Source organism: Halichoerus grypus, chromosome 2, assembly GCF_964656455.1.
Source record: "Halichoerus grypus chromosome 2, mHalGry1.hap1.1, whole genome shotgun sequence".
Lineage (NCBI taxonomy): Eukaryota > Metazoa > Chordata > Mammalia > Carnivora > Phocidae > Halichoerus > Halichoerus grypus.
In genome coordinates, this window is record NC_135713.1 from 169024376 (window position 1) to 169146271 (window position 121896).

General features: G+C 44.1%; 2 protein-coding genes across 8 annotated transcripts; both read right to left on the minus strand.

Moving 5' to 3' along the window:
* Positions 1-40194: 40194 nt before the first annotated feature.
* COPRS (coordinator of PRMT5 and differentiation stimulator) lies at positions 40195-70457 on the minus strand. Of its 6 annotated transcripts, XR_013446100.1 has the most exons (6): positions 70289-70456; positions 67866-67936; positions 65534-65751; positions 64854-65090; positions 46169-46334; positions 40195-40788 (listed from the first exon to the last, which is right to left on the minus strand). XR_013446100.1 is itself a non-coding variant. In XM_036089975.2 (4 exons), exons 1-4 carry the CDS (start codon positions 70385-70387, stop codon positions 64921-64923), a joined length of 558 nt encoding a protein of 185 aa, XP_035945868.1. In that variant the 5' UTR covers positions 70388-70457; the 3' UTR covers positions 64657-64920. The 6 variants fall into 6 exon arrangements, 2 of the variants coding, with proteins under 2 accessions (XP_035945868.1, XP_077924284.1); XR_013446102.1 differs by lacking the exon at positions 46169-46334; XR_013446101.1 differs by lacking the exon at positions 46169-46334 and having other exon boundaries at positions 40195-40857.
* Positions 70458-74320: 3863 nt separating this feature from the next.
* UTP6 (UTP6 small subunit processome component) lies at positions 74321-99549 on the minus strand. 2 transcript variants are annotated; one of them, XM_036089972.2, is made up of 19 exons: positions 99317-99547; positions 97775-97859; positions 95121-95162; positions 94599-94691; positions 93855-93902; positions 93351-93414; positions 90047-90165; positions 88473-88550; positions 87623-87704; positions 87044-87125; positions 85991-86175; positions 85152-85231; positions 84691-84768; positions 82160-82339; positions 80306-80386; positions 79992-80101; positions 78905-78971; positions 75868-75940; positions 74321-74939 (listed from the first exon to the last, which is right to left on the minus strand). In XM_036089972.2, exons 1-19 carry the CDS (start codon positions 99406-99408, stop codon positions 74782-74784), a joined length of 1797 nt encoding a protein of 598 aa, XP_035945865.2. In that variant the 5' UTR covers positions 99409-99547; the 3' UTR covers positions 74321-74781. The 2 variants fall into 2 exon arrangements, with proteins under 2 accessions (XP_035945865.2, XP_035945867.2); XM_036089974.2 differs by lacking the exon at positions 75868-75940 and having other exon boundaries at positions 99317-99549.
* Between the last annotated feature and the right edge of the window lie 22347 nt (positions 99550-121896).

Here is a 121896-nt window from a genome sequence, read left to right on the forward strand (position 1 = left end):
CGTATCCTCGGGAAGCACAGGGACACCCTGACTGTGAGGCGCAATCCTGGGGAGTGCGGACTTGGCTGAAAGCCGGCTGCCTGACCACTTCTGTTTTATTAAACCTGACCCCAGCCCGCCAAGGGCCTGCGCATCCGGGAAAGAGTTGTCTATAAAAGGAAATTAGTTTCTCAGATGTGCGATGTTTGCACAGGAAGTGAAACATGCTGTTTACTCCAGGAGCCCTGCGTCCTGTCCTTAGGAGTTGCCTATGAGCCTTGGAGGGCCACACAGAGACTCAAGGCCCCCAGCCCTCCAGGGCCGGAGGACAGCCCATCTGTGTGAGGGTGAAGGACCGTCAGCAATCACCTAGCAAATGCTCCGCCCCCCCTTCAAGGAGGGGGCTGTTTTACCTCAGATCAGCAAACCCAGCCCCTTGGAGCTCTGCCTTTGACTGCCTTTGAACCCTCAGTCCCAGTTTGTCTTATTCTGGCCACACACCTGGGGGAATGACGAGGGTCTCACCCAAGCCCAGAAGGCTAAGGCTGAGCACAGCCCTTGGAGGAAAGCAGTGGGTGTGGCAGCAAGAATCAGGGACAGGGGGCCAGATAAAATATCTGGGTGTCCTGGACTTTTATTTGCTAAATATGGCAACCCTACTCAAGGGCAACCCAACCAGTCTCTGGACCCCGGTGGCCACTGGACACAGCCGCCTCCTACCGGGGCCAGCATGGAGGCTCCAGGCTTGGTGTTTATGGAGGAAGAAGGCATCTCCCCGACTCCCTCATGCTTCTGTGGGCCCGGGCTACCTGTACGCCCCTCACCTTCTGTGAGCCTCAAAGCCTGCCTCTCTCAAATCAGAGGGTCCAGCTAGGAGCCTGACAGGGCTGGCTTCAAGGGCATGGGTGGTCAGCAGAAAAATGGCCCCCAAACACATCCAGGTCCGAATCCCAGAACCTGTAACTATTACCGGATATGGCAAAAAGGACTTTGCCGGTGGGATTAAGAATTTTGAGACTGTCCCGGATGATCCAGGGTGGGCTCTAAATGCAATCTTCTTGTAGGACAGAGGCAGAAGATGTGGCTACGGAGGTGTGGCGATGGAAACAAGAGGAAGGGGGCGCAAGCCAAGGAGCGCAGGCGGCTCCACAAGCTGGAAGAGGCAGGGAAACTTGATTCTTTCCTGGAGCCTCGGCAGGAAGTACAGTCCTGCCCACAATGGGATTCCAGCCCAGGAGACACAGTTCAGGGTCCTAGCCTCTAGAACTGTGAGAAAGCCAGTTTGTATCCTTTTTGAGCCGCTACCAGTCGCACAGGGCCTGTGCTCAGAGGGGCCCCGCACCACCTCTGCTGGTGCTGTCTTAAAATTCTGATTTCTGAACACATTTTCATTTTGCACTGCCCCCCCAGTAGCTGGGCCTGGGTTCTGGTACACCTGCAGCTCCCACTCGTCCCCCTACTAAATCCCTCATGGCACCTGGCGCATCAGTGTTACTCAAAAATGGGGAAGAAAGGCCTGGCATTTGCATTAAAGCAATCACATTTCTTCCAGGAGGGCGTGTAAATTTCACATACATTTAAACAGTACAAGAAGAGATTTCCAACTTTTTTTTTTTTTTTTTTAACATCAGGAGGGTTACTCCTGGCCAAATGCCCAGGCCTTCAGGGAGGTACACAAAGTCTCCTTTGCCCTCAGGGATGGCTGCCCTGAAGCAGCCGCAGTAGTTCTCCATCCAGTGCACTCTACAGTGGCACCACCTCCAGGAAGCTTCCGAGGATTGATCACACAGACTTGGTGGTCTCTTCTTCAGCCGACCCTCTAGAGATCAAAAACTCCCTCGGCTCTCCAGCCTCCCTCACTGCTGCTGGCCCTGAAATGCAGAGCTCTGCTGGCATATTTGTGGCACAGACCCTGTCTGGAACTCATTGGTCAGCAAGTCCAGCTGGGCTCCTGGTCATAAGGTCATAGCTTATTGAGCTGGTGTTTGAACAGGACTGTGTGAGCTTTGGAGTCAAAGAGCTGGGGGTTTAAATCTTGGCCCCGCCAAGGACCAGGGGCATATTCTTCCGATCATTCAACTACTACCCGAGCACCTGCTGTGCGCCAAGCACGGTCCTAGACACAGGTGACCCAGCAGGCAGCACACTGGGTTGTGGGTTTTCAATTCAGCATCATTGCCGCCCCTTTAGAGTCTCCTCTACAGAGGGAAAGCCAGAATCACATTTCCCAGAATCTCCTCCCCTGAACGTTTCTGGGTTCGAGCCCGTCAATGAGAGGCATTCAAAGGAGATTTGGAAGTCAAAAGAGAAGCCACTTTTTTCTCTGGAATGGTTGCAGGCAGATGGCGGATATCAAGTTTGCAGCAACTTCCGGGTAAATGCCTGCAAATTACTTTCAGGTGAGTGACCTGGCCAGCAGCTTTGTGGAAAGTTCTTTAAGATTCACAGCAGCTGTGAATTGTGCAAGACTGTTGAATCTCAGATCTGTACCTCTGAAACAAATAATGCAATATATGTTAAGAAAGAAAAAAAGAAGAAGAATGTAGCAGGAGGGGAAGAATGAAGGGGGGGAAATCGGAGGGGGAGAAGAACCATGAGACACAATGGACTCTGAAAAACAAACTGAGGGTTCTAGAGGGGAGGGGGTTGGGAGGATGGGTTAGCCTGGTGATGGGTATTGAGGAGGGCACGTTCTGCATGGAGCACTGGGTGTTATGCACAAACAATGAATCATGGAACACTATATCTAAAACTAATGATGTAATGTATGGGGATTAACATAACAATAAAAAAATTTAAATAAAAAAAAAAAAGATTCACAGCAGCTTCTGGGCAGGCTCTTGAGAATTTTTTCCTTGTCGAAACAGACTGAGACAGCTGACAACCAATTCCAGCATTTCTCAAAATTCATAGTAGGGTCCCAGTAAGCTCTTGAGAACCACCCACTTTCCTGTGGCAAGCTGAGACCACCAATGTCCCCACCGATCTTGACTCCCTGCACTCCTCGCGACAATTGTGTAAGCCTCTAATTCCATGGATTAAAACCCTTCACATATGGAATCTATAGAACGGCTGTTTTCCTGATCAAGCCATAGCTGAAACCGACAGCCCACAAATCGAAGTCCCTATCCTCAAAAGAGCTTGTATTTCTAGCGGGCTGAGGCCGATCAGAAACAATCTAGGGAATAAATAAAAGTCACTTTGGTGAGGGTGGTCAAAGGGGCCCTCTCTGAAAGGTGACTTTTGAGCAGAGACCTAAATGATCCAAAGGAGGCAGCCATGGGAAAGGCCAGGAGAACTTTCCAGACAAAGGGAACAACAAGTCAAAAGGCCCCCACAAGACAATGAAGATGGCATATCCAAGAAATAGCAAGAGGCCTTCACTCCTAACCAGACTAGAGAAGCACCACCACCCCACCTCCCCTCCTAGCTACCACTAGCGTCTAGTCTCTGCTTCAAGAACCTACTACTGTCTGCAAGGATCTTTCTCAGCTTTTTGTTTACTGGACTATTGTCCATCTACCCTCATTATGATACAAACCCATGTGGTCATGGCCTTGTCTGGTTTGACACTCTGTCCCCGGTGCCTGGCACAACACCAGACTGCTGGATGTTTAATATTTGGTGAATAAAGTGTGATAAAGGCCATAATGGAGATAGGTTCAATAAACGGCCAGGCGGGAACGTTAACTCCGCAGGGGTTGAGAGGTGGACTCGGAAGGTATTTCTTACTGACAATATTTGTGGGGCCACCCTTGATAAAAGAGAAGTGGGCTCAGGGGCGCCTGGGTGGCTCAGTTGGTTAAGCGACTGCCTTCGGCTCAGGTCATGATCCTGGAGTCCCAGGATCGAGCCCCGCATCGGGCTCCCTGCTCAGCAGGGAGCCTGCTTCGCCCTCTGACCCTCCCCCCTCTCATGCTCTCTCTCTCTATCTCATTCTCTCTCTCAAATAAATAAATAAAATATTAAAAAAAAAAAAAAAAAGAGAAGTGGGCTCAGATGAGCACAAAAGAGGCCTTTGAAGTTGCACGTCTGGCTGTGTTTGTCCAAGCCCCTTGCTTAGCTGGGCTCAGTCTGCCACAGACATACTCCAGGGCAGTAAGTGGGGAAGGAGTTTCAAGGCTAACGACCGCTTGCCCTCAGACAACATAGTTCCCCTATAAGTAGAAACCAGCTAAGCTTCCAAACCAGGGAGGTCTCCAGGTGTGTGGGGAGAAGCAGTTTCGTGGGGAAGGCATCTGTATTTGCATTGACCTGGATCTGCATGGCGGAAAGCTAACACGTAGACATTTTTTTAAAGCCTGAAATGTTTGTCCAGTTATGTTGCCACGGTGACACCCAATATCCAGGATGAGACCAAAAGATGTAGCACCTGAAATCCACTGGCCACAGGCAAGTTGCTAAGGCCTCTTCTTCCCTCCTGGTCCTCCCCTTCCCCTCTCCCTGCTCCTCCAACCTTGGTCTCCCATGATAATTGAGGCACAGAGGAAGGGTTTAGGAACCAAAGTGACCTTTTTAAAACAAATCTGGTCCTGTCAGTCCCCTGCTCTAAACCTGTCAGGGCTCCTCTGCTTTCTACTTAAATAAAATCCAAATTCCAATATGGTGGTCCGCTAGGCCCTACACGAGCTTCCCTGCTGATCCTGACATTTCACTGCCTCTTGGGCCTCTGCCAGGCCTTTCAACAAGCCAAGGGCTTTCCCTCCTCAATACCTTGGGACCTGCCGTTCCCTGGCTGCCTGGCCATCCTAGGTATCTGTCACATCCTGGTATCCGTCACCTCCGAGTGACCTCCCTGACGCCCCTCTATGAAGTTGCTCACCTAAATATTCCCTCCCAGAACTCAGTGGTTTTCCTTTCTAGCCCTACCTTTAGTGTATAACTGTACATTATTTATCTGCCCAACAGAGAGACCCATCTGCCTCACTTAGTTCTAAACTCTTTAATGGCAAAGTCTATTTGTTAACTCTTCCAATCCATTGCCTAGCCCAATGCCTGGCATGCAGTAGGTACTCAATAAACATTTGCATTGAATTATTTAGCTCCACTCTAAGGGAAGGAAGGAGATCAAGCAGCACCATTTCCTAACCCAGGGGTGGAAGGAGGGAATAGTGAAGTAGGGGTACCCAAGGACCTGTAGGGACTCCCAGCTCAGCCCAGCTCAGCCCGTGCTGCTGAGGAGATAAAGGAAGATTCCCAGCATGTGGTCCCAGTCCCCGGAGAGGCTCCCGCTGTCACAGTCTGGGACAGACCTCTCCGTTTTGGTCCCTCCCCAGTTGCCCTCTAGAATTGGGGAGAAGCTGCCTGTAGTTGGGACCCAGAGAAACTCACTTCCAGGTTAAATTACCTGGTGCTTGGGAAGCCTAGTCATTCCTCAGTGCATATTTTCACCTTAATGATAACAGTAACTAACACATCCTCTATGCCAGAAATTGTGCCGAGAGCACTTTACAAGTATCATGTCATGTAACCCTCACAACAGCACTCTGAAATTAAGGTTACTACTATGCCCATTTTTCAAATGAGGATGCTAAGTCTTGGAGAGGGTAGGAAAATTGTCCAAAGTCACACAGCTACTAAATTTGAAGGGCTTGCGCTCTTAACCATTAAGTAAGACTGCTTCCCCATAAATATAACCTATTTCTCCTTCAACCAGCCTTCTGCACCCCCTCAGGCACAGAAGCCTGAGGTCCCCTCAGCAGGCAGGAGGATTAGTTAGGGGCGCAGGATGGGGAGCACAACTGAAGCAGCTGGCGTTTGGCCTTACTGAGAGGAGATCTAAAACTCCACGGGAGAGTGTGGGGATGAATTAGGATGATTAGAAACATATTAAGCAAACTGGAGAACAATTTTTTTTTAAAGGCTGAAAGTATAGGTATTAACAGGAGCTGCCACAACAGACAGAGCTTGAAATCTCAGTGGCTTAACACAGGATGGCTTCTCTCTCTTCCATGTCACAGGCTGGTTGTCGGTTCCCCTCCAAGAGGTGACTCAGGAACCTAGGCTGCTCCTGTCTTGCAACTCCACCACTGGAATCCTTCATGCCAGCCACCTGGAGGTGGAGAGCCACCGTGTGCAGAAGGCTTTGGGCTGCCTCGGTCTGAAAGGGCCATTCTGCTTCCTCTTGCATTTCCACTGGCCAGAACTAGTCACATGGTCTCCACTAAACTGCAAAAGAGGCTGGGAAATGTAATCCCCTGTGTTCCCAGGAAATAGAAAACAGTGGGATGAACACAACATGGTTTCTACCATATTGTATAAAGAAGTAAAATGTAGGGATGCCTGGGTGGCTCAGACAGTTAAACATCTGCCTTCGGTTCAGGTCATGATCCCAGGGTCCTGGGATCAAATCCCACACCGAGCTCCTTGCTCATCAGGGAGCCTGCCTCTCCCCGTGCTTGTGTGCATGTGCTCTCTCTCTGACAAATACATAAATCTTAAAAAAAAAAAAATCAAATGTGATACTTGTAAATAATCCAGTTAAAAAATGGGCAGAAGACGTGAACAGACATTTTTCTAAAGTAGACATACATAAGATGCCCAACAGATAATGAAAAGATGCTCAACGTCACTCATCATCAGAGAAATAAAAATCAGAACCACAAGGAGATACCACCTCACACCTGTCAGAATGGCTAAAATTAACAACACAGGAGACAACAGATGTTGGCTAGGATGCGTAGAAAGGGGAACCCTCCTACACTGTTGATGGGAATGCAAACTCGTGCAGTCACTCTGGAAAACAGTATGGAGGTTCCTCAAAAACTTTAAAATAGATAGGGGCGGAGCAAGATGGTGGAGGAGCAGTAGACCTGGATTTTGTCTGGTCTCAGGAACTCAGCTGGATAGGGATCAAACCATTCTGAACACCTACAAACTCAACAGGAGATCGAAGAAAAGAATAGCAGCAACTCTCTGAACAAAAAAGCGACCACTTCCTGGAAGGTAGGACGTGCGGAGAAGTAAATCCGAGGCGATATTCGGGAGGATAGATGGCGGGGAGGGGCCTCCATCGGCCGCTTCTGGCAAGTGATAGAGCCGCGGAGCACAAAATCGGAACTTTTAGAAGTCTGCTCCGCTGAGGGACGTCACTCCGGTGCTAAGCGGGGGGTGGAACCCTCGTGGGACAGTGTGGTCTCAGGACCCTCGGGGTCACAGAAAGACCGGGGGTGCCTGAGTGCGGCAGAGCTCCCAGGTATCGGAGCGGGGAAGCCGGCTGCAGAGACGGAGCCCAGGCGCGGGCTCTCAGCTCGGGGTTGCTATAAACCGTGATCCGCGGCACAGTCGGGCCACTGCTCCTCCAGCAGGGACCCAACGAGCGGAAGATCCGGGGAGACTCACCTTCTTCCCCCGGGAGGAGAGGTGCGGGAGCGCACCGCAGGGATCTGCGGGGTTTGGAGACTCCACACGGGGTCGGGTGCCAGATAGAAACGCGCGGTCACAGGCCGGGTGAGCATGGAGTGCGGCCAGAGACCGGGGAGACGGGAGTGACTGACGGCTTTTCTCTGGGGGCTCGCTGAGGAGCGGGACCCCGAGTTCTCGGCTCCTCCAGGGCGGAGACTGGGAGGCCGCCATCTTCACTCTCCGCCTCCAAAGCTGTACGGAAAGCTTGCAGGGAACAAAAGCTCCCGAGAGCAAACCCGAGCAGATCACTTAGCCCGGACCGGGCAAGGGCGGGGCAATTCCGCCTCCTGCAAAGACACTTGGGAACCATGGCAACAGGCCCCTCCCCCAGAAGATCAGCGAGAACAGCCAGCCAAGACCAAGTTTACCGATCAATGAGAACGGCAGAACTTCAGCGCTAGGGGAATACTGCACATAGAATCCATGGCTTTTTTACCATGATTCTGTAGTCTTTCAAAGTTAATTTCTTTTTTAACTGTCTTTTTTTTTTTTTTGACTTTTTCTTTTTCCCTTTTTCAACCAACATCTTATCAATCCCTTTTTTAAAAAACATTTTTATTTTTCATTTTTAGAGTCATATTCTATCCCTTCATAGTAGTTACCCTTATTTTTGGCATATATATATATAAGTTGTTCTCTCTTTAAAATTTTGAGATAGTTTCTTCTAACAGATCAAAATATACCCTAAATCTCTAGTGTATGGTTTTGTTCTACTCTCCTGCCTGATCACATTCTCTCCCTTTTTTTTTTTAATCCTCTTCTTTTTTCAAACAACTTCTTATCAATTCCTTTTATAAAATTTTTTATAATTTTCATCTTTACAGTCATATTCCATCCCTTCCTCATATCAACCCTTATTTTTGTACATATATAAGTTTTTCGTTCTTTAAAATTTTGGGAGGCACTTTCTTCTAACAGACCAAAATACACCCAAAATCTAGTGTGTGGCACTGATCTATGCACCAGCCTGATCATATTTGATCATATTCTGTTTTTTTTGTTTTGTTCTATGTTTGTTTTTATCTTTTTCTTTTTCTTTTCTTTTCTTTTTTCTTTCTTTCCCTTTCTTTCCCCCCAGCTTCAGGTCTTTTCTGATTTGTTTAGAGTATATTTTCTGGGGACGTTGTTACCCTGTTAGCATTTTGTTCTCTCATTCACCTATTCTCCTCTGGACAAAATGACAAGACGGAAAAAAATCACCTCAACAAAAAGAACAAGAGGTAGTACCGACTGCCAGGGACCTACTCAATACGGACATTAGTACGATGTCAGACCTAGAGTTCAGAATCATCACTTTAAAGATACTAGCTGGGCTTGAAAAAAGCATGGAAGTTATTAGAGAAACCCTTTCTGGAGAAATAAAAGAACTAAAATCTAACCAAGTCGAAATCAAAAAGATATTAATGAGGTGCAATCAAAAATGGGGGCACTAACTGCTAGGATAAATGAGGCAGAAAAGAGAATCAGTGATATAGAAAACCAAATGACGGAAAATAAAGAAGCTGAGGAAAAGAGAGATAAACAACTACTGGATCATGAGGGCAGAATTCGAGAGATAAGTGATACCATAAGACGAAACAACATTACAATAATTGGGATCCCAGAAGAAGAAAGAGAGAGAGGGGCAGAAGGTATATTGGAGCAAATTATAGCAGAGAACTTCCCTAATTTTGGGAAGGAAACAGGCATCAAAATCCAGGAAGCACAGATAACCCCTCTCAAAATCAATAAAAATAGGTCAACACCCTGACATCTAATAATAAAACTTACGAATCTCAGAGACAAAGAGAAAATCCTGAAAGCAGCTCGGGAAAAGAGATATGTAACCAACAACAGTAGAAACATTAGATTGGCAACAGACCTATCCACAGAGACCTGGCAGGCCAGAAAGGACTGGCAGGATATATTCAGAGCACTAAATGAGAAAAATATGCAGCCAAGAACACTATATCCAGCTAGGCTGTCATTGAAAATAGAAGGAGAGATAAAAAGCTTCCAGGACAAACAAAAACTAAAGGAATTTGCAAACACGAAACCAGCCCTATAAGAAATATTGAAAGGGGTCCTCTAAGCAAAGAGAGTGCCTAAAAGCAACATAGACCAGAAAGGAACACAGACAATATACAGTAACAGTCACCTTACAAGCAATACAATGGCACTAAATTCCTATCTTTCAATAGTTACCCTGAATGTAAATGGGCTAAATGCCCCAATCAAAAGACACAGGCTATCAGATTGGATTAAAAAACAAGACCCATCGATATGCTGTCTGCAAGAGACTCGTTTTAGACCCAAAGACACCCCCAGATTTAAAGTGAGGGGGTGGAAAACCATTTACCATGCTAATGGACACCAAAAGAAAGCTGGGGTGGCAATCCTTATAGCAGACAAATTAGATTTTAAACCAAAGACTGTAATAAGAGATGAGGAAGGACACTATATCCTACTTAGAGGGTCTATCAACAAGAAGATCTAACAATTTTAAATATCTATGCCCCTAACATGGGATCAGCCAATTATATAAGCCAATTAATAACAAAAGCAAAGAAACACATTGACAATAATGCAATAATAGTGGGGGACTTTAACACCCCCCTCACTGAAATGGACTGATCATCTAAGCAAAAGATCAACAAGAAAATAAAGACTTTAAATGACACATTGGACCAAATGGACTTCACAGACATATTCAGAACATTCCATCCCAAAGCAACGGAATACACGTTCTTCTCTAGTGCCCATGGAACATTCTCCAGAATCGATCACATCCTAGGTCACAAATCAGGTCTCAACTGGTACCAAAAGATTGGGATCATTCCCTGCCTATTTTCAGACCACAATGCTTTGAAACTAGAACTCAATCACAAGAGGAAAGTTGGAAAGAACTCAAATACATGGAGGCTAAAGAGCATCCTACTAAAGAATGAATGGGTCAACCAGGAAATTAAAGAAGAATTTAAAAAATTCATGGAAACCAATGAAAATGAAAACACAACAGTTCAAAATCTTTGGGATACAGCAAAGGCAGTCCTAAGAGGAAAGTATATAGCAATACAAGCCTTTCTCAAGAAACAAGAAAGGTCTCAAGTACACAACCTAACCCTACACCTAAAGGAGCTGGAGAAAGAACAGCAAATGAAGCCTAAACCCAGCAGGAGAAGAGAAATAATAAAGATCAGAGCAGAAATCAATGAAATAGAAACCAAAAGAACAGTAGAACAGATCAACGAAACTAGGAGCTGGTTCTTTGAAAGAATTAACAAGATTGATAAACCCCTGGCCAGACTTATCAAAAAGAGAAGAAAAATGATCCAAGTCAACAAAATCATGAATGAAAGAGGAGAGATCACAACCAACACCAAAGAAATACAAACAATTATAAGAACATATTATGAGCAACTCTATGCCAGCAAATTAAATAATTTGGAAGAAAAGGATGCATTCCTAGAGATGCCTCAACTACCAAAACTGAACCAGGAAGAAATAGAAAACCTGAACAGACCTATAACCACTAAGGAAATTGAAGCAGTCATCAAAAATCTCCCAAGAAACAAAAGCCCAGGGCCAGATGGCTTCCCAGGGGAATTCTACCAAACATTTAAAGAGGAATTAATACCTATTCTTCTGAAATTGTTCCAAAAAATAGAAATGGAAGGAAAACTTCCAAACTCGTTTTATGAGGCCACCATTACCTTGATCCCAAAACCAGATAAAGACACCATCAAAAAGGAGAATTACAGACCAATATCCTTGATGAACATGGATGCAAAAATTCTCACCAAAATACTAGCCAATAGGATCCAACAGTACATTAAAAGGATTATTCACCACGACCAAGTGGGATTTATCCCTGGGCTGCAAGGTTGGTTCAACATCTGCAAATCAATCAACGTGGTACAATACATTAACAAAAGAACAAGAATCATATGATCCTCTCAGTAGATGCAGAAAAAGCATTTGACAAAGTACAGCATCTTTTCTTGATCAAAACTCTTCAGAGTATAGGGATAGAGGGTACATACCTCAATATCATAAAAGCCATCTATGAAAAACCTACAGCGAATATCATTCTCAATGGGGAAAAACTGAGAGCTTTCCCCCTAAGGTCAGGAACGCGGCAGGGATGTCCACTATCACCACTGCTATTCAACAGAGTATTAGAAGTCCTAGCCACAGCAATCAGACAACAAAAAGAAATCAAAGGCATCCAAATCAGCAAAGAAGAAGTCAAACTCTCACTCTCTGCAGATGATATGATACTTTATGTGGAAAACCCAAAAGACTCCACCCCAAAACTGCTAGAACTCATACAGGAATTTAGTAAAGTGGCAGGATATAAAATCAATGCACAGAAATCAGCAACAAGACAGAAGAAAGAAATTAAGGAGTCGATCCCATTTACAATTGCACCCAAAACCATAAGATACTTAGGAATAAATCTAACCAAAGAGGCAAAGGATCTGTACTCAGACAACTATAAAATACTCATGAAAGAAATTGAGGAAGACACAAAGAAATGGAAAAACGTTCCATGCTCATGGATTGGAAGAACAAATATTGTGAAGATGTCAATGCTACCCAGAGCAATCTACACATTCAATGCAATCCCTATCAAAATACCATCAAGATTTTTCAAAGAAATGGAACAAATAATCCTAAAATTTGTATGGAACCAGAAAAGACCCTGAATAGCCAGAGAAATGTTGAAAAAGAAAAGAAAAGCTGGTGGCATCACAATTCCGGACTTCAAGCTCTATTACAAAGATGATGATGTCATCATCAAGACAGTATGGTACTGGCACAAAAACAGACACATAGATCAATGGAACAGAATAGAGAGCCCAGAAATGGACCCTCAACTCTATGGTCAACTCATCTTTGACAAAGCAGGAAAGAATGTCCAATGGAATAAAGACAGTCTCTTCAACAAATGGTGTTGGGAAAATTGGACAGCCACATGCAGAAGAATGAAACTGGACCATTTCCTTACACCACACACAAGAATAGACTCCAAATGGTTGAAAGACCTCAATGTGAGAGGGGGGTCCATCAACATCCTAAAGGAGAACACAGGCAGCAACCCCTTCGACCTCAGCCGCAGCAACTTCTTCCTAGAAACATCGCCAAAGGCAAGGGAAGCAAGGGCAAAAATGAACTATTGGGACTTCATCAAGATAAAAAGCTTTTGCAAGGCCAAGGAAACAGTCAACAAAACCAAAAGACAACCGACAGAATGGGAGAAGATATTTGCAAATGACATATCAGATAAAGGGCTAGTACCCAAAATCTATAAAGAACTTATCAAACTCAACACCCAAGGAACAAAGAATCCAATCAAGAAATGGGCAGAAGACATGAAAAGACATTTTTCCAAAGAAGACATCCAAATGGCCAACAGACACATGAAAAAGTGCTCAACATCGCTCGGCATCAGGGAAATCCAAATCAAAACCTCAATGAGATACCACCTCACACCAGTCAGAATGGCTAAAATTAACAAGTCAGGAAATGACAGATGTTGGTGGGGATGCAGAGAAAGGGGAACCCTCCTACACTGTTGGTGGGAATGCAAGCTGGTGCAACCACTCTGGAAAACAGTATGGAGCTTCCTCAAAAAGTTGAAAATAGAGCTACCATACGATCCAGCAATTGCACTACTGGGTATTTACCCCAAAGATACAAATCTAGGGATCCAAAGGGGTACATGCACCCCGATGTTTATAGCAGCAATGTCCACAATAGCCAAACTGTGGAAAGAGCCAAGATGTCCATCGACAGATGAATGGATAAAGAAGAGGTGGTATATATATATATATATACAATGGAATATTATGCAGCCACCAAAGGAATGAGATCTTGCCATTTGCAACGACATGGATGGAACTGGAGGGTGTTATGCTGAGCGAAATAAGTCAATCAGAGAAAGACATGTATCATATGACCTCACTGATATGAGGAATTCTTAATCTCAGGAAACAAACTGAGGGTTGCTGGAGTGGGGGGTGAGGTGGGAGGGATGGGGTGGCTGGGTGATAGACACTGGGGAGGGTATGTGCTATGGTGAGCGCTGTGAATTGTGCAAGACTGTTGAATCACAGATCTGTACCTCTGAAACAAATAATGCAATATATGTTAAGAAAAAAAAAGAAGAAGAAGAAGAAGAAGATAGCAGGAGGGGAAGAATGAAGGGGGGGAAATCGGAGGGGGAGACGAACCATGAGAGACAATGGACTCTTGAAAACAAACTGAGGGTTCTAGAGGGGAGGGGGGTGGGAGGATGGCTTAGCCTGGTGATGGGTATTAAAGGCACGTTCTACATGGAGCACTGGGTGTTATGCACAAACAATGAATCATGGAACACTGCATCAAAAACTAATGATGTAATGTATGGGTTTTTTTTGTTGTTGTTGTTTTTTTATATTTTATTTATTTGACAGAGAGAGACACAGCGAGAGAGGGAACACAAGCAGGGGGAGTGGGAGAGGGAGAAGCAGGCTTTCTGCGGAGCAGGGAGCCCGATGTGGGGCTCGATCCCAGGACCCTGGGATCATGACCTGAGCCGAAGGCAGATGCTTAACGACTGAGCCACCCAGGCGCTGGTTTTTAACATAACAATAAAAAAATTAAAAAAAAAAAACTAAAATAGAGCTACCCCACGACCCAGGTATTTACTAGGTATTTGCCCAAAGGATACAAAAATACTGATTTGAAGGGATACATGCATCCTAATGTTTATAGCAGTATTATCAACAATAGCCAAATTATGGAAAGATGGAAAGAGCCCAGATGCCCATCGACTGATAAGTGGATAAAGAAGACAGAGAGAGATGAGTAATATTTCATATATATATATATATATATATATATATGGAATAAAGAATGAAATCTTGCCATTTATATCGACATGGATGGAGCTAGAGAGTAGTATTCTAAGCAAAATAAGTCAGCAGATATGAGGAATTCTTAATCTCAGGAAACAAACTGAGGGTTGCTGGAGTGGGGGGTGGGGTGGGAGGGATGGGGTGACTGGGTGATAGACACTGGGGAGGGTATGTCCTCTGGTAAGCGCTGTGAATTGTGCAAGACTGTTGAATCTCAGATCTGTACCTCTGAAACAAATAATACAATATGTTAAGAAGAAAAAAAAAAAAAGAAGAAGATAGCAGGAGGGGAAGAATGAAGGGGGGGAAATCGGAGGGGGAGACAGACCATGAGAGACGATGGACTCTGAAAAACAAACTGAGGGTTCTAGAGGGGAGGGGGGTGGGAGGATGGCTTAGCCTGGTGATGGGTATTGAGGAGGGCACGTTCTGCATGGAGCACTGGGTGTTATGCACAAACAATGAATCATGGAACACTACATCTAAAACGAATGATGTAATGTATGGGGATTAACATAACAATAAAAAATTTTAAAAAATAAGTCAGTCAGAGAAAGGCAAATGCCATATGATTTCACTCACATGTGAAATTTAAGAAACAAAACAAAGGAACACAGGGGATAAAAAAGAGGCAAACCAAGAAACAGACTCTTAACTATAGAGAACAAACTGAAGGTTGCTGGGTGGGGGGGTGGTTAAATAGGTGATGGGGATTAAGGAGGGTACTTGTTGTGATGAGCACCAGGTGTTGTATGTAGTGTTGAATCACTAAATTCTACACCTGAAACTAATATTATACTGTTAACTAACTGGAATTTAAATAAAAACCTGAGGGAAAAAAATAAACTGAAAACAATGTAATCATTGTACCTCATGTGATCCTGCCATGGACAATATTTACATAGGCATTTATAGGCAAACACTGGATTTTGGTTCAACCAAAAGTCATAACTATATTAGTAGTTGGAAGAGGCAGAAGTGAATGCATGGGCAGTTTCCAGGGTTAGGGAAAGAGCTAATTTTTTTTAGTAGGAGGTCAGTAGATAATGTAGAAAAAATTTTAATCAAGAAAAAGCATTATGAACAGATTATTTAGAAATATCGTGGAGGGGTGCTTGGGTGGCTCAGTCAGTAAAGTCTCCAACTCTTGATTTCGGCTCAGGTCATGATCTCAGGGTCATGAGATCGAGCCCCTGTCAGGCTCCGTGCTCAGCAGGGTGTCTGCTTGAGATTCTCCCTCCCTCTCCTTCTGCCCCTTTTCTACCCTGTGCTCTCTCTCTCTCTCTAAAATAAATAAGTTTTTTTTTTTAAAATAAGTAAATAAATATGGTGGAAAATGTGAAAGGAAGCCTTAAAGAGTTTACAGTTTGACTCCAGGAGTCGCATCAGAGGTAGGGTATAATACTGTATTATCTTAATTTTTTAAACCGGTATTCATTTTGCCTTGATAAAAATTAAAATTAATCTTTAAAAAGAAAAACAAAGCAAGATGACATCATTGCTTCCCCAGTGACCAAAAGGCAAGGACAAACACCAGATAGGACACATGGTGGGGGCACAAAACAGAAACCTAGAGGCATGAGTCTAGCAAAATGCACATTGTCTCCTGACTCTGGCCACCCCCTGGAGAGGCAGGCCTGGGCAGGGCTCAGCTGACCACCTCAGGTTGTGCTCCAGGGGAGGGACGCCAGAATGGTTAGGCTAGCTAGGTTATGCTGTGGAAACCCCCAAATCTCAGTGGCTTCACACAACCCAAGGTTCTTTCTCACTCCTGTTCCTGTCCTGTGAGAGCTGGGGGAGGGGCAGTGTTCTGCCCAAGTCGGGCCCTCAGGAACCAGGCGGAAGGAAGCTGCTCTTTCCAGGAGCTGCACCATGGGTAACACAGTCCCCTCAGGTGCCTTCTCTGGGAAAGAAGCTGGAGGGTAGTTCACCCGCCCCTGAATACTTCAGCCCAGAAGTTACACACATCCTTTTCTCTCACAGCCCATTGGCCAGAGTCCCACCCAACAGAAATATAGTCCTCTACACACCCAGAGGGGTGGACAACTGGAGTTGGTGCTCACTAATACTGTCTACACAGATCCTAATTTCCTGTCACCAGGGACATTCTAGGAGAGTTGGAGGAGGCAGGGACTCCATGACTGGGTTGGAAGATTCAGGGCTTGGCAATCAGGGTTATGGCCTTCTACCGGGGTCAAGTTGTGGACACACCAATTGGTCCCTCCCCTCCACAATACCCGAGTCTGTGACCTGCCATCTGAATCCACTACAGCATGAAATGGGTTATTTTGAAGCATTAGGGAAATGGAGGAGAAAGGCCACCAGGCTCAAACACCCCATCCATTCCCTGCCTCTAAGTAGCACCTCATCAAACCAACCATAAAGAACACAAACCAATAGGCAAATGAAAATTTGACACAATTTTCAACAACAGCAGAGCTCCCTCTTAAGACCCACCAGGTCCTTTCAAGTCCAACTTCCCTTTCCTTTCTTCCAGAGATGACATGAGGCTTATGTCACCCAATCCCCTTATCATCAAACACCCTCATCTTGCCATTGAGCTGCTCCAGAAGTCATCATTGGCCTGGATGAACAGAATCTCCACTGTCCTGTGTTGGGGGCGGGGGAGGTTTATTCTAGATATCTCTCCATGTTCAGAACATGCAAAGGTTGTTTTTATCAAAGTGGCTCAAGGATTTTAAGACCAGGAAATCTTTTGGGTTTTTGTTTGTTTTGTTTTGTTTTAGTGGGAGAGGGGCAGGGGGGCGAGGGCGAGAAAGAATCCCAAGCAGTCAGAGAAGGCAAATGAGCTGAGCCACAGTGTAGCTCAATCTCATAACCCTGAGATCATGACCTGAATCAAAATCAAGAGTTAGACGCTTAACCGACTGAGCCATCCAGGTGCCCCCAGGAAACCTTTAATACTGGTCTGCTTCCATCAATGTAAAGATTATCCCTAAGGCCATGTAAGTGTCTTAGAGAAGGAAGTAGTAGTAACAATAATGACAATATAACAATAGCCAATATTTATTTTGTGTGCCAGGCCCATAGTGGTTTACTTGTTTTAACTCCTTGGTTCTCCCAACAGCCCAGAGAGGCAGGAATTATCGCTCCCATTTTATTAAGGATGAAAGAGACTTAGTAATTTCCCTAGAAACACACAACTAATAAGCAGAAGAGCCAGGATATGAACCCGTGCAGTCTGGCACGGAGCCAGGGTTTGGAGTTTTACAGAATTTAAGTTCAAATTCTGGCTCTGCCACTTCACATAACATGTGACCTTAAGAAAATCATTTCTTATCTTTGACCCTCAGCTTCTACTAAAATGCAGGTGCTAATATCTACTTTTCTACAGGTTGTTGAAGATTCAATGGAATACCCTCTGTAAATTTCTCAGCACGAGGCTGGACACGAAACAGGAGGGCAAACTCATTTGGGTATGCATTTAGCCAAAGTGGCCCTAAAGTTCTTGATCTCCTTTTGGAGCCCCCCGCCACTCCCCCCCACACACATACACCATAGTTTTCATCCATACCACAGAGATCAGTACAATTGCACATGGTGAGGCAGAGTAGGTGCGGGAATACTTTCGTCCTCCCTCTGCCCTAGGACTACTGGGCATTTGGGTCATTTCCAGTTTCACACTGTTCTAAACACTCAGCCTCACATGTTTTGCCCGGGCTTGTGCCTGGCTCCACCTCTGGCATCTCTCCCTGCTGAGTCAGACCTTTGGAGGTGCCTGAGGGGGACTGGCCGAGAAGCACCTCCTGGCACAGCCCTCACCCTAGCCTGGAAAAGGCAGAGAAGACACAGCTGTCTCCCACTGCCCAGCACGAGCTGGGGCCCCACCTGCCTGTGTCAGGGGAACATCACCCTGAATGAGAAGCTGCCTGATAAAAATGGGTCTGAGCAAAATTCAATGTTATTTTCCCACATCCACTTTTAGTCATTGCTCAGCTTTCACACTCTATCCCACCCCCCCCCCCCAAGAGCCACAGGCCAGAGCAAAAGTGCACCGCCTCCAGATAGATGCCCAAGGGCGCCTCATCACCTCTTGGCTTTTAACTTCATACTTAGGAAGCACCAGAGGGTCCCAGGGCCAAGGATTCAAACTAAACTCTGAACCCCAAATGAGAAAGAACCAAGCTGACTCTCTGAACCCTGAAATGAAAATCCAAAGACAATTTTTCTCCTGAGCCATGAAGCAAATCCAAGTTTTTCGTAGGAAACATCCAGTGAAAAATTTTGACCTAGATCGTAGGCTTTGGAGTAAAACTGAGCTTCAGTTTCCCCATGGGTAGGAGAAGAGTAAAAATTACTTTCTTAGTCCATCCAGGCTGCTAGAACAAAACTACCGCAAACTGTAAGTGGCTTAGACCACAGAAGTTTATTTCTCACAGTACTAGAAGCTGGGAAGTCCAAGATCAAGGTGCTGGCCTTCCATGTCTGGTGAGATCTTCCCAGCTAATAGCTGGCAACTTCCTGCTGTGTCCTCACATGGTGGAAGGAGTGAGAAAGGGGTGAGGGGTAAAGGAGCTCTCTGAGGTCTTTTTAATAAGGACACTAATCCCATTCATGAGGACTCCAGCCTCCCAAGGGCCCCACCTCCTAACACTGGCACTTTGGGGTTAGGATTTCAACACATGAACTGGGCGGCGGGGGCGGGGGGGGACACACAAACATTCAGCCCATAACAGTTACTTCAGCTGTGGTTGCAGAGGTTAAGCTGAGCAACATCCCTAGCAAGTCCCTGGTACGGACACCGCCCAGGAGCCTTCTCCCCACAAAACATTCCCCCTATGTGTGGGAGGAACATGGCTCGGCATTGAAAGACACTTCACTTACTGACTCTTCCTTCTATTGGACCTCGGTTCTCTCATGTGGAAAGTGGAATAATAACTTTCTCAGAAGGTATTCCCAAGAATAAAGCAAGTTAGGTTCTGTATTTCTCTGCCCTCATCAAAGAGCTTGAGTCCCAGAGGGCTGTCCCAGGTGTGCTCACTAACAAGTGGGATCAAGGTCTGGTTGGTGTTTGAGGTTTTTCCCCTCCCCCAGCTGGAGGGTTCCCCCGTGATAACATTGCACATGCAGAAAGCCAGCCCTTCCCCTGCCCTGCTCACCCAGTCCTAGTCAAGGGACTGGCAGAGAGGGCCACACCACTCCCCGCCTCAGTGTCACACTCTGCTACAGGGATACCAACTCTAGTCGGCTCGCGCCCCCAGACGTCTTAAAGAACTTGGAGGGAAATCCACCCTCCCAGTTTTCACTCAAGACAGGACTGAGCCAGGAGACAAATGGAAGGACAGTAGTCAGCACTCAAAATTGCTCCTTGCTCCCTCCCCCTCTAAGAAGCATCATGACCTCATTAAGCTGTCAAGGCTGGTTCCTGATGCTTCCCTGGGATGGACTCTTTCCCCAGAGAACTTTCCACCAGTTCACCAGACACATTTGAATCCATTGGCACAAGATGGGACCAACCAGCACAACTGATTCTCTGCACCAGCACCCGAGAAACTTCCAAACTGAGTGACCTAAAGCACAATTGGAACACCTAAATGTTCTCTAGGCTAAACTTGAACGAGTCTCTAGATGGGGGGGAATGGCTTTGAGGCAGGAAAAGGAATCCTTTGAATGTTTTAAAGCCAATTTTTTATTTTAAAAAAATCATTAAAATTTTAAGACAGTTAGAAATATGAGCATCTACTAGAGAGTTGAGGATATTAAAGAATCAGGTCCATCTTCTTCTAGGTGTGATAATGGTGCTGTGGTGGTGTTTTTTTAAAAAGGTCATTATTGAACAAACTGATGGTTACCAGAGGGAGGGAGATTGGGGAGATGAGCAAAATGGGGGAAGGAGAGTGGGAAACACAGGCTTCCAGTTAGGGAATAAGTCATGGGAACATAAGGCACAGTGTAAGGAATATAGTCAATGATATTGTAACAGTGTTGTCTAGTGACAGATGGCAGCAACACTTGTGGTGAACATGACATAATGTATAGACTTGTTGAATCCCGTATATTGTACGCCTGAAACTAATGTAACATTCCATGTCAACCATACTCAAAAAATTTTAAGAAAATCATACGGAAGGGGCGCCTGGGTGGCTCAGTTGGTTAAGCGACTGCCTTCGGCTCAGGTCATGATCCTGGAGTCCCAGGATCGAGTCCCGCATCGGGCTCCCTGCTTGGCAGGGAGTCTGCTTCTCCCTCTGACCCTTCCCCTCTCATGCTCTCTCTCTCTCTCTCTCTCATTCTCTCTCTCAAATAAATAAATAAAATCTTTAAAAAAAAAAAGAAAAAAAAAGAAAAAAAAAAAGAAAATCATACGGAAGAGAATATACTGTGGGAGGCTTGGGGTCTTGGGTGAGAAACTGGAGACAGTCTGCTGGGGGAGGCAGGTCTGCCCGCGGAGGTGGAGAAAATGTAGAGGCTTGTATCTCAACAGGTAGCCCAGCTCTTAGCAATCTGCTGCGGAGCGGATGTGTAGACAAGTTTAATTGGCGGACTATCTGAATGCGCAAACTCAGAGCTCTTTGAGGGTGGGGAACCTTAGCAACTCATTTATCTCTTCATTAATTTTAGGTGACCTCTCAGGGTTTACAACGCCTTAGCTTGATTTTTCCATATATGCCTAGTCCAAGAATCACCTGGGCTGCTTGTTATACACAAGGTTCTTGAGTCCCTCTTCTAGAGATTCACGTTCAGTGAGTCTGGGGTGGGATCTGGAATCTGTTTCACGTGTTCTAGGAAATTCTTGTGACCCAGGAAGTTTGGACCCTGCTACTAGCGGGAAGGTATTTGTTAAAAATTGGTGCTTGTTAAAAGGGCATCGTCCTGGAGCCCAGCTTTGGGGGCAGGATCAGGTATGTTTCACAAGCCCCCCCACCATACATCTCACTCTCACACAAGTTGGGGGCTGCCTCGCTTTTGCCCAGTGGGTCTCAACCCTGGCTGCTCCTTAGAATCATCTGGGAGCTTTATTTTTTTTTTATTTATTTTTTATTTTTTTTAAAAGATTTTATTTATTTATTCATGAGAGACAGAGAGAGAGAGAGAGGCAGAGGGAGAAGCAGGCTCCCCGCGGAGCAGGGAGCCCGATGTGGGACTCGATCCCAGGACCCTGGGATCATGACCTGAGCCGAAGGCAGACGCTTAACCATCTGAGCCACCCAGACGCCCCATCTGGGAGCTTTAAAATGGTCTGGGGGTGGGACCTGATTATTCGTTTTTCTTAAAGGCATCCCGGATGGTTCTGGTATGTGCTTTGGTTTGAGAATTGCTGCGAAGACCTCTGCTAGTGGCCCTTCTGACACCTCACAGGTATGTCCCTTCTGGTCGCATGGGTGTTTCTCACATCTGGCTGTGCATTGGAATCGCCCAGCGGGGTGACGGGGCCAAGGGGGTGGGGACGCTTTTAAACGCCCAGTGACCAGGCGCCCACCAAGAGCAATTCAATCAGAACCCCTGAGCGGGCATGGGGGTGGAGAGGCTGGGCCTGATTACTTCGGAAGAGCTTCATAGGTGTGTCTAGCAGGTGGCCAGAGGTGAGGCCCTGGATGGTGGCTGTGTGCAGGCCGGTGAGTGAGGAGCTCGGGGGCAGTCACAAACCTCCAGTGACACGCGGGAAGATGGCCTTTCTCCCGGCCTCTGCTCTGAGAGTCAGGATTTAGCGCGTACCTGCCAGATTCAATAAACCTGTACCTTCCACGTTTGCAAACGGCTGCAGGAGCCCTCCTTGTCAGAGGCTCTCTCCAGGCCACCGTTCCATTATTTATTCAGCGTTTTCATAACTGATCCATCAGCCCAACTGTGAAAGTGCCAAGGAGAAAACTGTTTAACGATCGAAACTCTTTGGCTTTGTTACCATAATTTCTGGGGGGACAACAACAACCTCGCGTCTTGCTGCTCTTCCTCTTGGGTGCGGCGACCTTCCCCTTGGTTTAGAGGGGCCTTTTCCCAGGACTTTTGCTTCCTGCACGCTAATCTGCCTGGGATGTTTCTACCGTAGGCAGAATGTCCAAGTTAGGAATTCGCTCATCCATGCATTTGTTCATTCGATGAGTCTCTGTTGGGCACCTTCCCTGAGCTGGGCCCTGGGAGGTGAGGTTTGCCCTGGGTTTTGAAGAGTAAATAGGAGCCATGCTGCAAAGGGGACATAACCCTTAGGGCAGCCATCAACCTTGCCAGCTGATAGAATCATCAGGGAAGAAGGGGGGGAAATCGGAGGGGGAGAAGAACCATGAGAGACAATGGACTCTGAAAAGCAAACTGAGGGTTCTAGAGGGGAGGGGGGTTGGGAGGATGGGTTAGCCTGGTGATGGGTATTGAGGAGGGCACGTTCTGCATGGAGCACTGGGTGTTATGCACAAACAATGAATCATGGAACACTATATCTAAAACTAATGATGTAATGTATGGGGATTAACATAACAATAAAAAAATTAAAAAAAAAAAAAAAGAATCATCAGGGAAGCCCAGGCTACAGGCTGAATTCCAGACCATCAAATAAGAACCTAGGGTGAGACCCAGGCATCTGTATTTTTTTAAAAGATTGTATTTATTTATTTGACAGATTGAAAGCGAAAAGCAGGGGGAAGAGCAGAGCGAGCGAGTGAGAGAGAAGCAGGCTCTCTGCTGAGCAGGGAGCCCGATGCGGAACTTGATCCCAGGACCCTGGGATCATGACCTGAGCCGAAGGCAGACGCTTAACCGACTGAGCCACCCAGGTGCCCCCGGGCATCTGTATTTTTTAAAGCCCCCCAGATGATTCCAGAGTGCAGCCAAGCTTCAAAAGCATGTATTCGGGGAATGGAGGGGGAAGCCAACTTAAAATTACCAAAAAAAAAAAAAGTTCACATAGCCTGAAGGCAACCTTCCAGAGGCTGTCCGTCTATAAAGCCCTCTCCAGCCCTTCCCAAGCGTTCCAGAGAAGTACAAGAACGGGGGCCTCGGAGGGAGACCGATTCCGTGCTGACTGCTGTAAGGTAGCCGTGTGACTGTTTTTCATTTATTCAGGCAGTTGATTCTTGGATAAGTATTTATTGAGTGCCTACTATGTGCTAGGTGTTGGGAGTCCTGCAGTGGATAAAGGGGACACTGTCCTTTGCTAAGGATGTCTGGTGTCTTGACTCTCATGGTGTGGTTGTTTCAGGTGGAGGTAAATCCAGTCTCCATTTGGCCATCTTGCCTGGAAGTAAAAGTCTGGTTTCATTTTTTATCCAAGAATTATTTTAAAAAAGAGTTAAAATATTTCTGTATGAGATTTTGTTTTGTTACTTTCAATTTTATTTTATTTTTTTTTTTTAAAGATTTTATTTATTTATTTGAGAGAGAGAGAATGAGAGACAGAGAGCATGAGAGGGAGGAGGGTCAGAGGGAGAAGCAGACTCCCCGCTGAGCAGGGAGCCCGATGCGGGACTCGATCCCGGGACTCCAGGATCATGACCTGAGCTGAAGGCAGTCGCTTAACCAACTGAGCCACCCAGGCGCCCTGTTACTTTCAATTTTAATGACTATTATTTTTGTGACTAGAAAATGTTTTCTGTTTCTACTTGTTCAGATTTAAAAAGGTATAATTTGAGGCTCAATATCTGGTCCATTTTTGTGATTTGAATTTAAAGAAGACATGCTTTATTTTTAGAGCATGGGGTTGGAGGTATATTAGATGTACAATTGACCCTTGAATAAGACTCCCCCTGCTTGTGTTCCCTCTCTCACTGTCTCTCTCTCTGTCAAATAAATAAATAAAATATTAAAAAAAGATTTTATTTATTTGACAGAGCGAGAGAGCACAAGCAGAGGAAGCAGTAGAGGGCGAGGGAGAAGCAGACTCCCCGCCAAGCAAGGAGCCCGATGCGGGGCTCAATCCCAGGACCCTGAGATCATGACCTGAGCTGCAGGCAGACGCTTAACCGACTGAGCCACCCAGGCTCCCCAATGTTAGCAATTACTGTCTGCACCACTAGTCTGAGCTCTCCAGGAGGACTGGGTCTGTGGCTGGTTTATCTTTGTAAGCCCAGAAGCTTATACCTGGTAAGCATTCAACAGAGGCTATAGTTTATTGGGGCAGAAAGATTCATATACAGATAGAGAGAGCAACAAGTGCTCTAATCAAGGTAAATATTTACAATGAAAATGCAGGTATATCAGGCCCAGACACTGTGCTTGGCCCTAGAGGAGACAGAAGGATAAAACACAATCCTGTCCCAAGAGCCCCCCAGTCTAAGAAGGACAGGCGGATTGCAACAAACATGATCTAAGTTTACCTATATTACCTGCTACAGAGGTAAGCAGAGACAAGGTGTCCCCGGAAGAAACCCATCATTTCTGGTTATCATCAGGGAGTGCTTCAAGGAGAAATAGTATTTGAGCTTAGGCTGAAAAGGAGGACTTGTATATTTGAATGAGCAGACATAGGACAGCAAGGCATCCCAGGAGGGCGGAACAGTGGGAACAAAGATATGGAGGCAGGAACAAGAAGGCATGTTTAGGAGGGTCTCAAGGTAATAGCACGACCCACAGCCAGAGAGCAGAGTGTCAGGTGTTGGAAAGCCATGGACAGGAGTCTGGAAGGACCCCAGGCCTCCCTCATCCTCATGGCTCCCCAGGGTGGCCACCAGAAGAGTCTGGTTTCCCTTCGTCTGTTATTTCTACATTTTCTAGATTTATACTTCTTAATTAATTCAATTTCCTCAATTCACACATTCCCAGCACTTGCAACATTTCCCCTGGGCCTCAGAAATGTATCACATGAAAGCTGAGTTATCTGTGTTCAACAGCAGCTTGGCAGAGCTTCCTAGGCAAGGTCAGGAGGTGGCTGAATACAGGCTAGTCGGGGAGGCTGGACCCTGCATTGGCGGGTTCATGGGATGAGCTCAAAATAGATCACAGCTTCCCTTGAGGAAGGGGGCTTCTTTTCCTGGCCCTCCCTCCTGGTCCCAAGGGTTGTATCCTGAACAATGGCTTGAGGAGCACCGGGAGACCTGGGTGGTCCTGGGTGACCTCTAGGAGAGGTGGACAGGGAGGGCCATGAGCGCGTTGGGTGGCTCTGGGCCCAGGAGAGCCTGGGGAGAAGGAACCAGAAGTCTGTTCTTGGACTCCTTGAGCCAAGGGAGAAAGGGTCAAGAGCAGTAACCAGCCATGGAGCCGGGGTCAGGGGTCTGAGAGGAGCTAATGATCACAGCAGCATGAAAGGACAAAAGTGTAAAGGGTAGAGGTTGGGGTCGTCATTGAGGATGAGATACAAGCTGGCCATCCACCAACGCATTCCCGCAACAGGGGCTAGAGACTTAGCTCCCCCTTAAGGGCGGGGCCGAGCCTAATCCTTCCTCCACGCCCTCCATCTGTTGTGACTGCCTGTGAGCAACGGGGGGAGCTGGCTAGTGGCTGAGGCAGGGCTCATGCCCTCTTCAGATCAGCACTGCCCACTACAGACACAACGCAAGCTTCCTGCGTGATTTAATTTTCTCGTAGCCCCATTAAAAAGTAAAAAGAAGCAGGTGACATTAATTTTATAGCTCTATTTACCCCAATCTATCCAAAATACATTCCAATATGTAATCTATATAAAAGTTATTAGTAAAATTTTTGCTTTTTTTTCAACCAAGTCTTTATGTATTTGCATACAGCACATCTCAATTCAGAGAAGCCACATTTCCAGTGCTCGATAGCCACATGGGGCCATAGACTGGACAGGGAAGCTTCAGGGTATCTGATTTGGTGGCCTGTCTTGCAGATGGGAAAGAGATGAATGTCTTTGCCTCCTCTGTGGCCAGAGCAGAAGCAGCTGGAATGGTGTCCCCTTCTGTCCTCAGTGCCCCTCCATGTGCCTGAAGTTACACGCTTGACAAAGATGCCCTTGCAGACGGAGAATGGGGCAAATGTGTTGTGTTCCCCTCCAGGCTGCCCAGACCAGTCCTTGAGACCCATCAGCGGGGGAAATGAGGTAGGTCCTCAGACTTGCAAGGGATTAAAAAAGGAAAGGCTTCTTGCAAAGACTGCCGAAGGGGATGTATTAGTCAGCTCCAGCTGCCATAACAAAGCACCACAGGCTGGGTGACTCCAACAACAGAAATTTGTTTTCTCACTATTCTGGAGGCTGGAACCCCAAGACAAGGGGACGGCAGGATGGCTTCCTTCTGTGGCCTCTCTCCTTGGCTTGTAGATGGCTGTCCCCTCCCTGTGTCTTCACATAGTCTTCCCTCTGTGCATGTCCATGTCCTGATCTCCTCTTCTGATAAGGGCACCAGATGGGACTAGGCACCACCCTCCTTACCTCATTTTGTCGTAGTCATTTCTTTAAAGACCCTACCTATCTCCAAATACAGTCACCTTCTGAGGTATTGGGAGTTGGGGCTTCGATACATCAATCTGGGGGGACACAGTTCAACCCATAACAGAGGGGAAACAGGACACTCTGAGAGTCAATGCTGACCCCAAATTCCCAAGATCCTTGAGACCTCGATGGGAAAGGCAGACACTGGCTGTGGGAGGGAGCCCACACTTTCAAAGCTCCAAACAGGTCTATCTGGAGAAGACAGCCTTTTGTTTTAGGACAAATCCCCTCCATGCATCTCCTGGTTGTCAGGATGTAAAGCAAATGCTCCATACATATGGAGACAGTCCAGACAGCCGTGGTCCCCAGGAGCCAGATGAGTCTGTGGGATGCAGGGAAAGCAGAGGAGGGCCCTGCAGACTGCATGTCCTTATGCAAGTGACAACCAGGACAGAACAGTTGAACACAGAAGCACCCCCCACACAGAGCTGAGAAAAGTCAACAGGAGAAGACAAGCAAGATGAGGCTTAAGTGACAATCTATGGATAGTAAATGATAAACTATGTCAGTAGCTACTGGTTGAGGCTTGGACCTGTTTGCTCACTTCCACCAGGCTGTGAGTTCCCAAAGGCCTAACCTCTTGCACGTCCTTATTTCTCCAGAATGATCCTGGCACAGAGAAGGGCCTCATGCAATGCAGGACATGGGAAGCCAAGTCCATTCCTTCCGAGAGGAAAGCTGAGACACCTGGGTGTCAGGTCATCACAGGTCCAATAGGAATCCTGGGGAATCTTGGATGATGGTTTCTCTTGGACTTCCTAACAGAAAGAGATGGCCTGCCCCCCATCGTCAACGATGCTGTCAATAAAATCTGCCTCCCAGAGAAACAATGTTGAGAAGTCAGCAGAAAAATTTAGCAGAAAAGAAAGGAGAATGGTTAGTAGTAAGCTTGGGTCCAGGCAAACATTCTGTGATGAAGAAGAAAAATAATCAAGAGCAAACCCCTGGACGGGGCCAAACCACCGGGGCCTCCCTTTCCTGGCAGTGACCAGTTGCTGAAATGATTTCTCCCAGGGACCCTAACAATAAGGAGGAGCTAGTGCAACCCAGACCCCTCCCTGCCTGGACTGAAGTCAAGGAGAGACAAGGAAGGAGCAGGGGGCCAACCAGCTCACCAGAAGGGAGCCCAAGAGCAAAGCTGCTTTGTCAACAGCATCCAAAAGCAAAACAATCCGGGCAACCTTGGTCTCACCACTCTCTGCAGTCCTTCTTTTTTTTTTTTTTTTAGATTTTATTTATTTATTTGACAGAGACACAGCAAGAGAGGGAACACAAGCAGGGGGAGTGGGAGAGGGAGAAGTAGGCTTCCCACTGAGCAGAGAGCCCGATGTGGGGCTCGATCCCAGGACCCTGAGATCATGACCTGAGCCGAAGGCAGACACTTAACGCTTGAGCCACCCAGGCGCCCCTCTGTAGTCCTTCTGATGAAAAGGACTCGGTTCCACTGCCAAACTGGAAAGAAAAGAAGAGAAGAGATTAAAGAAAAGGAGAAGAGAAGAGAAGAAAGAGGGAGGGAGGGAGGGGGAGAGAAAGAGAGAGGAAGAAGGAAGGAAAGAAGAAAGGAAGGAAGAGGAAGAGAGGGAAGGAAGGAAGGAAGGAAGAGAAAGAGAAAAAGGAAGGAAGAAATTTATTCAAAAATTCAGAAGTAGACTTGAGATGAAGCATCCAGAAGTACCACCCCAAATCAAGGCCTGATAAGGAAACTATCACCAGTAGGACCCTATTGCAATCACTGCTACAGCCAGTACCGTTTTCACTCCTGCATCAGGAACCTGAAGACCTTGCTACTTCTGGGAACCACCACGGCCGCCACCACCCAAAGCTGGACACCTGTGCGGCCATGCACGCCAGTAAACATGGCGGCTTCACCCACAGTCTGGTTCTTCTGGTGGCTCCCCTCTGAATCAAGGTCAAGGTCTGTGCTGTGCGTCTGACCGATGGAGACTGGTCACCGGCCTTTGTCCCAGTCCCAAGGCAGGTGGGAACCTGAGTTCTGACTTCCTCATCGGCAAGACAGAAGAGGCGTTTCTCCAGACACAGAAGGACAATTCAAAAAGATGCTGCGCATTGCACGATGAAGAAGGTTCTGTGGACGGGCGGCGGTGCTGGCTACGTGGCAATGTGAACGTACCTACTGCCTCTGAGCCACAGTTAGTTACAAATGGTGAAGATGGGGGGCGCCTGGGTGGCTCAGTTGGTTAAGCAACTGCCTTCGGCTCAGGTCATGATCCTGGAGTCCCGGGATCGAGCCCCGCATCGGGCTCCCTGCTCGGCAGGGACTCTGCTTCTCCCTCTGACCCTCCTCCCTCTCATGCTCTCTGTCTCTCATTCTCTATCAAATAAATAAATAAAATCTTTAAAAAAAAAAATGGTGAAGATGGTAAATTTTATGTTACGGGTATTTTACTGCAATTTTTAAAAATTTCATGTTGAGCCCCCAAAAAAGATGAGAATTAAAAAAAGAATTAATAAAGACGCCAGGCAGCTAGGAATATGAAAAAGGGCCACCGCTGATCTCCCAAATTGGTGAATAAGTAAATAATGAATTAGGCAGGGACGCTGGGCTCCCAGAGACACGGTAGTTGTAACCAGTCACTGTTGAACATTTCTCAGTTTCCCGGGCATTTTTAGCGTACTTTGTACTTCCTGCTGTCGTAGCTCGTGCTACACAGGATGACTGGGGCTTACCTCGGCATAGCTAATTTGTAGAAGTATATACAGTGTGCCTGGTGCTTCCACACATTATCTCAATCACCCCTCACAATGGCCTGGGAGGAGGTTGTTGGAAAGGGAGTAATTCATTATACTGGACAGGGAGGGTATCAGGATAAGTCAACAGAGACGGAAAGTGAAGTCAGAGAATTCAGGGTAAGGTAAAGATCCAGAAGAAGCTGTGGACAAACAGAGGGAAGAAGATGAGAGAAATGTCTGTATGTTTCTGCTTTTGTGACCACGACTGGGAGAAGCCTAGAAGAGTCTGGAACACAGGGGAAATTTAACCAAATAGGGTCAGGTGAGTCAACACTAAAACAGCATATGCCCTACATCCAGCATCCCTGGCAACAAGCCCCACCCCACCCCACCATATGTAATGATGTTACCATGAGGAGAATCTCATGCACATAAAGTAAATAAATGTTCCTGAGGAAGCCACATAGGGTCCAGCTGGCTCCACCTCAGGGAAAGTTCTGGGGGAAGAGCAGAGAGTATTAGTCAAGGTTGTGGGCAGTATCTTCTGATGAATAAAGGGTTAATTTGAACATGAACACTCAAGGGAACAGGTGGGTTCAGCTCATACCTGTTGCGCCTGCTACTGAGGCTGATCAAAGTCTGTGTGATTAGTCAAGTGTAATCCAAATGGTCTCATGTGCTCTCCTCCCTGGCATCTCTGCCTGCAGGAAGCCCCGAACGGGAAAATGATAGAAGTTCTCCCCCAGTTTGGGAGTGGTCAGGCGCCACAGCCACTCCCCCAACCCCTACGTCTGCCCGTAAGAGGTTTAGGGAGTAAAACAGAGAATTCTTAGGGTCATAATTGAAATTGAAGGTTGGAGGGAGTAAATACCATGCCCCAGGTTGCCTGGCTAGCAAGACGTGGCCGGGGCATTTGAACCTAGCCTATTTTCAAATCCCAGCCCCTTAATCACCAAGAGCAGATACAGAACCCTGTTCAGACAGTAACTTGCTGTGTGACCTTAGCAAGTAAGTTCAGTTCACTGAGTCTATTTTCCCATCAGCAAAAAGGTAACAAAAAGATCTACCTAACAGGGTTGATGAGAGGACTGGAAATGGTATGTGCCAAGTTCACTCAGCACCAGCCTCCCAACCAAGGAGGATCAATGAACAAAAGTACTAGTCCCATTTTCAGATAGAAAGTAACATCATAGGAGTTAAGGAACATGGCCAAGCTTATACGTTCATTTGCTATCAAAACAGATCTTGGGGGGCGCCTAGGTGGCTCAGTTGGTTAAGCGACTGCCTTCGGCTCAGGTCATGATCCTGGAGTCCCTGGATCGAGTCCCGCATCGGGCTCCTTGCTCGGCAGGGAGTCTGCTTCTCCCTCTGACCCTCCCCCCTCTCATGTGCTCGCTCTCTCTCATTCTCTCTCTCTCAAATAAATAAAAATCTTTAAAAAAAAAAAAAAAAACAGATCTTGGGGGCTCCTGGGTGGTACTTGGAGGCACTTGGGTGGTACAGTCCGACTCTTGGTTTTGGCTCAGGTCGTGATCTCAGGGTCGTGAGATCAAGCCCTGAGTCGGGTTTTGTGCTCAGTGCAGAGTCTGCTTGCAACTCTCTCTCCCTCTCCCCCTGCCCCTCCCCACTGCTCTCTCTCTCTCTCTCTCTCTCTCTCTCTCAAAAATATATAAATAAATCTTTAAAAAAACAAAACCAAAAAAACAGATCTTGATCCTGGGATTTTTTACTCCAAACTCCATGCGTCTGGCTCACTTGAGTGTTGGATGGGAGTGTGGGGAGACTAAATCTCAGGGCCCACCATAAGAAATTCGATTTTATTTCACTGAGGACAAGACTGTGCATCTACTCCATTAAAGGACTATGGTGGGCACTGCAGAATAGGACACAGTGAGGATGGCCCAGCTCTGTCCTCAAGGGTGGCGATGTGGCCAGTGAAACACACCTGGCGCAAAGTTTGTAACAAGAGCACCTTTCCTTTCCCCTTCCATTAGGGAAAAGGGTTTAGCTAAGCCAGGGATTCTTAGCCTGGGCTGCCCATTGTTATCACCTGGGTAGCTTTGGAAAAGCTGCTCCCTGGTCCCACCCCTGGGGGTGCAACAGCCTAGACATTAGTGAACGGGCAGCCAGGCTGGGAACCCCCGAGCTAGGCAAAGAAGAAGTTCTAGGGCCAACTGGGGTGCAGGAGGAGGTGGGAGCATGAGTGGGGAAGTGGGGAATTTTGCATTGCGGAAGTGAATGACCAAGGAGGAGATTGCCCAGGACTGTGGTCTTTATGGTCCTAGATGCAAGACCTGGGCACTCATGACAGGATCGGGATGGAGCCCCTGCCTCTCCACGGGCAGCTGCAGATGCCACAGGTAAGACCTCAGACATGCAGTCAGGAGGGAAACGCTTCCATCAGCTTGAGACACTGCCTTCATGGCGAGAGCCACTCACTAGGCTGCTTGGAAGGGAAGATCTGACTACGAGCTGAGAACTGGCCTTCCTGACCGTGGGAGGCGAGATGCATGGCCGCCTGGAAACGATTTGTTGCATTTCCAAACACGATGTCAGATAAATAAAATGCGTTATTATTTTATTAGCAGCCCTTAAAAGCTCCTGCAGTGCTGTGAGTTACAGTAGATACAGCTAGATTCATATATTTATTTTATGTGTTTAGCACTCAATTCACTCTAGCTTGCCTTGCGAGACACCCCGCCGTAACACATTTTTACTGTTATGTCCCTCCACATTAATCAGACTTCGTTGATTACGTACAACCACTACTTCTAGAGAGCAGGCATCTCGTTTCTAATAATTCACCTCTGTTTTCAGTGTGATCTGTGCAGCGCTGTTATTGTGGGGTTTGGTTTCCTTACTGCATTCTGAGCTGTCTCCTGTCTTGCACTAGTTTTTCTTCTACGGCTTCTCAGAGTTCTTATATGCTATCCTACCATTTTGTACTTTTTAAAATGTTAAGACAGAAGGTTATTTCTTTCAGGAAAAAAATCAGAAAACACAGTTCTTTTTAAGATTTTATTTATTTATTTGAGATAGAGAGCAAGCGCACACGGGAGGGGGAGGAGCAGAGGGAGAGGGAGAAGCAGGCTTCCCACCGAGCAGGGAGCCTGATGCAGGGCTCGATCCCAGGACCCTGGGATCATGACCTGAGCCGAAGGCAGACGACTAACGACTGAGCCACCCAGGCGCCCCTATAATAAGTATTTTAAAATCAATTCCATAATGACACCTTTTGATCCAAAATGCTATTCCCCAATTTGGTAAACCAACGATAGCTTCAAAGTCAGAGAACATGACCCCAGCCTGACCCCTGGCCCCGTGACTACTACTATGCACACTGGGCAGGCTCCAACCCCCTCTCTGCTCCAGCTCCCTGATCCAGAAAGGAAGACACGTGTTCTACTTCTCAGCATTGCTTTATTAGATGAGGTAGCCAATCGATTTTGATGCCTCCCCAAAACTGCTGGAAGTTTCTAAAAATCCACTTTCAAAGGACAAAGATTGGCTATAGCTGAGGAAATTCCAAGTAATGTCCTAGAAAAGTCCCAAAAATGAGTTCTGAAAACCTCCTTGACAGCAAGTCCACTTCTCGGTGTATACCCAAGAGAAGTGCAAGCAGAGACTCAAACAGTTATCTGCACGTCCATGCTCAGAGCAGCACTATTCACGGTAGCCAGAAGTGGACACAGCCCACATGCCCCTCGACCGATGCATGGATAAACAAAATGTGGTACATGCCTAGATGGAATATTACTCAGCATTAAAAAGGAAGGCAATTCCAACACACTACACCATGGGAGAACCTTGAGGACATTAAGCCAAGTGAAATAAACCAGACACAAAAGGACACATATTGTATGATTCCACTTACATGAAGTACATTGAGCAGTCAAATCCATAGAGACAGAACATTGAACAGAGGTCACCAAGGGCGGGGGAAGGAAGGAAAGGGGACTTAGTGTTTAATGGGTACAGAGCTTCCGTTTGGGACGATAAAGTTCTGAAGGTGGGTGGGGAGGATAATTGCACAATAATGTGAACATACTTAGTGCCACTGAAATGTACATTTAAAAATGTTAAAATGGTAAATTTTATGTTTTGTATATTTCACCACAATAAAAAAATTTAAATGATGGTTAAAAGCCTCCTTGACACAATAGTATTACTACTTTGCAGGAAGCAAAGCTGAGCTACTGGCAGGTTATTTTTCAAATAGAGAAGAAACAGTTTGTGCAATTCATTGCATTTTTTAATCACTTTTAATTATAAAAATAAGAAAACCACATTACAAATTTTGAAAATTAAAAAAATTCTCAGGGCGCCTGGGTGGCTCAGCCAGTTAAGCGTCTGGCTTCCACTCAGGTCATGATCCCAGGATCCTGGGATGGAGCCCCACATCGGGTTCCCTGCTCAGCGAGGAGTCTGCTTTTCCCTCTCCCTCTGCCTACCACCCCCCCTGCTTGTGCTCAATCTCTCTCTCTCTCAAATTAAAAAAAAAATTTTTTTAAGAAAATTTTAAAAACCTCATACTTCCATTTCTTATTTTTTACAGCACTTTTTAAAAACTTAATTGTAACCATAGTATTTGGATACCAGGGGCTCTGAAGACATGTCCCAAAAATGACTTGCAGAAACCTCCTTGGCAATACACAGGCTCAAGATGGACACTATGATTTCTCTTGGGACACCCAGCCTTGCTTCCTCCAGGGTGGGAAACTTCCATACTTCCGGTGTCTGGGAAAGGTAGGGCCACGGAATGGTTGGTAGAGAGGAAGGAGAGCAGGAAGAAAGAAGACTCATGGCTGTCACTTTCTCCTTTACACCAGTACCAGGTCATTGGAGCATACATGGGCACACAGGTGCACGCACACAGGTCCTCCCCTGCTGAGGTCTAGCACTTATGGCTCTGTTTCAGGCCAAAGTCTGAAAAAAAAAAAAAAAAGAAAGAAAGAAAAGAAAAAGAAGAACTGGTTGTTGAGGCAGCCCCAAGCCATGAACGTGAGAACAAACTGGCTGATGGTTGAGACCCACTGCAGGGAACCCAGAACCAAGTACTCTGGGGGAAATGAAGTGGAACTATGGCCTCCTATTCAGCTGGACTCCTACTAGGACAGCAGAGTTCAAGTCTGGGGCTGGACACACCCGGAGCTGAGCCTTCCTGCAACCTTAAGCAAGTGACTTCCTTCCCCTGAGCTTCAATTTTCTTAGCTATAAAATGGGAATGATATTCCCTACCTCATGATGGTGTTTTGAGGACTGGGAAAGAATCCACGTAAGGTGGCTGGCTCACTAAATGGAAGCCATATCAGACCCAACCCCTCTGGTCCCCCAGAAGCAACGCCACTGATCCGACCAACGAGCAAAAACTGCAAACCTTTCCACTGGTGGACTTGGTTGTGCACTCTTGCAAATAACTCAGCAAATTATCTCTCACCGTTATGAAGAAACACTTGAAAGACTGAGTAAAAAGGTTTACATAAGTATTTTCCCAAGCCAGATTATCTGTCATTCCTTAAGAAATAAACTGACCTAATGCAAAGAACAGATTCTGGAAATAGCTTCAGATGGCCTCTTCACACAAAAATTTGTTGAAGTCTCCTATGTCATTCTGATTACAAATTCATGTTTAGTCTCCAACCATACCAAAGACGGCAGGTGCATTCTCTGAGTTAGGAGAACACTAGTTACTGTAACATATGAACTTCGGAGTGCCAGCGGCTAAACAGGATAGAAAGTCATTTCTCACTACAGTTCATTGCAGTGTTCTAGTGGACAGGCAGGGACCCAAGCTTCTTCCCCCTGTGGGTCCACCGTCCCCTGGGCTCTTTTCACAGCCGATGGAAAGATCACAGAAAAGCAGAGAAGCTCTACTGCTTCTTACAAGCTGACCCTCGAGCAGCACACATCACTTCCACTCACATGTCGTTGATGAGAACTAGTCACACTGCCACAGTGGCAACAAGACTATTTGCAAACAAATATATTTGAGGGGCCCCTGGCTGGCTCAGTCAGTGGAGTGTGTGACTCTTGATCTCAGGGTTATGGGTTCGGGCCCCACGTTGGGTGTAGAGATTATTAAAAATAAAATCTTTAAAATGTTTTTTAGGGGGTGCCTGGGTGGCTCAGTCGTTAAGCGTCTGCCTTCAGCTCAGGTCATGATCCCAGGGTCCTGGGATCGAGCCCCACATCGGGCTCCCTGCTCAGCGGGGAGTCTGCTTCTCCCTCTCCCTCTGCCCCTCCACCTGCTTGTGCTCTCTGTCAAATGAATAAAATTTTAAAAACAAATAAATAAAAATTTTTTTAATTTAAAATATAGATATATTTGACAAAGTTTGACAAAGTTCTTGTGTCTAGAATATATAGTGTACATATAATGAGAATATATTATATGCAGAATATTATACAGAATTTATATACAGAATATATAAAGAACCCTTATAACTCAATAATAAGAAGACAGACAATTCAGTTGGAAGACTGGCAAAAGATTTGAAGAGATACCTCACCAGAGAAAATATATAGATGGCAAATAAACACATGAAAAGATACTAAACATCATTGGTCATTAGGGAAGTTCAAACTACAACCACAATTAGATACCACTACACACCCCTAGAATGGCTAAAATTAAAGTGTCCCAAGTGTTGACAGGCATGTGAAGCAACTGAGACTCACACACAATGGGGGTGAGAATGTAAAATGGTAACCTCCTTAGAAAACAGTTTGGAAATCTTTTATATAAGATGTTTATGGGTTTTTTTAAGATTTTATTTATTTATTTGAGAGAGAGAGAGCACGAGCAGGGGTGGGTAAGGGAGAGAGACAGAGGGAGAGGGAGAAGCAGACTCCGGCTGAGCAGGGAACCTGACCCAGGGCTGGATCCCAGAACCCTGAGATCATGACCTGAGCTGAAGGCAGACGCTTAACCGACTGAGCCACCCAGGCATCCTATAGACCACTTTTTCTGGTCACAATACAATTAAATTTGAAGTCAGTTACAAATAGAAAACTAGGAGAAAAAAAATGTGTTTGGAAATAAATCACATTTTTTAAAGTCATAGCTTAAATAATAAATCAGTGGATATTTTAAAATATTTATTATATTTTTAAATAACAATGGTACTATATGTTAAAACATACAGAGTTTAGGGGCGCCTGGGTGGCTCAGTTGTTAGGTGTCTGCCTTTGGTTCAGGTCATGATCCCAGTGTCCTGGGATCGAGCCCCACATCGGGCTCCCTGCTCAGCGGGAAGCCTGCTTCTCCCTCTCCCACGCCCCCTGCTTGTGTTCCCTCTCTCACTGTGTCTCTCTGTCAAATAAATAAATAAAATTAAAAAAAAAAAAAAACATATAGAGTTTAGCTAAATCATTACTGTGCTAGTGGGAAATGTATACTTTTATATGCTTTTATTACATATTAAGGAAAAAAAACACACTAGAAAAACTAATAGTAGAACAAACCCAAAGAAAGTTGTAAAGAAGAAAATAATAAAAATAAGAGCACAGAATAATGAAATAGGAAATAAACGCACATAAACAAAACCAATATATGATTCTTTGAACACATTAATAACACTAACAAAGCAATATTGACCAAGAAAAAAATAACCGAAGGCACAATATAGATTGAAAAAATAGAGAATATTATAAACCATTTTATGTTAATAAATTTGAAAACTTAGAAAACATGGATAAATTCCTATAAAAATAAGCTGGCTCAGGAAGAAATTAAAAACTGAATAGTCCTATAACCATTAAAGAAATTGAATCAGCAGTTAAAAATTTTGCCACAAGGAAAACACCAGTTCACTAGTAACTTCTACCAATCATTCAAGGAACAAATTACTCCAATATCACATAAATCCTTTCAAATTACAGTAAAGGAAGAAACACTCCCCAATTCATGTTATGAGGCTAGCATAAAATTAATACCAAAACTGACAAGGACAGAGCATAAAAGAAAACCTATGAGACAATTTCACTGATGAACATAGATGCAAAATGCTTTTTTAAAGATTAGCATGACCCACAACTATATGGTCAACTAATCTTCAACAAAGCAAGATAGAATATCCAATGGAAAAAAGAGTCTCTTCAATAGATGATGTTGGGAAAACTGGACAGCAACATGCAAAAGAATGAAACTGGACCACTTTCTTACACCATACAGAGAAATAAATTCAAAATGGATGAAAGACCTAAATGTGAGACAGGAAATCATCAAAATCCTAGAAGAGAACGCATCGTCCATAGCAACTTCTTACTAGATACGTCTCCTGAGGCAAGGGAAGCAAAGGCAAAAATAAACTATTGGGACTATATCAAGATAAAAAGCCTCTGCACAGCAAAGGTAACAATCAACAAAACTAAAATGTAACCTTCAGAATGGGAAAAGATATTTGCAGATGACATCTCTGATACAGCGTTAGTATCCAAAATATATAAAGAACTTATAAAACAACACCCAGGGGTGCCTGGGTGGCTCAGTCGGTTAAGCATCCAACTCTTGATTTTGGCTCAGGTCATGATCTCGGGGTCATGAGATCGAGCTCCACATCAGGCTCCACACTGAGTGGGGAGTCTGCTTGAGATTCTCTCTCTCCCTCTCCCTCTGCCCCTCCCCTTGTTCATGCACTCTCTAAATAAATAAATAGATAGATAGATAGATAGATAGATAGATAGATAGATAGATAGATGATAGATAGATAGATAAATCCTTTAAAAAAAAAAACCCTCAACACCCAAAAAACAAATAATCCAGTTAAAAAATGGACAGAAGACATGAATAGACATTTTTCCAAAGGAGACATACAGATGGCCAACAGACACATGAAAAGATGCTCAACATCACTCATCATCAGGGAAACACAAATCAAAACTACAATGAGATATTACCTCACACCTGTCAGAATGGCTAAATTAACAACACAGGAAACGACAGATGTTGGAAAGAATGCAGAGAAAGGGGAACCCTCTTACAATGTTTGTGAAATGCAAACTGGTGCAGCCACTCTGGAAAACAGTATGGAGTTTTCCCAAAAAGTTAAAAATAGTACTACCCTACAACCCAGCAATTGCACTACTAGGTATTTACCCAAAGGACACAAAAATACAGATTCAAAGGGGGTACATGCACCCCAATGTTTATAGCAGCATTATCAACAATAGCCAAATTATGAAAAGAGCCCAAATGTCCATCAATTGATGAATGGATAAAGATGTGGTGTGTGTGTGTGTGTGTGTGTGTGTGTGTGTGTGTGTGTGTGTGTATCCAATGGAATATTACTCAGCCAAAAAAAAGAATGAAGGGTCGCCTGGGTGGCTCAGTCATTAAACGTCTGCCTTCAGCTCAGGTCATGATCCCAGGGTCCTGGGATCGAGCCCCGTGTCTAGCTCCCTGCTTGGCAGGGAGTCTGCTTCTCCCTCTGACCCCCCCCCCCCAAGCTCTCTCTCTCTCAAATAAATAAATAAAATCTTAAAAAAAAAAAAAAAAAGAATGAAATCTTGCCATTTGTGAGGACGTGGATGGAGCTAGAGAGTATTATGCTAAGCAAAATAAGTCAGTCAGAAAAAAGATAAATACCATATGATTTCACTCATACATGGAATTTAAGAAACAAAACAGATGAACATGGGGGCAAGGGGAAAGAGAGGCAAACCATAAAACAGACTCTTAACTATAGAGAACAAACTGAGGGTTGCTGCAGGGGAGGTGACTGGGGGAGAGGCTAAATGGGTGATGGGGATTAAGGAGGGAACTTGTGATGAGCACTAAGTGTTGAATGTAAATGATGAATCACTAAATCCTACACCTGAAACTAATATTACACTGTATGTTAACTAACTGGAATTTAAATAAGAACTTGAAAGAAAAAGTAAATAAATAATAAAAATAAAAATTAGTAAACAAATTCCAGCAATGCATAAAACAATGGTGACCAAGTTGTGCTTGTTGCAGGAATACAAAATTGTTTTAATGTTAGAAAACCAATTCCTATAATTAACAGATTAAAGGAGAAAAATCACATGATCATCTCAGAAAAGTAAAACATTTTTGACAAATTTAAATATCCATTCATGACAAAATAAATGTAAAAATAAATCCTTACAAAGCTAGAGGCAGAATTTCCTTAGCCTCCTACCATGTATCTACAGAAAACTGACAGCAAAAATCCCATTAAGAGTGAAACATTGAATGTTTTCCCTTTGAGACCAAAAAAAAAAAAAAAAGTAACTGCTTATATTTTCATTCAACATTGTATTGGAGGAAGAGAAGAGAAATGAAGGTATAAGATTTAAAAAAAGAAATAAAACATTCATTATTTGTCTATATTAACTGCTATATGGAAAACACAAAAATCTATAGAGAAATTACTAGCTTTAGTAAGAGAGTTCAGCAAGGTTGCTGAATTAAAAAATCAATATACAAAAGTCAATGAATTTCTACAATCAGCCACAAATAAAAAAAGTAATTTTTGAAAAGATAATCATGCCAAAAATATAAACTGAAATGAATAAATCTAACAAAAACTATGTAAGTGTTTTATGGAGAAAATTATAAACTCTTTTAAAACGCATTAAAGAAAATCTAAAAAATGGGGATTTCATGGATATCTTTTTTTTAAGATCTATTTATTTATTTGAGAGAGAGAGCACATGCACAGGGTAGGGAGGGGCAGAGGGTGAGAGAGAGAGAGAACTTCAAGCAGACTCCCTGCTGAGAGCACAGCCTGACACAGGGCTCAATCCCAGGACCCTGAGATCACGACCTGAGCCGAAAACCAAGAGTTGGAGGCTTAAATGACTGCACCACCCAGGCGCCCCATGGATATCTTTTAATTTTAATATAGTTTTCCTCTAAAATGTTCAAAATTAACTCTTTTAAAACATACATAAAAACAATTTTAATTTTTAATGTTTTTATTATATTCATTCAAACATTGCTGGCCCATATACAGAGCACCCAGACAGAAACAATTACGGTTAAATTCGGTCACAGTTATACCACTTTCAGTACTAGGAATGACATAGCTGTCCACATATCTTTACACATATTTACACATGTTTTTTAACCTTGTCATTATGAGGGTACATTTGTCAAGGTAGGAGGATGGAACACATTGAACATTTTGTTCATTTGATTCATAACTTCTAAATATTCGGACGGATTACCGTCTGCAGGCCCCCTACTGAGTTCTCGTCGTGGGCCCCTTGGACATTAGGGGCAGGCCTGATCAGAGGCGCTGCAGGGGTCCTGGCTGTGGGCAGGAAACCCATCGCTGGCTCCCGCAGATTCTCGTGGAGGGCACCAGCCCAAGTAAGTCGGGGTGTCCTACTTGGAAAGGTCAGTCAAACCCCATGAAGCTGGTTCCTGAGAAGAAGCTGGGGGGCCTTGAAGACAAACCCACTCAAGCTGCCAGGAGAGGCTCCTTAGCATTTGAGGCTTCTTGCTCTGTTGAGTCAGGGCTGGATGGTGGGCATGTTTGCCAAGAGGTTCTAGAGAGGAGGCCAGGGATCAAGGGAAAGAGAAGCAATTGTTCCTTTCTGTCTGTGCAGGAGCGAAGTCTGAAATTCATTCAACAAACATTTCCAGAGTGCTCATCAGCATCAGCATAAAAACCAATAAGGTTTATTAAAGCATCGCTGTCCTGGGTCTCTGTGAGGTAACTTTTATATATAACCATACATAATGCACATTATACACAATAGCCGTATGAATTAGGTGCTATTATTTCCCCAGTTTTACAGATGAGGAAACTGATGCTTGATTTTAAGTGACTTGTCCAGGGTCATTCAGTTTGTACATGACAGAGCCAGAATTTGAGTCCGGGCTGCGTGCCAGCACCTAAATTACAGAAATGAGTCGGGCATAGTCCTTACCTACAAGGACGTCATGGTCTAGTGGGAAAATCAAATATGCAGGTAGATATGTTTTGATAAACCAACCTGAATAGAGCTAGATAAACAAGAAAGACATCTAGATGAAACAAAGTAAATGAGCTGGGAACGACAGGAAATGTTGGATCGACAGTCAGGGGCCAATCAGATTCCAGAAAAAGTTCATACAGAAACAGAGTGGGTGAGCGGTAACCAAGTTAGGTTAATATTAGATGGTGCAAGACTTCTAATGCCTACGGAAAGAGTTTGGACTTTATCATCCAGTTAATGTTAAGGTAGAGGAGGGACATGAAAAACATAGCATTAAGATTCATTTGGGTCCTCTGTGTTGGGTGGGAGGAGTGGGCCCAATGAAGGGCAGAATGACCCCTGGACCAGCGAGGAAGCCCCTGGTATGCAAATAATCCAACCTTAAGGCAGGGTGTTGGCCATCAGGGAGAAAGCAATGGAGACAAGGAGCTTGATAAAAGGAAGGATAGACAGGGCTTGCCATTGGATGGCTACCCAAGGGAAACTAGTTCAGATAAAGATGAGGAATAATAATAGGGTACCACCAGGAATGCAACGTAGCCTTCAAAAATGCTGGTCATGAACACTACATAGCAATACGGGAAAATGCTTATGATATTATGATAAGTGAAAAGAACAGATTTTTTTTTAAAGATTTATTTATTTTAGAGAGAGAGAGAGAGAGAGCGCGCAGGCAGGGGGACGGGCACAGGGAGAGGGCGAAAGAATCCTCAAGCAGACTCCCTACTGAGCGCAGAGCCTGATGTGGGGCTTGATCCCAGGACCCTGAAATCATGACCTGAGCTGAAATCAATTGTCAGCCGCTTAACCAACAGAGCCACCTAGGTGCCCCAAGAACAGAATTTTTTAAATCACATGTACCCGTGATTACAAATATCTTTTCAAAGCACAAGAAAGAATAAACCAAACAAATCAGTCATCCTGCTCCAAAAACTTATTTCTAATTGGTTAGTATCTTGGACTGAGTTGTGGCCCCCCCAAAATTCATATGTCAAAGCCCTAACCCCCAGTGTAACTGTATTTGGAGATAGGACCTTTACGGAGGTCAAGTTAACAAGGGTGGGGCCCTGATCTGATAGGACCCGCGTCCTTATGAGAAGAGGAAAAGGCACCAGAGTTCTCTTTCTCTCTCCACGCGTGCCCAAAGAAAAGGCCAAGTGAGCGCACAGCAAGAAGGCACCATCTTCAAGATGAGGACAGAGGCCTCACCAGGAGCCAACGCGGCTGGCACCTTGATCTTGGACTTCTGCCACTGGATTTCTGTTGTTTAAGCAGCCCAGTCTGTGCTATTTTGTTATGGCAGCCCGAGCAGACTAATACAGGCTACCAGTCAGTCACCAAGTCCTGCTGATTCTTTCTTTGCAATTCTCCTTACGATCGCGGCTTCCTTCCTTGTCATTCCCACTGCAAACGTGGCTCAAGGCCGTCTTGTACCCAGATGAATGCAACCAATTCTTTCATCTCTCTGGCTTTGTACTTCCTGACTTGCTTCTCAGACTCCCAGCCACCAGTTCGTACCTTGCCCCATCCCGACTGTCATCTCACACAGCTGAGATGTTTGAATCTGACAACCGATATCTTCCTCGAGTACCAGCCCTCAGCTCCCTCTTCTAGAACTCTCTGCTCACCTCTCAGATATAAGTTCTCTGGCCTCTCCAGGTGAACTGTAGTTTTTCCACGGTAGATGCGGAAAGAAATCCAGTTCAGACAGGTACTCAAATGGCTGGCGTGAAGACGGGCTCTTCCCGCCCCTCCTCCCTCAATTCTTCGTGTCTTTCCTGAGCTCCATACTCCCAGGCTTCTACTGCAGATGGCATTTTCTGCATGGAGGGAGAGAGGACCACCAGCAGCCTTAAGCCTAAAGCATCCCAGATTACCAAACTTCATGGGAAAATAAAGTTTCTTTCTCCTAGCATCCATACATGTCAAAATCCCAGAGGGACTGTGACTGGTCCTTCTTGGGTCCAGGGCAAGAGGAAGGGGGATTCTAACAGGCCAAGGCTAGGCCACAGTACAGTAATTTGCAAGAGTGAGAGAAGCCCTATTATCAAAAGAGGAAAAAGATGTTGAGCAGATGAAAGCAAATGTCTATTCTTCCAGGCGACACCGGCTCTGATGCGGCCCAGCACACAGGACACCTGGCCCGGGGTCACCCTCACTGACTATGCCACACCCAGTGAGAGTGGGAATCAAACAGCACCTCCCTGGGCAGAGCCGGGCATCCTGTGCTGCCCCCACACCTCCTGGGCCATAGGCAATCTATTCCAATTGGTAAGCCAGTCCAGAAGCATTTGAGCACTTCTTGGAACAATGGCAATGTTTTTCTTCCACAGTGATTCATACGAGCCTGGCTGTGGGGTTTTACAAAGAGAGGAAAATAGACACTGACATCTCTGATGCAGAACTCTGAGTTCTTCCAGAACAAAGCTGGGCCCCGGTTTGACAAGGAAGGATTTAGTTCGTGATACAAAGGGAGAAAAAGTCTCCTGGCTTTAAAGTTAGGCTAACGCTGGGTTAGAGCACACAATATGTCTTCAGAAGCTGTGTCCGGAGAGATCCTTTAAATATGGTAAGCCGATGCTGGTGATGGGAAAGTGAGTTGGCACATGTGTCCATTGTTAGGGGGGTTGCAAACTAGCATAAGCCTTTCCAGGAGCAATGTCTTTAAATGCCAATACCCTTTGACCCACAAATTTCATTTCCAGGAATTCATTCTAAGAAAACAATACAGAATGCTAAAGGAACTTAATGCAAAAAAGCTGTTCACTATCGTATCATTTATAACAGCGAAAATTTAGGAACAACATGAAGGAATGGTTAGATGCATTACAGTGAATCCTCTCCACAGGATATTTTTCAGCAATTAAAAATGGTATCTAGTCAGTTCAGAAAACAAAAGATAAGCAGCTCTGAAAGGTTATTCAGGCTTTCTTATAAGAAAAAAATGTGTATTAAAGTAAAATTGAAATACTGTTTTTGACTTTCAGTTTGTCAAAGATCAAAGGCATTGTTAACATTGTGCTGGCGATGGTATGGGGAAACGTACTTTTATATGGTATTGGGTAGAGTTTTAATCGGTACAACTCCTATGAAAGGTAACCTGATGGTATCTATCAAAAATTAAACTGTACATTTTATTTTATTTTTTTAAGATTTTATTTTTCAGTAATCTCTATGCCCAATGTGGGGCTCAAACTCACAAGCCTGAGATGAAGAGTCGAATGCTCTACCAACTGAGCCAGCCAGGAGCCCCTAAAGTATACATTTTAAAACAAATCTGCTGACTTGGCAAAATTTCACTGCCAGGAATTTATCCTACAGATATTACACATGTGCATGAAGAGTAAGTCTGTTGCTTGAAACACTGTCTATAAGAACAAGAGGAAGGACTAATCCTCAATAGGAGACTGGATAATACATTATGGTATATCCATGCAATATATATACTAGTAGCTGTTAAAAAGAAAGACCATGTCAAAACCATATGTGCTTTTGTGGGATGATTGCCAAGATACATTCAGTGAAAAAAATCAAGAAAGCAAGGTGCAAAACAATGTCTGGTATTCTACTATTTGTGTAGGGGGGAAAGCTCGGGTTTTTTTGCATATGCATAGATTTTCTCAGAATACACAAGCAAGCAATGACAATGATTCCTCTCGGAGGGTGACTGAGGTCAAGGGTGGCAAAGAGACTTTTCATTGTACACCCAGCACTATGAAAATTTTTAAACATCATGAGTATGTATTTCCTTTTATAAAAAAAGACAAGGGGCACCTGGGGGGTGCAGTCAGTTAAGGTTCCGACTCTTGGTTTTGGCTCAGATCATGATCGTGCAGTGGTGAGATCCAGCCCCACATGGGGCTCCGTGCTCTGCACGAAGTCTGCTGGAGATTGGTTTCCTCTTCCTCTCCCTCTGCTACTCCCTCTGCTCATGCTCTCTCTCTCTCTAATAAATAAATAGAATCTTTAAAAAAATAAAAATAATTGGGGCGCCTGGGTGGCTCAGTCGTTAAGCGTCTGCCTTCGGCTCAGGTCATGATCCCAGGGTCCTGGGATCGAGCCCCGCATCGGGCTCCCTGCTCAGCGGGAAGCCTGCTTCTCCCTCTCCCACTCCCCCTGCTTGTGTTCCTTCTCTCGCTGTGTCTCTCTCTGTCAAATAAATAAATAAAATCTTTAAAAAAATAAAAATAATTAAAAATAAAGACAAAAATAAAATACATGAGCTATAAAAAGGATGTCTATATATGTTTATAGTTACATAGATAAATAGCTATATTATACTGTTAAGTGAGAAAGGTAAGTTAAAAATTGTCCATATAGTATATTCAGTTATGTAAAAGGAAAAAAATTGGAGAAAAAAGACTGGAAGAAAATGAGGAAATGTATCAAAATGTTAACCTTGGGACTAAGAATGATTTATCTTTCAACTTTTTCTGTAGTTTCCAAAGTGTCTTTAATAATCTCATTTTACTTGGGACACCTGGGTGCCTCAGTGGGTTGAGCATCCGGCTCTTGATTTTGGCTCATGTCTTGATCTCAGGGTCATGAGATCAAGCCCCCGAGTCAGGCTCTACACTCTGTGTGGAGTCTGCTTGAGACTCCCTCTCCCTTTCCCTCTACCCCTCCTGCTCATGCTCTTGCTCTCTCTCTCTCTCTCAAATAAATACATCTTTTTTTTAAAAATCACATTTTGGGGCACCTGGGTGGCTCAGTCATTAAGCGTCTGCCTTCAGCTCAGGTCATGATCCCAGGGTCCTAGGATCAAGCCCCGCATCCAGCTCCCTGCTCTGTGGGAAGCCTGCTTCTCCCTCTCCCACTCCCCCTGCTTGTGTTCCCTCTCTCGCTGTGTCTCTGTCAAGTAAATAAATAAAATCTTTAAAAAAATAAAATAAAATAAAAATCACATTTTATTCTTACAAGAGAAAAAATAAACTTAAAAAAAAATTACGTTAAGGGGCGCCTGGGTGGCTCAGTCGTTAAGCATCTGCCTTCGGCTCAGGTCATCATCCCAGGGTCCTGGGATTGAGCCCTGCATCCAGCTCCCTGCTCAGCGGGAAGCCTGCTTCTCCCTCTCCCACTCCTCCTGCTTGTGTTCCATCTCTCTGTGTTTCTCTCTGTCAAATAAATAAATAAAATCTTCTTAAAAAATTATGTGAAATTAAAATATAGTATCCATCCATCTTTGCAGTCTAAATGCAGAGGGTAAAATCAGAGAGACAAGAAGTTAATATGCCACTCAAGCTCTTTTTGACTCCATGATTCTGCATTAATGAAGTTTGTTGTGACTTCTTAAGTCCTCTTTACTTTCTCCAGCTTGGCAACTGCTGCCAATAAAGACAAGACATAGTTCATAAATCAGCCAAAAGAAAACTGTATTTATAATACCCAATACCAATGACTATGCACTTGGATGAGCTCTATCAGACATTACTGCATTGCAAATTGATACCATCTTTTTGGAAAGCAATTTGGCTATATGAATCTGAAGCCATAAAAGGTGACCCAGTGATTTGACTTCTGGAATCCTTAGGAAAAAACCTGAAATACTGGAGAAGTTTATGTTAAAAGATCTTACTTAAGAGTGGTATGCAACCATTAAAAAATTACAATTATGAATAACATATAGCAACATGGGAAAATGTTTGTGACACAGTATTTGCACGTCAAGGGAAAAAGAATACAGACATGCATATAAGTGACAATTATAACCACTTCATTAAACCCACATGAAAAAGCCCTGGAAAGAAGGACACCACATGGTCACAATACTTGTGTACAGGTGGTAGGATCTTGGGGGAATTCTAGGGGTTTTTCTCCTTTTCTCTTTTCCAAAATGTTTATATTCTTTTTTTTAATAATATATTTATAAATACTTAAAAATTCGACATCTGGGGTGTTCCACAGGAAATGATTACTCTCTGTGTCACTGAGTCTCTATGTCCCATTAGTGAAAACAAAAGCCTTCCATCTCATGTAATGATAGTCACTGATGTTTATTAAGCAACCCCTTCTGCCAAGGGGTGGTGACATATTTTAGTTCAATTAATCCAATGAAGTAGAAGTTTGGATCACCATTTTGCAGATGGGGAAAACTGAGGCTCAGACAGGCTAAATGATACAACGAAGAGGTGACAATATCAGGACCAAACCCAGGTCCTTCTAGCTTCAAACCCAGTTCTTCCCACCATGTCACAATAACTACCCGAAACAGTTCTTAGGGTCCAGAGTGCCAGGGAGAATGTTAATGCTTTACATACTCTTTCTCATTTAATGACCCTGTAGACATAGATGGTGTTCTCAGTTTATAAATGAAGGGAAACAGCAACTAAGGGAGGTTAAGTCACCAGCACACGATACCACAGTTGGTAAAAGATAGAACCAGGATTCTAACCCAAGTTGGCCTATGTTGGTACCCATGATGCACCTGTTGAGCCTTCCCCACGACAAGGAAATTGCAGACACTCCAAGCCTGCAACACTGGGCACCATCCCCAGCACGGCCACTGCCAAAAAAGAAGAATCTGGCAGTGAGGTGAATGCAGTAGGAGGTGGGCTCCGGGGCTGTCCGGGCGGGGCAGGGCCCGCTCTGTGCACACGCACACACCTTAGGCCCGAGGCTGGATGAGCTGGCGCTGTGCACAGAGACGTCCATGTGGCCTGCCCTGGGGCCAGCACAGATGTCACGTCCTCCTCCCAGTGCTAATAGTGCTCGCTCTAACCTGCCAAAAAGGCCTCAAGAAAAGCCCTTAGAGCTCTCTTTCAGGATTCCTGGTTCTTGGGTGTGTGGAGAGACAACACTGTTGGAAAATTCCAGTGCCACCTGGCTTGGCAAGAGAAAGTCAGGTCTTACCTCCCTGACCCCCCAGGAGCCATAGGGTCCTGCTGGGACCCGGAATCCAGGGGCTCTGTGCCTGGACCCAGAGGCTGAACAAACAAAACATGAAAGGACGAACTCTCAGGGGACACAGGAAGTCCAGGTCAGCCTTGGGATGACCAAACCAGAGTGAGGCCTGAGTATGGTCAAAGGGCATCTGAGTTGTGGGCATAGCAGAGTGGACAGACCAGCACCAAAGAGAGCTCTGAGGATATAGACTATGGGGAACCCTCACACGCTGCTGGTAGGAGTGACAATGGACCCAAGCCTTTGAAAGACAGTTTGGTGTTATCTGGTATGTGTTCTATGACACAGTAACTCTGCTCATCATAATATACTTAGAGAAACTCTCCTACCACATGGGCCCCAGAATGTTCATAGCAGCACTGCTCATAAAAACAAAAACTGCAAATGGCCCAGACACCCATGGACATGAGAATGTATTAAAAATATATATACTCTGTTTATATACTAAAATAGTACATAGCCATGAATATGCATAAGCCACAACTTCATGAGTGAATGCCATAAACACAATGTTAAACATCACACTGTAAACACATTGGGGTTTTAAGATTCATTTATCTATTGAGAAAGAGAGAGAGAGAGAGCGTGTGCACACACACCAGTGGGGGAGGGGCAGAGGGGGAAAGAAAGAGAGAATCCCAAGCAGACCCCCTGCAGGGGGTGGAGCCGGATGAGGGGCTCCATCCCATGCCCCCCGAGACCATGACCCAAGTCAAAATCAAGAGTCAGTCGCCCAACCAACTGAGCCACCCAGGTGCCCCATACATAGTAAAAAAAAAAAACAAAAAACCATTGTAAAATAAAGCAAATCATAATGTAACATATCCAGGGGCACCTGGGTGGCTCAGTAGGTTAAGCATCTGCCTTCGGCTCAGGTCATGGGATCGAGTCCCGCATGGGGTTCCCTGCTCAGCAGGGAGCCTGCTTCTCCCTCTGTCTGCCGCCCCTGCTTGTGCTCTCTCTCTCTGTGTCAAATAAATAAATAAAATCTTTAAATATATATATGTATACATATATATATATATATAAAGAACATACCCAGTGTGATTTCTTTTAATACAAGTCCAAAAAACTCTCCAGACTCAACAACATATTAGGGACACAGGTTTATGTGGCAAAATCAGACAAGTGAGAGAGTGACAAACACAAAATCCGGGATGGTGATCACCTGCAAGGGGTACTGAGTAGCAAGGGTGGAATGTGGAGCATACAGGGCATGTAGAAAGTATTGGAAATCCTGTCTTTGCTAAGTTAGGTGCTGGGCACCTGGGTATTTTTTTATTATTTTTCTTTAAACTGACCCCATGCATTATATACACTCACGTGTGTATATAAAGTATTTCGAATTTAAAAAGAAAACCTCCAGAAAAATCTCATTGGCGAGCTGCTGCTGGTTAAGAAGAGGTGCCCCCCCTGCACCTGGCAGCCTGCCCAGCTCTGACCCTCCCTGTCCCCCTGATTATGAATGCCCCAAGAAGGGGGAGGGGCGCAGGCGCTGGTTGGCCTAGGCAAAGGGAGTGTGGAGGGGCAAGTGCAGCTCTGAAGTCAAAAGGATGAGTTCAATGCCATCTTTACTATTGAATGACTGCATGATTCTAACAAGTAAGTAAAATTCCCTGAGATTAAGTGTCCCTTGTAAAATGAGCATAAGCTAAGACCCGAGGCTTTTATCCCTGAATCTTTAGCACAATAGGATCTTGTGTGGCATAGAATAACAAACATACTTCGAACAACCAGACTCATGAGAAAAACATCCGACCAATTTCAATAGTGGGCCATCCTGCAAAATACCTGACCAGTTCTCCGCAAAAACCGTCAAGGTCAACAAAAACAGGAAGTCACAAAAAAGGACAAATGCTGTACGGTGCTGCTTGTATGAGGTACCCAGAATAGTCAAACTCCTAGAGAAAACAGTACAGGGGGCGCCAGTTGGAAGAGCCTGTGACTCTCGAGCTCGGGGTCGTGAGTTCAAGCTCCATGTCGGGTGTAAAGATTAGTGAAAAAATAAATAAATAAACTTTTCTTAAAAAGAAGGAAAGGAAGTAGTATGGAGGTTACCAAGGGCTGGGAGGAGGGGGAAATGGGGAGTTGTTGTTCAATGGGTACAGAGTTTGATCAGTGGTGATGATAAAGTTCTGAGTTGGACAGTGTGATGACTGTTCCACAGTGCGAATATACTTAAACTGTAGGCTGAAAAGGGGCTAAATTGTGTGTTTTGTGTGTTTCACCGCAATTAAAAAAAAAAAGCAGCAGCCTAAGAAGACCTGACAATTAAATGTAAATGTGGTTTCCCAGATGGGATCCCGGAACAGAAAAAGACATTAGGCAAAACCTAGGAAAATCTGGGGCGCCTGGGTGGCTCAGTCGTTAAGCGTCTGCCTTCGGCTCGGGTCATGGTCCGAGGGTCCTGGGATCAAGCCCCGCATCGGGCTCCCTGCTCAGCGGGAGGCCTGCTTCTCCCTCTCCCACTCCCCCTGCTTGTGTTCCCTCTCTCGCTGTGTTTCTCTCTGTCAAATAAATAAATAAAATCTTTAAAAAAACAAAAAGCCTAGGAAAATCTAAATAAACTATAGACTTTAGTTAATCACAATGCGTCAACATCGCTTCATTCATTGTAACAAAGGTATCACATTAACGTAAGATGTTAGTAAAGAGAGAAACCAGGCGTGGGGTTATATGGGAACTCTCTCAACTGTCTTCTCAGTTTTTCTGAAAATCTAAAAATAAAGTCTATTAATTGAAGTTATATATAAATAAGCGTATTTATGTAAATCCATATAATATAAAACTAGAAAATATAAAATTTTATAGATATACACATATATATAAGACAAAGGATAAGAGGGACTCAGGGATTGAGGGAAAAGTTTCCTGGCATTGAATGTAAGGTGTCAGAGGGGAAGGAAGGGGGGGATGTGGGTCAGGTCCTAAGGTTCTGTTTTCAGGATCCTCCTCTCAGTGGGGGGCCTAGTTACCAGCCCAGTGGCAGATCCTCACCCACAGACTTACTGAGTCTTGTCCCCCAATCCCCCGTTCTGCCCACCTACCCAGAAACAATGGCCCTGACTATAAATTGGTCTCCCCCTGCTCTCCCAAATCCTCCTCCCCCAATCTGTGAGGAATTGACTATTGTTCTTTTTTTTTTTTAAGATTTTATTTATTTATTTGAGAGAGAGAGAGAGACAGCGAGAGAGGGAACACAAGCAGGGGGAGGGGGAGTGGAAAAGGGAGAAGCAGGCTTCCCGCCAAGCAGGGAGCCCAATGTGGGGCTCAATCCCAGGACTCTGAGATCATGACCTGAGCCGCAGGCAGTCGCTTAACCAACTGACCCACCCCTTGACTATTGTTCTTGATTTCAAATTTCTTACCACCGACGCTGCACTTGTCATCTCTTCTTCAAAACCAGACCCAGGGCCCTGCAGACCACTGAGAGCACACAGAGAGGCCACCTGAAGTGGGAGCTTCTGCTCCCCACCCCCCGTCATGCGCTCCCTCAAAACAGAGACAGTCTCTCAGGACCACAGAGTCACAGAATCTAGGAGGCCACCCACCCCTCAGCCTTTATGTTTCTGAGGAAGGAGCTGAGGCCCGGAGGGTCCATGTGAGTCCATGTGACTTGTCTAAAATCACAGCCAGTTGAGGGCTGGGATCGGGACCAAGGATTCCTGAACCCGGTCTTTTCTACTATAATGTGCTGCCTTCCTGAATCTGACATTTAATGCACTTCTGGTTCTGGCAACAGAGTAGACTAGACACTCTGAACTACTTCCTGCTGAAACACTAAAAGTGCTGGATGGAATGTTTCACTCCTTTAAAGGCACCAAGTGAGCTGGCAGAAAGGGTCAGAGGCCAAAAAAAGAAGGGAAAGCAGGAACCCGGACAGGATGTGGAAACTGGCTTTCTCCCTGCGGAAACATGCCAAAGCCAAGCAACCTTGAGCTTGGCTTTTCAAGGCCCAGGGAGAGTACATGAAAGGGGAGAGAGAGCCTCGCCCAGTCAAGGTGGAGAATCTGACCGAAAGCCTCCTGTCAAGCTGGGCCACATCTCCAGCACAGGAGTGGACTAGCAAGCGGCTCATGAAATAAAACTCCCCACAGAGCAGTGAGGGAAACTGCCCATGTTAAATAAACATTGGAAGTGGGTGGAAAGTAAAAAAAAAAACTTTTACCCGGAGAATTCTTGAACCACAAGCCAGCTCTCATATTTAAATTCATATAGTGGGCAAAAGTCCTCGAGTCAAGTGAGCAAAGCTTTAAGGGGGCAGGAGAGATGGTCGTAGGAATATCTAGGGGCAGAGCAATCCAGGCTCAAAGGGCCTAAGGCAGGGCCATGCCCAGCTTGTTCCAGGAACGCGAGCAGGCCTCAGGGACTGGCGTGGAGAGAGCCAAGGAAAAGGAGATGAAGTCACAGAAGTCACAGGAGACCAGGCTGGCCAAGGCCTGGTGGGCCACTATAAAACTATAAAACCATAAAACTGTGGACTCTTCTCTGCAACGTTGAGCCCCCGGAAGGAGTTGGAGCAGAGGAGTAAGGTGATCTAACTTACATATTAAAAGGATCGCCCTGTGCTGATGGCCACACAACACTGTGAATGTATTTAATGCCACTGCACCGTGTGCGTTTAAAGTGGTAAATTTTATGTTCTGTGTAGTTTACCACAATTTCTAAAAAAAAAAAATGACCACCCTGGCTGCTATGCTCAGAATATGTGGAATGGAAGCCTGGAGACCCAAACAGAAAGTCATCTAGATGAAAAATGGTGGGGGCTCCAACAAGGCCAATAGCAGGATGGGAGATGAGGTCATAGTTCGAATGTGTCTGGAAGCCAAATCAGTTCCTGACGCTGGACGTAAGGTATCAAAAATAGGAACGATCACAATAACTCCAAGCTTTCTGGAAGGACAACACTGCTGTCGGCTGAATAGGGAGCAGGGTTATAGGACACACTAAGAAGTTATGTTTGAGACTTGCTGGGTTTGAGATGTCTACTAAACATTCAAGTGGAAATGTCAAGTGTTGGTGAAAATGTCAGAGCAACTGGAACTTTCAAACACTCCTTGGGGGGTGCCTGGGTGGCTCAGTCGGTTAAGCATCTATTTTCAGCTCAGGTCATGATCCCAGGAGCCTGGGATCAAGCCCCAAGTCGGGCTCCCTGCTCAGCAGGGAGTCTGCTTCTCCCTTTCTCTCTGCCCCTCCCCCTGCTTGTACGCTCTCTCTCTCTCTCTCTCTCTCAAATAAGTACATAAACTGGACAAAATCCATCAACAGTAGATTCAATAAATGGGGATATCTTCACATAATGATATATTACCCGGCTATGCAAATAAGAAAGCTACTGCTTTGCAATAATGTGGATGAATCTCAGGTCACAGAACATAATCTTGGCAGAGTATAAAGTCAGACAGAAAGAGAATAAAAAGCATGTGGCCAATTTATTCAACAACAGATGAAATGTGTTTACACAAAAACTCGCACACGAGGGGCGCCTGGGTGGCTCAGCCAGTTGAGTGACTGCCTTCGGCTCAGATCATGATCCCAGGGTCCTGGGATCGAGTCCTGCATCAGGCTCCTTGCTAAGTGGGGAATCTGCTTCTCCCTCTCCCTCTGCCTCTCTCCCCCTGCTCATGCTCTCTCTCTCATGCTCTCTCTCTCAAATAAATAAAATCTTAAAAAAAAAAAAAACTTGCACATGAACACTCACGGCAGCGCTACTCACGATCACCAAAAGGTAGAAACGACCCAAGTGGCCATCAACTGATGAGTGGATGAAGAAATGTGGTATAGTGATATAAGAGACTATTATTTAGCCATAATAAAGGATTAAATTCTGGTACCTGCTACTACATGGATAAACCTTGACAACATCATGCTAAGTAAAATAAGCCGGATACAAAAGGCCATATACGGTATGATTCCATCTATATGAAACGTCCAGAATAGGCAGGTCCATAGAGTCAGAAAGCAGATTCGTGGTTGCCAGGGGCTGAGGAAAATGGAGAATGGGGGATGGGGAGTGACTGCTGATGGCTGTGGGGTTTCCTTCTAAAGTGATGAAGATGTTCTGGACCTTGGTAATGGGGATGGTTGCACCACATTGTGAGCATACTGAATGCCACTGAATTGTATGCTTTAAAATGGTTAAAATGGAGGGGGGTTGGTGGGCACCTGCCTGGCTCAGTCAGAAGAACATGCAACTCTTGATCTCAGGGTCATGAGTTCAAGCCCCATGTTGGGCATAGAGATTACTTTTTTTTTTTTTAAAGATTCTATTTATTTATTTGACACAGAGAGAGAGAGAGTGAGAACAGGAATACAAGCAGGGGGAGTGGGAGAGGGAGAAGCAGGCTTCCCGCCAAGCAGGGAGCCTGATGTGGGGCTCGATCCCAGGATGCTGGGATCATGACCTGAGCCGAAGGCAGATGCTTCATGACTGAGCCACCCAGGCGTCCCTAGAGATTACTTTTTAAAAATGGTTAAAATGGTAAACTTTATATGTACTTTACTACAATAAACTAAAAAAGATAAAACTAATCTATGGTGTGATAATCAGGACAGTGGTTTCCTTGGAGGGTAGAGAGGGCTGAGTGACTGGGAAGAGGACAGGGCACCTGGGGGTGCTGGTAATATTCCTTTTCTTTAACCTGTATGGTAGTTACATGAGTGTATCCATCTTACAAAGATTCCTTGAGCAAAAGAGACAAGTACAGACAATTCTCCCAAGGAGTTTTGCTGCCAAGTGGGGCTGACAAAGTGGGCAGGAGCTCGAGGGGAAGTGGGACGGAGGGAGGGTTGTTTTCAGATGGGAGAGACAATCAGGGTTCTTGTGCGCGCAAGAATAATCTCGGAAGGAAGGGGGAAACAGACAATGAGGGAAAGGTGGGCGAGAATCGCTGACGTGGCCTGAGCGAGGCAGAGGGGAGTGGGGGTCTGCAGTCAGGCCGCCTGCGGGAATAAGCAGGAAGCTGATCACGTGTGTCAGAGGTGGGGAGCTGTAAAGCAGCAGTTATTGCCCCCAGTTTACCAGTGAGCAATCCGAGACACGGGGAGAAAAGCAGATTGCTCACACGCACAGCGCTGCAGCTAGGAGTGGAAGCCAGGCCCGCCTGACTGCAGGGGACGGCACCAGGCTGCCCGAGAGCCTCAAGTTCACCTCCCTACCATGAAAAGGAGCACTTCCTATGGCCTGCCCCAAAACAGCTTCTCAAACTGTTAGGAGTGGCGCCCTCGGCTGCTGAGGATTCTGGGATGTAATGAACAGGTCTGTCCTACCTTGTCAATGAGCCTTGTCGTCTGAAGGATGGGGATTACGCCTCCTCCCCAGCCTCCATCTTTCCAGCCTGAAGAATTCTAACCGAGGAGTGTGCCCCCATGGGAAAAGCCCTTCATCGCTCCATTGTCTGGCCCCTTTCCAGTTCTAGTACGTCTTTCTTGGAATGCAGAGGCCCTAACAACAGAAACCACAGTGGCTTCCATTTTGAAGGGCCTTTTGCAGGGACAAGGGCCCCATTTATATATTCAAACCAGCGGTCCGTGGGGCTGCCGCTTGCCCAAGGTCACACAGTCAACAATAGAGACCGGCAGAAAATTCCAATCGCTGTGATCTCTCCCTCACACCCAACTGCCTACACGTGGGACTCCAGAGGGGCACATTCAGCAGCAAGTGACAGGGGACAAGGTCCATCAGATTGGCTTAGAGCGGTAAGGAACTTTAATTGAATAACATAACCAGAAGTCCTGAAGTAGGCGGGCTGCTGGGCTGCTCGATAGGGGGCTCAATGATGTCATCATGGTCCCAATTTCATTCTGTCTTGCCATCCACAGAGCTGTATTGGGTTGAATGGCAGCCCCCCAAAAAAGATAGGCCTCTCTCCTAACCCCTGGAACCTGTGACTGTGACCTTATTTGGAAAAAGGGTCTTTGTAGATGCAGTGAAGCTAAGGCCCTTACAATGAGATCATCCTGGAGTAGTGGGTGGGCCCTAAATCCAATGACAAATATCCTTAACAGAAACAGAAGAGGAGAGAGACCCACAGAGGAAGACCACATGGAGATGAGACCATGACCGCAGTGAGCAGCCACAAGCGAAGGAAGGCAGGCAACCACCAAAAGCTGAAAGAGTCAAAGAACATCATCTCCCCTAGAGCCCCTCAGAGAGCACAGCCCTGATGATAACTTGATTTTGAACTTCTGGACTCCAGAACTGTGAGAAAATAAATTTCTTTTGTCACATTAAGCCACCAAGTTCATGGTAATTTGTTAGGCAACCCAAGAGACAAACACAGAGGATGGGAGATTTGATTACGCATGTTAACTTAGGCCTAAACCCCATGCCCCGCCCCCACGTCCAGGGGCGGGGTTAGCTTTCCCCAAGGTCCACAGGCTGCACAAGAAAGGGGTGGTCTTACGGTGGAGCGGGATGGACGCAGGAGAGGCAACCAGAATGTCCACCCCAGTACCATCTCCTGAGCATCTGAGGGATGATCTGTGAGAGAGAGAAAAGCACAGGAAAGATGGAGGGTACCCTAAGGCGTGACTGTCCCATGTTCAAGGTGCAGGGCTGCACAGCACAGAGGCATCCTCCAAACCCTGAGAACAAAGGTGAACATCTGGAACACAGAGCACCTTCTTCTACAAACACTGGATGGGAAAGGGCTCATGAACTGCCAAGATCATTCACACAGAAGAACCCACCGCATCCACCCAGTTGCCCAAGCCAGGACCCCAGGGTCCTCCCAGACTCCTTCCCGTCCCTCGCCCTACCCTCACTCTGTCCCCACTCCTGCCAGCTCTACCTTCCAACCTGTCAGTGTCCCTCCGGCTCCACAGCCACCACTCTACTTGAGGTCACCATCCTCTTACTAGCTTACAACCCCCAGACACCTCCCTGCCTTCCATCTTGGCCCCTACCGCCATGTTCTCCACCAGGAACCAGAGGGAACTTCGGAAAATGAAGGTCTGCCAGTGTCTCATTCCTGCTGAAAACCTCTTAAGCGCCCCGGCCTAGGTTTCAGGGCCCCTGGCTCACCTCACGTCACCTTCACCACGTCCCTCCCAAACACGTCCAGTTCCCCAAACACGCGAGTCCTCTCCCAGCTGGGGCCTGTGCACACACAGCACCTCTGCCTGGACGATCCCCGTCACGGCTTGCCTGGCCAAGTCCTCAAGGATTCAGCACCAGGGCCCTCTCCTCCGAGGGGTCACCTGGAGCGCCCCGCCCTTCTTCTGGGTTCCTACAGCACGCTGGGCATGCGCAGTCCTCCCAGACTCCCGTAATGGTGTATTCGTGTGCCGCCACCCTCCCCCTAGGCTCTGAGCCCCCCGAGAGCAGGAATCGGGTCCCCCACCCCTCCGGCCTCAGCACACAGCATATAGCAGGTGTTCAGAAATAAACTGATGAATAAAGATCAAACCTGCGTTGCATTCCCTTGTTTTTTCTGAAACGAAATTTGTTCTAGACGTTTGCTAAATCTCAGTGTTTCCCACCTTAGGAGAGCAAGCACAGAAGCCCAGATAAGGGATCAGATCCTATCTTTGTGAACTTTGGCCAATTTTTCCACCTCCCTGAACCTCAACTTCTCCTTCTGTAAAATGAGATTTATAAGCCTGACTTCATAAGGAAAACCACCTAATGTATCATCTGGTAAAATGCAAGATGCATTTTACTTTCCTTCACATATATGCACACTTCGGCTGAAGTCAGCAAGCATATACTAAGCACTCACATACTAAGCATGAGCCAGCCCCTGGGGTAGGTGCAATGGTGACCCTTACCCTAGATTTCACAATAACCTTTTCTGAGAAATGTCACGTCTAAAATCAGGAGTAAATCCTGCCCGTGAATTCACAGGTAAGTTTGCCAACCCACGGGAAGCCCACTAACAGGAAGGTAACCCTGAGCCACTCCTCACCAGGGCCCCTCACCCAGTGGGTCACGCGGAAGACAGCGCGTCAGTGGGTCTTTACTGCCACCTGCTGGAGAAATGGAATAGGGCCACAGGCAGCAGCCTGGAGAAATTCCCGCGTCCGCCCAGAGTTGCCAAACACATGGCTCTAACTTAAATCTGCCACATTTGTTGAACAGCGAAGGAGAAGCGGTCAGAGGAAATTGCTTCTTAAGTCAGAATTATCTCACCAGAATTTTTTTTTTTTTTTTTAAAGGAAAACCAACTGCACCTTGCAATGGTCAGAAATGGAAGTGTGCCTCCTGGGGAAATTTCTCTGACTCAAAGGGGAGCACCAGAAAATCCTGTAAGGTGGAGAGAAATAGCTTCTTCAGAAACCATGCCTATGTTTTACTCCACAGGCCACCATCAAGTACAAATCCTGGTGGATTTTCTGCAAACCCTGGTGCCCGGGAACCCAAGGGAACTGTCCATCTGTCCATGAACACCTGCAAGATCTAGCTCAGTCCCGGAACCAGCTCAGTAGAAACTGTCAGAAGCAGGGAGGCCATTCTTTCCAAAGACCTTCACTTTGCAGCCAGATTCACTAAGTCAACAAAGTGGGAGCCAACCCCGCCACTCGCCTTCCTGTTACACCCTCCCACTTCTTCTCCCTGGCCTGCCACGCTCACACACACGTGTACGCACACACAGACACAGTCCTCCAGATCCAGCATTCTTAGTTATTTGGGTGGAGAGTCTGTGTAGGGAGAATTGGGAGGCAGAATCCAGATAGGCTATGGCCAGGGTTTAGGGTGTTTTTCTCTTTCTCCATATTCTAACCATCTTATGAAAAGTTGGATCCAAGAATGCAAACTCTGGAAAACCAAGGGCAGTGTAGCACCAAGGTACTTACTTAGCCGATGAGTGTGTTTCCGTCTTTCCTCAGAGCAGGCAAGCTTTGCAGAGTCCTGCCAGTTATTTTGATACATAGAGTGGTCGTCTGCAGCTTCTACAGTCAACTTACCCAGCCAATCAGGCAGTTAAGAGCAAAGCTCGGGGGGCACCTGGCTGGCTCAGTCAGTGGAGCGTGCAACTCTTGATCTCGGGGTTGTGAGTTCAAGCCCCATGATGGGTGTAGAGATTACTTAAAAATAAAATCTTTTAAAAAAGAAAAAAGAGCAAAGCTTGGGGAAGCTCCACCCACCATACCCTCTTGGGGTCTCGTGATGACCAAATTGTCCCCACCTTAAACCAAACTAATTTAGGGGTAGAATGAAAGGGTATATTCCCCCCCAGAATTTCCCAAAGGGAAGAAAGTCATAACAGAAATATACTGGAGTCATCAAAAAAACACAAAATTACTTATACAAATTGTGAATGGCATGGTTCTGTTTGTTATGCTACAGTACAAGAACTGAAAGGTTTTCATCCAGATAGAAAAATAAAAACAAAGAGGGGCGCCTGGGTGGCTCAGTCAGTTAAGCATCTGCCCTCAGCTCAGGTCATGATTCCAGAGTCCTGGAATTGAGCCCCGTGTCTCCCCATGTCGGGATTCCCCCTCAGCAGGGAGTCTGCTTCTCCCTCTGCCCACTCCCACTCATGCTCACCCACACTCACTCTCTCTCTAATAAATAAAATCTTTAATAGAAAAAAAAAAAGAAAAAGAAAGAATTATCAGCACTCTGGTATTAAGCAACCCATGATGATACTTTAAATACACCATCTCTGCCTAGCTGATGACCTGTCCCCCAGCCCGAGCAGTTACTTTTTCTCATCTGTTAAGCTTAATTTTGCCTCTCTTGCATTTGGGGGTTCAAGAAGCAAAACTACCATTCTGACCATCTTACTTTCCGACCCTGAGCTTCCTTCCAAGGCCTCTGGGGTTCTCCTTACTTCCTCATGCAGTGCCAAGGCAAATGAGGGCTGTGGGCATCAGGTCATCCCATGTCCATCTTCAACGGTTCTCCCTGTCCTGTGGCCCCTCTGGGTCCACTGGTTTCTCTGCATGCTCAAGGCCTGGGCATCTTTTGCAAGATCGTCCTGACTGCCTACAAGCACCAACATCAGGGCGCCTGGGTGGTTCAGTCAGTAAAGCATCTGCCTTCAGCTCAAGTCATGATCCCAGAGTACTGGGATCGATCCCTACATCAGGCTCCCTGCTCAGCGGGGAGCCTTCTCCCTCTGCCTCTGCCACTCCCCCTGCTTATGCTCTCTCTGTCAAATAAATAAATAAAATCTTAATAAAAAAAAAATGAAGCACCAACATCTATCACTGAGAACCTAACTCCCAGGGACACACCATGAAGCAGGACTCCTGTCCCATCTGCTCTTAGCATCCCCAGATTTCTATGTCTTCTCCCATCTTTCTTCTCACAATCCAGGGGATTTGGGGGAGGGGGGCAGAGGATCATTCTTTCCCTCCAAATTTCTTCAAGACACATAGTCTTTTGGTCCAAAATCCCCCTGCCTCTTTACAAGTGGGAAAAAAAAAAAAAGAAGGAAGGAAGGAAGGAAAGAGAAAGAAACATATAAAAACAAAATAAGTTGCTTTCTATAAAAGAAAAGATAGAAAAAATGTCTTGGTTGTCTTCGACCCCATCACATGCCTCCAGTAAGGCAATGACCAGCATGCCTGCACGGAGAGAGGGCGTGAGAGAAACAAAGGCATATCACAAATGTCATCCGGTCACTTGAGAAACACCTATTTACTCTCCTTTCCCTCACTCAAAACTTTTGCTGTGGTCAGTTGTGATTCTTTTCTTGGCAAGTGATACTGCTTGCAAGAAATGTCAGAATAAAAGCTTCTCTTTTGTTCCTCCTAACAGTCCCTGAGCACCTACGTTTCTCCAGCGGCTCCTGCCCACTCCTGTAGACTCCTCCCAGGCTAGCTCACATCTCCTCCTGAGAGAAGCTGGCTGGAAGGCACCATTGCCTGACCCCCACCACACCCCCCAGTCAAGAAAAACAAGAGTGCCAAAGGCAGCAGCTCAAGTGGCCGCATGCATCCCCCAAAATGTTTAAGCCTGAAATGCCCATGCTCCCACCCCACACCTGCCCCAAGTCCGTACATTATATAAATACTTTCTCATTCCCACATCCCAAAAAGCCCTTTTTAGCCTTCATCTTACTTGGTGTCTCTCTATAAAAGATGACTGTCCCCCCTCCTTAAAACTCTCTTCTTCTTAGATTTGGCTTGTGTGGCACCTATATTCCCCCGGTTTTCCTCCTCCTTCCCTGCCACAGCCTGGCTCTGGGATCCGATCCTTTCATCTATCCTTTCGTTGCTAATGTGCCGCAAGGTCCTGTCCTTGGCCCTCTCCTTACTACAAGCCCTCACAGAACAAACTCGACTTCTGTCAATGCAACAACACCTACCAAAACCTCAAAAATCCCCACCACATTCCCACCCCTCCCTCCCTCCCTCCTCCTCTCCCTTTCTGATTCCAGACATATATACGCAATTGTCTGTTGACTAGCTAGAAAACAAAACGCCAGAAGGGAGGGAGGGTAAGATTGCTAATTTCCTATATTTGAAAGACAGGACCACAGAGCAGACCAGGGCCAAATGGGTAGATTCCAACTTAATACAAGGGAGAATTTTCTTTTTTTTTTCTTTTTTTAAAGATTTTATTTATTTATTTGACAGAGAGAGACACAGCGAGAGAAGGAACACAAGCAGAGAGAGTGGGAGAGGGAGAAGCAGGCTTCCCGCAGAGCAGGAGCCCGATGCCGGGCTCAATCCCAGGACCCTGGGATCACGACCCGAGCCGAAGGCAGAAGCTTAACGACTGAGCCACCCAGGCGCCCCAAGGGAGAATTTTCTAACAAAGAGCACTAGCCAGCAGTGGACGGGCCCCTTCTGAGGTAGTGAGCTCCCCATGACTAGAAGTGGGCAGAGAGGATTCCTACACATAGTACAAAGCCAAACTAAGCAACATCCAAGTTCACATCTCCCCATGAGATTGATACTTCTCAGCCTGGCATTCAGAGATCTGAATAGATAGAAGTTTTGTTGGTGTTTTGTTTTGTTTTCATTTTTTTGAATACCTAAAAATTACAATTCTTCGTTATAGGACACTGGTTAGAAATCATTGCAATATTTCCTTTTATTCAATTATTTTTAAAATAACCACAATTTTGTCTATCCAATAATTTATCCTACAAAGTCATCTGTCATACACACTCTAGTTTTGAGAGAACAAAATTTACTTGGTCGTTGATTGAAGGCTTTTGGACACACAGTTGGAAAACTCACTGCTTCTGGACATTTCTCTCTGTTCTATTCCTCTATGCTATTTTTAAAAATAAATAAATAGAAAAGGAATCCTAACTAAATCCTAATCTAATTTAACACAAAGACTTTTCTAAAAGTTCTTCTTTTTAAAAGTTCAAGGGGCGCCCGGGTGACTCTGCCGGTTAAGCGTCCGACTCTTGGTTTCGGCTCAGGCCATGATCTCAGGGTGAGATTGAGCCCCACGCTGGGCTTCGCACTCAGCATGGAGTCTCCTTGAGATTCTCTCTCTCTGCCTCTGCCCCTCCCTGCCGCTCACGCACACTCTAATAAACAAACAAAATCTTTTTAAAAAAATACGAAAGCAAACTGCCTGCAACTCCACCACAGAATCAGATTGTTTCCATTTGTTCGTGTTAATCCTTATCACTTGCATATGCAATTTTTTCATCTTTACAATATTATCAAAGCAGTTTTATAGTATGTATTTTCACTTACTGTATCATTAGTATTTTTCCATTTCATTACTTTTTTCCCCTTACTTCCCACCTCACCCCCTCAAGATAACCAATGTTCACAGCCTGGAGAGTTACCGTCTACATCCTCACCATGCTTGGATCACCCAATGCGGGGGGGCACCAGAACACTATTTGAATCACAATTGACTAAGCTCCCTCCTTCTCTTGTTCTCCCGACATACCCAACTTTCTACATCCTTCCTCCAGTGGACCCTATTGCCCTCCTACCCACTTTGTTGGAAACAACCAGAAGGAGGAACCGCAAAGATTAACTCCTACAAAACAAGAGTGTCCTAGATTCTCAGCTGCTCCTCGGATCACAGCAGCAGGACCTGGTGAACTTCCTTTGCTCAGCCTCTCACGCACATGGCCTTTCCGTGCCACGTTTTCTTCCCTCCCTCCAACATCCGTACATTCTCCCACCTTACGACTTGGGCCTTTATTCACTTTTATTCAGTTTCAGCTACCTCACCGCCCCAGCTTACGCATGGGCCAACACGGCCTGTCAAGAGTACAGCCTTGCATTCTGCCGTTCTGCCATCCTCCTCAAGCCCCTGACACTCCTTGGCTCAGTTTCTCAAGTTCACCTTTTCACACCAGAAATGCTCATTTTCACACCGGCCTAATCAGCTCCGGCACTGGGAGGAGGAAGAAAGACAGAGCAGTGTGGTGGTATGGTCTATGACTGTCCCTTTAGCAAGGATGGTGGAGGGGGCCATTTTTTCTTCCTAGGGTAGTTTTGGTCATGAGGCCCCTCACAGCGAAAGCCACCGCTTTGCCTCATAAGGTTCTGCCCTGCTCACACACTTTGTGGGGCCTCTGAAAAATCGTTTTAATGGTTAAATGTTAATTTAACAGCTATGGACTTCACTCGGATTTCAGATCTGAAATTGTTCTTGATTCAGCTTCAAGAGGGAGGCAGGGAGGTAAGACGCAATCCCTGAGCCAGCAAGAGACGCAAAGGCGACTTAGTCTGGTGCATCATAGACCTGCCAAGGCGCAGCCCCCAGAACCCACCTCTAGGCTTGTACTCACAAGGGGGTGAGCAGCCAAGGAAAGCCGACCTCAGAGCCACGTGTGGGGTTAGGGCACGGCTCTGCCATCTCCTGGCTCTGGGATCTTGCAGAAGTCAAAACATTTTGAGTCTTTTTTTCCTCATCTCGAAAATGACACAATTTCGGGGCGCCTGGTTGGCTCAATCAGGGGGAGCATGCAACTCTTGATCTTGGGGTTGTGAGTTCAAGCTCCACATTGGGTGTAGAGGTTTTTTTTTTTTTAAGATTTTATTTATTTATTTATTTATTTGACAGACAGAGACAGCGAGAGCAGGAACACAAGCAGGGGGAGTGGGAGAGGGAGAAGCAGGCTTCCCGCTGAGCAGGGAGCCCGATGCGGGGCTCGATCCCAGGACCCCGGGACCACGACCCGAGCCGAAGGCAGACGCCCAACAACTGAGCCACCCAGGCGCCCTGGGTGTAAAGATTATTTACAAATAAAATCTTTAAAAAATAAAATAAGGCAATTTAAAAAAATCGTTGACTTCATATAGTAATTATAAAGAGCAAATAATTAAATGGAAAATAAGTTTCAAAATCCTTTCATACCAGTTGAGGGCTATATAATTGCTGGTTTAATTTATTTGCCATTTCATGTTCCAGCTTGCTTGTTTACTAAGTAAACGGTCAATTTTTCATCGGCAGGAATAGAAATCAGCCACAAAATCACCAACATTTCTTGGATTCTAATCTCTGGCCAAAAAATTATTTTCTTTCATAGAGTAGTTTTAAGGGTCCGAGTACCTCCAATCCTTAAAATGTAAGCCAGGGACTTGAACTGAAGGAGTAAAGCTTTGCTGGTAAGTATCCAATTAAAAGGGGGGGGGGGGGGAGTAAACAAAAGCATATCAAATTTTTTCTACCTTTATTTATAAAGAACACAATTCCTCCTGACACAGACACAAACACTCACATGTCCCAAGGAGGAGCTCACTAAAAACAACAACAACAACAGAACTGGAAGACACTGGGACCTTAGTTAACACCAGTCTGTGTTCCCGACTCCGGGATCACTGGGAATGGGTCCTCAAACGTGACCTCTCACCTCAATGAAAGGAAGAGAGACCTTCATCTGGAGGGCAGGCCCACCCACCAGGCAAGAAGCTGCAGACTCAATCTTCAGCATCATCAAACTGTCCTGTTTCGAAGACCATCTTGGAATAATGGGGTATCAGCGGGGGTGGATGGTGCCAACTGGGGTCATAGATCATGTCTCCTTGCGGGGCACAGCACACCCAAGGTTTGACCTCTTGAGAAATGCAACCCTGGATGTCATCGGCATCTGCAAGCAGTTTAAAAAAAAAAAACAGATTAAAGGTAGGAGGGGAGGGGAGACAGACAGCCAAAAAGTGTCTAGGAGACAGACACTTGCAGTTCAAAAGCACACACACAGAGCCCTCCTTGGACTGCAAACGCGTGTGTTCTGAGGCACCCCCGACTGGTGCTTCTCAGGGGAGGGCCCTTAGCAGTGCAGAGGCCGCAACTGCAGAAGACAGCACTTCTCTCTGCAGCTGCTAGATTCACACAGATATTTTAAGAGTCAACTACAAAATTTGCATTTTTTTCCCAATATGAAAGAGAAGCTGTCACAGACATTTCAGCCCTGTAACAGGTATCAGGCTAAGCTCACGGATTGAGTCCATCTTCCAAACTGTCTGCCTTTGGGGTAATTTGGTAGGAGGGTCCCCGAACCTTGGCCTAGGACCCCAGAAACGCCACACCTACCATACGGATTCCCTTGATCTGCCTTCAACTCCAAGTCCCAGTCCTCGTTAAAAAGATCAGCAGCCTGCTCCTTGGGCGGACAGTCGGACACCCCTTCTGACAGCTCCCAGGTATTCAGGTCCCCATCCGAATCCTCATCATCCATAGCAAAGCCTTCCTCTTCCGAGTGGATGCCCTCACCGTGGGTAGGACTACCATTAGGGATGCTCTGTGCTCCACTGGCTAAGAAATCAACAGAAGGAAGAAGGTCTTAAAACCACCAGCAATGACACAGGGCCTACTCGTGTGCTTGGAAAATGTCTGGCAGACTCCTGAGACAGCAAAACAAGGGTACAGAGTTCCTTAGCCACCTGAGCACTTAAAAAAAAGAAAAAAATGTTCTTCTGTTTACCTTTTTCGAAGAAGGGTTGATTTTTTTTTTTTTTCAGTAAAACGTTTTGCCTTAAACGAGGTCTTGTAATTTACACAGGGAATCAAGCAAATCAAGCACAGTTTATATGTTTAGGTAGTTTACAGGTTAATTGAGGCAAAGGGCATTTGGAAAATGACAAGCTTTCACAATACAAACTTGAATTGAATTTGTACTCTTCTATTTCTCTCTTCATCCTCAAGGAGCACAGGACAAGGGGACGGCGGGAGGAAAGCAGGCAGAAGAGCGGAACCCATCCAGTGACAACAAACAGCCACCACGTCTCCTCTTCCCTGTACCGGGGAGGGCTGGACAGTGTATTTTCAAAAGGTCTCAAAATAATGGAAGAAAGTCTGGGGGAGGATAATGGACCTCCCAGCATACCATGCTATGGGGAAGCCAGGTCAGAGCTGGGAAAAGAATCAGCCTGAACACAGCCGTGCTACTAACACTGTATAATAATGGCAGCTACAAGCAAAAAAGCAGTAGTTCAGGGCATGGGTTCTGGAGCCGGACTACCCCGGTCCAAATACCAGTTGTGCCGATTAGTCATTGTGTGACTGAGCGGAAATGGACTCGGCCACGCCCTCGAGAACTTAAACATAGAACTAGCACGCAGCCCAGCACTTCCCCTCCTAAATGGACATCCCAAAGAATCGAAAACAGGTATTTAAACAAGACTGGTACAATAATGTCCGTGACAGCACTGTTCGCGATCACTAGAAGGTGGAAACAAGTCAAATAAATGCCCATCCACGGGATGAATAAGCAAGCTAGAGGTAGTATATCCAGATGACGGGAGGATTCGGCCATAAAGAGGAACGTACTGATTCACGCTACACGAATGAATCTTGGAATTATTATGCTGAGTGAAAGAAGCCAGACATAAAAGGCCACATGGCATATCATTCCACTGGCACGGGAAATCCATACAGAAGGCTGATCAGTGGTCGCCAGGGACTCGGGGAAGGGGGTGTGGCTACTTATCGGGTACAGGGTTTCCTTGTGGGGTGCTGAAAGTGTTTGGGAACTAAATAGCCATGGTGGTTACACAGCATTGTGACTAAATGCCACTGAACTGTATGCTTTAAAACTGTTAAATGGTACATTCTGTATGTGTTTGACCACATTTTTTTTTTAATTTTTACTCTGTGCCTCAGTTTTCTCATCTGTAAATATGAAAATAGGATTGTTGTGAGAGCTGTTTTAAAAAGGGGGGAACAGGAAAAGAAACACTTGGAACTGTACCTGGCCCTTACTCAGCAAGTGTCAGCTGTTATGACCGGACCTACATGTCCGTGTGGGCACAGTGCTTCTTCTGGACCAGGGCTATCCAACCGGAGTTTCTGTGATGATGGTAATATTCTCTCATCTGTGCTCCAACAGGCTAGCTAGCAGGAACCACGTGTGACTGCTGAGCCCTTGAAATGTGGCTAATGTGAATAGGGAACTGAGGTTTTCATTGTATTTAATTATAATTCGCTTAGATTTAAAGAGCACCAGTAGCTGGTGGTTATTACAGCTCGAGATCCTCCCACCCAATCCTCAGAACCATCCTCTGAGGTAAGCATTATTATCCCTATTTTAAAGAGGAAGAAAGGATAAGTGACTTATCTAAGGCCTCAAAACTGGAGCCCAGGACTCTGAGCCAGAGCTGAAAGTGAAAACAATGTTGCCTGGCTCCAAAGCCCCATACTCTTGCTGCTGCCCTAAGCTGCCTTTCTCAGCAGAAGGGGAGGGTTTTCTGGACGAAAGGTCAGGACTTCCCTAAAGGAAGCTCCAGCCACGCTACCACACGAGGGCACTGTGGAAGCACCAGGCAGAAAACGCAACTCAGCAGCAAAGAGAACTGGCTGGAAAGGGGTCAACAAGACGCAGAGACAGTCCCTCCCCACATCCACCCCCATCTTCTCCACTGTTTACTTGCCTAGCCGATCCATGGCCTTCTCGGTCTCTCTCTCCTGCCCGGAGTGGTCAGCGGGAGCAAAGCTGGCCTGCAGGAAGAAGAGAAGGTTACCCAGGACCCGGTATTAAGCTACCATCTCGCACCCTCACCTTTGTGAGGGTGGGGCTGGGGCTCTGTAACCCCCACTTCTGCTTTGCCCTAGGAGACGCGGCAAGGCCCGAGGGAGAAGGGCCTCGCTCCTTCCTATTCCTGCAGACGCCACCCTGGCGACACTTCACCCCGGGTGACACTTCGCCCCCGGCAGCGGCAGCAACAGCGCCCTCCTACAGCGGCCGCTGGATCCAGTTCACAGTTGGCCAGCACTGGCGGAGCCAACCTCCTCCCTGGGCCCTCCCGTTGGGGGTCTGAGTCCCAGGCCCTCAGCCCCCTCCTCCAAGCTCGGAGACCCCAGCAGTGGCTGTGGGCAGCACCTCCTCCTCAGAAGTTGGAATTTCAGCTCTGCAAAGCCTCCCCTCTGAGCCTGTAAATTTTAATCATTCCCACCTCATTCCTACGTTCCCTCAGCCCTAGGGTTGGTAGCTGTTTCCTGCAGGTGCTACTGCCATGTTCATTTTTACCTTTTCAGCGACTTCACGTTCTAGCAAATTCTGTCTCCTGATACAAGGGGGCAACAGAGCTGTAGTTCCTAAGTGATGCTGAAGAGAAAGAAGTCTTCCCCTACTGCCAACTATATGCTTTTCTGCTCCCATCACTCAAAAGTTCCTGAAATCCTACCACCTCCAAGACTGCTTTGTAAATGGAACAAGAAATGTTCACAGCCTGCATAAGAAAGACATGGTTTCCATCCCAGCTCTGCCATTCATTCAGAGTGTGACCCTGATAGAACACTTCAACCCCCATGCCTGGGATTCCTTCTCCAGAAACTGGAGATGACTGTTCTGACCTTGCAGGGGGCTTATGACAAGGTAACACTTATGAAAACACCTGGCACGTAGCAGGAATGTAGTATTTGTTGAATTTAAATCCGCCTTCTTAGCTCCTACACCTGAAGTGCACTTGGCACCTGCCCCAATTAGCTCATGACCTAGTCATCCCTAGATTTAATGAATAAATTCCACCTCTTGTAGTCAGTGACAACCCTTGGTCAGCGCTACAGGTCAGCTGGTGGCACCTCTCCCGTGGACCACTGCCATAGCTCCCTGCCCTCCCACTCACCCACCCTGCCCAGCCTTAACAGCCTCACTCTGCTCAAAAACCTTCAACAGCCCTCCACATGGGAACATAAAATTGGCCATGGCATTCACACCAACCCATGAGGGCCCCTCAACCTGCTGAGCACAGTTCTCTCCCCTGGCCCTGAGGCTCTGCCCCCCCAGCTCCCAGCCATCTGCCCTGTCCTTCCTCACCTCCACACCTCTGCAGGCACTACCACCCTGTCACCTTGGAGAGGAAGCACACATCCCTTCCTGCTACGTCCTGGCAGAATCAGTCTCACCCTGTCTGCACTCCAAAGTAATTTTTTTTTTAAAGATTTTATTTGACAGAGAGAGACACAGTGAGAGAGGGAACGCAAGCAGGGGGGGTGGGAGAGGGAGAAGCAGGCTTCCTGCCGAGCAGGGAGCCCGATGTGGGGCTCGATCCCAGGACCCTGGGATCATGACCTGAGCCGAAGGCAGACGCTTAACGACTGAGCCACCCAGGCGCCCCCCTAAGTAATTTTTTTTATAAGTCTATCACTGCATTTTTCCTATCTTACTCGGGTTTAGTACCATCTTTGATGCTTAAACAAGCATTCCATTCCTCCCTCCCATTAACAGCCGTGTCTACCGTGGCAGGCACGACGCGAGGCGCCAGGTTAACAGCACTCAACAGAGGGTTCCTACCCTCACGGAGCTCACCACCCAGCAGAACTGACTGGCTGTAAACAAGGACAGGTGACGACTGTAATAACGGTCTTTGAAAAACCAGGAGCTGTCTGGCGCGCAAATGAAAACAAGTTTCTGGAAACCCTGCGTCAAACCGGGCCTTTGGTTTCAGTAAACAGAAAAGGAGAGAGCGCATCAGACATCATGCGGTGCTCAGGGTGAGCCGTGCATCCCCACCCCTGGTCACAGGTCCTTCGGGGACAGCGCGCTTCTCGCCGCCTTCACCTGGCCCCGGCCCAGGCCCCCGGCAGCGGCCCCCAGCTCTCGGTCGTCAGCATCACCTCCCATTCAGCAAGTACGCAGAGGCGCCCCCGAGACGGCCAGCCCGCCCCCCCGCCTCCGCTCGTCCCCCCCAGCCCCCACGCCCTCGGCCGCCGCGGCCCGGCAGTTTCCAGCGCGAGCGCGCGCCCAAACGGCGCTCCCGCGGCCCCGCGGCCCCCAACCCCGCCCCGCCGGGCCCGGCCCGCGAGCCCCGCAACTTCCCGCCCCGGGCCGCTCCTGGCGGCCGCGCTCACCCCCGGGCTGGGGGGCGCCTCCCGCGCGCTCGGCAGCGGCGGACCCCGAGGCGGCTCGGCGGCCCCCAGCGCCCGGACTCCTGCGGCCTGACGGTCCATGCCTGGCGGCCCGCGGATCGGAGTCCTGGACGCTGCTCGGCCACGTGACGCGCCCGCCTGGCTGCCAGCCGGAGGATACGCCGCGGAGGGGCCAATCAGCCGGGGGCGCTCCCGGCCGAGGGGGGCGGGACACGGGTCACGAGGAAGCCAGGGGCGGGGCTGCGCGGGGCGGGAGGGGCGGGGCGCGTGCGCGTGGCAGCCGAAGCCCCCCTACCTACGGGTCCCGGGATCGGATTTTTGGCGCTCCTGCGGGTGCCCATCCCACGGCTGACGACTAGCTGGGTCTGCAGTGCCAACCGTTACCCCTGCCCCACCACGCTGGATGTGCTTCGGCCCCCAAACCTCGAATTCCTGCTAGGATATTCAATTACCCGAGTCTCCCTGATAGTCTACAAAGCTCAGCTCTCAAAAGTTTGAATGCAATTGAGTTCCAACCACATTTCACTCTCTCGTCACAGGTGTTTGCAGAACTCAGGCTGGAATGGGACTATAACCCCCCCACAAATGGATGTGCCCAGGGATTCTCCACCCTAAGTTAATAAGTTCTTATAAAGTTGATTAGAAACCAGGATAGATGATGAAAACGACGTGCAGACACCCATATGACAGTCACAGTAACCCTAAACATTCTCTGCTGTCACAGTAGTCTGGCCTGGACTCCTATTTTTTAATGCTCAAAGTCTGGCCCTCTATAGCCTGAGGGCAGGAGCAGACGGGCATGGCCTGAGTTGGGGATAAACCCAACTCTAAAGTCACCCTTCCTTGCCTTTCCCCAGGCTGCCTAAACTTTTTTTTTTTTTTAAAGATTTTATTTATTTATTTGACAGAGACAGTGAGAGAGGGAACACAAGCAGGGGGAGTGGGAGAAGGAGAAGCAGGCTTCCCGCCGAGCAGGGAGCCCCATGCGGGGCTGGATCCCAGGATCCCGAAGGCAGACGCTTAACCGACTGAGCCACCCAGGCGCCCCTGCCTAAACTCTTCTTAAGAAACCTGCTCAGGGTGTGATGATCATTTTAACAATGAAGTAGCAGAAAACCTAGAAACTGGGATTCCTGCTCACGAGGCCACCTTATGACAATCTTTTGGGACATTAGAGAGCTTATTCCTTCATCTCCCTCAACGAATGTGAACCATCAAAGACATTTGAAAAAAATTAGTGTAAGGGGGGGAAGGGCAAAACAGGTGGAGTGGGAGACACAGGCTTCCAGTCATGGAATGAGTAAGTCACGGGGATAAAAGGTACAGTATAGGAAATATAGTCAATGATATTACAGTGCACTTGTATGGTGACAGATGGGAGCTACACTTGTGGGGAGCTCAGCATAACATACGGAGTTGTTGAATCGGCTATGTTGTACACCTGAAACTGATGTTCACATTGCGTCAACTATACTCAAATCTAAAATTTTAAATAAAAATTTTTCCTACTATAAAAAAATTTAGCCTAAGAGTTGATACACAGTACCTTTTCTTTCCTCTATGTAGACTTTCCTGCAGAGAAAAGAATGTGACCAATTAATGTGTGCTCTGTTCTGACCCATGAGTCAGGTTTCCCCAAATCTAACTGGACTGAGGTCAACACTCTCCACTAGAACCTTTAATGGTGGAAATAAAAGCTCTATTAATTGTAGTGTCCAGTATGATAAACATGTGGCTGTTGAGAACTTGAAATGTGGTCAGTGTAAATGAGAAAATATTTAGTTTCAATAGATTTAAATTGCCAACATGGCTAGAAGCTACCATATCTAACAGTGAAGCTCTGGGTGCACTAGCTAGATGTATCTTCACAACCTGCAACAGTGAGCCCCAGATATAGGGTTGTGATGACCCCAGGGTGACCCACCTTCATAGCCTTGCTTTAAGGAGCCAACCACCAGGGGGCACCTGAGTGGCTCAGTCAGCTAAGTGCCAGACCCTGATTTCCACTCAGGTCATGATGGAGCTCCACAATGGGCTCTGCGCTCAGCAGGGAATCTGCTTGAAATCCGCCTCCCCCCACCCCTCCCTCCACACGTTCTCTCTCTCTCTCCCTAATAAATAAATCTTAAAAAAAAAAAAAAAAGAGCCAACCACCACCCTCTTTGCTCTCATCTCTTAAAAGCAACATGACATGTATCTTCTTCCTAAAACAAAAATGCCATTAAGGATTTAGAATGCTAAACTTCCTTAATGGAAATGTGAGAGAGGAAATTTTAAAACAAGTGGCAAGCAAACATTTAGAGTACAAAAGCTCAAAGTAAAAATGTCCTAAAACAGATTCTAATATCATAGGAACTTAATATGTAATAAAAGTAGTACCACAGGGACGCCTGGGTGGTGCAGTCAGTTAAGCATCTAACTCAACTGCAGCTTGACTTTGGCTCAGGTCATGATCTCAGGGTCATGAGACTGAGCCTCGCGTTGGGCTCCCCACTCAGCAGGGAGTCTGCTTGAGATCCTCTCTCCCTCTCCCTCTAAAAATAAATCTTTTAGGGGGGGGCGCCTGGATGGCTCAGTCGGTCGAGCATCTGCCTTCGCTCAGGTCATGATCCCAGGGTCCTAGCATCAAGGCCCCCACCGGGGTCCCCATTCAGCAGGTAGTCTGCTTCTCCCTCCCTCCCTTTGCTCCTCTCCCTGCTCGTGTGCGCTCTCTCTCAAATAAGTAAAATCTTAAAACAAAAAAAAGTACCACAAATCAATAGAAAAATGACTGGCCACAAACCACATTGTAGAAAATTTACTTAACTCCTTGGGGAAAAAAAAGAGTTCTCTTCAGCAAGAGGAAGGGTTTTCAACAATAGAAGTCATACACACGCCAAAATATCCTCTGGGAATCAAAAACCACCACATACACATACACATACACACACACACACACACACACACACACACACAAACAACAAAAAGCTAGGGGCAAATTATTTGCAATAAAGGAGAGACAAACTAAAAATTAATATTTAAAAAATTCTTTCAAATTAGTAAGAAAAAAGTTTAGAAAACAGTCAACATTAAAAAACAAGAGAACCAGGAAAAGCACATTAACTTCATTAATATAAAAACTGCACATTAGAACAATGACATATCACTTTTCACCTATTCAAATGGTAAAAATTTAAAACATAATACCCACTACAGGTAAAGGTACTGACATTCTCCTACACTGCTTCAAAGTATTCTCATACACTGCAGATTGGCAATACATGTCAATATTCTTCAAAATAGTTATATCCTTTAATTCAGTAATTCTACCATCAAATGTCAATCTCCTAAATAAATAATCAGGGATGTGACAAAGATTTATGAGAATCTTCATCAACAGCATTTATAAGAAAAAAATTAGAAATGACAAGGTCCAACCACAAGAGATTAGCAAAGTAAGTCATGGCTCATCTATACAATAGAATGTTAAAAATTCATTAAATGTTTTTAACGCTATTTAATGACATGGAAAAATAACACAAGTGTAACAATATTAAGTCAAACTAAACTGAATGCTTCTCCCAGTGACATCAATGTTCAGTTAAAGGATGTAAAATTCAAACAGTTGCCTCCCCTGCTCCCAGAATGTCCTCTCTGCTCCAAGCCATCCTCCACCTTTGCCTCTGAAGGCCTTCTCTGCTGCTCTAATCTACTCCCTACCCATTGCCCTCCTTTTGTTGCTGGGCCCCCCCACTGTAGACACTTCTCTAAGCATCAGTCCCAGGGATAGAAGACACTTTTATAATGTCTTTATCCTCTCAAAGGTCTTTTGACCCCAATACCCAGAATCCTCTTCTGTGGCATCAACAAGCTCTCTCGGGATGTCCAGCCCTGTTCCTCCAACCCCTACCTCCATCCCAAAAAGCTTCTCTTCTTTCCTGCTAATAATGAACACTTAATGAATGAATGAATGAGTAAATGATCTAATAGTATAAATCTAATTCTCATAAAGGAAATAAGTTTAACTCCAGAGGATGAGGTTACGGGATGCTTTTATTTTCTTCCCCACATTATTCTGCTCACTCCATGTTTCCTACAACAAATGCACACCATGTATACTTTTTTAATAAGAAGAGAAGAAAAAATGGAATTGTACTTTCTCCTCCACTTTCACTGGCCCCCTAGGTCCAGATTAGAGATACACATTCTCGACCAGGGGTAACAAAAGAAACTCAAGTTTAGGATTTCTATATATTTTGGAAAACATTTAGGACCTACAGTAAGTCCGGCCGTAACAAGTAGCCTCTGGGCCACTAAATAGCAATTCTCTTTTCGGGAATTAAAGATTAATGCGTTAACAAAATTAAAGCATGTCCAAAAACCAGACCACCATTTTGTCTGCCATCTCTTAGCAAACTGCAGAAGAACTCACAACACAAATCTGGCCAGAGGGCTTATAACACTATTTCACAAAGTTGGCTGTGTTTTCCCTCTTCTCATAAATGGCCAGCTTGATGCATTGCATGTTTAGCTACAAAAACCTCTGCTGACTCTCCCTGTAACATTTTCATGGCTCGCCAATAGATCTGTCCGCAGTTCTCAGGTCTACCAAGTGGGTGGTTCAATTCTTCTTTGATGTAATCCATCCAAAGATCTTTAAAAGGAACGAAAAATTACTGTAAACATACAATTAGATCATTGACAAGACTTTATCATGTAAACTTAACTATTTAATATTGATTCAGTGTAAGATTTCTAAGAAACTTAACTTGTTGCTGTCATTTCCCTAGAGCCCTGAGTGAAACAATACCTCTCTCAGCTTCTTTACACTAAGGCACATCAAACTTTTTTTAAAGTGGAAAACTTCACTTTAAATCATGACAGTCTATGTAGTTCATACACCAAAAATACTAAATATTTTAGAGGGAGGATTTTGCTCAGTCTCTTTCAAGGTGAAACTGAGCTTCAATACATTCACTCTAAATGTTACCAATGCCTAATAAAACTTGCTTGGCTTATTAAAAATGCCATTTTCATTCATTTCACCAGAAGGTCTGCTAAAACTTTGTAAAAGCTAACGTATTTTTTTTTTAATCTAAGTTTAACTACTAGACATTGTTTCTGAGTTCGTAAGTAAACAGATTTTATATGACATACCTATACCCAGAAATGTTTCACAAGTCCTATAAAAATGAGGACAGTGTGGCAACAGCCAATGACAACTAATGTCAGTTAGCATCCCACTACCCCTTTCCTATCACTCCCACTTTTACTCTGACCTACACTAACCTTTCCCTTACAAATATCACATTTTTTTAGAGAACCAAACCAAGCAAATTGTTCTCTACTCCAGAGTTCTTAATGGAAGACCCATAAACTCTTGACCTTGTGAACTTGAAGTTATAAGCCAAATTATGTCTGCAAGTATTTACACACAAAGTAAGGGGGAAGGCAGGGCAAGGATGTAAGTTTTATTCTCAAAGAGGGCCATGACCTAATAGAGTTAAGCACTGTTCTAACCATACTGATGGGCTACAGACCACACCTGCAAACAGATGTGTCTATAACTGAAGTTTACTTACCAGAATCTACAGATCCAAACTCTCTCAAAGCCCTCTCATAATATTCTCTTAAGTTCGCCATCTTGCAGGATTCCTAACAAAAATAATGAGACAATCTTGCCTCAAAAGCCTAATTCATAATGTCACAAATTCCTTTCCACCACACTGTTAAAACAGCTACCACCTATTAGGTATCTGAAGGGGAGAAGGCTCAGGGTTTAGGACGAACACAGCCTAGCTCTCACCTTATCCAGAGAAAAGTCAAATGGAGCACTCACCAGAGTGAAGTCAATGTCAAACGGTGATAAAAGCACTCTGTTCTGGCAGCATGGAAAAAAGCCTAATTGATTCTCAGTTGGGGGAACAGGGGCAGCTTCACAGGAAAATACATTTGAAAGCCCTGAGGGAAGACTAGGATTTAAATAAATAAATGGAGAAGGTTTACTCCCTGTGGCTAAGGATTTCTTTCTTTTGTGTGTCTGGACCCCGGCAAATATTAGCTATGTCCACCTTAAAACTTTTTATATGAAGCCAAAGCATATATAAATATTAACTATATAACCTTCCCCGAGTTTTTTAAACCCTCTGACCTTAAAAGTTTCCTCACCCATAAAAGAAGGATAATGATATCTCTTACAGCAACTACAAGGATTCAATTAAAAAATGCTGACTTGGGGCGCCTGGGTGGCTCAGTCGTTAAGCGTCTGCCGTTAAGCGTCTGCCTTCGGCTCAGGTCATGATCCCAGGGTCCTGGGATCGAGCCCCGCATCCGGCTCCCTGCTCTGCCGGGAGCCTGCTTCTCCCTCTCCCACTCCCCCTGCTTGTGTTCCCTCTCTTGCTGTGTCTCTCTCTGTCAAATAAATAAAATCTTAAAAAAAAAAAAAATGCTGACTAATTATGAACCTAGCAGAGTAGCTGGTACTAACTTTACAATCAATAAATGTTCATTCTTCTATTTCCATTTAAATGTATTCTCTTTTGTTTCATTTTCAAAGGAGAGTAACCTCTACAGTTTAAAAATACTCTTGTATAGTCAAGTAACTATTTCCTCATTCAAATTTCTCTTCCCTTCCACCAACGGGTATTATTTTACAGAAAGTCAACTTCACTCCGTATCATACACATGCATGAAGAACAGAATCACACTTTGTTAAGGGCTCATAACGTGCACAGGACTGTGCAAAGTCCTTTCTATGTAGTACCCCCTCCTGGCCTTGTAATCTGCACATCCCTGAAACAGGTATTATGACCTTCTTGATGGAGGAAGATGCCAATGCTGAGAACTGCCCAAGACACATACCTATTATGTTATTAATCCAAAGCCTGGTTATTAATTATTACGCTGTATTACCTCTTGTATGAAAAGAACAAAAACAGATAAATGACCCACACAATGATTAAAACTATAAAAATAAGAGTTCAACCTCACTAGTAATTTTTCAAAATTCAAGTAAAAATAATAAACACCAATCAAAATACCAAAATAAAGGAGAAAAAGCAAAACTGCAGATTTAGAGAGGGTGTGAGGAAATATACATACTGATATTCCTGATTATCACTATAAAGAAGTACACTTCTTTTGAAGGACCATCTTACAAAATATGAAGAACCATTAAAGGGCGCCTGGGTGGCTCAGTCGTTGAGTGTCTGCCTTCCGCTCAGGTCATGATCCCAGGGTCCTGGGATCGAGCCCCACATCGGGCTCCCTGCTCTGTGGGGAGCCTGCTTCTCCTTCTCCCTCACTTGTGCTCTCTAGCTCTCTCTCTGTATCTCTCCAATAAATAAATAAAATCTTTAAAAAAAAAAAAAAAAAGAACCATTAAAAAGGACTGTTCTCTCCAGTCCCAGAAATTTATCTCAAAAAGAGAATTCCAAAGAAGAAAAAAATGCTGTCTAAACAAAATGTTTATAGCACTCTTGTTTTCAGTATCAAAAATCTGGGAAACAACCTATATGTAATGGACTAGTTAAAACTGTGGGTTTAAGAATAACACCACAACCGTTCAAGATGACAACCATGGAAAAACACAGGAATGTATTCACAAATTAACGTTAAGTCAAAAAACGTAAGAGAAAACCTCCACATGGCACATAAGACAGAAATAAAACTTGTGTGTATACACGTAAACAAAAACTTGAAAGTAAACTAAAAATTAAAATAAATATGGTTGGCTGAGTTACTATGATGGGATTACAGACACCTTTGGATTTTCGTGTATTATTTTTTACACTTTTTTTTTTTTTTTTTTTGAGAGAGAGCGGTGAGGAGACACAGAAGAGGAGAGAGAGGGAGAGAAAGAATCTTAAGTAGGCTCCATACCCGGCACGGAACTCAATCTCACAACCCTGAGATCGTAACCTGAGCTGAAATCAAGAGTTGGACACTCAACCAACTGAGCCACCCAAGTGCCCCTCATGTATTATTTTTTAAACGGAGACCTTCCTGTATTTTCCCTCACTCACAAGTTCAGTTAAAAACACCAGAAACATGGGTCACCTGGGTGGCTCAGTCGGTTGAGTGTCCAACTCTTGGTTTCGGCTCAGGTCATGATCTCACGGGTAGTGAGATCAAGTCCTGCAATGGGCTCTACACTCAGCAGGGAATCTGGTTGGAGGTTCTCTCCCTCTTTCCCTCTCCCCGACTTGTGCACACATGCTTACTCGTTCTCTTTCTAAAATAAATAAACAAATCTTACAAAAAACAAAAACAAAAAAACAAAAAAACCCACACCAGAAACAGTTACTGCCTACTCTCTACTTCATGACCCAATACGAAAGACAAACAGGGTGCTCCAGAGGCAGAGAAGCAGCACCTCGCCCAACCTGGTAGGGAGGGTTTCCCCTATGAGGTGACATCTGAGTTTTCTATTTTCCAGACATGGACTTTCTCTTCTTTGCTTGATTACCATTCCTTAACCATCTCTATGAAAAAATGGTTAGGTGAGGGGACCGGAAATTTATACTATATATGAGAACTTTTTAAATGACAAAAATGCTGCCATATAGGAGAGTAACCACCAGTTCATTTTCCCAGACAAGAAATGAATAGAACACTTACTTGCTCCTTTTCAAACTGGATTATTTTCCTGAAAAAATCAACTGAAAATGGACGGCTTTCCTGTAAACTACGGAAAAGGAGAAAATAGTTATCGTCCACAGAGACAACAAGCCTCTTACATCCCATGACTCTAACTACATCCCTACGCCCGCGCCTCCACAACGCATGGTTTCATAAAGACCTGGCCACAAACACTGGATTTGACCACCAGTCACTCTCAACACTTTCGGTGTCCAGGGACTTACTCTTCACCCCCACCAAACTCTTTCCTACCCAGTTTTCTTCCTGTTCTCCTCTTCCCCGCTTTTATAGTTTAAAGTTCCCTCTACTGCATCTCAAGGTCTTTCTGAAGGAGACCAATAATTCCACTTCTAAGAATATATTCTAAGGAAGTAATTTCCAGTATGAACAAATAATATTTGTGCAGAAATGTTCACCAAAGCAGTATCACTATGACCATCTAAACTATGGTACATCCCCAGAGCGATGTACCATACAGCTATTTCTAATGAATGACGTTCGTGAAGAACTATTACTGACAGGAAAAAGGCCAGTGCAATGTTCACCAACAAAAGCGGTATACAAAATGTGATTATAGTATAATCTCAAATATGCAAAAACAAAGGGTTTTTTTTGTTTTTTTAAGATTTTACTTATTTGTCAGAGAGAGAGAGAGAGTGAGAAAGCACAAGCAGGGGGAGAAGCAGTGGGAGAGGGAGAAGCAGGCCCCCCGCTGAGCAAGGAGCCTGACGCGGGGCTCGATCCCAGTACCCTGGGATCATGACCTGAGATGAAGGCAAATGCTTAACTGACTGAGCCACCCAGGTGCCCCGAAAACAAAGTTTTTAAATGATACATTAAGCATGTTTTTTTCTCCTGATTACCATGAGTTAATAGTTACCTCCCTCTTTTTTTTTTTAATTTTCCACCAACGGGTATGAACTGCTTTTATTGTTCAACAAAAGACTTTCTGAAAAAATCTCTTGGATTACTTCCTCAGATACTGTTTGCCATACATATAACCTGGGCATGGGAGGCTGAGTGCGGGGTGGGGAGATGAATAACAGTGATGAAAGTTTGTGAGTACCTTTTAAACACAGCTCTGGCCTTTTTGTAGCCACCGCTTCGGTAAGCCCAATCCAGGTACTTATCCTTCAGAGTGACTGAGTTAGCACCTTTGACAGCTAAGAGAGCTTTCTACAATTAAAAAAAAAAAAAAGACACAAGCTACATGAGGATATTTATAAATATCAAAACAAATTTTCCCAGAACCATCCCAGGCTGCTCAATTAACAGTGCTTTAGGAACATCGGCTATAAAAATAACCCTAAAACTAGCCAACTAGTGAACCTATCTGCTCATTCCCCACCCACCACAAGACTCAGAACGTAGGGCCTAGACCTTAAAAATGGCTTCTGTGTCTTCTTGGCTTTTCGCACCTTCACTCCACTCTGCCCAAGAAATCCACAATGGCAGACAGACCTGGTCACAGTGAGAAAGAAAAAAAAGTTAGAAATTGATGGCTTAAGCTCTATGCTCTGAGAACTAGTCACCATAAAGACAGGCTCCTACTGAGATATTCAATATGTAAAATACAGATTCACTCCCAGTCTGTCCTCACCATGACCAAATTCTCAGTGCCCAGTAGGGATGGCCTGCCAGAGCACAGACAGACTTGTGACCAAGACCCCCAAAGCAGCACTCTCCTGTCAAAACTAGCACCCTTCTGTTGGAGTACTACCTACAGTTATTACCATCGGCTATCTGTGAATTAAGCAATGAAGTGTCCATAGCTGGTCAGACCCACAGCTACCCAGGTCACATCTCTGCTGTCTAAGACCTACGACACAAGTACTACTTAATCCAAACTCAATTATCTGATCTTCACTCATGCCCCAGAGACGCACACAAATGAGAATGAAGATTTTTTCCCCACTTTAACTTCCAGAATACTTTTTTCTTACTAATATAAAAGGGGGTGCCTGGCTGGCTCAGTCAGGAACGTGCAACTCTTAATCTTGGGGTTGTGAGTTGAAGCCCCACATTGAGTGCAGAGATTACTTAAAAATAAAATCTTAAAAAAAAGATTCTAGAAGGCACATGGGTGACTCAGTCAGTTAAGTGTCCAATTCTTGATTTTGGCTCAGGTCGTAAGCTCAGGGTTATGGGACCGAGCCCCAAGTCGGACCTGCGCTGAGCAAGTAGTCTGCTGGAGATTCTCCCTCTCCCTTCCCCCTCCCTCTGCTATCTAAATAAATAAATAAATATCTCTTTAAAAAAATATTGACTGTAAAGCTTTAAGATTTAGAAATATATGTCTGTTTAGGGACGCCTGGGTAGCTCAGTTGGTTAAGCGTCTGCCTTCGGCTCAGGTCATGATCCCAGGATCCTGGGATAGAGTCCCACATTGGGCTCCCTGCTCAGCGGGGAGTCTGCTTCTCCCTCTTCGCCTGCCACTCCCCCTGCTTTGTGCTCTCTCTCTCTCTGACAAATAAATAAATAAAATCTTAAAAAAAAAAAAAAAAAAAATATATATATATATATATATATATATGTCTGTTTAAAACTCGGGCTTTGGAGGGGCCTGGGTCGCTCAGTCGGTTAAGTGTCCAACTCTTGCTTTCGGCTCAGGTCATGATCTCAGGGTCGTGAGATCAAGCCCCGCATTGGGCTCTGCACTAGGCACAGTCTGCTTGTCCCTTCCCCTTTGCTCCTCCCCCTGCTCTCTAAGTAAATAAAAACTTAAAAAAATAAAATACATAACTCAGGCTTAAATACAGCTTTGGAAGCAAGGGAGAAAAATACTCAATATTTCTCACTTATAAGATATCAAAATAAAATAGAGAATTTCATATAGTCTTTCTTTTTTTTAAAGGTTTTATTTTTTGACAGAGAGAAAGAGAGCGAGAGAAGGAACACAAGCAGGGGGATGTGGGAGAGGGAGAAGCAGGCTTCCTGCTGAGCAGGGAGTCTGACACGGGACTTGATCCCAGGATCCTAGGATCATGACCTGAGCCGAAGGCAGACACCTAATGACTGAGCCACCCAGGCGCCCCTTATTTAGTCATTTTTCAAATAACAAATTAGAAATAGGCTAGTAAATGGTAGGGAATTCTTCCACTCCTGACCCTTGATATAGGCACACATGCACTCTGGGGCCAGCCCTCATCAGACAAGCACACTTCAAATGAGCTTTGGCTCAGTCTCAAAAGGTTTCTCAAACACAATGAAATACAAAAGACCCAACTCACAGACCTGGGCTTTCAGATGCACAAAAGCTTCTTCAAAAAGCCCGGCTACATCAGGGCTCTTAGAGTCAATCAGCACCTGCAGCTTCATCTGCCACATCGTCACAGAGTCTCTAAACGATTCAGTCCCGGCTACTGCTACCTCCAGAGCTTCCTTTAAAAAGTCCTGATGCAGCAACAACTCGATCTGGGTAAGACAAAGGATCACTGGAAAATTATCCACTGAAAGCTAAATCATCTACGTGGGGCGGGGGGGGGGGGGGGGGGGGGAAGAGACAAAAAAAGACCTCATGTAAGGCAGTGATTTCAACATCATCTCCACTTAACCTTTGACAATGGCTGCCAAACAGGCACAAAGTAAACAATCAAATTCTCTTCCATTGCCTGCTCTTATTCCTAAAGGCTACCAAAAAATAGGTAAGACGTACAAAGTAGAGGGCCTAAATAATTTAGATTGAAAGTTAAGTTTTTAATAAAATAGTTCACTATAATAAAACCCACACCCACCAAACAGAATATAAAAATCAGACAAAACCAGTATTTGTGGGTTGATAATGAAACATGTTTATTCATTCAAATGGAGTTGGGCACACAATCAACTGGTACCATTTTTTTGAAATGTAATTTGACACTGTGTAACAAGAGTCATGGAGGTGTTCATATCTTAAACTTGGAAATTTTAACATATATAACCCAACACAGAAGGAAATCTTACATGTTCAAAATGCTTAAATCCACACTATTGTAACAGAAGAGGGAAAAAACCTAAAACCAATTTTTTTTTTTTTTAAGATTTTATTTATTTGACAGAGAGATAGAGAGAGAGAACAAGTAGGCAGAGGGAGAGGGAGAAGCAGGCTCCTCGCCGAGCAGGGAGCCCGATGTGGGGCTCGATCCCAGGACCCTGGGATCATGACCTGAGCTGAAGGCAGCCGCTTAACCGACTGAGCCACCCAGGCGCCCCAAACCAATTCTATTTTTAAAAAACTGTGGAACAGCAAATAAATGGCAATATGTAGTCTGCTCATTCGACAAGCATTTTTATTGCTCGCTATACATGCTAGATTTAATAATGAGGAAATCAGGTACGTTCTCCACTGCCCCAGGGCCTCAAGTCTAGAAGTAGAGACAGTCTGATACTTGCCTTGACAGAAAAAGAATCACATGCTATAAGAGTACAAAGCAGGAACACCGAACAGGGTCTATGGCAGCCATGAGACAGAAAACACCATTTATGCTAGGCTTAAGGAAGAGTAGGCATTAGTTAGAGAAGGCTCTCCCAACAAGCATGTGCATAAGAGACCGCTTATGTTCTCATAAGGATACAAAAGGAAATCCAAGTTCAACATGGCTGAAGGGGTAGAATGTATACTAGAGAACTGGCAAGTGAGGCTAAGACGGTATTAGGGAGAATGACCAGCTTTATCCAAAGGACAGTGGAAGCCACAGAATAATCTGATCGGTTTTTAAAGATCATTCTGTGGAGAATAATCTGGAAAAACGATGGATGCAGGAATCAGCTAAGCATTTTAAGTTTAGAGGCAGTATACTGAGCAGCTCTCATTAAAGGCAAGGGCACCAGAGTGATGAGGTAAATGAGGTAGTAGGCTTAGGAAGGGCAGCATCAGAGATTTGGGGAGCAGAGGATGTCTGAATAGCCAGAGTGGTGAATGACCAAATAGTCACTACAGAAAGAGAGCAGGGCTGCCATAGCAATACTCAAAGCAAAGTCCACCTAAATTTATACGGGGTGACTGTCCTGCCAGTATTCAATAGCTCAAATGGGAGCAGCTGAACTCATCCAAGCTTGGGATTTTTCCCAGATAGATGCCATAATGGGAAAAGGGTATCTCAGTCCTGGTATAATACAGCAAACTAGTATATGCATTACCTAGCTATATGTAAAAAGTATTTTTTAAATGTTAACGTATGAACATTTCTGTACACGTCAAGAACTTTGTGAGCTGGCAAAAAAAAAGATAACTATCACTATTTTAAAATCAAGTAAACAAACTCAGAAAGGTTAAGTGGCTTGCCCAAGTTACCTAGCTATTAAGTGACAAAACCCGATCTAGACTACGTATTCCTTCAGTACATTATCCTGGTGGCCGTAATAATCCTTACCCGCCCCAGAGAGCAGGGATGGGTTAATAAGCTTCTTACTAAAATATCAGCTTCTGAAACATAGGAACACATCTAATTTGTCTTTATTGTTACCATACCAATGGTTATTCTGGGTCAGGCATACATTCAGGAAAAGGATGTTCAGGAAAAGATGGATGGGGAGACAAACAAAATAAATACAACTTGTGACTCCTTATTCTGAGTGTTTCCCACTATACAACATTCCTCCCTTTACTGGTACACATTTCATTTTTGGCATACACCAAATACTGAGAGACAAACGTAATGTCTCTACGTCTTCCATTCCAAACTTCCAAATGGGCTTAGTCATATAACTATATATTAAAAACACATGACACCAGCAGGAACCAACTGGAATTAAGTATGTGTTATTGGCAGTGAATGTGTCCTTACCCACTGCTTGTACTGGAATTCTGGTAGAAGTCTGAGTTCATGTGCCTTCCTGAATGCCATCATGGTTCTTTCCAGCCTCTGAAATCAGAAATATCCTTCAGTTCGTTATAAACATCCCAGTAGGGGTCTTTGGCCTCTGACAGGAACAAGTGCAGTTTTGCACATTTCTGAAAACAGAGAGAAGGAACTTGAAGTGGTTTCACTTATGATTAGACCAGCCAAAAAGCGGCACCAAGCACAGTCCAGTAAGAGAGCGCCTCCTAACCAGGTGGCCCAAATAAGGATGCAACAGACTCAGACCTTTAGAATGACTAGGTCACCCACAAAGAGAAAGAACTTAGGTTAAGCATGAAGCTCTTGGAAGCTGTCCCAGGCCCCAAAGGAGCCATGTGTCTGCTCTTCTTCCAGAAAACAGTCACTTTCTAGTCAGCCACTATAAGCATGTAACTTAAGTCCCTTACCCTCTCTCTGAGGAACTGACTGCTGGTCTTCTTAGTGAACCTTTCCAAGCAGAAGTTGATGTAACACTTCCACATGGCCTCTGGAAAAGTCAGAGAGATTACACTGATCAGATCGCCAGTCTCTCTGTTTAACAGTCATCATACATCTTTTCTGTGAAGGAAAGATTCCCCAGAAGAAGAATTTAAACTAGTCTGGTAAAAAAAAAACTAGTTATTCCCATTACAGCCAATCAATATCTCAAACACTGGGGGGAAAAGCAACTGAGTAACCACATATAAAAAGTAAAAGCCTCGGGGACACCTGTGCCTGGGTGGCTCAGTTAAGCGTCTGCCTTCGGCTCAGGTCATGATCCCAGGGTCCTGTGATCGAGCCCCGCGTCGGGCTCCCTGCTCAGCGGGGAGCCTGCTTCTCCCTCTCTCTCTGCCTACCGCTCTGCCTACTTGTGTCCTCTCTGTCAAATAAATAAATAAAATCTTTAAAAAAAAAAAAAGTAAAAGCCTCATCCATGTTATATATCCCTTCTACCTTAATACTCCCATATTACAAAATCTGAAAGTAAATCTGTGTCAAAAGATAATTAGGGAAGGACAATCTTCTGAATTACTATTTCCTAAGTATCATCTCCCCCAAACAGATGAACATAAACATCACTATTGTCGAGGAAAGTCATAAAAGCTCCATCTTCCACCAGCAAACAAGAAGTTGGAAAGCCAGGCACATGGTCAACTACCACAGAAAGATTCCTGAAAACTGATTTTGGAAACAGAAACAGAAGCTTCGGTTTCACATTTGTGAATACTACCACTTGTATACCACACCAAGGTCTGGCGAAGTTCACCTGTGGGGAGAGTCTTTACTGCCTCTTCGTACACAGCACAGCACCTCTCCTCCTTCCGGCCCACCTCCACTGCTCTGGCTTGTTTCGTGGCAGGCTGCTCTCCGGCTGGCTGCATCTCCATCGCTAATTCTCGCCGTGCCACGTAATCCCAAGTAAGAGGGTCATCTGTGTGCAGAGCCTGAAGGCTGCAAAGTAGTTTACTCATGTCAGCCCTATGACATGAGACTAACTCAGAATATCAGAGACAGTTCCCTATGCTCTAAAAACAGACCCAGGACACCCCTTTAACAATTCCATTACCATGAGACAACTCCCCACTAGGCTCTCCAGATAGCTTCACACTCACCATATAAATTTTGTCAATTGATCAGAGTTGTGCCACATTAGGTTTCAGAATGTTTTAGATATCATTCTCAAATGTTAATTTTCAAGTTAGCTCTCAAAGTCAAATCAACAGGTATGTGTGACAAGACAATTCTCTTCAAGCCCTGGAGAACCTTATTATATCCAGGCTCTTGATTTTCTATAATAGAGGCAAAGAAAAAGCACAACCTAATCCTCTACCAAAGCCCTGAAAAATCCGAAGAGCAAACTGATCCAAGTTCTATTTTATCTCCTGTGAAAGTAAGGGGTGCTACGTAAGAGTGAAGTACTCATAAGGTAGGCTGCAAATAATTCTCAAACCATACGCTCAAACATTAAAGAATAAAATTACCTGCAGCAATCAACTATAAACATTCACAAGGACCACTCTCATTTTATGGACAAAAGACATGCCAGCAAAGCAGGAATATACATTTTGATATAAGCTGTAGGATATCTGTTATTGAATAAAGGCAAACTATTTCCCAAGGGAAGCCCATAAGGGTGTCAAACAACTTTTCCAGCAATCTATTTTTTTATACAACTTACTATGATACAACAGTCCTAAGACTTTGCTTTCTTCCAAGGATTTAGCGTGGTAACTTCTCTCCCCCTTTCTAAACACCCAATCTCAAACTTTTACCACAAGATTAGAAATAGACATATTCACTTTTCCATGACTTTACTTACTCATCATAAATTTCTTTTTGCAGATCTGTGGCAAAGTCGAATAGCTGTGCAATTGAAAGCAGTGACACATGAAATTCTGCACCTAAAATTTAAAAAGTGGGGGAGGGTAGTAAGACTCTCAAGTATCATTTTACTCTAAAGTATCACTTTCTTCTACAAGAAAGTACTACTTTCTTATATGCTAGAGTTCTTTTGTTTTGGGGTTTTAATTGAGAAATAGGACAAAACAGATAAACAAAGCACCCACTACACAATCAAAACCATTATTGATATTCGGGAGTATTCATAAGTTCTTCCTTTCTTCTAAACTTCTTCCCAATATAAAGAAATGTTCTAAATCACCTGTTTCTTTTCAACACCCCACCGTGACTAAAGTACTCAATAAACTTACTGAAATGTTCAAGTATATCCTAAGGGGCAATCAACCTTTTCTTAAAGAAAGAGGACACTATTCGTACAGAATTTTTATGCACAGTCTAACAGAATCTCTAATAGAAAATTTCCAAATTAGCTAAAGGTCTTTCTTATTATAAATAGAATGTTTCACTCTCCCATCATAAATATTCAAAATATGCGTACCTTTAATTATGCTTACAGAATTTTTGTAGATGATCCGTGCCAACTCGCCCTTAAGGATTTCTTCAGGATAATCAAGATTCCCCTAAAGAGTATTATATTAAACATAACTTAACAGGCCAGTAACTAGAAAAAGCACCAGGATGAAAATTAACAGTCCTAGACTACCTGTGCCATATGTATGACCTCTGGCAAATCACGTCTCTCTGGGCCAGTTCCCTCACTTGTAAAATGTGCAGCTTGAACCAGACCACTGAACTTCCACAGTGAAAGTTCTCTCAGGCTCCTAGAGTGATAGCAAGATCACACGGCTTAAGGTCGGACTCTCTATTTAGACCCAAACAGGTCAGAATTTACACGCCTTGTTTATCCTTATGTGTCAACTCTTATTTGAATAAAAAAGTTCACAGCTGGAAACCACAATAACAGATGATAGCAAAGTTCCTTTTTCAGCTCTAACATTCTAAAACTTCTTTAAAATTACTGACACCAAAAAAATTGTATAAAACAAAAAAGAAAGAAGGCTAGGAACCACAGATTTCAGAACCCTCCCTCAAACTCCTTCAACTGATTAGTACATCATTTAATGAAACTATAAAGTATTAAAGAAAACCATTTACCATTCCATCAGTAATAAATAATCTTGAGGACTACTTCAATTACTCCAAATGTCTATTTTTAAAGCACAAAATTCCATTTTTATTAATAAGCCCATTTAATTAAATCAACTCTAAAGTTTCAAAATAAGACATTAAATTGGGAACAAAAATACCTTCCAAAAATTTTCTCTTACTCCTAAGCAGGCTCGAAACACTACAAATCGTTGACATGGGACAACACACTCGGATCTTACCACATCCATTTTGGCTTTTTCAAATTCTTGTTTTTCTTTCCTCAGTTTCTCAGCATGCATCAACTCCATCCTAAAGTACTACACAAGGGAAAAAATAAACTAAAAACCTTTGGAAATAATTTCTTTTTATCAGAAATACATAAGATGTCATTTTACACCCATTAAGTATCAGATCTGGGAAAGTCTGGGAGTAGTATAATATTTTGTTATGAAACTACCAGACATTTATAAGGAAGGAGATCTTTGTGATGGTAGAACAGCTCTGTATTTTGATTGTGGTAGTGGTTACACAAATCTACACATGTAAAAAAAAATGACATAGAACCATAAGGACACATCATACCAATGCTGATTTCCTGATTTTCATATTATGTAATTTTACAAAATGCAACCATCAGGAGAAATTGATTAGTGGAATGCAGGACCTCGCTGTACTTTCCTGTCAATCCATAATTATTTCAAAATAAAAAATCAATGGCAAATATTTACCGTCAAACATTATGAAGAAAAACTCATGCACAACTAACATGTAAACTTGGACTTCCCCAGAATTTTTAGTACTTTGAACTTTATGTTACAAGACATGTGAAAATAACAAGTTCTTAAAAAATGTTTATACCGTAGGGCACCTGGATGGCTCAGTCGTTTGGGCGTCCAACTCTTGGTTTCAGCTCAGGGCATAAAAAGGAACTTTGTTCAGGGCATGATCTCAGGGTCATGAGATCAAGGCCTGCGTCTGGCTCCACACTCAGCGCAGAGTCAGCCTGAGATTCTCCCCTCTCCTTCTGCCCCTCCTCCCGCTCACATGCATGCACGCATGCTCTCTCTAAAATAAATAAAATCTTTTTTTTTTTTTTTAAAGATTTTATTTATCCATTTGAGAGAGAGAGCGAGCATGAGGGGGGAGGGTCAGAGGGAGAAGCAGACTCCCCGGCGAGCAGGGAGCCCGATGCGGGACTCGATCCCGGGACTCCAGGATCATGACCTGAGCCGAAGGCAGTCGCTCAACCAACTAAGCCACCCAGGCACCCCTAAAATAAAATCTTTAAAAAAAAAAAAAAAAGATTCAGGGTGCCTGGGTGGCTAAGTCAGTTAAGCGTCTGCCTTTGGCTCAGGTCATGATCCCAGGGTCCTGGAATCAAGACCCACATTGGGCTCCTTGTTCACCGAGGAGCCTGCTTCTCCCTCTCCCTCTGCCTGCCGCCTCCCCCTGGCTTGTGCGCTCTCTCTCTCTCTGACAAATAAATAAAATCTTAAAAAAAAAAAAAAAAAACGTATAAAGATGGCTGAACCCTGGCCCCACAACTAAAAAAGGTAGGGTCCAGTTCCCTACCCCTCCCAACCATAATGGGTAGGTCAGAGTTCTCATCTCTCACTAACAAGATGGAAGTTGCACATGGTCAACACCTATTAATGGCCAAGAAATATCTTTGTTACCCCTTTTCTCCAGCAGCAATCCCTACTTATCCCTAGCCTCCATAACTAAGAGTCTTTTTTAACTTAATAAACAATGTATGTCCATAAAGGACCAAAACTCAGACATCACTCTCTCATCTTACAGGTACACAACTCACTTCTTGATAAAGTTTCGGGCACTCTGGATGAAAGCGCAGAGCTCGAAGAAATAGCTGTCTTGCACTTTCTGAAGACAAGCGATCTTCCATTTCCCATTTGGCTGCCATAATCCACAAAGCTATAAATGAAAAACATCAGACTTCATTTCAGTAAGTTGACCGAGTCAGACCAAAAAAGATCAATGTTCCAATTTTAATACTTAAAGAACTTTTTTTTAATCTTATCAAAAGAGAAAGGGGATGGAGACTGTTTCTAGTGGTTAACTGTAAAGTATTACTGCTTTATTTAGAGTAGTCTGAAGCAAAGACGTAAATGATAATATCCGTGGATATTTATGTGCCTCATCCAATCTGAAGTCAACATCATTATAACTCACATACAAATTTTAAAAGTGTGAAAATGCTGGAAAATTATGCATTTTAGAATCAACGAAATAAAAATATTTCGCTCTTTTGCTTTATTATTAAATAGTTCATGATTTTTTTTGAATGGCTCAATTTTAAAAATAAATTTTTTATCACACCTGTTGGGAATAAAGGCTTAATAAAAATCAAAAACCTTTGTCTTTCTACATAAGAAATTAACCTTAACACTCGAGCTATTTCCCAACTTAATAAAAGTCCAGCTATGTCAGGGTGCCTGGGTGGCTCAGTCGTTAAGCGTCTGCCTTCGGCTCAGGTCATGATCCCAGGGTCCTGGAATCGAGTCCCACATCGGGCTCCCTGCTCAGCGGGAAGCCTGCTTCTCCCTCTCTCACTCCCCCTGCTTGTGTTCCCTCTCTCGCTGTGTCTCTCTCTGTCAAATACATAAATAAAATCTTAAAAAAAAAAAAAAAAAGTCAGCTATGTCACCAGACAAGATTTCTTTTGGTAAAAACGACTTATGGTTGGTAACCACATCTGGACTAGAAGGGTTGTGAATGAGAGAGAGCATTGCTCTGGGCTTTCTTGCACATGTGACTCCTGAAATTGAGCACAGTCCTTTCTAGGATCCCTGGAAGCTATGCCCATCCATAGGTCTTCCAAGCCAGAGTGGCTCCTCAACCCATTCGTGTGATCTCATTCCCTCATACCTGAACTGTCATCTTGGGAAACAGAGACCAGCCTCCTAACTGCTAAGAGCACTCTACTAAAGATACACACCTAATGCTGTCCTGCTGTATCCTTCTGAATTAACTGGTGCCAAATGTAGCCTACCTTAGCCTGTGCTGTGTGAACCTGGTTGAGCCTAATACTTGAGAATAGGCACTGGAGCACCTCCACTATAAAATTATGTACCGGGCGCCTGGGTGGCTCAGTCGTTAAGCGTCTGCCTTCGGCTCAGGTCATGATCCCAGGGTCCTGGGATCGAGTCCCACATCGGGCTCCCTGCTCGGCAGGAAGCCTGCTTCTCCCTCTCCCACTCCCCCTGCTTGTGTTCCTGCTCTCACTATGTCTCTGTCAAAAAAATAAATAAAATCTTTAAAAAATAAAAATAAAAAATAAATAAAATAAAATAAAATTACGTACCATTTCACAGTATTCACAAGGGAAGTCTTTCTCTTAGAAAACATGAGTATCTACCCTGTGCCAGTCACTCTTGCAAAATCTGTATTAACATATTCCCCTTTAAGTTTTTAGGTTTTCCCCTTTAAATTCTCCTTAACTGTGACTGCATCCAAACAGAATGTCCCTCAAAGGACCAAAGAGTTCATTTGATCATCATCTAAAAAGAAACTTAGGGGCGCCTGGGTGGCTCAGTTGGTTAAGCGACTGCCTTCGGCTCAGGTCATGATCCTGGAGTCCCTGGATCGAGTCCCGCATCGGGCTCCCTGCTCGGCAGGGAGCCTGCTTCTCCCTCTGACCCTCCCCCCTCTCATGTGCTCTCTCTCTCTCTCTCTCATTCTGTCTCAAATAAATAAAATCTTTAAAAAAAAAAAAAAAAAGAAACTTAGTGGGGTGCCTGGCTGGCTCAGTCAAGACAGCATGCAACTCTTGATCTCTGGATTGTGAGTTCAAGCCCCACATTAGGCGTAGCGCTTTACTTTATTTATTTATTTATTTTTAAAGTAAGCTCCTCACCCAGTGTGGAACTCAATGCAGGGCTCAAACTCATGATCCTGAGCTGAGATCAAGAGTCAGACGCCTTGGGCACCTGGGTGGCTCAGTTGGTTAAGCGACTGCCTTCAGCTCTGGTCATGATCCTGGAGTCCCAGGATCAAGTCCCGCATCAGGTTCCCTGCTTAGCAGGGAGTCTGCTTCTCCCTCTGACCCTTCCCCCTCTCATGTGCTCTCTGTCTCAAATAAATAAAATCTTAAAAAAAAAAAAAAAAGAGGGAGATGCCTAACAGACGGAGCCATCCAGATGCCCTGCGTGTAGAGCTTCCTTTAAAAAAATAACAAAAAATTGGGGCGCCTGGGTGGCTCAGTCGTTGAGCGTCTGCCTTCGGCTCAGGTCATGATCCCAGGGTCCTGGGATCGAGCCCCACATCGGGCTCCCAGCTTGGTAGGAAGCCTGCTTCTCCCTCTCCCACTCCCCCTGCTTGTGTTCCCTCTCTCTCTGTGTCTCTGTCAAATAAATAAATAAAATATTTTTAAAAAATAAATAAATAACAAAAAATGAGGGGCGCCTGGGTGGCTCAGTCTTTAAGCGTCTGCCTTCGGCTCAAGTCATGATCCCAGGGTCCTGGGATTGAGCCCCACATCAGGCTCCCTGCTCGGCGGGAAGCCTCCTTGTCCCTCTCCCACTCCCCCTGCTTGTGTTCCTTCTCCCACTGTGTCTCTCTCTGTCAGATAAATATATAAAATCTTTAAAAAAATAAAATAATATACTTTAAAAAAATAATAAATAAAATACTTTTAAAAACAAAGAAATAAGTAAGAAGAAACTTAGTCCTTCTTACCCACAAATACAATACCTGACGCAATAAGTGGTACACAATATGCTGGGATGAACTAAGAGGCAGCTATTTGGAAACCAAAAGTGTTAAGGCCAAGTACCTAATGCTCAAGTTCTCAAAATGATTTCTTGTAGGTTTATTAAGCAAAGTAAATTCCAAAATAGCTTGAGTCTACATAAAAGGCAGAAGAGGGGGCGCCTGGGTGGCTCAGTTGTTAGACGTCTGCCTTTGGCTCGGGTCGTGATCCCAGGGTCCTGGGATCGAGCCCCACATCGGGCTCCCTGCTCAGCGGGAAGCCTGCTACTCCCTCTCCCACTCCCTCTGCTTGTGTTCCTGCTCTCACTATCTCTCTGTCAAATAAATAAAATCTTTAAAAAAAAATAAAATAAAAGGTAGAAGAAAAACTGACGAGGATCTCACCATACCTGGTTTGTTTGAATGAATGGCCAACATGGCAGAAAATACCTTGCTAAGTTGAGCTTTGGTAGCCTGTAAAAGAGAAAAAGCAATTCTACTTCCTATCCAGTGAAATCATTGTTACTAATCTCTAAGTGATCTGGTACTGTTTCCTTACTAACTTAAAATCCAATGGGGCAAGATCTCCTGCTGTAGCGACATATAAATACAGATACATTCATGGTTTTCTTCTACCTAAACCACTACATGTAAACATCCTAAATATCTAAAAATTTTCAACTTTACTGAAGAAATACACACATAAAGATCATTTTCTGGCTTAGAAGCCATTTACATAGTCATTCAGATATACAAAGGTTATACTGAAGTTCAGCCTTCTTGGGTTCTTTTCCCACTTGCTAACCCTACAACTTTGGAGAAAACATGGAGTTCAGTAACCAACTGTGGGACTTAAAAGGCAGACTAACTGAAAGAAGGAATAAGGAAGCAAGACACAGCTGCCCAATACTCACCCATTTCTTACAAAAGACTATATAGGATAGCCAAAGTTGAACATCATCCTGCAAGAAAAGCAATGTAGTGAGCTGCGTGAATTTTAAATTTATATATAATACAACTTTGCATTAATTTTTTTTTTTAGAAACAGAGGTAGATTTCAGAAAGGCCAATGTGGTAACACATTGCTCAGCCTATTAGGCTTTTCCTCACTGAGGCCCTAGATCTCTTAAACATGGTAACTCCATCTGGACACCACTCCCACCTACCATGCACCAAGACAAAATGTGTTGTCTACCCAGTGTGTTCAATGCAGCTCTTAAATGGTCTCAATCAGAGGTAGCAACCCAAAATTTGTCATTCCCAAGATCCAAAGTATTCTCTATATACTATATCCCAGTCCCAGAGCCCACTTGAAGAATATCAAGTGAGTGAGGTCCTGCCCCTACTCTAAACCATTCATCTTCTACCTCCAAGTCTTTGGTGTACTTCACTTAGAGATTTATCCAAACAAATTCCAAATTTCTAATCCTTAATTACGTATCAAATCTACCATTTTCAGTACCATCCTCAAAGAATAATGGTGAGGTAATGAGATCAATTTTCTTAATGGTTTGGTAAGTGGTTTCAAACAATGATATTATAATTCGGTTAAATATTGACACACCCAAGTATAAATAATGCATTTGAATATTGAAATCACAGTATATAAAATACATATCTTCACATCTCTTATAATTAAAGATGTTCTGATCACTTACTTTCCATTTTGCTGAAGCTCGTCGGAAGACACCTTGTACCCGGTGTACAATGGAATTCTCAATCTCATCCTTCTTAAATGAATAGCCGATGCGCTAAGAAAGGACATACACAAAGCCTCAATTTAATCACATTTAGCCACAGCAATATTCTTAATCTTAAACAGTACTGGTGATAAAGAAAACAAATAATTACAAATATCCATTATGAGCACATCACCACACAATTTATCAATACCAACTGCTTCCCAAACCGAAGTTCTAGCTACAGAGCTACACTGCTTAATTCTAAATTTTTCCAGCTTCCAGGGGTGCCTGGGTGGCTCAATCGTTAAGCGTCTGCCTTCGGCTCAGGTCATGATCCCGGCATCCTGGGATCGAGCCCCACATCGGGCTCCCTGCTCAGTGGGGAGTCTGCTTCTCCCTCTCCCTCTGTCGCTCTCCCTGCTCATTCTCTCTCGCACTCTTTCACTCTCAAATAAATAAAATATTTAAATTTTTCCAACTTCCAGAATATCTACTTACAGTTCTCCTTCTCTGAATCAACTCCAAAAGATTAATTTCATACTATGGAAAAAAAACATACGAAAAAAGAGAAAACAATTAACATTTATAACCTTTTAAATACAGGAAATACATTTAGCTAAAATCATAAAATAAATAAAAATCAAGAACATAAAACAAGATTGGGGGTGGCAGCACCTGGGTGGCTCAGTCGTTAAGCGCCTGCCTTTGGCTCGGGTCATGATCCCAGGGTCCTGGGATCGAGCCCCACATTGGGCTCTCTGCTCAGCGAGAAGCCTGCTTCTCCCTCTCCCACTCCCCCTGCTTGTGTTCCCTCTCTCGCTGTGTCTCTCTCTGTCAAATAAATAAAATCTTTTAAAAAATAAATAAACAACTGACTCCTGATTTCAGCTCAGGTCATGATCTCAGGATCATGAGACTGAGCCCCACATCAGGCTCTGCACTGGGTGTGGAGCCTGCGTAAGATTGTCTCCTTCTCCCCGTACTCCCCCCACCCCCCGGTTGGATGCTCTCACTCTCTCACTCGCTCTCTAAAAAAAATAAAAAAAACAAATAAATAAATAAAACAAGATTGAGGCAGCTAGCTGGCTCAGTCAGTACAGCATGCAATTCTTGATCTCCAGGTAATGAGTTCAAGCCCCACATTGGGCAGACAGCTTAATTAAAAATAAAAAAGAATATAAAACAAGGTAACTTGCTATCAAGCATAATTTGTAGTAAATGTCTTAACAGTCACTGAAAATTCACCTTACATCTGCAAAACTCATAAATCCATGCATTAGCATGGTTATAAACATCTTAGATACAAAAAATGCATGTTATCAAAATCATAACACTTAAAAGATTCCCACTGGTTCAGTCAGAAGAGCACATGACTCTTGATCTCAGGGTCATGACTTTCAGCCCCACGTTGGGTATAGAGATTATTTAAATAAATAAACTTGAAAAAAAAGAAGAGGGGCACCTGGGAAGCGCAGTCAGTTAAGTGTCCGTCTCTTAGTTTCAGGTCGGGTCAATATCCCAGGGTTGTGGGGTTGGGCTCAGCACAGAGTCTGCTTGGGACTCCCTCCCTCTCCCTCTGCCTCTCCCCACCACCCCCGTGCTCTCTCTATCTCTTTCAAATAAATAAATAAATCTTAAAAAAAAAAAAGTTCTTAAAATGTAGTCTCAGGGCCCCTGAGTGGCTCAGTCAGTTAAGCATCCGACTCTTGATTTCAGCTCAGGTCATGATCTCAGGGTCATGAGATCGAGCCCCATATTGGGCTCCACACTCAGGGGGAAGTGTGCTTAAGATTCTCTCCCTCTCGGGGCACCTGGGTGGCTCAGTCATTAAGCATCTGCCTTTGGCTGAGGTCATATTCCCAGGGTCCGGGGATCAAGCCCCACATCAGGCTCCCTGCTCGGCAGGAAGCCTGCTTCTCCCTCTCCCACTCCCCCTGCTTGTGGTCCCTCTCCTGCTGTGTCTCTCTGTCAAACAAATAAATAAAATCTTAAAAAAAAAAAAATTACTTCCCTCTCCCTCTGCCCCTCCCCACACTCATGCTCTCCCTCTCTCTAACAAATAAATCTTTAAAAAAAAAAAAAAAAATGTAGTCTCAAGCCTAACACAATGCTCCAGGCATGGTCTGATAAGTGCAAAACACTTTTTCTCAAACTAACATCTTCTCAATGCCTACTGTTTGCAATGTCCTCAGCTAACTTGCCCAACACTCTACTTTTGTTATAGAGTCAATTAGATTATTCTTTCCCTTTTTCCTTTTTACTGGGGGCGCCTGGGTGGCTCAGTCATTAAGCATCTGTCTTCGGCTCAGGTCATGGTCCCAGGGTCCTGGGATCGAGCCCCACATCAGGCTCCCTGCTCTGCAGGAAGCCTGCTTCTCCCTCTCCCACTCCCCCTGCTTGTGTTCCCTCTCTCGCTGTGTCTCTGTCAAATAAATAAAATCTTAAAAAAAAAAACTAAAACTTATTACTGAAGTTTAGTTGACATAGAGATTATTTTTTTTGATGTAATATGCTCTTGGCTCATTTTGATTTAGCAAACTACTATGAGCTCTCAAACCTCTTCCAAATATAGGATTCATAGCCAGGTCGCACTTGTTCACCTGTTGTTTTGTTAAATCTAAGGTCAGAATCTTCAGTATTGTAACATTTCATCTTACTACTGGGTTCTGAAGCTAGAGTTTATCATCCAACATATTAGCTATTCTCCATCTGAAAATTGGTCCAGCATATATACTTTATATTCACTCAAATCTTCTATTTATAGTACTGAAGAATTTGAAGCATACCTCTTTCTAAGATAGCAGACTTACAGACACATAAATATTAACTTTCCAACCACCTATTGTCGTCAAACCCACTCTCCTCCCCCCAACCCACAAGAAATAGTAAGTCAATTCTCTTGCTGACATCCTGATACACAATGTATTTGGCAGTACCTGATTTACTAACACTATAAAAGAAAAAAAAAAGTTCAGTTTGCCAAGGACTATAGCCTTAGCTATAGTTATTCCTAAATCACCTTTATTCCTGGTCAAAAATTACCATTTAATTGTCAATTCTAGAATTTTATAGAAATCTGAATCAAGCTCACCATTCTAGAACTGATTTAAAATTTGTGAAGGGATTAAAATGTAATGAACTTATACACTTACTTGAACATAATTGATAAAGTCATCCTTAAAAAGAGCTCTTCGCTGTATTCTATATTCCAGATCCGAAGCCTTTTTAATGATAGCCCTGAGGAGAAAGCCATTTAAGATGTAAGAGTTGAAAAGAGCATAAGTTAAAGAACTTTGGGGTTTTTTTAAGTTTATTTTTAATATATTTAAAACCCATTTGCCAAAACCTGAAATTCCCAAATAATTATCCTTCGTAAGCAAGTATTCTCTTATGTGATTACTTCTGTGTGCTTAGGGGCATCAGGATGTATTTTAAAACTTCCATGAAAATCATCTTAATAGACTGCCAGGACCACTGACATTCCCACCACCAAAGCAAATAATGTTAAGTACTTTACAGTATTTTTATGTGATACTAGTAAAGATTTACTTTCCTCCAAATTCTGGTCACTGAGGTTTTAATAATAATCAAGTATCTTTTCTAAACTCCTCTTACTTCTGAGTTTTCAACATGCAGACTAAAAAAAAAAAAAAGACCTCAATTGTCCCTACTGTTTCTACCTAGGAAGGTTTATTAACACTACAAAGGACTCACAGGAAGAGATTCACTGTATTTAGCTAGAGAGAACACAACATGTGTATATTAGAAGAATTTAACGCAAGATGTGCAAGACTAATAACTATCTTTAGTTAACAGTAATAATAAAATAATAATAAAATAACAGGGGTGCCTGGGTGGCTCAGTCGGTTAAGCATCTGCCTTCTACTCAGGTCATGATCCCAGGGTCCTGGGATCGAGCCCTGCATCGGGCTCCTTCCTCAGTAGGCGCCTGCTTCTCCCTCTCTCTCTGCCTGCTGCTTCCCCTGCTTGTGCTCTGTCAAATAAATAAATAAAATCTCAAAAAAAAAACAGTAATAATAACATTTATTGAACACTCATTAAGAATCCACATTGCTATGTTCCATTTCACTAACAAATGTTTAAGGCTCCCATAGTCACATTACTACATTCACAACCATTGTAAAATGCAGAAAACCATTAAAAAATATTCAACTTAATTCTAACAAATTACTGAATGCCAACCATGTGCCAGACGTTGTTGGCCAAGCCCTGGGGTAGAACACGAAATTGAATTAAATGGTCCCCATCTTCAAGTCTTATTAGAAAGATTTAACCACTCCTCCTGGGCTCCCACAGCACTCTTTGCATCTCTAGGGCAGTACACTCTAGTACAATCAACGTACAGTACGCTGCACCGTAAGCAAAATGTTTAATTTGTCTCCCCCAGCACACACAAGGCAGGTAGCTCCTGATGGGTAGGCATCCTAGTTTTATCACCTTTATAGCCCTAAGAACTGGTTCCATGAAGAGCTGTCAGACGTTTGGTGGGTGAGTGGACAGACCACCTTGCATCGAAGGAGAAATTCTGGGCATCAACAAAATATGAAAATGGGCTTCTGCCAGATTAAGAAAAATAAGCCCAATTAAGTGCCCCTCGCATCCCTGCCCCCGCCAGACTCCCTCCGCTCCCCTCAGCCCGCCCCAGCCCCTCCACTTCCTCAGCTCTCTCTTACTTAATCTCCGCATGACTGAACAGTCCAATGCGCTCCAGCTGTTCCAATTCGGGGAGTCGATCTTCTATGCGTTCCTGAATTATCTCCGCCATGAGGTCACAAGCCTACAACCCACCAACGAACCTCTCAACCGCCAACCAGCGCAGGAAGAGCCCACCTTCTATTCCGGAGACCCAGCCCTAGCGCTCGCACGTGCTCACGCAACGTGCGCCCTAGGTCCCGCCTTTTCCGCTTCCGCCGCCGCCACCGCCTCCGTCGCTGGAGAAGGCCCTCTGGCCCTCGCGGCGGCTTTCACTTCTCTGTGGCCGATTGTGGGGTTGCCGCGAGGACCCGGTCGACGCAGGATTACTCACGTGGACGGGAGTGGAGGGGCGGAGCCGGCGTGGGGGCGGGGCGGAGCCGGCGTGGGGCGGGGCGGAGCCGGCGCGGGGGCGGGGCGGAGCCGGCGCGGGGGCGGGGCGGAGCCGGCGCGGGGGCGGGGCGGAGCCGGCGTGAGGGCGGTGCTAAACGCGCGCTAGGCTAGACGAAGGCGGGGATCCGAGAAAGCACCTCCCGGGGTCTAGAGGGGTTACCTGAGAGAGACGTGCTATGCGTTTTCTGTGGAATATTGTCTCCTTTTATTGTGATGCCGTCCTATGTCCTCGTTTTCCAATAGCAAACATTTGAAAATGTCAGTAATGAAAATCGTAAAGGACGCTGAAACTGGCCGGACTGTCCATTAATACTATGGCTTTGCTTTCGACTAGACTTAGTAAACCAGTGTGACAACACCGGTTTTTCACTTGCCAATTAGAATCTCTAATTGCCCGATTAATTTTTAAATGGGAAGGCCTTTTCATTATTTAAATAATTATTCTGCCTTTGTAGACAAGATCGTTTAATAAAACACATGGCCCTGGGTGGGTATCAGAAAGTATATATTTTTTAGAAGAGGGGAGCTTGGTATTGAAAAGTTTGGGAGTTACCGAAATAAATCAGTACGGTATAGACCCTCCTTAAACCATTGCTCAAGCAAGTTAGCATTTCTAAAGGAATCATCAGACAACTCAGCTTGGAAGCGACATTGTTGGTATAATTACTAAACCTAAAATAATAACTTCATAGCTGAATTCTTTTTAAGTTCTGGAAGATGATAAAAAACCAAAGCAGGAGTTCTTGCTAGACCTGTTTATTTCAACATTGGCATTAACACCTTGTGATTTATGAAAGGGGACTAAGTTTAGCAATTAACCATGTTCCACCTCTCTGCCTTTCCTTTTTTTTTTTTTTTCTTTTCCCCTTTCACATTTTACCCCACTGGTCTCAGAATTGAAGCAAAGGTTGGCTTCAGCTTCATTTCTTGATCCCTCAGCTGTAAGACATGAGAGAGGGGAAGAAACTCATGGATGTAAAACAAAGATGAAATTTCTTTGTAAAGAAAATCCCCAGCCTGTGTTAACAGTAAAAGTAGGGATGCTACTAGATAGTAAGTTCCAAACAGGTAGGGAATATTTGTTTTGTTCACTAGATATCTGAGAGCTTAGAACAGTGCCTAGAAAATAATAAGCACTCAATAAATAAATGCATGACAGAATAACAAAAGGCACTTGCTGAATTTCTTCAGGTCCAAGGGGCTCAGCAAGCTGAGAGATTTTAATCTTTCATTTCAAGGCAAAGTTGATAGCTAACTATGATTTTTAAATCAATCCAACTATAAATACTCTCCTCACTTATTTTCAAATTTCGCATCTATGTTTATCTAAGAATTATTATATTAATGGCAGGGGCACCTGTGTGGCTCAGTCAGTGAAGCACCTGTCTTCATCTCCCAGGTCATGATCTCTAGATCCCGAGATGGAGCCCGGCATCAGGCTTCCTGCTCAGTGGGGAGTCTGCTTCTCACTCTCTCCCCTTCTCTCAGCACCCTTGCCCCCCCTTGTGTGTGAGCGTGCACACATGCGCTCTCAGAAATAAAATCTTTAAATAAACAGATAAATAATAATAATAATGGCAAAGCCTTCTTTTGTTTCCTCTGAATATCAGTATAATAGCTATCTCTTATCTAGGGCTTCTAGATGCTGAGCTACTATGTGCACTAAGTTCCTTATATATTAACTCACCTACTCTGATCACAAATATTTTAAAATATCAACTCAAGGAGCTCTTGAAGAGGAAAAAAAAAAAAAAACACCTGCTAGAGAAAGCCCAATATGGCAGAAGAAATTGTGTTTGAATAATGCCCACTGAGTCTCAGAATCCTTAGATGAGCACACCTAGTTAAGGAACCGGAAGTCCAGAGAAAAAGTGCTCTTGAGTCGGGAGCTCTAAGGTGTACTGCAGAAAACTTGGTATTTCTTTTAGTCTTTTCTTTGATCTTCAAAACTCACCATGGATGTCAGATTGGTAAACATGTACTACCTTGTAGGAGGTACCAGGGAGCCCTCTGAAAGTTGGAAATGTTCTATACTTAGTTGATCTGGGTGGTCATTATACATATGTATGGGTGTATGCATATGTAGAAATCCATCCATTGAGGTATGCATTTAAGATTTGCGCACTTAATGGGGGCACCTGTGTGGCTCAGTTGGTTAAGCGTCTGTCTTTGGCTCAGGTCATGATCCCAGGGTTCTGGGATCGAGCCCCACGTTGGGCTCCCTGCTCAGCAGTGAGTCTGCTTATCTCCCTCTCCCTCTGCCTCTCCCCCAGCTCGTGCTCTCTCTCTCTCTCTCTCAAATAAATTTTTTGTACACCTTATGAAAGTTACACTTTAAAAGAAAACATTAATGACCAGACCCTCTCTTTGAGGATATCATTCTCTTCAAGAGCTTCAACTACGATTTTTATATGTGGCAGGGTCAAAATATTGAAACACAAGTGACCTTGTGAAAGAAAGAAAGCTTTCTCCCTCTGCAAAAGAGTTCATACAAATTTTACATTCTAGCCCACAATATATTAGATTTAATTTTAATTTTTTAAATTTTTTTGGTTTACAGTTTCTTTTTTTTAAGATTTTATTTTTTTAAGTAATCTCCATACCCAACATGGGGCTCGAACTCACAACCCTGAGATCGAGAGTTATATGCTCTACTGACTGAGCCAGCCAGGAGCCACTCGTATTCATTTTAATATAAATTTTTGTGATTCTTTTTTCCAGGTTGTCAAGTAAAAGTAATCCCAGAAAGGTGTATGCTGCTCACCCCATGTTGGAGAAACACTTGGTGCCATTGCAGTGCTTATGAGCCAGTTTGGAAAACAGAAAAGAGGGGGTCTCAGTTAGGGTCCCAAGACAATCTCTTAAGGACTCTGACAGATGAACAGTAGTGAGATATTTGCAAATCAAGTTAAAACATCTATTCTTGTCCCCAAAGTACTTACAAGTAAACTTCATAATAAACTTGAACATATCCTTAGGATATTCATTGTCACATCTAAAGATTAAGTTCATGAACAGCTCAATGCTTAAAAACAGCAAAGAAATGCTCCCTTTTTATCCCATTATTATTATTGTTATTGTTATTATTATCATCATTATTAGGTAAAGAGAAGTACCTAATTTCAGTGATAATGAGAGATGACACACCTGGAATCCCCTCCCCCTACCTTGTTCCAAGTCTTCTGCCTGCTTCTCCCACACAGAGCTCTGGGAGACTTCAAAGTCAAACAGAAGTGATAGACCCAGACTGCTCTTTGATGCCTAAGAACATCGGAGCCCTCAGTTTGATGTGAATGCAAAGCATCTGTACTTTTCAAACCTTTCATGTTATCTCACATTGCTAACAACAAAAGCTGAAAAGTTTGAGGTGACACACATTACACACATTAAAATATTTGGAACCAGGAACTTTTCGTTTCTTTTTCTATTATATATAGCTTCTTTTACTTTGCAAACCACACTGGATAGTAAATTACTTCTGGCACGCAGCCTTGTCAGCTTGCCAAATTTCAACTGGAGCAAGTTTTTACAGCCGGGCTAATAAGCCCTGAAAATTAGGAGGTAAGTATAATGGAAATAATGACATAGTCTTTAACTGCAGGAGCATAGAATGACAACGTGAGATTCTAATGGATTCTACTTTTAAAAGTTTTTTTATTCTAATGAAGTCTTTTTTAAAAATTTTAGGTTATTCTAGTTCAAATCACATGTAATTGGTGAAAAGCATTTTTGTGGGTTTTTTCTTGTGGCTTAAGTTATTGCTTTTTGCAAACTTGAAAAAAGGAAAAACAAAAAGAAAACCAAGAATATGGTAGTTTGGGGGATAGCAACCTACTATTAAAACAAACCGACATCCTGAAAAAACATGTTCTGAAATGATTGGCTTCCAGGATGGGGCTTGGTGATTGTGTATGAATACATTTCATCCAAGCGGTAGCTGATTAGGTACATCAACTTTGTTTCAGTTTGCCCCTCATCCAGATAGAAACCCAGTCCCTGCTGAAGTACCTTTCAGGTCTTTATCAAACAAAGCTTCAAAAATTTGAAAGTGACTATCACATTTAATTTTTATCACTGAAAGAAGCAAGAGGTATCTGCTATGTAGTGAAAAGCCGTTTCCCTAAGTTTAATTCTTACATCCATTTTTATTCACAATTTTCAAGTTGATGAGAAAAAAATTTTCCCCTTCTCATTTTGCCCTCCAATTAGACCTGGACTGATTAGCCTCAGCACCACATGCTTGCTCAGTCCCAAACTGTTTAAGCAAAGAAGAGGTTTAGAGTGTGTGTGTGTGTGTGTGTGTGTGTGTGTGTGTGTGTGTATTTAACTATACTAAAATAAAATGGCCTTGCTCCAGAAATGCCAGCTATCTTACAGTTCCCCACCATACCATGCATGTTATTTTATACTTCTATTAACACACGTTATTCCCTTAAGCCTAGAATGTCTTGTGTCCTAGTATCCATTTAGTTCATGGGGAAAAAATTTTTTAAAAAAGGAAGCCTGCCCTTAACATCCCACCATCCCACCATCATCACAATTTGTGTACTTATATACATTTATATGAAGGGTTCAGTCTTTGAATCTTTCCCCCCCCCTCACTAATCCTCTAGGTGATCTTATCCAGGCCCATAATATTAAATGTCATCTTCAGTGTTGTCCAATAGAAATTTCTGTAATGATGGAAATATTCTATATCCTCACTAACCAACACAGTAGCAATGAGCCCCGTGTAGTTATTGAGTACTTGAAATGTGGCTAGAGCTACTGAGAAACTGAATTTTTTATTTCATTTAATTATACAAATTTAAATTTCCACATGTGGCTAGTGACTGCCACATTGGACAACCAATTTTTTTTCAAAGATTTTATTTATTTGTCAGAGAGAGAGAGAGCACAAGCAGGGGGAGCAGCAGAGGGAGAGGGAGAAGCAGGCTCCCACTGAGCAGGGACCCTGAAGTGGGACTCGATCCCAGGACCCTGGGATCATGGCCTGAGCCGCATGCAGACGCTTAACCGACTGAGACACCCAGGTGTCCCTGGACAGCCAATTTTATAGCACCAATCCATAAATCTTTTAAAAATAAATAAGGGAGCCCCACATCTGGCTCCCTGCTCAGCGGGGAGTCTGCTTCTCCCTCTCCCTCTGCCCCTACACCACCTCGTGTTTGCTCGCGTTCTCTCTCTCTCAAATAAATGAATAAAATCCCAAATAAATAAATAAAATATAACTGTCCCCTGAACTCCAGACTCATGCCAGTATATCCAACTGCCTACTCAACGCCTGGGTGGCTCAGATGGTTAAGCGTCTGCCTTCGGCTCAGGTCATGATCCCAGGGTCCTCGGATCGAGTCCCGCATCGGGCTCCCTGCTCCTTGGGAGCCTGCTTCTCCCTCTGCCTCTCTCTCTCTTTCTGTCTCTCATGAATAAATAAATAAAATCTTTTAAAAAAAAAACACACATCTCCACTTGGAGATCTTACAGGCATTTCAAAATTAGTATGTCCAAAACCAAACTGCTGATGCTCTCCCCCCAAACCTGCTCTTACTACTATCTTCTCCATCTTGGTTAATGGCAATTCCATTATTCTGGATTCTCAGGCCAAATGTACCTGACTCCACATTTAATTTGTCAGCAATCCTCTCTGTTGTAGAAAATATAGCCAGACTATGATTTCTCCCCACCGTTGCTACCGCTGTCATCCTAGTGCAAGCCACCATTACTTTTCACCTGGATTATTGCCACAGCTTCCACCTGGCCTCCCTGCTTCCTCCCGGGCCCTCTTGAGTCTATTCTTAACAGGAATCTATTCTTAACAGCAGCCAAAGTTAAAATATGTCAGACCATGTCATTGTTCTGCTCAAAGCCCTGCAGGGGCTTCTTGACTCAGAGTAAAAACTGAAATCCTTGCACTTGCCTACAAAGTGCCATATGGTCTGGTGCCCTGCCCTGCCCTGCCCTTTCCTCTCTGACCTTGTTTCCCACTCCTCTCTAGTTTCCTCCACTCCAGGTATATTAGCCTCCTTGGTATCCCCTCAACGTGGCAATGAAGGGCCTTTGCACTGGCTGGAATTCTCTCGGCCTGGAATCTTATTCCCCAGATAAATTCATGGCTCATTCCCTCACCTCCTTCAGATCTTTCTCAAATGTCACTCTCTCAAGGACACCATTCATATTTTATTTTATTTTATTTTAAAGATTTTATTTATTTATTTGACAAAAAGAGACAGAGCACAAGCAGGCAGAGGGAGAGGGAGAAGCAGGCTCCCTGCCAAGCAGGGAGCCAAATGTGGGCCTCGATCCCAGGACCCTGAGATCATGACCTGAGCCCAGGTGCCCACACCATTCATATATTAAATTGCACTTCCTGGGGCAGCTGGGTGGCTCAGTCAGTTGAGCGTCGGACTCTTGATTTTGGCTCGGGTCATGATCTCGGGGTCCTGGAATCCAGCCCCACGTCGGGCTTTGCGCTGAGCCCCTCCCTGCCACTCGCATCCTCTCTAAATAAATAAATGAAATATTTTTTTTTAAATTGCACTTCCTACCCTCAACAACTCTTATTCTACATGCTTTTTTCCCCTCCATGTCACTGATCACCATCTAAAATATAGTAGTGCTTATTATTTATCTCTCCTCACACATACACTGAAACATAAACTCCATGGAGCTAAAATTGTTTGCTGCTGAATCTCCAGAGTTAGGCATGTAGTAAGTGCTCATTACATATTTGTTGAATAAAAGAATGAATATTCGTATAGTGGCACTACTTAGTTTGTATTGTAACTTATGTCTTTATATGCCTACGCTTCATAATATGTGACTTCCATGGGAGAGAGAACTAGTATTTTGTTTATATTTGAAGGCCCTAGAATCTAACAATGGAAAACATTACTCAATAAACATTCACTAAAAAGAAACAACTTTACATTATGCATAACACCTGTTATAAAAGTCACTCACAGTGTTTAATATACCCAAAACCCTTCTTAAAGGAAACTGATCTACCCACAGCTACTTTTTTCTTACCACCTGAACTTGGGCAATTTGCCACGACTGATCAGACCACAAGGAAACTCCTGACTCAAGGACAACCAATCTATTGACTGGCCAAAAACCTGGCATGAAAGATGAACTGGGCTAACTTAAATCTCCCTCTTTGGACTCTGAATTAGAAGGAAAAAAAAGAGAGAGAGAATTACGTGATGGGAACACAGGAGTTAAAAACAAAGAGAATCCATGAGTCAGAGATAGAAGCTTGAGGAGCTTGGCAAGACCAAGTTGTAAGGAAGCAGAAACTATGAGTAAGTAGAAACTCGGAATATGGAAAAGGTACACGGAGTGAAGAGGGGGTGGGACAAGAAGGAACACAGTACCTAAAAGGAAATGGAGAGTCACTGAATTGTATTAATAAGAGCACCCAGGAGGGACCAATTCATGCAAGTGAGGTCCCATTTTGAGATGTTTTGATTACAGTTCTCTCAAAGCTCCTTCTTGCTCTCTGTGTCAACTTACAATAAAACCCAATCCCTTGAGGTGCCTTAAGGGATTGTCACTGTTCTTTACAAACCTCAACCCTACTAGATCCCATACTGGGTTCATACAGTTGCTGTCAAGGGTAGAAGTGTGAGGGGATTGCGTTTTCATATTTTCTACCAAATGATAGATTTGAGATGTTCTTCAAAGCCTTTAGCAATTGACCCTTGAAGCTTTGAGCATTTATTAAGAAGCACAGGGAAAAAATGTTCTCTTTGGAGCCATTTGGTTTCCCTTAAAGTCATACTCTATTGGCAAGCTAGAATCCACTTAGAGTGTGAATGTACCTTGCTTTAAACAAATTTGAAACTCTGGATTTACAGCAATAGATTATTACCTGGTCGCTTTCAACAGTCTTTTATTTATCAGTTTTATTACAAAAGTAATATACTGTTAGAAATTCAAATGCCAGATTCTTTTAAATGGTGAGGGTTTATGGACCAAAAGAGAGCCACAAACCTAAAGCTCCCTGGTACGTTTCAGTGAATACCATTGGCTTGGGTAAACACAAAGCACCTAAGGAAAAGGGCTTTCTGCTTCAAAGACTTGGTCACAATTTTTCTCTTTCCTTCTCCATTAGTAGCCCTCCCCTATGGATCCACACAGCTGCCACTACCAAAGAGAAAGCCAGCTATTTCAAAATGCACTCGCTACTTAGCTCGAGGGGCAGTGGGGCATAACGGTTAAGACCATCAGCTTTATTTTGAGTACATTTTGGCAAGTTCTACCAACATTTTAAACATACATGTCTTAAGGCTCAGCATTTCCGACGTCTACAAATCTATCCTACAGAAATACTAACAAAAGCACACAAACATACGCATAAGGAAGGCAACTGAAGCAATATTTGTAACAGCAAAACATTGGAAAAATCCTAAATTGTCTATCAGGCACGTGGTTAAATTATAGTGCATCCATACACAGGTATACTATGCAACTATTAAAGAAAATGAGGAGTGTGTATATGAAAAAAGATGAATTATACATTGTTAAATCTAAAATGGCAAGTTGCAGGACAGTAGTTATTGTATAATCCATTTTAAATGTATGTGTATGCGTGTTAGGAGCAAAAAAAAAGGAGGATTGCCCACCAAACCATTCACACATTGGTTACCTTTGAGAAGTGGTATGGGGAATTTATACCTTGGTATATTATTGAGTAATACAATAAAGGCATATTATTTTTGTAATTTCTATTTAAATAAAATGTTTTAACAAAAAAGAAAAATGAAAGAGTCTTCAGAATCAAATTCTGGTTCAAATCCCAGCTCCATCATCTTTTTAGAGTTACTTGGGATATTAAAATGAAAATTTGCTTTATCTTAATTTCAGACCGACACTTCACAGCAATTGCTTGAAATATCTCAACTTTTGTTTATACATTATTGTTTTTAAATGCCAGAGAAGATTCTGCCTTAAGGGATTTGTGATGTTTTACATGTGAGGAACACATTTTGTAAGGTGAGTGATTTCACTCCCTAACTTCTCTGTTTGCTAATAAGATACTGGTAATAAATAGGGCATATTCTGTCTCTTTTGCAAATCCTGCTCCCTTTTCTCCCCATCTCACCCCAAGCCTCCACAACCTGGGAGCTGTCCAGGTACAAATTAACATTTAAAAAGACCTCAAGTTGTTCACACAAGCAGCTCTATTATTGCTCTCTCCTTTACAGCCTTGGTCTGCTCAAAAACCCACATTCAAATTGGATCACATCCACTCCAGCCCTTCAGCACCCAGGTATTGTGGGTGAGAGGCCGCTTTTGGCTACAAACTCCTTTATTCATTCTAAAATAACTTCATTCATAAGGTTCATTGAACAACTAGTTTGTGCCCATCACAGGCTCTGACAAAGCACTTTTGCCTACCTTGTCACTAATCCTCACAGCAACTCTGCGGGTGGATGAAGTTTCATTTAACAGATGAGCAAACCAAAGTTCCAAAGGTAGAGTGACTTGCCCAAGATCACACAGCTAGTACGAGGGGGAGCCTGCTGGGAAATCTAGGCTTTGGGGTTACCAAAGGTCACTAACGGTTCTTTTTTTCTTTTTTTAGTTAACTGTTTTTGGGTTTGTTTTTTTTTAGATTTTATTTATTTATTTGACAGAGAGAGACACAATGAGAGAGGGAACTCAAGCAGGGGGAGTGGGAGAGGGAGAAGCAGGCTCCCTGCTACGCAGGGAGCCCCATGCGGGCCTCGAACCGAGGACTCTGGGATCATGACCCGAGCTGAAGGCAGACGCTTAATGACTGAGCCACCCAGGCGCCCCTAGTTAACTAGTTTTTAAAAGAAAAAATAATGCTATAAAACTTGTAAAGAAAAACAGCGTTCTCCCACCCCATTGGTCCTCTCCCTCCTATTATAACTCTCCTATGCAACCACATGGAACGTTTTAAGCTATGTCTCCTAGTCCACTGCCCTGTATTTCTAAACGGATGAGCCGTGTGTTGCACGGACTTAACCATGATATCACCAAAACACCACTCCACCGTCAACCCCCCCCCCCCGTCCCTTTATACTTCATTCACCGGGTCACCCTCCCTGCTCAGGTTGAAAACTCGGTCGGGTCCCCTGTCTTCGCTCACTTTGAGTCTTCAGCACGACCCCCGCGGTAACTAGCCTGGCAGGGGCTGAGAAGCCACCCTCCCCCGGCCCAGCCGGCCTCGTTTCCCGGCCCTCGGCCCAGACCCTTCTCGGGCTGCCGGGCGGGGCCCAGGCGGCCGTCAGGGTCTGAGAGCGAGGATAGGGCGATGGCGAGACTCGGGCTCAGGAGGCAAGGGTCCAGAGGCGAGGGCTGGCACCGCGGGGCGAGGGCCGTGCCGCACGCAAGAATCGGAGTCCAGGGGGGCTGACAGCCAGGGTTGGGGGACAAGAGTAGGGGAGTGAGGGCCGGGGTTGGGGTGTGAGGGAGGGTCTGAGGCTAGGGCCCTCGTTGCAGGCAAGGGCTTGGGTCGGAGGGCGAGGGCCAGGGTCCGGGTTCGAGGGTCAAGGGTCAGAATCGGAGGCGAAGACCGGGAGGGAGGGGACGAAGGTCGGAGTTGGGGGCCAGTGGGGGTCGGAGCGAGGCTAGAGCCGAGGCGGGGTCTGGGATGAGGGGCGTGGGGCAAGAACTGGGGTCAGGAGGGCGAGGGCCAGATTTAGGGGAGAGGGCCAGGGCCCGAGGCAGGGGTCGGGGTGGTGGGCCGAGGGCCGAGGAGTCGGGGTCGTAGGGCGAGGGGCGGGGTCCCCGGGAGGAGCGGGGGTCGTGAGGGGAGAAGTGGGGTCCGGGCGGGAGCGCGGGTGCCGGTCCGGGCTCGGGGCTCGAGCGCCGGGGGCGCGGCGGCGGTTGAGGCGGGTGGGGGGTAAGGGGCGTCAGGCCGTCCGAGTTTAGCGGAGCGCAGGGGGCGCTTCGCAGCCGCGGCCGCCGCGGCCCCTTGGAAGTTTGCTGCGGTCCCTCGACAGGGCGGCCGCACTCGCGGGCAGAGGGCGCCCACCTCCGCTCCCGCCTCGTCCCCGCGGCCACTCGGCGCCCGCAGCCCAGCCCAACGCCACAGCCTCTGCGCCAAGCCAGCAGTGGGCCTCTCCCGGCGACCCATACCCTGTGGGAGGCGGGCCGGGTCGCAGGCGCCTCCGGCCTTCGGCGTGGGGCGGGCACCGCAGCTTCAGCTTTCCCGGCTCCCGCAGCTGGGTCTGAGGGCCCCCGGGAGCACCTCCTGCCCCTGCCTCCAAGGTCGGGGGCGGGGTCTGCAGTACCGCAGCCTTGCTCCAAGGAAACCGCTCCACCAATCCCTTCCAACTTTCCCTCTGACCCCCTGTTTAAGTCCTTTATCAGGCCGAGGGGGTCCAAGACTTGAGCAGTTTCGGAGGGAGATTGCCTTTGTTTATGGGTGTATGTGTGTGTGGGGGTAATGTCTGATTCGACTAAGTGTGGTCTATTTTTATTGGTCTTTCCTCAACTGCCCTCCCCTACACACACTTACCCTCCTCTGTCCTCCCCAAACCGTGATCACGAATGTGGGTTAAATAATTTTTAATTTACGTTAGTATGAATTTGAAAATATTTTTCACAGTGGGTCTAGGTAATATACTACGATTATATCTCCTTTCCCAACAGGCTTTTTTTTCTTTTGCGTGCAGTTAATCATTGTTTCCATTCTTTGTTTTCTATGTATCTATCATTAATTTTTTTCCCAATGGTCTACGGAAACTGTAAATTTCCATTCATTCAATCTCATCAGGTAATACGTCTGGGGTTTTTTATTGTTATGTTAATCCCCATACATTACATCATTAGTTTTTGATGTAGTGTTCCATGATTCATTGTTTGTGCATAACACCCAGTGCTCCATGCAGAACGTGCCCTCCTCAATACCCATCACCAGGCTAACCCATCCCCCACCCCCTTCCCCTCTAGAACCCTCAGTTTGTTTTTCAGAGTCCATCGTCTCTCATGGTTCATCTCGTCTGGTTTTATTTATTTATTTATTTTTCCCCTGTAACTATTCCTCCCATTCCAATCTTAAGTGTTGCTCACTAGGCCAACTGCACAGCTGTTGTTCTGGGATTTCCCTTCATCATCATCCTGGGAATTTTCCTTCCTTCATTTTGGGACTCCCTGTGTCCTTGGATTCCGTGTTTTGTTTTTCTCTGTCATTTTGGTACAGCACATCTACGAGTAGCTTCCTGAGAAAGGGTGTAAAGGAGGTAATTTTATTTTGAGACCTTGCAAGTCTGAAAATACCTTTTCTAAAAAAAGTTATTATTTTTTTTTTTTAATTTTTTTTTTAGTAATCTCTACACCCAACATGGAGCTGGAACTCACAACCCGGAAATCAAGAGTCACATGCTCTTCTGACGGAGCCAGCCAGGTGCCCCTGAATATCTTTATTTGACCTCCTCACTTGACTGATGTGATAATTTGTTTGGGTATATTATTCTAAGTTGGAATTCATTTTTCTTATAACTGTGAATTTTCTACCTTCCAATCTTACTGCTGAGAATTCTAATGAAATTCTTACATTTGTACATGACCCATATACCTATGTGTATTACCCTATTGTTATTACTATTTTTGGAAGCTTTGATCATCTTCTATCTTTGATGTTTTGAAAATGCACAATGATATGCCTTGATATGCATATTTTCATTCATTCTGCTAGACGCTCAAGGGCCCTTTTATTTTATTTTATTTTTTTAAGATTTTATTTATTTATTTGACAGAGAGAGACACAGTGAGAGAGGGAACACAAGCAGGGGGAGTGGGAGAGGGAGAAGCAGGCCTCCTGCTGAGCAGGGAGCCCCATGCCGGGCTCCATCCCAGGACCCCGGGATCATGACCTGAGCCGAAGGCAGACGCTTAACGACTGAGCCACCCAGGCGCCCCAGTTCTGGAAAATTTCTTGCATCACTTTATTTTTCTTTTGCATTGCTCATTAGTTCTCCCCCCTCTACACACCTATACTCTGCCCCATCTTCTCTGTTCTTACTTTCTCAAATTCCTATTTTTTGTATATTGGAATCTGCAAATAATTCTAATCTTCTCACCTTTTTTCTTCCATTTCTCCTTTCTCTTTTTTTCTTATTGTCTGCAAATTTCCTCAACTCCATTTTCGAAACTTTTCATTTTCCATTTTCCACTTTGCCTTCTACATAATGGTGTGCTAGTAAATGTCTAACAACCAACTCTTTGAGGGGAAGGAAAAAGTCTTCATTGGTAGTGTTTGCCCATTTCCATAGTGTAAATATTTCCACCATGGCGGATTTCTAGCTACCAAATGACATCACTGAATGCAGACTTGGAATAATATACAGTAGTATATTATATTAGTGTTTCTACAATATAGACACAATAGATAAATAATCTCAACAACATAGATAATAATATATGTAGGAAAGTAATGTGGAAGTGATGAGTTTTGAGTATTTGTTACTTTTGTTTTTAATATATTTAATTGTAGTTTTATATAATCTAACTTTTAATAATGACTGTGTTTAACAAATGGCTTGCAAGATTCCTGAAAATTCAACACTTGGTTCTTGCAAGCTGGTATGAACCAGTTCCTACAAACAATTCCTTCAGAATAAAAAATCACGGTCTCTAACATAATAAAATTAAATCAGAGTAAACACAGTTCTTTTTTTTTTTTTTTTTAAAGATTTTTTTATTTATTTATCTGAGAGAGAGAATGGGAGACAGAGAGCATGAGAGGGGGAGGATCAGATGGAGAAGCAGACTCCCCGCTGAGCAGGGAGTCCGATGCGGGACTCGATCCCGGGACTCCAGGATCATGACCCGAGCCGAAGGCAGTTGCTCAACCAACTGAGCCACCCAGGCGCCCCAGAGTAAACACAGTTCTGATCACGTTACTCTCCTGAGTGAAACTTTTTATTGCTTCTCTGCTTACTGAAACCCTCAACAGGCAAGCTTCAATTCACATTCCACCTTTCTTACTTGCCCATCGAACAAATATATTTTTAAAGATTTTATTTATTTATTTGAGAGAGAAAGAGAGAGCACATGAGAGGGGGGAGCGTCAGAGGGAGAAGCAGACTCCCCACTTAGCAGGGAGCCCGATGCAGGACTCAATCCTGGGACTCCAGGATCATGACCTGAGCCGAAGGCAGTCGCTTAACCAACTGAGCCACCCAGGCGCCCCTGAACCAATATTTTTTTTAAGATTTTATTTATTTATTTGAGAGAGAGAGAGACAGAGATTGGGAGAGAGAGCACAAGCAGAGAGGAGAAGGAGACCTTGGGATCATGACCTGAGCAGAAGGCAGACATTTGGCTGAGCCACGCAGGCGCCCCACATTGAACAAACATTGATTAGGTATCTGCTATAAGCAAGGTCTTAAGCAAGAGACTGAGTATATAAAGATGAATAATATATATTTCCTTTCTTTGAGATACTCTCACTCCCAGGGTAAGAGAAGAAAAATACATACTATTGAACATGATAAGTACCATAAAAAACAGTATGCACAAGTACTATAGGAATGCCTAACAAATGACTAATTCAGCCTGGAGGATATGCCAAGGAAAAACTCAGCTTGTCTTTCCTTGTCTTTTAGGTCTACTAGTAGGTTGGGATTTTTGTTTAATTAAGCATTATATACTTTCTCATCACAAGCCCAAAAGGGAAAGTGTAGTTTTTATTTTGAAGACTGCTAATCTCTCCCTTTTTTTTTTTAAGTGACAGATGTACTCAGAATAAACTGCTTATTCAGAATTTTAGACTGAACTAACAAAGGATTTTTTTAATCTATCAATGTATGGGAAAGGTAGGATTATTAAAGTAGGTACTGCTAAGTTTCTGGAATATTGACAAATATGAATAGAAGAAGTGTCATGGAAATCATGTGAAAAATAGAAGTGCGGCACCTGGGTGGTTCTGTCAGTTGAGCATCTGCCTTCGGCTCAGGTTATGATCCCTGGGTCCTAGGATCAAGCCCCGCGTCAGGCTCCCTGCTCAGTGGGGAACCTACTTCTCCCTCTCCTCTCCCCTCTTGCTCTCTCTTGTTATCTCTGTCTCTTTCTCTCAAACAAATAAATAAAATCTTAATAAATAGAAGTATAAGAGTATATGGCAGTGGAAAAACATACTTGAAGGATGTAACTGAGGGGTGCCTGGGTAGCTCAGTCAGTTGAGCATCTGCCTTCGGCTCAGGTCATGATCCGGGGTCCTGGGATTGAGCCCCACATTAGGCTCTTTCATCAGCGGGGAGCCTGCTTCTCTCTCTCCCTCTGCCCCTCCCCCTGCTTGTGCTCTCTCTCTTTCTCTCTGTCTCTCAAATAAATAAAATCTTAAAAAAAAAAAAGAAAGATATAACTGAACCATAAGCTTCCCAGAAATCATGTATATAGGATATCATAGGATTTGTAATCATCAGAAGATCACAAAGATTTTTCTGACCCAAAATATTTTAGGCTGTGAACCCATTCCACAGTGAGAATAAAGGATCTAGTAGAATCTTTGAGTTATGTAGAGAAATAGGCCCAAAAAGTTGAAGTGACTTTTCTAAGGCTACATAGATGTTGGCTGAGCTAGGATTAGAGGACCTAGGTGTCCTGGCTCACACTACAGTGTGTTTTTTCCTCAAAATACTTCAAGTATTTACCTAGGGGCAAGCTCTGATGTCCACCAAGCAGTAGGGAAACAACTTTATGTCCATGTGTTCATTCCTTTGTTGAGTAGTTCAACAAACATTTATTGGGTGCCTGTCCTACAATAGGCCATAGAGATGCACAGATGAATTAGACATTAGCTAATAGGGTAGACAAGCACATATGCAGTGTGGGTAATTTATTCTACCAGGGAATATTGGGGGATATTTTCATGCCAGAAATGACATCTGAGTTACAGTGATGAATGTGTAGAATTCTGGCGAGCAAATGGGGGAAGGCATTCCAAGCATATTAAGTAGGTGTAGAAATAAATGTTCACGGAATAATGCTGAACCCAGTCTGACAGTGTGGTCAAGAAGAAAGAGAAATGAGATAAGATGGTAGGAAGGACTCTGATTTGCAAGGCCCTTACCTGAGAAATTAAGGGTATTGATTCACTATGCAAAAGGTTCTATCATGATATTGAGTCAGGAATCAGTAGCTTAGGCATTCAAAAAAGTCTTCAAGTAGGGCCTGGGGGGCTCAGTCAGTTGGGCATCTGCCTTCGGCTCAGGTCATGATCCCAGGGTCCTGGGATCGAGTCCCGCATCGGGCTCCCTGCTCAGCTCAGCGAGGAGCCTGCTTCTCCCTCTGCCTCTCCCCGTGGCTTGTGTTCTCTCCCTCCCCCCCACCTCTGTCAAATAAATAAATAAAATCTTTAAAAAAAAGAAAAGTCTTCAAGACTCATGGCTTTCTAAACTACTTGTTATATGCTATACCTCCTTCTGAAATACTTCTGAATTCAGTGTCAGGAAACATTTAGCCCAGAATAAAACAAGTTCCCCAACTCTGTTTGGGAGTTTTATAGTGAACTCATTCTCTTTGTTCATGTTGTATTCTGTTATTCCTTCTTCTGCTCAGACACTTCAGTAAAATTTTAAGATTTCTAAGCAATGAAAAGTAGCTTCTAACGAGAAAAAAAGGAACTCTGCTTTAATCGAATATATAAGCAACATAATTACAATCATAAAAATGTAGTTGATAATACAATTTTCCAGGCCCCTTAAAGTGAGAAACCTGAAACATGTCCCTTATGGTGGGGACTCTTGTTTAAGTAAAAAGGAAGTTCCCAATCTAAAGACTGAGCTCTGCCAGTGAGGAGGAGGCATCACTTTTAAGTAGACCTTTTTTTTTTTTTTTTTAAGTAGACCTTTAACTCATTTTTTACCCCCATTTTCTCTCCCTCACCAGCGATTGCTGGGAAGGGCTAGGAGCAGTGCTGTGTATGTTTTTTTGTTTTTTTGTTTTTTGTTTTTTGTTTTTTTTTTTTTTAGTGCTGTGTATGCTTTAAATCAAGAATTTGGTTGTCATACATCTCCTCTCTAACATTTCAAGTTTCCTGGGGAAATGAAATCAGTTTTTTCTCACTAAAATATGGTGATGCTTGTTAAACATATACGTAATTGTATTAACAACACCAACTGGGGCTCCTTGGAATAAGTGCTCAGGAAAGAGAGTGAAAACAATAGGACTCTTCTCATTAAAAACAAAGGAACAAAAAAGGATTAGAGTCAGAGACACCAGTATGAACTCATGTTTAGCTTAAGACAGATAGATATGGATAGATACAGAAATAATTATAGATGTGTATGCATATATGTGTTAATGTACATACACATATTTCCTAGCTCTGTGCACTGAGAGGGCCTACTAAAAACAATGACACCCCAGAGGCAATGAGCACACTTAGCACCCACATCTTGGTTTCTGTATCATATTATCACAATAAAAGGAACCAGGGCTCCTTGGAGAAATGGCTGATCTAGAGCTTGGGTAGGGAATATACAAGATGAGACTGGTACTTCTCATAGTACAAGAGAGTAAGGAATTGCTAAAAGAAAAAAAAAAAACCACAATGATGGGGCCATGTCAAAGGGACAGAGGAACCAACTAAAAGATCTCCTAATGGCCAAAGAAGGAACAATTTGAACAACAAAATAAATAATGTAGTATTAGATATAGCCCAAAGTATCAAATAAATATCCAAGAATTCATACTGATACAAATAAATGATTGACTAAATACAGAAATGAGGGAAAAGAGAAAAATCTCCTGTATGAAAGAATTGAAAATAAATTACATTAGATACTTCCCGATTAAGAAGGTGGAGTTTAATTCTCCACCACAATCACTATCACCACACTTAAGTGTGGGCTACACCTGGGGACTTGCTTCCAGAATACAGTACAATAAGGGGAGAAAAAGTAACTTTACAGTGGAGGAAACTGTCAAATACTAAGTTGGTCTAATAATAAGGTTAACATCATTAATGGCAATCATGTGGATAGGATGTGCCCTGGATATGATGTGAGGAGAATGGTACTTCACATCTGTGATCTTCCTCCCCAAAATCTATAACCCCACTCTAACTATTAGAAAAACATCAGACAAACCCAAATTGAGGAACATTCTACAAGATACCTGACCAGGACTCTTTAAAGCTGTCAAGGTAATCAAAAACAAGGCAAGTTTGAGAAACTGTCACAGGTCACAGACAAGAGGAGACCAAGGAGACATGAAGACTATAGTCATGTGGTATCCTGGATGATAGAGACATAGGTAGACATAAACAATAAACTTTTATCCAACAGAAAATCTACATACTATTTAAACATCCATGAAATATTTAAAGTAATTGACCATTTCAGGCCCTGAAAAAAAAAATTCAACAAATTCTCAAAAACAGAAATTATACAGGCCTTTTTTTCCTTACTACTGTGCAACACAGGATTGATAAGAGATTGGTTGAAGAAATTATGGAACATAAAAAAAAGAAGAAAAGACCTAACAACTCTATTTTTTAATGCATCTATCTGTGGGTAACTCAGATTGCTCGTATCTTTTTTTTGTACTCTCAGTATTTTTCAGATATTTTTGTCTTGATTTGTGAAAGAGGATTTTTAGATTCTTGCATAATAGGTGCAATATAAACTTTCCTTTTTATTTCCCATTCTAAATATTGTGCAGTTCACCTTCTCACTGGGCACTCTTCGACATCATTTGACACTTTTTGAGCTGACTTTTTGTTACATTGGAGAAGAGATAATACTATTTGCCCTTTGCTTATTCATAATTCAGGAACCAAAAATGGAACCCAAGCTATATAATTTTATAGAAAAGGAACATTAATATAAATTTAACTTTGGTATAGCACAATGAAATTTCTATGACTTCCTTAGAATTAAAGAACTGTGATAACTTTAACAATAAGCCAAATCATTGTTTCTTGGTTTTTTTCTCAATGTCTAATTTGATTATGTCTGTCTTTCTGTATGTTTGTATTTATTTATTTTGAGTGGGCTCCACACTGGGAATGCGGGGCTTGAACTCTCAACCCTGAGATCAAGACCTGAGCTGAAATCAAGAGTCGGATGCTCAACCAGCTGAGCCACCCAGGAGCCCCTAATTTGATTTTTTAAAAATTCTTATTCCCCTACCCCTGAAATTCATGTCTAAGTCTCTAGAAGGATGTATCTTAAGAACACTATCTATCCAAACATCCACTAATGAAGAATTCTGTTTTCAGTGGTCATAGTGTAAAAACAATAGATGACTTAGTTTTTGCTTGCCCAAAAGAAAATTATAATGTTGAATATGATTTTCTAAATTACCCATGACCCATCCTCAACTTCCAGGGATTCTGGTATGGTCAAAAATCACTGATCTAAATAAATCAAACCTTCATTTTATATTTGAGAAAACTGAGACCAGAGAAGTTAAATAACTTTCTCAAATTCACTGTGAATTAGTGATTAAATCAACTCTTGATTTACAGTACAATATAACATTCTTTCTCCTAAGTATGCGGCAAAGTAGAACTTGAGGAAAAAATAGATTTTAAAAATAGAAATAGAGCCAGAAGCATTTCTCTCTTATTAAGAGAACTCTCCTCAAAGAGAACTCTCTTTCTCTCTGAAGAAAGCCCGACCAAAAAAAAATTCCTTGGCCTCTGTGTGTTAATTTGATCCTGATCCACTGAAAGTTACTTTAGAAACTTAATTTATCTTGATGTAAAGTCCTACTCCTCCAATCGTTCTCTTTACAGTGCCTCTGTGATAGAAAATGGTTACAGAATTCTGAGTTCTATTGTTGAATGCTTTTGTAATCTCAAGGAATTTCTTCCAGGCACATAGAGTACAAGCTATCCTAGTGACAACATATAAGCCCTTGTCCTTCTATCAAAAACAGCTGCTAAATCATTCTGTGGTCTCTTCAGTATACCCCTTATTCAGCTCAGTCATGAAGATGGCAACTTTCTAAAACTAGTCACATGAATAAGTTGTTAGAATCTTCCATGCTAAAAATTAAGTTCGAATGCTAATAAGTGCAGGCAATATGGAATGACAATGCTTTTCAATGGATTCACAGCAAATTTCAAATTGCTATAGGGTCCAGGGAAAGATCTTCCTACAGATTAAAATTAAGAGATAGGAATCCATGAGTATGAAGAAAAAAATAGTAGTTTGAGCAGGAATAACAGCAACATTTCCCCAGGAACTAGTTCCACTGAATAGTGTGTAAGCAGAAATAAAATCCTGAGTAGAGTAAGATGGGTGAAGGTATTTTTTTGTATGAGGTACGTGAAACATCTCAAAGAACACTGAATTTCTAAGCTAGGACACAACCCTTCCACAAAGAGATACTCTCTCAACATGTACGTAACCTTTGTGTGTTCTCGGCAAATTACTTTAAATTCTGGGATTCCATTTCTTCAAGTGTATGAAGAGGCTTAAACTAGATACTAAGTTTCCTCTAGCTATAAATGTGTCTCCATATATCAAATTAATTTCTAAACAGTAATTGCTAAATATATCCTTCAAGCAAAAATCACATCATGGAAATAAGAACGGTATTTTTTTTTTAAGATTTTATTTATTTATTTGAGAGAGAGAGCACAAGCTGGGGAGAGAGGTGAAGGGGGAGGGAGAAGCAGACTCCCAGCTGAGCAGGGAGCATGACGTGGGACTCGATCCCAGGACCCTGGGATCATGACCTGAGCCGAAGGCAGACGCCCAACTGACTGAGCCACCCAGGTGCCCCCAAGAATGGTATTTGTAATAATAACTAGCTAAAAAATAAAGGTCCCTCTCATCTCTGAAGTTGTTCTGATTAACAATAGTAATTAGTAATAGTGAAATGGAGATGAATGTGTACTTTAAATGGAAATGCAGACTACAGTAGTAGTATGGAAGTGGTTATAATACCTAGTTATACTGACATGATTTATGGAGGACACCTACATAGTAATGCTCTTTATTCCTCAGAAAATTAAAAAAAAACATTTATTTTGGAAACAATAAGCTTACACGCAGATTAGAGGTAACAACAGCAAGACTAATTTTTTTTTTTCTGGGCAGAGCATGCATAAGATGTACACAGACTGATTTTTTTTCACCTATATTTCATTACTATGAAATGATCGTCATTATTCTTATCATAGGTTTGGGGTTTTTTTGTTTGTTTGTTTTAAAGATTTTATTTATTTATTTGACAGAGAGAGACACAGCGAGAGAGGGAACACAAGCAGGGGGAGTGGGGGAGGGAGAAGCAGGCTTCCCGCCGAGCAGGGAGCCGGATGCAGGGCTTGATCCCAGGACCCTGGGATCATGACCTGAGCGGAAGGCAGGAGCTTAATGACTGAGCCACCCAGGCACCCCATCATAGGTTTGTTTTAATGCTATTAATTTTTGAGGTGAGTATAGCCCAGAATACATTATTAGTGCCACTTTAACTCATTCTTTCTCATTACCAGACTTGGAAAGGCAGCATAATGCAATGTGGTGTTTAAAAAAAAAAAAAATTTAGCAACTATAACCATTATCTTCAAACAAATTTTAAAACAGATAAAAGCTGAGTAGCTGACTGGGGGTGAGCCCACCATATTGCAGCTTTGCCTTTTCCCTGGGGTAGCTTCTTGAAACTCTGGGGTTCCCGGATACCTTTGTTGTACTGGAAAACACATGAGGTTTTGAGTCCCCTGTAACTGTGTTTAAATCTCAGCTGACCCCCTTACAAGCTATGGGATGATGAGTTAATCTCTTTGAGATTCAGTTACACATATGTGAGGTCAAAGATAGCAGCTAACATTACTGCTTATGATTGTTGTATGGATAGGATGCTCAATAAATATCAGTTCGCTTCTGCTTTTGTTTGAAATTAAACATAAAACAACTTATCCCACACTTTAAAAAAGAATGGGCATAATAGCTGTCTCCAGATGTAGGTCTCCCAAAATTCAGATTTAGATATTTCCAATTTGTCTCAGGTGGATTTTCCTCCCTCAGGTTATTAGTGTCAAGTTTCTTCTTGTCCCAGGGGTTCTAACGATGGCCTACTACCATCCTTATTATATCTAGTTAACTTCAGATTATCACACTCATACAAATCAGCAGTTTGTTACAAAAACTCCATAGTATACAGTGAACATTCCATGGTTCTCATGTTTTTCTTTTCTAGATAAAAGAAACAAAAACAAATTAACTTTTGACTTTAA

Excerpts from the sequence above, each read along its gene's own strand:
- UTP6 (XM_036089972.2), bottom strand. The coding sequence starts at position 99,408 with ATGGCGGAGATAATTCAGGAACGCATAGAAGATCGACTCCCCGAATTG. Across the intron at positions 80,387-82,159 it reads TTGTGCATCTGAAAGCCCAG|GTCTGTCTGCCATTGTGGAT; the intron begins GTCTGTGAGTTG and ends CACTGTGACCAG. Across the intron at positions 74,940-75,867 it reads GTTTGGATCTGTAGATTCTG|ATCTTTGGATGGATTACATC; the intron begins GTAAGTAAACTT and ends TTCCTTTTAAAG.
- COPRS (XM_036089975.2), bottom strand. The coding sequence starts at position 70,387 with ATGGACCGTCAGGCCGCAGGAGTCCGGGCGCTGGGGGCCGCCGAGCCG. Across the intron at positions 67,937-70,288 it reads AGGCGCCCCCCAGCCCGGGG|GCCAGCTTTGCTCCCGCTGA; the intron begins GTGAGCGCGGCC and ends TTCTTCCTGCAG. Across the intron at positions 65,091-65,533 it reads AGATCAAGGGAATCCGTATG|ATGCCGATGACATCCAGGGT; the intron begins GTAGGTGTGGCG and ends AACTGCTTGCAG.